The sequence below is a fragment of the Eptesicus fuscus genome, chromosome 13, assembly GCF_027574615.1.
Source record: "Eptesicus fuscus isolate TK198812 chromosome 13, DD_ASM_mEF_20220401, whole genome shotgun sequence".
In the NCBI taxonomy this organism is placed as follows: Eukaryota; Metazoa; Chordata; class Mammalia; order Chiroptera; family Vespertilionidae; genus Eptesicus; species Eptesicus fuscus.
In genome coordinates, this window is record NC_072485.1 from 44,566,448 (window position 1) to 44,708,278 (window position 141,831).

At 44.8% G+C, this 141,831-nt stretch overlaps 8 protein-coding genes and 1 pseudogene across 17 annotated transcripts; 6 read left to right on the forward strand and 3 right to left on the reverse strand.

Annotated features, from left to right (window-relative positions):
- Positions 1-1,530: 1,530 nt before the first annotated feature.
- LOC103302829 (olfactory receptor 56B4-like) lies at positions 1,531-2,517 on the forward strand. The gene has a single exon (XM_008159886.3). It carries the CDS (start codon positions 1,531-1,533, stop codon positions 2,515-2,517), a length of 987 nt encoding a protein of 328 aa, XP_008158108.2.
- Positions 2,518-17,634: 15,117 nt separating this feature from the next.
- LOC103302827 (olfactory receptor 56B4) lies at positions 17,635-18,576 on the forward strand. Its single transcript, XM_054725619.1, has one exon. The coding sequence runs from the start codon at positions 17,635-17,637 to the stop codon at positions 18,574-18,576; it is 942 nt and encodes a 313-aa protein (XP_054581594.1).
- Positions 18,577-20,731: 2,155 nt separating this feature from the next.
- On the reverse strand, positions 20,732-47,023 carry LOC114229083 (olfactory receptor 52B2). Of its 6 annotated transcripts, none has more exons than XR_008558007.1 (5): positions 46,395-47,023; positions 36,278-36,423; positions 30,554-30,665; positions 21,498-21,596; positions 20,732-20,973 (listed from the first exon to the last, which is right to left on the reverse strand). XR_008558007.1 is itself a non-coding variant. In XM_054725576.1 (3 exons), exons 1-3 carry the CDS (start codon positions 46,398-46,400, stop codon positions 29,006-29,008), a joined length of 1,050 nt encoding a protein of 349 aa, XP_054581551.1. In that variant the 5' UTR covers positions 46,401-47,023. The 6 variants fall into 6 exon arrangements, 1 of the variants encoding a protein (XP_054581551.1); XR_003615168.2 differs by having other exon boundaries at positions 46,384-47,023; XR_008558009.1 differs by lacking the exon at positions 21,498-21,596 and adding an exon at positions 28,679-28,725 and having other exon boundaries at positions 46,384-47,023.
- LOC103302803 (olfactory receptor 52W1) lies at positions 40,007-40,972 on the forward strand. The gene has a single exon (XM_008159866.2). It carries the CDS (start codon positions 40,010-40,012, stop codon positions 40,970-40,972), a length of 963 nt encoding a protein of 320 aa, XP_008158088.2. The 5' UTR covers positions 40,007-40,009.
- C13H11orf42 (chromosome 13 C11orf42 homolog) lies at positions 46,617-50,018 on the forward strand. The gene is made up of 3 exons (XM_008159864.2): positions 46,617-46,700; positions 48,766-49,564; positions 49,804-50,018. Exons 1-3 carry the CDS (start codon positions 46,629-46,631, stop codon positions 49,932-49,934), a joined length of 1,002 nt encoding a protein of 333 aa, XP_008158086.1. The 5' UTR covers positions 46,617-46,628; the 3' UTR covers positions 49,935-50,018.
- A 446-nt stretch (positions 50,019-50,464) lies between these two features.
- On the reverse strand, positions 50,465-75,700 carry FHIP1B (FHF complex subunit HOOK interacting protein 1B). Of its 4 annotated transcripts, none has more exons than XM_008159862.3 (12): positions 75,614-75,700; positions 64,150-64,479; positions 63,379-64,017; positions 62,872-63,030; positions 62,598-62,684; positions 62,224-62,391; positions 58,255-58,334; positions 57,895-58,058; positions 56,692-57,471; positions 53,757-53,935; positions 53,438-53,600; positions 50,465-50,987 (listed from the first exon to the last, which is right to left on the reverse strand). In XM_008159862.3, exons 2-12 carry the CDS (start codon positions 64,285-64,287, stop codon positions 50,626-50,628), a joined length of 2,919 nt encoding a protein of 972 aa, XP_008158084.2. In that variant the 5' UTR covers positions 64,288-64,479; positions 75,614-75,700; the 3' UTR covers positions 50,465-50,625. The 4 variants fall into 4 exon arrangements, with proteins under 4 accessions (XP_008158084.2, XP_008158083.2, XP_054581015.1 ...); XM_008159861.3 differs by having other exon boundaries at positions 57,853-58,058; XM_054725040.1 differs by lacking the exon at positions 62,872-63,030 and having other exon boundaries at positions 57,853-58,058.
- Positions 75,701-78,707: 3,007 nt separating this feature from the next.
- Positions 78,708-83,812, forward strand: CNGA4 (cyclic nucleotide gated channel subunit alpha 4). Its single transcript, XM_008159863.3, has 6 exons — positions 78,708-78,769; positions 78,903-79,004; positions 79,197-79,303; positions 79,635-80,280; positions 81,060-81,409; positions 83,325-83,812. Exons 1-6 carry the CDS (start codon positions 78,708-78,710, stop codon positions 83,783-83,785), a joined length of 1,728 nt encoding a protein of 575 aa, XP_008158085.2. The 3' UTR covers positions 83,786-83,812.
- A 12,720-nt stretch (positions 83,813-96,532) lies between these two features.
- Positions 96,533-103,626, forward strand: CCKBR (cholecystokinin B receptor). Of its 2 annotated transcripts, XM_008159860.3 has the most exons (5): positions 96,533-96,683; positions 101,818-102,069; positions 102,225-102,474; positions 102,757-102,929; positions 103,088-103,626. In XM_008159860.3, the coding sequence occupies exons 1-5, from the start codon at positions 96,533-96,535 to the stop codon at positions 103,624-103,626; spliced, it is 1,365 nt and encodes a 454-aa protein (XP_008158082.2). The 2 variants fall into 2 exon arrangements, with proteins under 2 accessions (XP_008158082.2, XP_054581326.1); XM_054725351.1 differs by lacking the exon at positions 101,818-102,069.
- A 19,052-nt stretch (positions 103,627-122,678) lies between these two features.
- LOC103302826 (TBC1 domain family member 12-like) lies at positions 122,679-125,633 on the reverse strand (annotated as a pseudogene).
- Between the last annotated feature and the right edge of the window lie 16,198 nt (positions 125,634-141,831).

Below are 141,831 nucleotides of genomic sequence, written 5' to 3' on the forward strand. Positions count from 1 at the left end.
ATTTTTTACTAGGGCCCAGTGCACAAATTCGTGCTCCTTGAAAGGAACCATGGGCGACGAGGCTGCGGTTGGCACAAGGATGGGTCTTGGCCCAACCTCCAGGCCCCTGCCCAGCCCCTCTCTGCTGGCAGCCCACTCCTGCTACCAATGTTCCCATGCCGAATGATGCCAGACCCACTTATACCTGCTGATGGCACAAAGCAATTGGGGCCAGCACCAGCAGTGTGTGCAAGCGGGACCCGCGACATCAATCAGTGCAAACTGTGGCTGCTGCCCCGATTGACCCTTAGGAGCAGAGGGAGGTGGACAAGCCCTCAGGGTCTATCAGGATGGCAGTCACCAATCATACCTGCTGACAGTGCCAAAAGATCAGGACCAGTGCCAGGTGCCAGCAGTGGGTGCAAGTGGCAGCTCCAGTGCTAGCTGCTGGTGTGAGTGTGGCGGCACTGGCAGTGGGTGTGAGTGGCAGGCAAGACTGTGGCGCACAGGAGCAAAACATTTTCAGTAACCACCAGAGGCTAGCCCCGATGACAGTGACCGGAGCCCCGCCTTGGTCTGGCGCCCTCGCTCACCTGCTCCACCATCCTGCTGCACCTGACGCCCGCCATATTCCATGCACACCCCCTGGTGGGCAGCACACATCATAGCGACCAGTTGTTCAGTTGTTCCGGTTGTTCTGCCATTCGGTTTATATGCATATTAGCCTTTTATTATATAAGATTATGTTTATTTTTATGATGGGCATGGGTGACATTTAAAATAACATCAAAATACTGTAAAAATGAAGATGGTGAGATTCTTTATATTTATCACTTTTGTATCATTTTTGAAATTCTACTCAAAGGAAATTATCTGAAAAGTTAAATATTGGTTAGTCATTTGTGAAACAGTCTAATATAAGAATATAAAGTGCTCATTAAAATTAAGACTCCACATTGCTTTTAATGATACTGGAAAGTCATGGTTCATTTACTTATTCTTGTAGTAAATTTTTACTGAGGTCCATTTTTAGGTCTCAGAACATATTGCTAAAGACAAAGGCAAGATACAAAATTATCTCCAAATGATGTAAACTGCTTAAACCTAAATCAGAAAAATGCAAGTGAGTAAACCAATATGAATATTTGTTACCTGTTGGTGATAAGATTATTGTTGATGGATTTGGACATGCTTATTATGCATTCAAGTGGTGATGACAAACTGCTATTCCAACCTTTCTGTTTAGAACTGATCTTGGCTTTTTTTATTGCTCCCCTGTAGAATATTTCCAAGAGCCAAAAAAAAGTTGGCAGTCTTTCACAATTAAAGAAACTGGGTCATTCATGGACAATAGTGTGGGGATCAGAGGAGGTGTTAGAGGACACAGAGGTAATAAACAGTGATGAGAAAAAATAAATTTTTAAAAATCCGAAATAAGAAAGTGGGTCATTGGTAGGAGTCTCTAATTGGGGCACTCAGCTGAACTGTCTAATATAACCTCCTTCCTATTTCAGTTTTATGGACAGACACTGAGAACAGAGCACCTGTGCCATGGACACCTCCACCAGTGTTACCAACAGTTCCAGCCTCCACATCTCCCAGTTCATCTTGATGGGGCTCCCAGGCATTCACGAGTGGCAGCACTGGCTCTCCCTGCCCCTGGCTCTGCTCTACCTATTAGCTCTTGCTGCCAATCTCCTCATCTTCATCACCATCCAACATGAGCCCACGCTCCATGAGCCCATGTACCATTTCCTGGGCATATTGGCACTCGTCGACATTGGCTTGGCCACCACCATTATGCCCAAGATTATGGCTATCTTCTGGTTTGATGCCAAGGCCATCAGCCTCCCTGAATGTTTTGCTCAGATGTATGTCATCCACTGCTTCTTGGGTATGGAGTCCGGTATCTTCCTCTGCATGGCAGTGGACAGATACATAGCCATCTGTCACCCTCTTCGATACCCCTCCATAGTCACTGACGCTTTTATGGCCAAGGTCACAGGATTCATGGTGCTCAGGAATGGCCTGTTGACCATCCCAGTGCCTGTCCTGGCTGCCCAAAGACTCTACTGCTCCAAGAATGAAATTGACCACTGCCTGTGCTCTAACTTGGGGGTTATCAGTCTAGCTTGTGATGACATCACTGTGAACAAATTTTACCAACTGTTCTTAGCATGGATCATAGTTGGGAGCGATATGGCTCTGGTTTTTTCTTCCTATGCTCTAATCCTTCGCACTGTGCTGAGACTAAACTCAGCAGAAGCAATGTCCAAGGCTCTGAGCACCTGCAGCTCCCACCTCATCCTCATCTCCTTCTTCTACACAATTATCATTGTGCTGTCCGTCACACACCTTGTAGGAGAAAAGATTCCCCTTATCCCTGTACTCCTTAATGTGCTGCACAATATCATCCCTCCTGCTCTCAACCCCATGGTCTATGCTGTGAGGATGGGAGAGCTCAGACTGGGTTTCCAGAGGCTGCTTGGGTGGGTGAAGTATTGTCCACCCACTTCAGAAGTAACCTCAGTTTTATGAAGCCATATAGATGTTAATAAGACAGAGGTTGTGGCTCTGAATAGAGTTGGATTGTAAAAAATGCAAAAAATAATACAATAACATCATGAAAACTATCAGCCTCACTTATTGAAATAGGCATTTGAAAAGTATAATTCAAGTGTCTATTACTAGATAAAAAGAGTAAAAAATAAATAAAATATCTCTGACCATTGTTGCACCTAGAGATTGACACACACAGCTAGCATATGTTGAGATGTAATAGATACATGGAAAATTTCATTTAATTGTGTGGTAAAGTATTCTTCCTAGGAATTGAAAAAAAAATGGCCCAAGAACATGCTCTAGAAAAGTAGTTCCAAATAACCAATTAATTAAATATAAATTAACTAGAAGCCCGGTGCATGAAATACGTGCATGGAGGGGGGTTGTCCCTCAGCACAGCCTGTACCCTCTCCAATCTGGGATCCCTCTCACAATCCAGGACTGCTGGCTCCCAACTGCTTGCCTGCCTGCCTTCCTGATTGCCCCTAACCACTTCTGCCTGCCTCTCACAATCCAGGACTGCTGGCTCCCAACTGCTTGCCTGCCTGCCTTCCTGATTGCCCCTAACCGCTTCTGCCTGCCAGCCTGATCACCCCCTAACCACTCTGCTGCCAGCCTGTTTGCCCCCAACTTCCCTCCTCTGCCAGCCTGGTCACCCCTAACTACCCTCTCCTGCAGGGTTGATCACCTCCAACTGCCCTCCCTTGCAGGCTTGGTCCCTTTCAACTGCCCTCCCTTGCAGGCCGGGTGCCTCCCAACTGCCCTCTCCTGCTGGCCATCTTGTGGTGGCCATCTTGTGTCCACATGGGGGCAGGATCTTTGATCACATGGGGGCAGCTATATTGTGTGTTGCAGTGATGATCAATCTGCATAGTACTCTTTTATTAGATAGGATAGAGGCCTGGTACAGGGGTGGGGGCCAGCTGGTTTGCCCTGAAGGGCGTCCCGGATCAGGATGGGGTACCCTTGGGGCGTGGGGCGGCCTGAGCTAGGGGCCTGTGGTGGTTTGCAGGCCGGCCACGCCCCCTGGCAACACAAGCGGAGGCCCTGGTATCTGGAATTTATTTTCCTTCTACAATTGAAACTTTGTAGCCTGGTGCAGAGCCAAGCCTGGGGCTCCCTCCGAGGCCCAAAGCCATTTGTGTTGGGGTTATAATTGAAACTTTGTTGCCTTAAGCGGGTGAGCCCGGCCAGGGTGTGTGGAAAGCTTTGCTTCCCCTGTTGCCGGCAGCAACCCTGGCCTGCTCTCTCAAGCTCCATTCTGCCGCCATTTGTTTGAATTTGTTTACCTTCTATAATTGAAACTTTGTAGCTTGAGTGGAGGCTTAGGCCTGCAACGGCTGGCAGAAAGCTTGGCTTCCTCTGTTACCTAGGAAACCTTGCTTTCTGTGGCTGTAGCCATCTTGGTTTGGGTTAATTTGCATGCTCGCTCTGATTGGATGGTGGGCGTGGCTTGTGGGTGTGGCTTGTGGGTGTGTCGGAGGTATGGTCAATTTGCATATTTGTCTATTATTATATAGGATTTTATCATTTGCACAACTACCAAAAATGCACACTTTTTAGTACAAGTATCCTCAACCATGTTCATGTTGTACCTTCTCTGAACCTAGTACACACCTTTGTACATATCTGCTTGATAAATACTTTATTCACTATACAATGAATCAGGAGGCATAGGTCTGTTGAATCCTATATAGCACAGAAAATGTCCTGGACCATGGTCTGAAGAATGACCTCAGGAGGTTTGTATATGATTTCACCTTGGAGAACAACCTCTTGGAATCACTTCCAAGGCTGAAGCAACAATAGATGGCAGAAATGTCAGCTGGGGCAGCTCTTTTAGAAAAGAGCCTGGCAGCTTCTCCAATGACTGAACAGAGTTTCCATGGAACCCAGCTATTCCATGCTGAGGTGCATACCCAAAGGAATTGAAAACATGTCCTCACAAAACTTTTCTCCCAAAATAAGAAGCCACATCATAATACCAAGAAATGAAAAGGACCCAAATGTGCATTCCCTAATGAATGGATAAACAAAATGAGATATATCCATACAATGGGATAACAGTATCCAGTCAGAAAAAAGTAAAGAAGTACTGACACATGCTCCAACATGGATGAACCTTGAAGATATCATGCTAACTGAGAGAAGCCAAACAGAAAAGGACACATTTATATGAAATGTCCAAAATAGGCAAATTCATAAGGACAGAAAGAAGATAAGTGACTGCTAGGGTGAAGGAAAAATGGGGAACAACTGTTTAATGGGTACAGGCTTCCATTTGAGGGTGTTGAAATTTTCTGTAATTAGAAATGAGAGCTGCACAACATTGTGAATGCAAGCAACAACTTTAAAATGGTTACAATGCTGAATGTTATGTTATGTGAATTTCACCTCAATTTAAAAAAAAAACAGATAACTTTCTTCTTACAATGTCTCTCCATTCTTTTCAGCCAACAAAGTTGAGCATTATACCAACTGACACAGGTATGTAAAGGTTCCAGGTTCACTCTCACAGAGCAAAAAGCATGAGTTGGTAACTGAGTCACAATAAGTTAATTACCAGCAAGGTTCACACCTTTGACTACTCAACTTCCATATACACCCTTTTATGTACATTTGAATTCTCATACAACAGTAAAACTCTGCTCTTCTATTTTAAAAGATGCAGCTATTCTTAATACCAAGGAAGTAATTCTCACCTTTTTCCCAAAGTAACAAGATGCACATTTCAACAGTCATTGTATGAGTCACTGTATGCATTGTGGATATATTACCTATTCCTCAAATTCAGTCACAGTTCCATGAATATTCTGTCACCTAAAGACTAAATTATAAAAAAAAAAACAACTAAAGTTAATTTCTAATAACTTGTATATATAATAAACATGATGATTTGCCTTATCTTTAGCTTCAATGGTTGGCTTTCTTTGTTGACCTTTAGTGCTTCCCTTCTCTAGGGCTCTTCACTTTTTTAGAGACTAACTCTGTGATTAGGAAACAGGAAAGGTGAGGCTAAGTTCTAAGCTTGTGAGTGAATAAATGATAAGCCATGGGATCAAGAGTTATAAATTCTATCTCCAGGAGTTCCAGAACAAAGAACAACTGCAAACAAAAGACTGCTTTGTTACATCTTGTACAAAAAAAATAGACAAAACAAAAAGAGACATTTTATTTCATATAAATTGTAGCTGAAGTCCCATTAAATTCAACCCCCAAAATTGAAATGTTTGCCATCATAATTATTTTACATTTGTCATGAATTTCTATGCATTTTCATTGAGATGAAACAAAACTAAGATATAGTAATTCTTATAAAGAGAAGATTATATATGCAAGCAAGAACTTTTGGGTATGTCTCTCTGATCAAAAAATATTAAGAATTGACAATAGATTAACAAAATAAATAATACACAAAACAAAATAGCAAAACAAACACAATTGCATATATAAAGTAAATACAAAATATTTATTGGGTTGGTTTGATAAAGAAAAAACTCCCAAAACATTTAAAAGTGGCACAAGTTTAGCAAAGTGGATAAATGGACAAGGAAATAAAACCAATATAATAACACTGAGAAAGGAAATATTAATGGATTTCCATGTCATAAGTACGCATTGAAGTACATAGTGCAAAAAAATTATATGTACTTAAAACATCCCAAAATATTAGCAATTATAATAAGAACAGAGCAAAGGTAACACGTTTTTTAATCCTCACCCAAGGAGTGAAAATATTTTTTTCTCCATTGATTATTAAAGATAGTGAAAGAGAGAGAAGAGAGACACATCAATGTGAGAGAGACACATAGATTGGTTGCCTCCTGCATGCACCCCGGCCAAGGTCGAGGTTTGAACCTACAACCCAGGTACGATGGGCCCTTGATCTGGAATCAAACCCAAGACCCTCCAGTGTGCAGGCCAGTGTGCAGACCAATGACCTATCCCAGCCAGGGCGGTACCAAATTTTAATGAAAGTTCATTGAAACACAGGAATAGAAGATTCACATTTATGAAAGAGGAGACATAGTAGTATAAAGATGCTGATAACTTTTCAAAATTAATTCAGTTTAACACAATCCCAATCAAAATGTTATTTTAAAACTCAACATAGAAATTCTAAGGTTCATCTATAAAATAAACACAAAAAGGGGGCTTTAAAATGCAAGAGAATAAGTACTAAGAGGAATATAGTCCTGTTGTGTATTAAAATCCTTATAAAACTAAAACTTTTAATTCAGTTTTATATTGGCACAAAATTAATCAGAAAAAAATAGAAACAGTAGATTGCCTAGAAATAGAAAATATATATATATATATATGCACATTAACTGTTCCATAAGGGTGGCATAATAATCAATTAGTGACAGATGTAGAAGCCATTGTTTAGTTATTTAAAATAAACCTATATTTTTAGGTTTACAACATAATGATTTAATATATGCATATATGGCAAGATGACTACCGCCATAAATTCAGTTAATATTTATCACCACATAGTCACAACTCAACACACAGTCACAATTTTATCTTCGTTTTTAAAATTTCTATTCAAGAAATGTATCTTTATTGTTGAAAGTATTACAGATGTCCTCTTTCTTTTTTTTTTTTTTTCTTCGCCATTGACCCCTTCCCCCCTGCCCCACAACCCCCAGGCCTTCACCACACTATTGTCTGAGTCCATGGGTTATGCATATGGTATGCATATAAATTCTTTGGTTATTCCCCCGCCCCGCCCCTACCCCTGCCCAACAGACAACTTCTCTCTGAGATTCTCAATCTGTTCCATGCTTCTATGTCTCTGGATTTATTTTGTTCATTGGATTCCACATATAAGTGAGATTATATGATACTTGTCTTTTCTTGAGTGGCTTATTTCACTTAACATAATACTCTCCAGTGCCCTCCTTGCTGTCTCAAAGGGTAAGAGATCCTTCTTTTTTACTGCTACATAGTATTCCATGGTGTAAATGTACCACAGCTTTTTTATCCACTCATCTACTGATCCCCTCATCATACCTTACTCCTTAACAAGAAAAGTAATTCCATGTAAATAAATTGTGTAACAAAACCAAAGACAGCCATTGAAAATTCTAACTCACACAGAAGTGAATTTTGATCAAAATTTTGAGTAAGGAATGAGTTTCAGTTATCATCTCTTGTTTGGATAATGAAATGTTTTTGAGAATTTGATGGTAGCTAAACAGATTCTCTCCCCAAAATAATGCAAATATAGACAATACTTTTCCACATCAATTTAAGAAGCTTACAGACTCCCACAGACACCATCTTGGTAAAGTCTTGGTTATGATAGTGGCAGAAATAGAATGTTGGGGAACCAGCTAGAATTGTAAGAAATATGAGTCATGCTCTGTTAACCGTGATTGTTTTGTTCCGATTAAAGAAGGCACATTCTAATCTGGCTGGCAGCTGCACTGGAACTTTGTTGCAGAAACCAGAATTACTAGCCTTTTGAAGATTCCAGGCTTTGCATATCACTAGCCCTTTGAAGACCCCAGGCCTTGCATATCACCAAGCCCTTTGAAGATCACCAGCTCTTCTGCACATCTGTAAACTGCCCATTTTACATACCCTTTGACTATCTCCCCATGTGATCTTTGTCCTACCATATATAAGCAGTTGGCTTATGGTGGGGTGCAGAGCAGATTTTTGTGACTGATCTGCTCCTCTCCCAGACTGCCAGCAGTATTGGAATAAACTCTCTTATATGATTCAACCCTGTCTCTTAATTGGCTCAAGTAGTGACAGGCAGCAAGGACCCATTGATTGTCCGGTTACAGTTAGAGTTCAATTTAAGCTTATAAGACACAGAAATCACATAAAAGGAAAATAATATACCAGTAAGTATAATTTTTAAAAGTAAAACATACATATATCCAAAATTACATACAAGCAGCATCTTAAACCATTGAAAAATAGGGGGTTGGGGATGTTTTAAAACCAGATGATAACACTTAGTGGCCATGGAAAATAAAGTTTATAAAACTTAAAATGTTTATAAAAGAATTTCCCAATGAATTGCACTATGTTAGAAAAAGCACAAGATAAAACATTCTACTGATTCCTAAATATATGACAGAGTAAGGTATTATTCACAAACAGAGGTAACCAAAATATTCTTAGATATTGAAGAATTCCATTTTAATGCCCATATACTAGTACACTTTTGGATACAAATACCTGAAAATGTTCTACAACATTCAAGAGAGAACAAAATCAAGAAAGTAAGAATGAAAAGAACTAAGTATTAAAGGACCAAGAATAACACTGAAATTACTTAAATGTAAACTTTAAGAAAGTAGCAGGTGGGGGAACATTTTGATTTAGTAAGAGAATATGAGTCTCAAATACATTTAGAAGAGGCAAAGAACTGAGAGCTGTATATATATAAAGTAATATTTCAGGAAGTTTGTAAAAGAATGGAAAGAAATGGAGCAGATTCAGGTATAGGGTCCAGAGAGAGAGAGACAGTTGAAATAAGGAGGCAGCTCAGTCAAAGTCCCAAGGGAAAAAGACAGCACATGCAAAAGGGGACAAAGAGCAGGGTGTAATGAAATCAATATACCAAAGATATTGGAAGAGATTAATAGTAATAAAAAGAGAGAAGGTGAAATACACATGAGCTGGCAACCTCAAAAGCCATTGCCATCCCACAGATCTGAGGAGCAATGGGGAAGAAACAGCTACCAGTATTGACCAGTGCTGACCACAGTCATGGGGGAACCACCTGATGGAGACAGGAGGCCTTCAGGAGGGAAACACAGACACTGCCCAACACTGGGACTGAGAGAAAAAGTTTCAGAAATAAATATCTCATCTTTTCTTTCTTGCTGCCCTCTGAACTCCCACCAGCTTATTCCATTAGCCAAATCCAACCATAAACAAGAGGCCATATAGACTTTAACCTCTGTGGGTACAGACAGAGCAGGGTGCAAAGTTGATCTGAAGCAACAAATAGGAGGTTTCCAACAGAAGAGGCATCTACATTTTTATGTTTATACTAGAGACCCGATGCACAAAATTTGTGCAAGAGTAGACCTTCACAGCCATGACTGCCTGGATCCCTCCCTCACAGCGCAGAGGCTGCCTTGATGCAGTGGCTGTAGCCCCGGCTTCGTCCTGGATGGACATCTGGTCTAATTAGCATATTACACTTTTATTATTATAGACTAGGGGCCCGGTGCACGATATTCGTGCACTGGGGTTGGGGGGTCCCTCAGCCCAACCTGCCCCCTCTCACATACTGGGTGCCCTCAGGGGATGTCCTACTAATGGCTTAGGCCCACTCCCCACTCTCCTTTGTGGGAGGCAACCGGGCTGATCAGGGGAAGGCACCAGCCCCATCACCCCACTGCTGCAGCCACTACCAGTCACCACAGCCACCAAGGTGTTTTCATCAACACGGACTTCAGTCCCTTCACCAAGAAAAAATGACAACTTTCTTGAGGGAGGGAGAGACAGAGAGAAACATCAATGTGAGAGGGACACTTTGATTGGTTGTCTCCTGTATGAGCCCTGACCATGGGCGCCAGGCTGGGGGGCATGCAGGGACCCCTGGGCCGCACGCAGTGGTGGCCCCCAAGGGTCTCCACACACCCCAGAGGCCAGCAGCCAGCCCCCCATCATGTGCACCAGGCTGGGGGCGTGGAACCAAACTGCCTCTTGGTGCTGGAGCATTCCCAAGCGGCTGGGGGCACTATGGTGACAGGGGATGTTTCCACCCCGCCCCCCCGCCAGCCCCTTGGCTCCTGCACCTATAGGCTCAAAGTGGCCAGGGGGCGTTCTGGGAACCCTGCCACTCAGGACCTAAGCAAGGGGCCTACAGGCTCGGACTGGCCTGGGTCCTGAGAATGTTTGCGGGACCCAGCCCCTTGGCGCCTGCACCCTTAGGCTCCAAGTGGCCAGGGGGCATTCTGGGACCCTGCCCCTCAGGACCTAAGTGCAGGCCTACAGGCTCTGATCGGCCTGGGTCCCGAGGATGTTTATGGGACCCAGGCTGCTCAGGACCTAAGCGCAGGCCTACAGGATCTGAGAGGCTTGGGTCTGAAGGATGTTTCCCAGACTCCAGACTGCTGCAAGTGTTTGGGGGCGGGAATGTTCCCGCCCACCAAGGCTCCCAGTGGCCAGGGGGCGTTCTGGGGTCCCCGCGGCTCAGGACCTAAGCGATCCCGCCTGGGTCCGGAGGATGTTTATGGGACCCAGGCCGCTCAGGACCTAAGCGCAGGCCTACAGGCTCTGAGCAGCCTGGGTCCAGAGGACGTTTACAGGACTCAGGCTGCTCAGCACCCGCATATGCAAATTAACTGCCATCTTGTTCGCTCTGATTGGCTGTGGGTGTAGCGAAGGTGCGGTCAATTTGCATGTTTGGGTATTATTAGGTTAGACTAGAGGCCCAGTGCATGAAATTCGTGCACTTGGGGGGGTGTCCCTCAGCCCAGCCTGCACCATCTCCAATCTGGGACCCCTCGGGGGATGTCCGACTGCCAGTTTAGACCCGATCCCTGGGATTGGGCCTAAACTGGCAGTCGGACATCCCTCTCACAATCCGGGACTGCTGGCTCCCAACCGCTTGCCTGCCTGCCTGCCTGCCTGCCTGCCTGCCTGATTGCCCCTAACCACTTCTGCCTGCCAGTGTAACCACCTATTAACCACTCCCCTGCCAGCCTGATTGACATCTAACTGCTTCCCTGCCGGCCCGATCGCCCCCAACTGCCCTCCCCTGCTGGCCTGGTCGTCCCTAACTGCCCTCCCGTGCAGGCCCAGTCAATTTGCATATTACCTCTTTATTATATAGGATAAGGGAGAGATAAGTCCTGAATAAGAAAGTGGGTAAAGATACAGCAGAGAACACACTTGCTGGAAAATGGTCCCTGAAGAGGCTAAAGAAAGGTGCATGTGTTGGGGGAGGGGAGGAGTTCAGGGATTCACACAAGAGGAGGGACACCTCTTCCTAAACCTTCATCCAGATAGAGATGACCATCTCATACAGGTTCCCATGGGACTAGGGGCTGAGTACTGCTGTCCCCTGAGCTGAGCTGGATGCAGCTCTGAGATCACTGGGGGCTTTTGAAGCTGTGATGAAAAAACACCGAGCCATGATGCACCTGGGGGAAAAGGATTAGAGAGAGCCTCCTGGAGGCTCTGGAAAGTGGCAGGGAAGACCCAGGGCAACTCAGGGCTCCCAACTGTGCAAGAGCCCAGGCCCCAGGGGACAGGAGAAGATGTACTGTCAGCAGCAATGGTATAAAAGAGAGGTGCAGCCAAGGGAGTAGTCGCAGCTGCAGAGGCAGATCCATTCGCAGAGGATTCTCCCAGACCTCCTAGCAGGGAGTCACCAGGTGTCAGGTGAGTGGAGGGGGCAGTTTCCTTGCTCTGTGTTCCTGGCTCTCGGTTCTGGTTCTCTCCTCTAGCCTGGGCTTTCTCAGTTCACTTCCTTAGTTTAATTCTTTCAACACTGGCTCTCATTTCCCTCAAGATCTTCACCTGTATGGAGACTAAAGCCTGAGGTCTGGAGAACAAGCAGAAAAATGAGACAGCTCTCTGGCCATGTTAGGTGGAGGTGGGTAAAGCTGGGGCAAATGGAGACATCTGTAATAATGTCAGCAATAAAAATAAAGTTAAATAAAAAGGAATACAAAGTTATACCAGAGAAAAAAGCAACCATCATAGAGCCTGAGGCAGGGGAGGCACATTGGCTGACAAAATGATAGAAGCATATAGCCTTCCATTCAAATTATTGATCCAAGACCCTGAGAAGAGATAGTGATTGAAGTCACTCATTTCTGATTCAAAAATAAAATCAGAACTTTTCTTATTAAAAAACTATTTTTAATGTTGACATTATTGCAGGATTCCCCTTCCTCCACTCTTTTTCCACCTTCAGCACCCTCCCCGCCACTCCCTTCCTCACCTTTATCAAATGATTGTCCATGTCCAGGGGTATGTACATATGTTCTTTAGCTATTTTCTTCACTGTCATTATCCAGTCACTAAAACTAGATATCAAATCACCAAAACTAATAAAGACCACTTTTCTGAAAATATTATCCAGCACCCTACTGGAGACAGTTCCAGAGGCATTCTATCCAAAGTCTGGCAAGGATGTTGACAATCTGTGATGCTTCTTTTTTTAAAAAAATTTTAACATTTGCAATTACAGTTTACATTCGATACTGTTTTCTATTAGTTTCAGGTATACACTACAGTGGTTAGACAATCATATACTTTACAAAGTGTTCCCCTGATATTTTCAGTACCCAACTGGTACCATACATAATTATTACAATACTAGAGGCCCGGTGCACAAAATTCGTGCAAGGGGAAGGGGGTCCCCTCAGCTCAGCCTGCACTCTCTCCAATCTGGGACCCCTCAAGACCTCTGGCTCCTAACCGCTCACCTGCTTGCCAGCCTGATCCCCCTAACTGCTCTCCTCTGCCTGCCTGATCGCCTCTAACCTCCTCTACCTTGGCCCCGCCAACATGGCTTTGTCAGGAAGGATGTATGAAAGGACATCAGGAAGGTCGCCCGGAAGATGTTCAGTCTAATTAGCATATTACCCTTTTATTAGTATAGATGCTACCTTGTCCTAAAAATGCAAGTTGTTCCCAGGTTTTCCTATCGTGGAAGGGGAGCCTGCAGTAGCATCCTGGGTTCTGACCAGGGCTTATGCACTTGTGCTTTATCTCAGCAGATGTGATTCCTAGAAGAAGACTCTTGGATGTACCTTGAACATTTCTATTGAATTTGCCAAATCATCCTCCAAAAATGTTGAACCACTTTAAACTCCCACCACCAACCATGCATGTGCCCTCTGTCCCATTTTGGTGCCAATATCATTGATTTCTCCCTAGAAGCTTCCCTCCCGTCAGCCAAGACTGCTTGGTACTTGAGCCAACCTCATTGTTCAGCTGGGGACTTGATTTCCCGAGATAGAATTATAAAGAAAAATAGTTTTCCTCTACCTTTCTGAGTTCTTAGTGGAGGCCCTTGTAATGAAAGACAGATCACCTAGAGAAAAACAAAAGTTCATTAACATGTGTACCTTGTGTATATGTGGGAGATCTCAGGGAAAAATGAGTAACTCCCCAAGGTGGCTTAGAATGCAGATTTAAATACCTTCTTCCTAGGGAAAGGGGACGGAGATGTAGGCCTCTTAGAGGAGAGTAAATGATATTTAGGAAAGATGGATGGGGGTGGGAGGAAATAGTTTGTAACAAAGTTTGGGTGTGATGTCAACTTCTACTCTCCTGTCCTGTGACAGGAGTCAGTGTTCTCTGCCTGATGACACTTCTCCTGTCAAGGGGACCTATGATATTTAAGCTCCTTTTGGGGGGTCCGATTTTGGGCAGATCAGGAGACTTCAGTAAAATCCTCTGCGTGCATTTGCTGTTTTTCAAGCATCTGCAGCTCAAGATCATCAATATAACAACACAGCATATGTTCGGGTGGCATGTTCTCTGACCTTCAGAATAAACCCAACAAAAGCTTGTTTCCTCTCTTAGATGATTTGCCACAGTAGCATTATTCCCTGGAGACGGTATTCTGACCAGACCTTCCTGGAAGTGGTCATAACATACCCTATATTTGTAGAAAGGTGCAGCCCACATCACTAAATAATCCAGGGACAGTTTTCTCATCTTGTGGAAATATCATAATTTTATCTCCCTTTCCACAGGTTTCTTGCAGGTTTGTGTCTCCGCTTCCTTCCCCCCCCCCCCCCCCTGCAACCAGCAGCCCCAGCGCCTCTGCCTCGGGCCTTGGGGCTGCTGGGTGCCAGGCCTGTGGGTTTGTGTCTCCAATCCACTCCCCGCCCCTCCAGTCTCAGGTCCGCGGTGGCAGGGCTTGGGGCTGCTGGATGCCGGCCTCCCTGCGGGTTTGTGTCTCCGATTGGGTCCCCTGCAGCCCCAGCACGGCCATGGCAGGGCTTGGGGCTGCTGGGTGCCGGCCCCCTGCGGGTTTGTGTCTCCAATCTGGGGGCTGCTGGGTGCCGGCCCCCTGCGGGTTTGTGTCTCCAATCTGGGGGCTGCTGGGTGCCGGCCCCCTGCGGGTTTGTGTTTCCGATCTGAAAGCTGCTGGGTTTGTGTCTCCGATACGGGGGCTGCTGGATGCCAGCCCCCTGCGGGTTTGTGTCTCCGATCTGGGAGCTGCTGGGGGCCGGCCCCCTGCCGTTTGTGTCTCCCATCCAGCCCCCTACATTCCCAGCGCAGCCATGGTGGGGCTTGGGGCTGCTGGGTGCTGGCCTCCCTAAGGGTTTGTGTCTCCCATCCGCTGGCAGCCCCAGCACCACCTGGCCGCTATGGGCCTCACCATCTTGGTTGGGTTAATTTGCATACTCACTCCTATTGGCTGGTAGCGTAGCGAAGGTCCGGTCAATATGCATGTTTCTCTTTTATTAGATAGGACTATAGGTCTGCTGCACAAATTCATGCACCAGTGGGGTCCCTTTGGCTTGGCCTGCTGGATCAGGCTGAAACCAGTTCCCAACCTCTCGCCTGCCTGCCTTCCTGATTGCCCCTAACCGCTTCTGCCTGCCAGCCTGATCACCCCCTAACCACTCCCCTGCCAGCCTGATTGATGCCTAACTGCTTCCCTGCCAGCCCTATTGCCCCTAACTGCCTTCCCTTGCCAGCCTGGTCACCCCTAACTGCCCTCCCCTGCAGGCCTGGTCACCCCTAACTGCCCTCTCCTGCAGGCCTGGTTTCCCCCAACTGCCCTCCCCTGTAGGCCTGATCCCACCCAACTGCTCTCCACTGCAGGCCTGGGTCCCCTCCAACTGCCCTTCCCTTTAGGCCTGGTCACCCCCAACTTCCCTCTCCTGCAGGCCTGGTCCCCGGCAACTGCTCTCCCCTGCAGGCCTGGTTCCCCCACAACTGCCATTCTCTGCAGGCCCGGTTGCTCCCAACTTCCCTCCTCTGCCAGGCTGGTCCATCCCAACTGCCCTCCCCTGCAGGCTTGATCGCCCCCAACTGCTCTCCCTTGCAGGCCTGGTCCCTCCCAACTGCCCTCCCCTGCTGGCCTGATTGCCCACAACTGCCCTCCCTTGCAGGCCTGGTCCATCCCAACTGCCCTCCCCTGCTGGCCTGATTGCCCACAACTGCCCTCCCTTGCAGGCCTGGTCCATCCCAACTGCCCTCCCTTGCTGGCCATCTTGTGGTGGCCATCTTATGTCCACATGGGGGCAGCCATCTTTGACCACATGGGGGCAACCATCTTGTGTGTTGGAGTGATGGTCAATTTGCATATTACTCTTTTATTAGCTAGGACGAGGGGCCCAGTGCATGAATTTGTGCACCTTGAAAGGAACTGTGGGCCTTGAGGCTGCAGTGGGCACATGGGTGGGCCTTGGCCCATCCTTCATGCCCCCGCCCAGCCACTGTTGCATGGGCCCTAGTACCCTCTCTGCCAGCAGCCCCACTCCTGTTGCCGCTGTGTTGCTCCCACACACTGACAGCGCCAGCCCTGCTCGCACCTGCTGATGGCACAGAGCTATTGGGACTGGCACCAGAAGCGTGTGCAAGTGGGGCCGGCACCATCAGTGGGTGTAAGTGGCAGCTGCTGCCCTGATCACTCCTCAGGATCAGGGGGAGGTGGAGAAGCCCTCAGGAGCGACCGTGGCTGGCAGCCGCCGGTCGTACATGCTGATGGCGCCAAGCAATCGGGACTAGCACCAGGTGCCAGCAATGGGTGCAAGCAGCAGCTCCAGCGCTGGCTGCGGGTGTGAGTGGGGCCAACACTGGCAATGGGTGCGAGCGGCAGCTCCGGTACTGGTAGCGGGTACAAGCGTGCAGGAGCAAAGAATTTTCAGTAACCACCAGAGGCTCACCCCAATGATAGTGACCAGTGCCCCACCTTGGTCTGTCTCCCTCACTCACCTGCTCCACCATCCCGCCACGCCTGATACCAACCATGTTCTGCACACATCCCTTGGTGGTCAGCACACATCATAGCAACTGGTTGTTCAGTTGTTCAGTTGTTCCGCCATTCGGTCTATTTGCATATTAGTCTTTTATTATATAAGATTATGTTTATTGCCGAAACCGGTTTGGCTCAGTGGATAGAGCGTCGGCCTGCGGACTCAAGGGTCCCAGGTTCAATTCCGGTCAAGGGCATGTACCTTGGTTGCAGGCACATCCCCAGTAGGGGGTGTGCAAGAGGCAGCTGATCGATGTTTCTCTCTCATCGATGTTTCTATCTCTCTATCCCTCTCTCTTCCTCTCTGTAAAAAAATCAATAAAATATTTTTTTAAAAAGATTATGTTTATTTTTATTATGGGCATGAGTGACATTTAGAATAATATTGAAATACTGTAAAAATGAAGTGGTGAGGTTCTTTATATTTATCACTTTTGTATCATTTTTTAAATTCTACTCCAAGGAAATAATCTGAAAAGTAAAATATTAGTAATTTGTGAAGCAGTCTAATAAAAGAATATAAAGTGCTCATTAAAATTAAGATTCCACATAGCTTTTAATGATATTGGAAAGTTATGGTTCATTTATTTATTCATGTAGTAAATTTTTACTGAGCACCTTTTTTTAGGTCTCAGAACATATTGCTAAAGACAAAGGCAAGGTACAAAATTATCTCCAAATGATGTAAACTGCTTAAACCTAAATCAGAAAAATGGAAGTGAGTAAACCAATATAAATATTTGTTACCTGTTGGTAATAAGATTATTGTTGATGGATTTGGACATGCTTATTATGCATTCAAGTGGTGATGACAAACTGCTATTCCAACCTTTCTGTTTAGAACTGATCTTGGCTTTTTTTATTGCTCCCCTGTAGAATATTTCCAAGAGCCAAAAAAAAAGTTGACAGTCTTTCACAATTAAAGAAACTGGTTCATTCATGGACAACAGTGTGGTGATTGCCAGGGTGGAGGGGGATCAGAGGATGTATTAGAGGACACAGAGAGAACAACAGGTCATGGGGGAAAAATAAATTTTAAAAAATAAGAAACTGGGTCATTGGTAGGAGTCTCTAATTGGGGCACTCAGCTGAACTGTCTAATACAACCTCCTTCCTATTTCAGTTTTATGGACAGACACTGAGAACAGGGCACCTGTGCCATGGACACCTCCACCAGTGTTACCAACAGTTCCAGCCTCCACATCTCCCAGTTCATCTTGATGGGGCTCCCAGGCATTCACGAGTGGCAGCACTGGCTCTCCCTGCCCCTGGCTCTGCTCTACCTATTAGCTCTTGCTGCCAATCTCCTCATCTTCATCACCATCCAACATGAGCCCACGCTCCATGAGCCCATGTACCATTTCCTGGGCATATTGGCACTCGTCGACATTGGCTTGGCCACCACCATTATGCCCAAGATTATGGCTATCTTCTGGTTTGATGCCAAGGCCATCAGCCTCCCTGAATGTTTTGCTCAGATGTATGTCATCCACTGCTTCTTTTTTATGGAGTCCGGTATCTTCCTCTGCATGGCAGTGGACAGATACATAGCCATCTGTCACCCTCTTCGATACCCCTCCATAGTCACTGACGCTTTTATGGCCAAGGTCACAGGATTCATGGTGCTCAGAAATGGCTTGTTGACCATCCCAGTGCCTGTCCTGGCGGCCCAAAGACTCTACTGCTCCAAGAATGAAATTGACCACTGCCTGTGCTCTAACTTGGGGGTTATCAGTCTAGCTTGTGATGACATCACTGTGAACAAATTTTACCAACTGTTCTTAGCATGGATCATAGTTGGGAGCGATATGGCTCTGGTTTTTTCTTCCTATGCACTAATCCTTCGCACTGTGCTGAGACTAAACTCAGCAGAAGCAATGTCCAAGGCTCTGAGCACCTGCAGCTCCCACTTCATCCTCATCCTCTTCTTCTACTCAGGTATCATAGTGGTGTCTGTCACACACTTTGTAAAAGAAAAGATTCCCCTTATTCCTGTACTCCTTAATGTGCTGCATAATGTTATCCCCCCTGCTCTCAATCCCATGGTCTATGCTCTCAGGATGGGAGAACTCAGACTGGGTTTCCAGAGGATATGTGGGTAGGTGATGAATTGTCCACCCACATCAGAAATAACCTTAGCTTTATAAGGCCATACAGATGTTAATAAGACAGAGGTTGTGCCTCTGAATAGGCCTGCATTGAAAAAAAAAAAAAAATGGGGAAAAAATACAATAACGTCATGAAAACTACCATCCTCGCTTATTGAAATAGGCATTTGAAAAGTATAATTCAAGTGTTTGTTACTAGATAAAAAGAGTAAAAAATGAAATATCTCTGACCATTGTTGCACCTAGAGATCAACACACTTATACACAGCTACCATACATTGAGATGTAATAGATACATGGAAAATTTCATTTAATGGTGTGGTAAAGTGTTCTTCCTAGAAAATGAACACAAAAAAATGGCCCGAGAACATGCTCTAGAAAAGTAGTTCCAAATAACCAATTAATTAAATATAAATTAATTTTACCATTTTCACATCTCATAAAATGCACACTTTTGATTACAAGGACCCTCAACCATGTTCATGTTGTACCTTCTCTGAGCCTAGTACACACCTTTGTACATAATATCTGCTTAATAAAAACTTCATTCATGATACAGTGAGTCAGGAGGCATAGGTCAGCTGAATCCTATATGGCACAGAAAATGTCCTGGACCATGGTCTGAAGAATGACCTCAGGAGGTTTGTATATGATTTCACCTTGGAGAACAACCTCTTAGAAACGCTGGGACTGAAGCAACAATAGATGGCAGGAATGTCAACTGGGGCAACCGTTTTAGAAAAGAGCCTGGCAGCTTCTCCAATGACTGAACAGAGTTTCCATATAATCCAGCTATTCCACGCTTTGGTGCATACCCAAAGAAATTGAAAACATGCCCTCAGAAAACCTTTCTCCCAAAATAATAAGATACATCATAATACCAAGAAATGAAAACAACCCAAAAGTGCATTACCTGATGAATAGATAAACAAAATATGATATATCCATACAATGGAATAATAGTAGAAAAAAAGTAAAGAAGTAATTATGCTAACTGAAAGAAGACAGCAAAGACACCTTTTATTATTCCATTTGTATGAAATGTCCAAAATAGGCAAATCCATAAGGACAGAAAGCAGATAAGTGGCTGCCATGGGTGAAGGGAAAGGAAAAATGGGGAACAACTATTTAATAGGTACAGGGGTTTTTTTGAGGGTGTTGAAAATTTCTGTAATTAGAAGTGAGAGCTGCACAACATTGTGAATGTACTGGAAGCCACTTTAAAATGGTTACAATGCTGAATGTTACGTCTATGTGAATTTCACCTCACTTTAAAAAAACATGCAACTTACTTCTTGCAATGTTACTCCATTCTTTTTCCGCTAACAAAATTGAGCATCATTCCAGCTGACAAAGGTATTTAAAGGGCCCAGGTCCACTTTCACAGAGCAAGCCAAAAAGCATGAGTTGGTAACTGAGTCACAATAAGTTGATTACCAGCAAGACTCACACCTTTGACTACTCAACTTCCATATAGACCCTTTTATATACATTTTGAATTCTCATACAACAATAAAACAACTCAACACCTAATTTTAAATGATAAAGCTATTCTTCATACAAAGGAAGAAATTTTCCATTTTTCCCAACAGTAACAAGATGCACAGTTCCAACAGTCATTATATGCATTGCTGGATATATTACCTATTCCTCAAATTCAGTCACAGTCCCATTGAATAATTCTGTCATCTAAAGACTAAACTATAATGTTAATTTCTAATAATGTATATATAAAATAAAAAATGGAAAGGAGAGAAAAGAAAATGGTTATATATAGGAATAAAATGTTGCATATAAGAAGCAAATAGAAAATATTCAAAGCTACTAGTTTTAATGCCTATAATTGTTTACTAGTTCATAATTGATATTTGCCATATATCTTCCAACTCTGTCAAAACTTGGTAGAGTAACCAAAACCTTTATTCCTAAAGGGTCTGAATTCTCATTCATCCTGCTAAAGATTTAATATCCTGCTGTAGATCTAGCATCTTTTTTCATTGGTATACCTCAGAGAATACCCTACATTTCCAACACAGTCTACTTGCTTCTACTCTATAGATGCAACCTAATTTGCTCTTTGTAATTAGAATTAATCACTCCAGGTAACATATTAATCTTTTCTTTTTTTGGATTCATCATGTAAGGCAATAAAACGCATCCCTTAATATGAGGATACATAAACAGAGAGCCCATTAAAATATTTTTGTTCTAATCCTCTGATGATATTTGAAGTATTTGTTTCCATTACCAAAAATGCAAATCCAAATCTAGAATATGTGCCTAAACCATTTTTTCAAGACATGTCAATACCCTCCTGGGCCATGCAATCCACTGTGAGCTTCATGTCAGTTTGGATAGTGTTCCATAGTGGTCTTACGTCTCTGGTTAGCCCTGTTGACAAACAAATATTTTGAGCTTCAGAGGAAGTCAGTGGATTCAACTGAACACTTACCTATTTATTTACTTATTGCCCATTATAGCATCATTAGAATAACCTCATAACCTCTCATCTCACATACCTAGGAATACTCCCCCAGAAAGTGGATTAGAGTATCCACCTGTAGGGTTTTTCGGATGAGCATAAATATGCTCCTCTTTAAATTATCCTTTTCCAAGTTCATAATATTCCACATTATTTTGCACACCATACTGAGACTGCTTTTATTATTTAGTCATCTGAGATCCATTTTTTATAACATCAGCAATTTATTGTCTGTAGTTTAAAAATAGATAAAATTCCATCCTATTATATTGTCATCATTCTCTAACACCATGAAGAAACCCATTGAGCAGATTCACCCTTCCTTTGGGTAACTTGATTGTTGAAAACTATCACAGAGAACAATCTTTCCCAAAGCAAACGGACATTCTGTTAGAGAAGGTAATTTTAGGTATTTATAGATTTTCTGAGTTACCTTGCGATGTCAGATGTAAAGAATGAGCCCATCTGAGAAATGCTTGCCAGTGTTCTTCCTTTGGAAATCTATGTTATTCTCTTCATAGACTTTAGTGGCCTGAACAACACATTATTATTTCCAAATCCTTCTTGATTAAGATTTCACATTTTATCAATATGTAAATTTATTGTTACCAAACATAAGAATGTGAATAATTACTGTTCTGCCTGAACTGCTTGTTTCCCTGACCATGTTCTTTTACAGTCAAGAAGCAAATTTCCCAAATGATCTGACAAATCTATGATTTTATTTAGCTGTAACTTGACAATAATTTATGACTCAATATAGCTTAATTTTAGAAAGCTGCATCTCACCTTGCATCATATTACAAAACCTAACCAACTTACTATTCTATTTAACAAAATTGCTGAAACACTAGGTATATTTGGTGTGGCAAAAAAAAAATGTGTTTCACATATTGATCAAAAAAAATTAGGGAAACTCCAAAAATGAAAGGTAACTGTGATAGAATTATGAAAGAATAGAAGCCAAAAGGTATAGGAGAAAGAACTAATACAAAAAATAATGTATATTCAGATAAGAACTGTCTAATACTAAGAGTAGCAGAGGGCTATGAAAAAACCAACCTGGTGATTAATGGGTAAGACAGCAGGAGTAGTCAGGCATGTCTATCCTCTTGCACATGCATATTTGGACCAAGAAGTGGGCTAAATGTCAAGCAACAGTGGTGGGTGTTCCCAGAATATTGGAGATTGGGTCAGAAAACAGGGCAGTGATCAACATGGCTATAAACAACCATGCCCCATGAGCTTCAACCATAAATCAAGCTATTAGCACACCTCTTACCTCCCCTTCAACAGATTGCATCAAACAAATACAACAGCATCCAGAGACTGCCTACTAGAAAGGAAATCAACTAACCAATTACCAAGATGGCTTGATCTAAGACAAGTTTCTTCCTGATTATAGACCCCAGGCCTCTCTTTTCTTATAGCATTTGCTTCAGAAAACGTGTAATTGTAAATTCATTCACTGCCCCTTTGTAGTGTATATAAATCATCTCCTATCTTCTTGCCAGTTATACAACCCAGGAAATGTCTTTCTCAGGGACCTGGAAACTATCTCCTGAAATGTAAACATTGAAGGAGATACCCCATCTCTCAGTCTCTGTGAAGAGTAGGAGCCTAACTTCCTTGGGCGCCAATTAGCAAACACAGATGGCCTTATCACAGACAAAAAGATGTGCAATCTCAGGAATAACTCAATGTGCTTGACACATCTCATTGATCAACCTCTTACTAAAGTCCTTCAGTATTTTTCCACTAGTTCACCCAGGGTTTAAACCCATTGTATCTGACACCTTACCTCAGCCCAATCTGGACTTTTGTTTTAACAAAACTGGGTATTCAGACTTGTCTGTGTTCTATTCCCCATTGCTGGCAATATAGCATCAGTATAAAATCAACTTCCGTTTGCTCATCCTGTTTAGTGCAATTTTTCTTTAACACCAGATACAACCATCTATTTGAGCAAAACCAATACAAAGAGTGGCATTGAAGTTGATAAGCCCAACTCACACCCAAAGAGATAGAATAAATTCAAAAAGCTCTGCTGGAAGTAACCCTCTCTATGCCAACTCTCTACTTCAGGATTTCAGGGTCACTCATCCTTTCAGGTCTAGAGGTGGTGACAAGTGCTATTATTAACCCTAGGTAACTGTACTGTCACTTTGGAGCTCTTACTGATCACATCCTTATAAACAGGCTCTTTATAAATAATCCCTTCTCAAAGTATTGTAATTTGAGAAATAACCAGTGTTGACAAGGTTGTAGAGAAAGGGATCTCTTGTGCACTGTTGGTGGAAGTATAAGTTGGTGTAGCCACTATAAAAAACAGTATAAAGGTTCCTCAAAAAATTAAAAATAGAACTACCATATGACCCAGTGATTCCACTTCTGGGTATCCAAATAAAACAAAACACTAATTTGAAAAGATATATGCACCTTCATGTTCACCGCAGTATTATTTACAGTGGACAAGAAAACAACCTAAGTACCCATCGATAGGTGAATGGATAAAGAAAATGTGAGATTTTATATACATATATTATATATATATGGTGGAATACTATTCAACCATAAAACCATAAAAAAATAATGAAATCTTGCCATTTGTGACAATATGGATGGACCTTGAAAGCATTGTGCTAAGTGAAATAAATCAGATAGAGAAAGACAAATACTGTATGATCTCACTTATACATGGAATTGTTTTAAAAAACATGTTTATGGATACCGAGAATGGATTGGTGGTTGCCAGAGGCAGGGACAGGAAGGGAGTCAAAAGGTACAAATTTTCAGTTATAAAATAAATAAGTCATGGCATGTACTATACAGTACAGTGACTATAATAATACAGTTGATCCTTGAACAACGCAGTACTAGAACTGTGAGGGTTCACTTACAAGTGGATTTTTTTCAATATATATACAGTGTGCAATCTGTATTCTGAGGTTTTCCATCCACAGATTTAACCAATGTGGATCACAAACAGTGTTTTTGATCCACAGTTGGGAATCTGTGGATACAGGAGGTTGACTGTATACATTGTTTTATTCCATGTTATATAAGGCACTTGAGCAGTCACAGAGTTTTTGATATGGGGCTGTGGGGCATCCTAGAACCAATCCACGTGGATACTGAAGGACAAATATTGTTAAGTTTTGAGGGAATGAAAAGTTATACGCAGATTTTCAACTTTGCTGGGGTTGGCACCCTTAACCCCCATGTTGTTCAAGGGTCAACTGTATTGCATTGCATATTTGAAAGTTGCTGAGAGAGGGTAACTCTTAATAGTTGTCATCATAAGAAAAAAAATGTTTAAGACTATGTGTAGTGATAGATGTTAACTAGACTTAGTTGTGGATATCATTTTGCAATATGTACAAATATCGAATCATGTTTTACACCTGAAACTAATATAACATTACATGTCAACTATACCTCAATAAAAATAATTTTTAACTATTCTAATTTGAATGAGCCATCTGTTCTCTATTCGTACTCTAGCCACTACAATGCTCATTCAACTAGGCAGTGTGGAAGTCATTAGCAAGAACAATTTCAACATCCTGATAGGACAGATTCTAGATGGCCATAGATTTAAAAGGTGAGGAAGGAAAGATAATATTGAAAAAATAACTCTTACAAGAGGATGGGTCTGTGAAAGGCAGAGCCTGAGGATATAGGAATGAGATTTGGAAGTGCCATGGCAAGACCAAGGCAGAAGTATGTGGAGTACAGGTAGTTTTTGAAGTTGGCAGTCTTGGAATCTATATATATTGAGATGCATGATACCAAAAAGAGTGTTGACATAGGAAAAAGGTAGATAGTTCTGCTATATTACTTTATTTGAACAAACAAATATGTTCTAACATCAATGATATATTATGAAACAATTTGAGCACAACTGAATTTCACATTTGCCTTTGTGCCCTTTTGTCCAGTAGAATGCAGAAAACTGCATCAAGCTCAAAACAAGCTGCATAGGAATACACAAACACACACATACTCCAAATACTAATCGGCCACCTTCCTTCACGTCACAACTTAATAATTTCAGATAAAGCTCCTTCTACCACTTCACAATAACTGACTAGCTGCAATCCCTCTGTTTCCACAGCAAACTGCATATCTTCTTCAAAGTAAAGTGTTATGTGCATTGTAGTATTTGTGTTTTTCTTAATCATTTAACAATGTAAAACTCCGCTACTGTTTATACTAGTTTTCTATCTTTTTTTTAAGTGTCACTGACAAAGTTGTTGAATGCTATTCCCCTAACTCCATTTTTCCATAAATCCTGAGGTTTTTCGTGTGGGGTTGTTGCACAGCACAGTGACTTTTAAGAACTCATGTCATGTTATAACAGAACTGATTGTACTTTCTAGAGTGAGTGGGGAGGAAACCAAGCTTAGACAGAGGGGAGAACACACCTTCATCCAATGTTTCAATCTGGCAGAGCTGTCCATCTGAGGGGCCTGCCCCTTGGGACTAGGTTTGAATAGGAGTGTTCTAAGAAGTGGCTAAGGCAAGCCTCCAATGTCTTTCCTGCTGGAGTAAGACAACAACCTGCCCTAGAGGTAGTTGGATGAGAGAAAGAAGTGACATAGGATGGGCCCAGGGAAGGTTAGTCCAAATGCTCATCAGCAGATGAGTGGATACAAAATAGGTGGTACATTTACACAGTGGAATACTATGTGTCTGTAAAAAAGAAGGAGCTCTTACCTTTTGCAACAGGGTGGATGGATTTGGAGATTATTATGCTAAGCAAAATAAGACAGTCAGAGAAAGACAAATACCATATGATTTCACTTATATGTGAAATATAATGAACAAAATAAACTGACAAGGTAGAACCAGAGGCATGGATGCATGGAACAGACTGGTAGATCTCAGAAGGGATAGAGGGAATGAGGACTGAATGGGGGAAGGTGAAGAGATTAGCCAAAGGATATATAGCTCGCCCTAACCGGTTTGGCTCAGTGGATAGAGCCTTGGCCTGCGGACTGAGGGGTCCCAGGTTTGATTCCGGTCAAGGGCATGGGCCCTTGTTGCGGGCACATCCCCAGTGGGGGGTGTGCAGGAGGCAGCTGAATCAATGTTTCTCTCTCATCGATGTTTCTAGCTCTCTGTCCCTCTCCTTTCCTCTCTGTAAAAAGTCAATAAAATATATTTTTTAAAAAGAATATATAGCTCATGGACACAGACAATAGTGTGGTGAAGGCCAAGGGAGGGGGCATATGGGCTTGGTAGAGGTGGACTAAAGTGAATAGGGGAGAATGGGGGATATCTGTAATAGTGTCAACTATAAAAATACATAAAATTTAAATATATATATATATATATATAAACATCCATATATATATAATTATATATATATACATGTGTGTGTGTGTGTGTGTGTGTGTGTGTGTATGTATGTATATATATATATATATATATATATATATATATATATTCCTATGTATTGCCTAAGATGATGATCATGTTCTGGGTGTGCTAATCAGTAAACATCTCAAATAAATCAAGCGACTGAGGGCAAAGGTACCTTCCCACTAAAGCATCACAGTCCCAAATTAGCCTTTATTTAGTTCAGAAAGACGTACATGGAAATAATGAAAGGAAATATAGAAAACATTTGAGAATTACATATTTAAGAGATTTGGGGTGGGGGTGTTTACTGGCACATAAGTGAAACCAAATGGATGAGAAGTCTAGTAGGTTATTAATAAACATACCAGTATAATGCCAAAGAAACCAAGAACTTAGCTAAGAAAGACTTTGACTAGTCAAAAGCTAATACAATTCTTGGGACCCAAGCTTTCAGCACCAGGAAGTGGACTGAGAAAGCTGTGCTGTCCTCCAGAAGGACATATTCCCCAGAGCCTATTTTAGATATGGCCTAAGAAGATAATGGAAAACAATAGGGACAGGACTGGAATCCCACTATCATTCCAAATACTATCCAGATAACTATTTGGTTATTATCAATATGAGTAACAACCAATAACTTCTTGATGAGCAGTCCAGGAAGGAAGAAGTTGAGAAACTCCCCAGGGTTTCCAGCTTGGTGAAGTTGATGGGATTCTCATGATCTAGTTTCCAAGGAAAGGAACAGGAACATGAAGAAGTGCTAGCATGAGTTCTATATCCTGGAGGAGATATTCAGTTGGCAGGTGAGATTATGCATTTAAAACTCAAAAGAGCTCTATCTGGTTTGGCTCAGGGGATAGAGCCCCAGCCTGAGGACCAAAGGGTCCCAGGTTCGATTCCGATCAAGGGCACATACCTTGGTTGTAGGCTCCTCCCCAGCTGGGGCCATGGTCAGGGCTCGTGCAGGAGGCAACCAATCAATGTGTTTTTCTCACATGGATGTTTCTCTCTTTCTTTCCCTCTCTCTTCCACTATCCCTAAAAATTAATGGAAAAATACCCTCGGTGAAGATTAACAAAAAATAAAAATAAAAAAAACTCAAAAAAGTTCTAAGATGAAACAAGAGATGTGGGACTCATTAATATAGGTGGAGGTGGAGGAAATGAGTGTAAATGACCTTTTCTGGAAAAAAAAATGAAAGAATGAGGGTCAAGAGTATGAATTCCAAGAGCCTACTCTAATTTTGCTAATCTGGCCATGAACAACATGCTATGATTCCTAATAATGTGGATGTTAAGAAGCCAGTAGAAGAGGAAATCAAAAATACCCTGTGTCCTCCTACTCTTGTCTATTCCCTGGAGTAAAAAGCACTGCAATCAGCAGTGTATTTTCCTCCATGATACTACACTGTCTTTGTGAGGACCTAGTTTCCTAATCACTAGGTTTGTGGACACATTTAGCTGATCATTTCAATGCATGATAGAGATGCATGTTCTAATTTCAGGGAGGTAATTATGCTTTCATTAATTTCTCAAACATTTATTATGTACCAGGTATTTTGTAATGTACTAAGAGTACAAATATTAATGACACACACTATACTGGTTTCAAAGAGTTTATATAGTCAATTGAGGGTACAAATAAATAACCATTATAATTCATTACATATATTTGGAGATTTGTATAAGATGCAATAGACATACAAAGATAAGAGTCTTGTATTGCCTAGAAAAATTTAGGAAACACTTCTCAGGGAAGACAATATTTGAACTGAAATTTGAAGAACAGGACTTTTTCAGATGGCTAAATGGTATGCATGCATTGCTGTTTTTCTTTTTTTAATATATATATATATATATTTTTTTTTTTTTTTTTTTTTTTTTTACAGAGAGGAAGGGAGAGGGATTGAGAGTTAGAAACATTGATGAGAGAGAAGCATCGATCAGCTGCCTCCTGCACACCCCCTACTGGAGATGTGCTTGCAACCAAGGTATATGCCCTTGACCAGAATCGAACCTAGGACCCTTCAGTCCCCAGGCCAACGCTCTATCCAATGAGCCAAACCAGCTAGGGCTTTTTTTTTTTTTTTTAAATCATGGCTGTTTTGCAAAAACATCTGCCATTATAGAAGTGGGAGGAGAGCTACTTGAACCTGTCCAAATAATAAATGCACATTTGGGGATAAAAACTGGAACCCTTTCAGATATTAAATATAAAATTATTTTTATCCATTCGTGCATAACTTACTTTATGTGCTGTTCAGCTCCCTGTGTTTCTGGAGTACATCTGGTCTACTGAGGATACCAAATGTTCATAATTAGAAGCATGAACACTTAGTTGTTATTTGTGGGTTGTGGGGGAGGAATATGAGAAAAGAAGAGGATAAAAGAAACAAAGAAGCAGGGGAGGGAGGCAAAGAGGAAGAGCCAGAAAAGAAAAGAAGATAGAAGAGGATAGAATGATGAAGAAGAAGGAAGAGAATGGGGAAGAGAAGGAAAAGCCCTCTCAGGATATCTCTATATTTTATACCTAGTTTCCTTGGCAAAGCTGGGAGTAGGGATTTATGGGGAGCCATCAGCCCAGAGGGGAAGCACAGCACCAAGCCTTCATGTCAAAGAACCGGTTGGCTACACCCTCCCGGATCTGCTTAGTCTTCACACCATAGACAATGGGGTTGAGCATTGGAGGCACCACTATATAAAGATTGGCCAGCAGGATATGGACATGTCGAGGAATGTTATGTCCAAAGCGGTGGGTTAATAAGGTAAAGAAGGATGGAACATAAAACATGAGGATGACACAAAGATGGGAGCCACAAGTGCTGAGAGCCTTGTGCCGGGCATCCTGGGAAGGTAAACGAAACACTGCTCGGAGGATCAGTGAGTAAGACACAGTGATGAGGATTACATCCAAGATGACCATGACAATGGGCACTGAGAAGCCATACCAGATATTAACAGTGATGTCAGCACAGGCTAAGCGGGCCACTCCAATATGCTCACAGTAGGAATGGGGGATGATGTTGGTCCGGCAGAAGGGCAGCCGCTTCAGCAAGAAAATCACTGGGAAGATGATGCAGAAGCTTCGGGTGACAATGGCCAGAGCAATTCTTCCCACAACAGGCCATGTTAGCACTGTTGAATAATGCAGAGGAGCACAGATGGCCACAAAGCGGTCAAAGGCCATAGCTAATAGGATGGCTGACTCCCCCACAAACATCACATGGACAAAGAAAACTTGGGTGACACAGGCATCAAAGGTAATGTCATGGGAATGGAACCAAAAGATGGCTAGGGCCTTGGGTACAGTAGTGGTGGACAGCAGGATGTCCGTGATGGCCAGCATGGAAAGGAAAAAGTACATGGGCTCATGAAGGTTAACACTCTTGATGATAACCATTATCAGGATGCTGTTCCCCAGGACTGCCGTGATATACATGAGGCAGAGGGGTATGGACAGCCAGTTGTGATACGCCTCCAGCCCAGGGATGCCGAGTAGGACAAAAACTGCAGGGTGGAAGATGGTAAGGTTGGTGTGAGTCATGATGAACTTTAGGATCCTCTCTATAATGACTTAGAAGTTGATGGGTCTGCTGAATATAATAGGAACAAAAAGCATCTCTGAGTGTGTGCTGAGATCACAAAAGACAGCATGGATTTCTAAACTGTGGGATTCTCCAGGGGAAAGTCCTTCCAGAGAATACTCACTTATAGGGATAACCTATGGCCCTTTGTGCTCATTCGCACGTAGAATATCTGCATCAACCATGCTTCACCCTGCCTCCATTCACCCTGCCCCCAAAGTCTGGGCCCACCTACCTTTCTGACCTCATTGTGCCATTTTCACACAAGCAGCATTTGCCCCTTTACCCGTGCTATACTTTTCCCTCCAAGACTTTGCTCGTTCTGTGTTTACAGGAGTTTCCCTTCCCTTCCATTTCTGCTTATTCAAATTTTAACCTTAAAATGCCTCCTTAAGACAAGCCATTTTGTAATGGCCTGTGTCCATAATAATATATCTCCTTCCTGAAGACCTATTAGGCAAACTGTATTTTAACTTGATTATACATAATCACATTAAATTTATCTGGCTATTACCTTGAACATTTCACGTGACACTTACCTGATAACTTGGCACTTGTGGCTCCCTGTTCATGGAAGTGGAGCACAAAGTAGAAATCCAGAAGGAGCCTAAGGGATGTTTTTCTCCTCGCTGATCTAGATCCAGATCTTCTCTAAAGGCAGTGAGGAGTGGGCAGCGGTTGAAATTGAGAAACCATATTCATTACCTGCTCTTTGTGAACTTCTCACACTCCTCCCCAGACAGTTCCATAAAGGTTGTGTTTAGATCTTCTTATCCTTAGGAGCCACCAGGAAAACTATTCTGAGTATAAGAAATCAATACACTCCCCTCTGGCTCCATTAATATAGCCTTCCTCCAGCCCACTTGTTCCTTAACCCTCAAAAAGTTTTGGTTTTCCCTCCTGCTATGAAGGGTTAACCCTATAGACCTTCTTGCCTTGGCTTTTCCCACCACTCAAGTAGGATTTGTCTGCTGCTGAAGCTCTATCTGTTAGCTATCAGGGCTAGGGAAAGAATGAGTGATTAAGATTCTGAAGGGAACATGGAGAAAAAAGACCATGGAGAGGATAAGGAGAGAATCAGGAGTATAAAGGAACCAAATAAACATTAGGTGGAACTACAATTATGGGTTTTCAGAGGGTCTCATGGAGGAAGGCATCCAAAGAAATAAGAGACAAAATTTATGTGTCTATTCTTCTTCCTCAATGCAGATGCACTTGCTCAGAGCATGATGGCTGTAGGAAGGGAGCAATGGGTCTCCACGTAGGTACAGGAAAAGGGACAGGGACAGATTCAGACAAGTAAGGGTCCCAGGTGGGCTAGTAATTTGATACCCTACCAGACAATATATTCTAAATATTAATTTATCTTCAATTTATAGGAGAGGCTGAACTTTACTGGCATAAGCACCAAGGGGCCACATTGTTCTTCCTCTATTCTAAAGCATAGGCCCCAAATTTATATAAACAAAACTTTATCAGAAATCAAATTCAGCCCTAACTGGTTTGACTCAGTGGATAGAGCTTGGGCCCACTGACGGAAGAGTCCTGGGTTCAATTCCAGTCAAGGGCATGTACCTTGGTTGCAGGCTCTATCCCTAGTAGGGGTTGTGCAGGAGGCAGCTGATCAATGTTTCTCTCTCAACAATGTTTCTAACTCTCTATTCCTCTCCCTTCCTCTCTGTAAAAATCAATAAAATATATTTTTAAAGAAATCAAATTCATTTTACTTTTACATATTACTTCTCAATGTAAGATACCTAATATAAGTCCTAAAAAAAACACTAAAAAAAAACCTCTGGCTCTGCTTATAATTCTAACGATGCTTTATAACCTCAATAGTGAAGACAGCAAAGGCAGGGAAAGATTCGGTCCAGGCTAAGAAGAAATGGAGACACTTCTTCAATTTTCTGCTTTCTCTTTTTCTTCCTAGTATCTTTTCCTCCTGTGACTTCCAACCCTATTTTTTTGTTATACCCATTCGCTCCTTAGGGGAAGGCCCTTTATGTCTTTATACAACCTTAATTTTGGAAGACTCCTGACATCACAACAACATACTAAAATGTACCCACAATCCACCTCAAATATAATAGTTAGATAACTATATAGGAGTGGAATTGGTTATTTTTTGTGTAGTTACATTATTTAAACAAGCATGATTTTCATTTTGCTATTGTCCTTGTACATATGCTTGTGGTCTCCTATTTTTCACCACCCTTAGGTTCTACAAATGTGCAGGCTGTACACCCTGAAGCCATGTTCCTAAAGGGTAAAATAGCCTGCCCCCTACACTAGGCTATATATATAAAAGGATTCGTTGTGAGATGTATCACAAGAAAATTATTTCTAATAACAAAAAATAAGGCATCAAAATTTGTAAATGTTTATCCTTTTAATAAATTGAAACTAATTCAAATTTATAGCTCTAATAACCTTACTCTTGCTCACATACACCAAAGCCAGCATGTAAAATGGTTTTATAATCTAAAACCAGTCTTACTTGCACTGCAGAGGCACTGAGATACCCTTAATCTACTGACACACCCTTAATACCAATTCATTTTTTAAAATAAATAAACATCTCAAGAAGAATTTCTACCTACCCACTTGTTTCACCCCCCCCATAAACATTTTGGGATTTTTGTCAAAATTTGAGTAAGGATATGAGGGTGCATCGTGTGATTTTCATATTTTTATGATGCAATGGCAAAACATGATGGAGAACCCCAACTTCAAGGCATAACCTCTCCTTCTCCCCATTGCTATACCTGTTCTACAAAATGCAGGATGAAAGACAGAACAAGGAGGACTTTAGACACACCTGAAATCCAGATTACCAAGAGAAAGTTCCCTCAAGAGTCCCCACCTTGGGACTGGGGAGTTCACAGTACTAAGCACATATTCTGGCACATTGTAGGTACATAGGAACTATTTGAACAAATGAACCATGGAATTGGTAAGTTAGCCTTTTACTAGTGGATTTGTTTGTTGCACCAAGGTGATGATCAAAACCTGAGCCATTTTCATGAAGAGCCCCCAATGATAGCTCCCAGCCTGGTACAGTCTGCTCTTTGAACTGCACTCAAACATTTTATTAAAAAGTCTCTCTTCCCCCCACATTCTCCTAATGCTTTTCTTGACCCACCTCTGCATGCCCACTTCTTTCTCTAACCAGTGTCATCCTCCCAGTCCCACTGACATCCTTTGTCTCACTATCCCCTTTTATCCCACATATCCATTTCCTCTCTCCAAGCTCTAATCTTTGTCTTTTATATAGATCTCTAAATACATACACACACACACACACACACACACACACACACACACACACTCCTGTCAATCCCTCCCCCTGACACCGTCAATGCTCTTAAACTCACATACTACATCACAGTATTAGCTGAAGGATCGAGGAAGTGGTAGAGAAGAGTTACTAGTAAAAACTTTGCTTTTTCTGAGAGATGAGGAATGAGAAGAAAGAAGACTGGACTGATCATGTTGGCATGCGGCGTGTCACTAGTCCTGCCCCATAGAGTGCTTATATTTAGAGACAGAGAGGCCACAGGCTTCCTCCTTCTAGAGGCAGTTGCCAGAGTCACCCATGGGATCACTGAGCATTTGGGTCAATGAACCAATGGAGAAATGAAAATTCTTCCTCTAATGCCAAGAGGGAGCACTAACTCTAGGGATAATTAGTAGCTCCAGACAAAATACATTTGAAAACACAACATAAGAGCAGTGACAGAAATCCTACTAGTAAAATAACAGCTAACATTTGTTGAGCCTTTACTATATCCCTGTCACTGTGTTAGGGCTTAACATGAATTTTCTCAATTATCAGAACAACCCAATGAGATAAGGCATTGTTAATCTTTTCATTTGGCAGATGAGAAAATAGAGGTTTAGAGAGACTAAGTAGCTGATAAGGAGAGAAGACAAAAGCCCTCAGATGAGCATGTCAAAGTGTTCAAACTCAGTCCAGAAACACTGATTAAGGGAGATGAGAGGGTTCATTTTGAAGCAACCGTGCAGGCTCAATCACTCAAGGTAAGTTCAAGAACAGAAAAGGGACAGAATACATAAACGCTGAATAAAATGTTTACACTCTTAAAACCAAATTTTACTTTGTGTGCACTTAATTAAAGTACTCTAACATTGTTGGGAGGAGAGTAATTCTTCCCAACTCATCTGGTAACTTTTGGAGCAAAGTAAGTTGTTAGGAACCAAATAAAGGGGGGAAGTGGGGTGCGGGAAAGACATTAATTCAGCAATTCCACTCTTAGTTTACAGCAGCTTAATTCATAGTAGCCAAAAACTGGAAACAACCCAAATGTCCAATAAAAGAAGAATGGATAAACAAATTGTGATATACTCATACAACGGAATTCTACTCAGCAATTAAAGTTAACAAACTACTAAAACATGCAACAACACAGATGAAACTCAAGATTATTCTGTGTGTGAAAGAGGCCAGATACAAAAGAATCATACAATGTATGATTCTATTTATATTTATATAAGGTTCTACAACAGATAAAAACTAGTCTGTGGTAATAGAAATCAAAACAGTAATTGCTTCCGGGGTAGGAGGAAGCAGAAGGAAGTTTCTTTGATGGGTATATTATATATAGTGAAAGGAATGTGAATTACATGGTGTCTGCATTTATCAAAAAAATAATTTGGGGGAGCATCAGAAAGGAAAAAAGAGAAATGGAAGGAGCAGAAATATGGGTAAATTCTTCTCATGAGTTTTATTTCACATGCAACGATTAAAACAAAAATTATAACATTGTCTGATATTAAAGATAATGGTATTTAAAAGTGAGAAGAGTAAAGGGAACTAAAAGGAACCAAGGTTTCTACTTTACTAAAAGTGGATGAGTCACAGGTATATATTTTAATAGAGCAACTTCAAAGAAAACTACACAAAACCATACACTCAAAAACTCTATAATTATATCAAGAAGTCTCCCTAAACACGTTCAAATAACCCACAGAAAGGCAAGAAATCAGAAACCAAAGAATGAGACACAGAAGAAGCAAACAGAAAACAAATAATAAAATGGTAGACTTCAGCCCTAATATAACAATTACTTTAACTGTAAATGGTCTAAATACACCAATTAAAAAACAGAGATTACTCTTCAGTTGCCTAAAAAGAAGGAAAGAATGATTTTGGCAATTTCTATCATACCAACTATCACATTGTTAATTTATTGGTCTCTGGTCTCTGTCATGTAACTTAAGTTTTAATTTCAATATGTGTTTATGATATTATTCCTTTTAATTAATACCCAAAATTTACATCACACAATCATGTTGACTTGGCTCTGTGACTTTTACATGGTTCTCCAACTGGGACTTATTTAAACAAGCAGCACGTCCTAACATTTCAAAGTAAAAATGAAAAAAATCTAATCTGAAATTTCTTAAAAGTGGAGAAGTGAGTTTCCAAGGGTAAATCAACTGGTAATTTTTGGAGCACTGGGCAATTTCTATGTTCCTTCCTTTCCCCTAACATATCAGTGCAGGATAGCATATAAAAATGGTCAAATGTAGCTCTTGATATGGGATTCTAACTTAGCAACACTACTTATAAAAACTATATTTATTTGATTTAAATAGCTCATCAATCCACTATCCTTGGTACTGGGGACTCCCAATGCCCCAGAGAACTATGAAATATTAAGGACATTTTCATGAAAGAATTAGGGAGCCTCAGATGGATGAGAAGTGAAGTTAGAAGACCTAGAAGACAGAATGGAGTGATGAGTTTAATGACTTCTTCCACTTCTCCATAGGATGGTGACACCTGGTCTTACCTTGGGATTCCAAGTCCCTCTTTCCCTTCAGAAACTGAGGGAAGGTGAAGCCTGGACTACTGTGTGCTACTGGTCACAAAGGGGTCATATTAACCTGAAAATTTTGACAATTGAGAGTTTGCCGTAGGAGGTTTCTAGAAGAGAATTCAGTGTCAAGTGGTACCATTTGGACCCAAGACTTTGTAATCTGTAATCTGCTGTGCAAATGGATAATCTGCTTTTATGTGTTGTTGTTCATTGGTCATTGTAAGCATGAAACCATAGACCCACATGGACACAGGTGTTGGTGGTAATAGCTGCATTAGTCAAAGCAGTGAGAAAATCAGGGTCACTTCCCAAACAGAGTCCTCTCCTATCCCATGCCAGTCTGGAGCAACTGAAAGACCCAGTGAGCCTTCCCTCCTCCTCCCACTCTACCTCCACTCCCCACAGAGGGCTGGAACTCACCTCTGGAAAGCAGACTCTGGCATAAAGTCCCCCAAAGCCACAGGTGTATTATCAGATACCTTCTTCTAGAGGCCAATGTCACAGGGAGACCAGCCAGGTGACCCCCAACATGTGTTTAGATACCTCCTATAATGTTGGGCTGGAGCCTAGGAGACCAACAAAGAAACTTCCTAGAGACAAAGTCAGTGATATCCCCCAGTACCTCCTGGACTATTGGCAGTGAGAAACACAGAATACATCCTATTTAAAGTGGAGAAGTGAGTTTCAAAGGGTAAATCAACTTAATTCAGTTTTGTTGGACTTAAGGGGTCTGTGATTTATCTTATGAACCATCTTTGTACAAGCAGTGCCCAGGATAGGCACACATCAGCCAAAATCCTGTTAGTGTTCTCTTGAGGCCATTTGAATGTAATGGCATTCGAGGGCACTTCTTCCCAACCCTCTCCTTTATGGCTCTCAGCCCACTGCTCCCACCTCCCAAGAGCTCCTCTCCTTCCTCAACAGATGAGAGCTCACCATTGACTAACAGGTCATTGCAGCTCTTTCTACATCTCCCCATTCAGCATCCCAGGACCACCTGCCAATCTGTCTCCTGAACTACTCCTCCTAGAACACTACTCATGTGCTAAATCCCAGTGGAAATGTTTGAAATAGTGGCTAAGAGCAGGGATGTTAGAGCCACACCAAGCTAGTATCCTGCTAATTACTAGCTGTGTGACCTTCGGCATGTTACTTTATTTCTTTGTGCCTTGGTTCTTTGTCTGTACAAAGATGGGGGAAATAATTGTACCTACTGCAAATGCATGTTGTACTAGAGCAGTAACTGTACATAGGACATTGCCAAGGACTGTAGGCATCACTGTCATTCAGAGAAGACCTCCCTGACTCCTCCGTGAATGGGGAGAGGCTTTCTCTGTGCTCCCACCATGCCTGGTACTGACCTGAGTTAACACAGTTACTTTAATGGTTCTCTGCCAACTGTGGACATCACTGTGTCCACTAGACCATGAGGTCCTGCAGGGCAGCAGGGTCTTTTTTTTTTTTAAATATATTTTATTGATTTTTTACAGAGAGGAAGGGAGAGAGATAAGAGAGTCAGAAACATCGATGTGAGAGAAACATCGATCAGCTGCCTCCTGCACAGATGTGCCCGCAACCAAGGTACATGCCCTTGACCGGAATTGAACCTGGGACCCTTCAGTCCACAGGCCGACGCTCTATCCACTGAGCCAAACCGGTTTCGGCAGCAGGGTCTTGTTATTGCCACTGTATACTCCCCACAAGGCATGGGGCGAGGTACAAAAGAGATTCAATCAGTTCTGCTATAAAGCTGGTTTTGAAATGCAGAGTTGTTCCAACCAATTAGTGTATTAGGGAACTGAGAATAATGTGAATATTCTGTTTATTTATGTGTGATTTCATCTGCAAGAAACTAGATAAACATGGAAAACTGCATCCAGCTGAACCAAACTGCACCGGAAAATGCAATGAGCACACATGCACATATGCAAACATCCATCAGCTGCCTCAGTTCACCACTTGTGTTATGAGCCACACCTGTCCACATCTGGTGTTACAGCATCCCACCTGATTTCAGATTAGTGTCTCCCACCTCTTCACAATAATTCACAAGCTACTTCCACAAAGAAAATTCCAAGTCCTTTTTCAAGGTGAAGTGTCATATTTATTGGTGCATGTGCTAGTATGTACTTTGTAATCACTTGACATGTGCTACCATTTTTGTTGGTTCCTGTCCTTTTTATTTTTAATATATTTTTATTAGTTTTTAGAGAGAAGTAAAGGGAAAGGGACAGAAAAATAGAAACATCAATGAGAGAGGAAGTCATCGATTGGCTACCTCCTTCCTGCACGGCCCCCATTAGGGATCAAGCCTGCAATCCGGCCATGTGCCCTGATCAGGAATCAAACCAACAACCTTCTGGTTCCTGGGTCAATACTCAACCACTGAGCCACACCAGCTGGGCAGTTCCTATCCTTTTTAAATATGTCACTGACAAAGTTTGTGTGTGTTGTGCCCCTCTTCCCATTTTTCCTGTAAGCCCTGTGTTTTTTATTGCATTATCTTTGCATATTGTGGTGATATTTAGGATATGTTTCATTATAACAAAAGGAATCATACTCAAGTGTATGTGGTCGATGGCAATTAATTCTTTCTCGTCTCCATGGATACCTAAGGCTCACAAAGCTGTAGGAGCCCCTATTAGTCAGCAAACACTGTTTGGGCCAGCACTTCTGCCCCACAATTAAAAGCAATAAATATTTATTCAAAGACAACTGCATGCCAGGCACTGTGATGCATAATGGAGGTACTGGGGCTAATAAGAAATACTGACTCTAACTCTTTCAGTCTAGTGGGAAAAGGAGAGACAAGTAATTATAATAAAGGGGATGCTATTAAAAAATAAAGCAAGGTCTTCTCTGCAGCAAACACCTCCCAGGGGAAGTGTTCCTCTTTCCCAGATCTTCCTACTCCCCTAAGTTATTCTCTTTCTTTGTGGCCCTATCTCTGTCTCCTTTCTCTACTTCCTGAGTTACCAGACCTATCAGCACTGAGCAAAGATGGAGCAGGGAAGAGTTAATGTGGCACAGGTGGGAGGGGTAGGGCCTGAGGGAAGCAGATGTAGCAGCCACATAAAGGGCCTGTTAGGCACGGGTCAAGGCAAAGAAAAGCTGCCAACACACCGCGCTCAGGATCCTTCCCCAGTCAAGTCTTCTGTTGTTTTCTTCCTCCATTTATTCATCCAAGAGGTATAAGCTTCCACCGTGGGCTAGACTCCGGATGAATTGGTTCTGCTCACCCTGACTCCTTCAGCACCCAGGACGCTTCTACCTCGCATGGCTGCTCCTCTGGGTTGACTGCCATTTCCTCCCTCTGTCACCACTCCCTCTGGCACACCAGGAATGAGACTCTAGTGAGACCTCTTCTGGATTGTAAAGAAGGAAAATAGAATTTTGCTGCCATTTCTCCCTTTCTTCATTGCATCCCAGGTCCAACTTCAACTCTTCAGCGAGTGTTCAAGTTCACTATTTCAGCATCGAGTTAAAGGAAACGTAAGCACCCCACACCCCAAAAACCTACCAGTTTTCTCCTGTCACACAAGGCTTCCACCTTCACTCCAGGTTCCATCTACCTCCTCCTTCCTATTTCTCCCTTTCTCTTTACTCTCCCCCTTTCTTCTTGGAGGGTAACTGCCCAGCATGTTAAAGCTGAGGGATGCTTAAGCCCATCCCATTATAAAGATGAGAAACCTGAGGCCCAGGAGTTGTTCCTAAGGATACACAGTCAGAGACAAGACCAGCCTAAGGGCTGATCCCCACCCAGTGTCAGCTTTCTCCCCATCACCAGGGACTGAGACTGACTCTATTTGGACCCTGAGGAAGAAAAACATACATCTCAGCTGACCTCCCACTGGAGGGCTCTGACACCAGTCACTATAGCAGTGATCACCCCTCTTCCTCACTACCACTGTCCAGTCTCTCTCCCTACCCTCATGAGCTTTCAAGTACAAAGGATTCTCCCATCCTAGCTAGGGTTATGGGCTTGGTTATCCATTCAAATCCCCAACTAAAGATAAAAACCCTGTGATCTTCTCAGCCCTGCACTACCCTTTATATACTCTATGGCTAGGTCTATGCCAAAAATCCTTCCATTTGTCCTTCCCCTCTCAGGAATCATGCCCCCATGAGCCCTAAAGCTTTACCCCACACAGGATGGCAGAAGTTCCACTGCCCAACTCCACCTTCCCACGCCCAGCTTTCTTCCTACTGACTGGCATTCCAGGGCTAGGGGGGACCCAGGCCTGGCTGACACTGGTCTTTGGGCCCATGTATCTGCTGGCCCTGCTGGGCAATGGAACAATGCTGGCAGTGGTGCAGGTAGATTCCACACTGCACCAGCCCATGTTTCTCCTCCTGGCCACCCTGGCAGCCACAGACCTGGGCTTAGCCACATCCGTAGGCCCAGGGTTGCTGGCTGTGATGTGGTTCGGGACCCGCCCTATGCCATATGCTGCCTGCCTGGTCCAGATGTTCTTTGTCCATGCACTGACTGCCATGGAATCTGGTGTCCTGCTGGCCATGGCCTGTGATCGTGCCGTGGCAGTAGGGAGTCCACTGCACTATTCTATCCTTGTCACCAAAGCTCGTGTGGGATACACAGCCCTGGCACTGGCGCTAAAAGCTGTGGCTATTGTTGTGCCTTTCCCTCTGTTGGTGGCACGATTTGAACACTTCCGAGCCAAGACCATAGAGCATGCCTACTGTGCACACATGGCGGTGGTGGAGCTGGTGGTGGGTAACACACGGGCTAACTATGTGTATGGGCTAGCACTCTCACTGGCCGTGTCGGGTGTAGATATTCTGGGCATCACTGGCTCTTACGGGCTCATTGCCCACACTGTGCTGCGACTGCCTACCAAGGAGGCCCGTGCTAAGGCCTTTGGCACATGTAGTTCCCACATCTGTGTCATTCTGGCTTTCTATGTGCCTGGTCTCTTCTCCTACCTCACACACCGCTTTGGTCGTCAAACTGTCCCCAAGCCTGTACACATCCTTCTCTCTAACATCTACTTGCTGCTGCCACCTGCCCTTAACCCTCTCATCTATGGGGCCCGCACCAAGCAGATCAGGGACCGGCTCCTGGAAACCTTCACATTCAGAAAAAGCCAGTTCTGATGGGCAGTGAAAACAATGAAGCCTGGAGGAGGAGCTGGGGGACGTTCAAAAAATCTGGAATCTGGAAGTATGAACTACATCATTGGCCTCATTATCTGCATATGACTCTCATAACCATTCAGCAGGTGTTTGCTGTGAAGCCCCTACTATGTGTACCACTGGAATGTGTAGTTAGGCCTAGCCACATATCCTGCTTTGGGGGAGGCAGGAGGCAGGAGGCAGGGGCCAGTGTGTTACCATGCAAGGAAAATAAGATCAGGAATTATCATGGGATCCTAGCACACAGGATTTAAAGAAAACTCCCCTCCTTGCCTCTCCCCATCCTTTTAACTTAAGTCTGCCCCTGTTCCCCCACAATAGCTCCTCTGCAGATCCTGAATCTAGGGGTCTGGGAAGAGGGACAGTGCCTCTGGAGACTAGTTCTTGTCTGGATCACAGCCCTATTTCTGGAGTCAGATTCTGTTGTAGCCAGTTTGTAGGGAAGGAGTCATACAGGCTTATCCCCCACCTTCTGAGAATCTGGATAATGTGTCCTGGGATCCCAGTTTCACCAGGACACTGATCTTTAAGATATTCCCAGTTCAGAGAATCCTCTTGGTCTCCTGTGTAATCACTTTCTCCCTACCCCATCCCACCCCCAATCCACACACACCCCATTGCCAAAGTCTTAAGAGTTAATGGCTAGAAGTTCTCTCTCAAGGCGTGCAGTTTCATGGGTCAGAGTCCAACTGAAATAATTTTTTATATCCCAGAAAGCCATTGTAACTATGTTGCCTGCTAGCCTGAAGTCCAGAATCTCTGTGATCTCTTACCAATCTGACCTTTTGCACATCCTCAGCCAAGAATGTAAAATTCCCAAGCAAAAGCCTCATCAACAACACTATTTGCCCTGGCTAACATCATCAGAAGCACATGATGTTGGTGCAATATGCTGAAATAGGAATATTTCACATAGCTGTGGCTACAGAGAAGAGACACTAACAGGTTGTGCCATGGTGTTGCCCAACAGCGGATTCACTTTGCACTCCACACTAGGAGGGATATTGCAGAAAAGATCTCTCATACCAGAATGGAGTCCAGAATGAGTATAATCTCAGACATAAGGCAGGGAGTCACTGTTATGAGGTCATAGAAAGCTGCAGGATGCACAAGCAGACCCAAGCGCTCCAGGAAAACTATCATAGCCACAATTATTGAAGTTAGCCATGAAGACCTGAATCCAGGTGGAATGCTAACCAGAGCAGATAGCTGGACCACACACCATGGGACACTGCACAGGAGGCCACATGGCTGAAAAGGCAGGTGGATGCCATCTACAGGGCCACATGGGGTCTCTGAAGAGATAGCACAGAAGCTATGATTTTCAGAGGTGCTGTCATATTGCAACCAAGTGGAAGAGGAAGAAATCTACACTTTTCCTCAACCCAAATGTGAGCTCATGAAGTTCTGAGTTAAAAAGCCCTCCAGACAATAATTCTGTAGATAATTGTGATAAAAGTCTAATCTTAAAGGGATACAGGTCTTTAAGATGTCCATATCTTTCTCTTAGGGGTTCCTCTTCAATAAATCTATCCTGACAAAATAATTACCGATATGAACAAAGATGTATGCAATAAGATATTTATTAGATTGAAAAAATTGTTGACAGTCCTATGTCACACACACACACACACATTTTGCCTTTCCCCTCTGGTGCATGAAAAGTGAAATCATGGCAGCCAATGTTCATAAGCAATGAACTGTGTCAGCCTCCCAGCACAGGAAGCCTCTCTTCTAAGGCAGTTTCGCCCCCTGGTTGTGCACAGCACCCCAAGGCAGCTGATTCCAAAGCTATGCATTGTTCATCATAAGAACTTTCTTCTTTGCAAGCTAAAAATCTACCCCCTTGGGCATTTGTATTTTGTTTTGGATTGATATTACATACATACCTATCATGTGTTGTGTTTAGAAGGCTTTACCAGTACTCTCTTGCTCCTCGTAACAACCTGAGAACAATTATAAACCCATAATCCCTTATCTACAATTCTGAAGTTTAAAAAAACCTCTAAACAAGTTTTTTCATAACTTTGGCCCAGAATGTCACCTGAACCATTCACAATTATATTTATATTTATTTTCGTGTGACTATTTATATATTTAACTGCAGAAATACTGATGTGCTTGATCATAGAGCACTGCCCTAAATCTCAATGGGGCATGTCTCTGTACCTCTGCATCTGTCTCCTCCCTGCACTATCAGTCCATTTTGCTCCATGTCTGTGTCTCTCACCTAAGGACACTATATTATCTTTCTAAAATAAAAAAAAAAATCTGAATTACAGGCCCTGGCTGGTGTGGCTCAGTTGGTTGACATTGTTGGGTACACTGAAAGGTCACTGGTTGGATTCCTGGTCAGGGCACATGCCCAGGTTGCGGGCTCCATCCTCTGTCAGGGTGCATACGGGAAGCAGCTGATCATTGTTACTCTCTCACATAGATATTTCTCTCTTCCTTTCCCTTCATCTCTCTCTAAAATCAAGAAAAGCATGTTAAATTTTTTAAATAATAAAAAATTCTGAATTACAAAACACATTTATCCCTTAAGTTTTCAAATAAGGGATGGATTAGAAACGTATACAATTATCCTGAGAGAAGTGATGTGTTAGGGTTCTTGATCACTCTAAAGTCTTTGCTACCCACATTATTCTATCCTGCCCTAGAGGTTGCCTGCAGAGAACCTCATGTTCTCTGGATAATCAGTCCCACCAGTTGGCTGACCTCATGATCTCCACTCTGGCCACCCCATATACTGCAGATGGTCTGTGTTTTTCCCCAGGGAAGTCCCCAGAATTTTCCGCACTGGAGGCAAACCCCATGAACAAAATATGTCCCACATAGCCCGGCCTTTGGGCTCATCAACTCCACCCAGAACTCAATTGTCATCTGTTTTCCTTCAGCAACTCAGTCTCAGACTTTCTGAGCCAAAAGGAAAGACAGACTTAGTTAATGTCAGGATAGGGCAGTGTGGAATTTAGAAAACCTAGAGAATAATGGTAGCCCAGCCGGCATGACTCAGTGGTGGAGCCTCAACCTATGAACCAGGAGATCATGGTTTGATTCCTAGTCAGGGCACATACCCAGACTGCAGACTCAATCCCCAGTGTGGGGCATGCAGGAGGCAGCTGATCAATGATTCTCTCTCATCATTGATGTTTCTCTCTCTCTCCCTCTCCCTTCCTCTCCAAAATCAATAAAAATATTTTTTTTAAAAGAGAATCATGGTAATCAGACAGTAAAAGACAAGACAGAGGTATGGACTTGTGGGTGCAGGGTTCATCAGTAATCAATTTCCCCTCAGCTTCCTCTGTGAACAAAAATCCAAGAGGCCCTCAATCAATTTACCAACAGCCCATCATCCCTGTACCTACCTCATTCAAGCCCTTCTCATTCTGGAATCTCCTCAAGATATGGATGTGCACCATTCTCTGTCAATTTATGAATAAGGCCCATTGTCTCTGTACCTCTGCATCTCTGTCTCCTTCCACTGTCAGTCAGTTTTGCTCCAGGTCTGTGTTTCTTGTCCATGTGTATCTCTCTCTCTTCCTCTGTATACCTCAGAATTCCTTTCTACAGGGAACAGAGGTACTAACCATACTACACCAGGTGACTTCTCCTTGTCAACCATAATTTAAAAATGTGCTAATTGGGCATTAGGAGGAGAGACTTGGTTTCACTTATCTCAACAGGAAACGGGCTTTCTGATTTTGTCTATTGCACTCTTCTCTCCTCCTGCCCATTTCCTCTTCACTCCACCACTTTGCACTTCCATCTAGCAGGTATGCACTCTTCCCATCGCACACACAGGTGAACAGAAGGAATAAGTGGGTTTCTCCCTTTACCAAAAGGAACTACTTACCGCTTGATGGTAAAAGCTGGAATCAGGCAGACTTGCACTGATTTATTTAACCACTCTGAGCCTGTTCATTCACTTGTAAAATGGGGAAATAGTGCCTACTTCAAGAGGTTACTAAAAGGATGATCTAAGATAATGCACTCAAAGTGCTTGGCACAGCACGTAAGAGTTCAACAAATATTTGATAGTAATTCCTCCCCTGGAGCATAGGCTCATGCCCACTGTCAAACCTTTGTTCAAGTACCTGGCACCCACATTCTTAGCTCTGACTAGGGAGGCCTTCCCAGTTACATCCCTTAGGAAACTTTTCTTGGCAACACTCTCCTACCATCTTAGGACCCTTTCCTGTGCCCCATACCCAGACTACCTGGGCCAGCGGGGACGATGGCTGACTCTGTGGGATAGCTCCACATGCTGAGCCAGGACAGGGAAGACCCCCTACATGAGGCACACAGGAAACTCTGCAGAGGGACTCAAGATAAGGGGCAGAGCAGGAAAGAAAGACTCTCTAGGGCAGCGGTCGCCAACCTTCCGGACCTCACGGACCACCAGTTGGCGACCGCTGTTCTAGAGTACTTCTTTTTAGGAAATACCACTCTTCTTTTCCAGCAAAAGAGCAGTTTGAGATCTCTAAACAGACACAAGGGGAAATCACACATAGATCAGAGCTGTAGTAGGACAGTACGTACTAGACACAGATCAGGCAAGGACAGGGAGTGGAACATGAAGAAAAATTTCCACAAATTTACCTGAGTAATTCTGACTTCCTGAGAGCTCTCTCCAGTTACTAAGGCAACAGTACCCCAATTAGATTCTTACCCTCACACTATCACCATTCAGCATGGCACTCTCCTACACACACACCTGGTTTTCACTGCTATTGGAATCCACTTGTTAATAATGGGTTTCAACCCAGGCTGCATATTAAAATTGCCTGAAGAGCTTTTAGAAATCCTGATGCCCAAGCACACTCCAGACCAATTAAATCAGAATTTCTGAGAGTAGGATCCAACCATCAGTAATTTTTTTCAACATTTTTTATTGACATTTGTTTGTTTTTGAGAGAGAGAGGAAGTGGGGGGAGAGAAACATTAATGCAAGAGAGCAAAATATCTATCAGCTGACTCCCACACGGCCCCCACAGGGGTCAAGCCCGCAACCAGGGTATGCGCCCCCGACCAGAATTGAACCAGCAATCCTTTGGTGCACAGGACGACATCCAACCAACTGAGCCACACAGACCAGGGCCAGGCATCAGTAATTTTCAAAGCTCTCAGGTAATTTCAAAGTATGGCCAAGATTGAGAACCACTACTTGATTCTCAGTTTAAGTCCTGATCTGTTCTTCTCCTGTGCGCTTCAGGACTCCAATGCAACCTCACAAAGAAGTCATCTGCAGGTGACAAGACAGCATATCAAATTGTTTGAAAGAGGCTGCTGAAGGGAGGAAAGACCTGATCCTGTTTTCTTAAAGAACTACATACACACACACACACACACACACACACACACATACATACCCTAATGGTACCTGCATTTTCCTCCTCTAAAGCAGAATAGGTAGATGACTCAAAAGAAGACTCAGGCTGTGAGAACAGTGAGGCTAAGGTGACTGCCCTCTCCCACCCAACACCCCATCCCCCAGCAGGACCTCTATGACCTCATGCTGTAGTAGGTCAGAGCCTAAGGCCAAGCCTCACCTCTCTGGGCAGCTCGGGGTTCCTGCAGCAGCCATTGCCCTGCCTAACCCTTCCCATATCCCAACATGTTGGTTGGTACCCCACAGCTGCTAACACTGGATGAAGCTGATACCACATGGACCCTCATCAAAGACAAGGTAGGTAAAGTAAGAGGGCTAAAGAGGAAGTAACAAAGTATGACCTGGGTGGGTCTGAGTAGCTTATGAGGAGGGAAGCCGGAAGATAATAATAACTAGCATTTATTCAGTGCTTGCTTATGGGCCAGGCACTGTACTACTAAGTGCTTTGTACAAATTGTCCAATTGAATCACAATTGCAAAAGCAGTAAGAATAGTTCCTTGAATGTATAGAGAGCTATGAGAGCAGAGAGGAGAAGTGCTAAGTCAGGGGCAGGACTTAGGAGGTCACTCCTGAAGAGAGTAACATTCTAGCTGGGCAAACACCTGAATGAGTTCATGAGTGGTGGATGGGTGAGTGAACAGTGTACTAATTAAAGGCAGAACATATGCAAAGGCAGGAGAGGAAAATGGAAAATGAAGATTTATGAACTGCAAATAGCCCTCTAGAGCAGAGTTCAAATTATTAGTGGTAAAAATAAGGTCAAAGAGGTGCAGGGGCTAGTCATGAAAGGCCTTTTAAGTTTTCTAAAGTACCTGAATTTTACCTTTGACCTCTTCATGGCTAAGTGCAAAAGACAGTAATCTTCAAGCTACCTCAGCTTATTCAAAGTAGACACAACTCCATCAGTTAGCTACCCTCCTCTTATGCTAGGAGGCAGCACTGGAGGGGAAGAAAAACACAAAACTATATAGCAAAAAGCAGATTAGCCTTAAGGGACCATTGGTGAATTCTAAGGGAAGGCCAGCCAACTGGACAATGCCATCAATAGGGGCACAGATGTGGATCTTGGGGATTGGGACAAAGAGTAGAGCACACAGCACTTGAAAAATAGGGTTCTAACATGAAAGAGGCCCAAAGAAGGAATTTTGTATGCTCCCTAGCAAAACATGGAGCCAGAAGTCTCAGCCATCAATATCTTAGATGAGTTGTTATCATACCTAACTACAATTACTAGAGAGGATCTTATAGGGTTTCCTAGTGGTAAAGAAGTTAAACTTTCTAGAACTGAGTTACCAAACCCAAAAAGCCAAGATAAAAAGGACAAAACCAAGAGAAACTACAATCCCTATAAGCATATTGGGACTAGCATTACAAAGATGAAGCCTCAAATCCCTAAAGGAACTATTGATATTATGCAAGAGAGCAAAATATCTATCAGGGATGCTAGAGGTAGCGTAAGAATGGACATTCCAAACCTATTTTTGTATACCCATTCTTGGTAAATGACATAACCCATCTAACCAATCACCTAAGAATAATCCTTGAGTTTTCCTTTTCCCACATCCCTTAAGAGACCAAGTTCTCATAATTCTATAACCTAAATATCTTCCTCCATTATTTTAGTTGAGGGGCTCACCATGTCTTGCCTGGAGTATTATAATACTCTTAACTGATTTTTCTCTCGCCTCCCTCATTTCATGCCTTCCTATTCAAAATTAGCTTTTTAAAATGCCTATCTAATCCTGCCCCTAACCAGAGTCCTTCAAGTGGCTTCCCACTGTCCTCAAGAAGAAAGTCCCCATCACTTAGTATACACACAGGCCTGTCATAATCCAGTTCCTATGTGCCTGTACTTCCTCATACCCTACATTTACATGATATGAAATTACATGTTCCTGAATGTGCCACTTGATTTGTACGCTCAGAGTTTCTTACCAGCTCTTCCTTCTGCCTGAACTGACTGACCATTCTCCTACCTGGCTAATTCCTTCAAAGTTCAAATATTATCACGTAGAAACCTTCTTTGATCTTCTATCAAAGACTAAGGCTGCTAAATAACTTCTCATCTCCACATCTTGCTATTATTTTACTTAGCTGACTACTATTTACATTTTTGTCATTAGACTGAGCTATATTAGGACAAGGGTAACGTCTCATTCTTTTATGTATTCCCCAGAGTTTGGTATATGATAAACATTCAAAGTTTTGCTGCAGGATAGAACTGGGAAGTAAGCAGGAAGTAGGACAGTCTGAGCACATTGTGGAGATGTAATCAAATAGTGACAGTGGGAGGGTCAATCTAGAGTAGGCTACCAGGTAACTCCTAACCCTAACCTGCTCCCATAAACTGGCTACCTGCAGGTTATCGAAGAGCGTTTTGGGTCCAATGTAGTGGCAGTGCCTTTCCTATCGGATGCAGCTTGCTATGATCTACTGGGTGTGCTAGTGAAGCAGTCCCGCCCAGGCCACAGCCGCCTGGTTTTGACGGGCCGGCAGGGCCGGCGGGCACTGCAACCAGTGGGACCACTACCGAACCTCCTGGAGCAGGCAGGGTCTGAGGGTGCCTTTGCTCACTGCACACGGGAATACTCACCAAAAAGTGGAGCAGAGCTAGCCTATGAAGAAATGCGACTCTTGGATGGGCAGCCCTGCCGGATCCACCTACATGTGGGTGGCCTGCGCAAGAAGGTGGCCTTTCTGTTGCTGCCGCCAGGGCAGGTGAGCCTACAGAAGACTCTTCCCTGGCTCCGAAGCACCCACAGCATCTATATCATCTACCAGGTCTTCTCCTGTTCCTGGATGCAGCTGGGGCTACTGCCTACAGGTCATGAGCCTCAGATGCTCCGGCTACAACGGTCACTGCCTATTGCCTTCTCATGCCTCAAGTTTTCACTGCAGCCCAAGGGAGTGCTGGGACCACAAAAGGCCCTGACCAAAGGCCCTCTACTCCATGGGACCAACTGGGTCAGACCCAACCTCAACACCATGCCACCTCTGGCGTCCCCATCAGCCCCTGACGATATCACCGAACCTGCTGATATGCCCCCACCTGTCCCAGCCCCATCTACACCACCTCCCCAGGAAGGGCCAGAGGGCAGACTCACCAGAGTCTCCTACAAGGGTCGAAACCCATTCCGAAGGGGGCCCCAGATGCTCTCAGGTACTACTGGGGAAATGAAAATGAAAGGGATGGGACAAAATGGAGGGAGGATAGCTCAGGAATGTATGGAATACCTGTAACCCTGGTAAGGGGGATGGAGTGAGGGAGCCAGGGGACAGAGAGGTGGAAGCATGGTCTTGGTGTGGGGTGGGCACAGCACAGAGAACCAGAGGGAGGGACCAGGGAGGCAAAAAGGCCAGGGCATTGAGTCAAGCTGTGACTATCCCCAACCCTGGCAGAGAACTGGCTCTTCAGCCCCCGCAGCCCTCCACCAGGAGCTCAGGGTGGGGGTCCCGGGGACCCCGACCGGCACTCCATGTCCCTGCCCCTGCTGCAGGGTCTGTCCTCGGAGTTCGACAGCGACGACTGAAGTTGCAGAGAAAGATGCAAGGGGCAAGGCCCCCAATATCTGGCATAGGGATACTGGTCCCCAATAAACATCAGCTGCTGCTCCCCCAAACCATCCTGAGCCCCTACTCATTCTTTCTTTTGGGGTCTGGAGAAGGAGGAGAATTCCTATATTTTCCCTAGGCTTCATGTCCCTTCATCTTCTAAGGCAGAGGTGGGGAATCTTATTTCTGCCAAGGGCCATTTTGAATATTTATACCATTACGCGCAGGCCACTTAAAAATCAGCCTGCTATATTTGGACAAACATTTAATTAACTCACCCCTAATGTCTTGGCAGGGCCAAACCAAGTCATTTCGAGGTCTTTATACAGCCTGCGGGCCGGCCAGACATCCTCCAACCCTGCTCTAAGGGAATGAGGAATACCTTGAAACTTTGGCATCAGTGTTCTCACCAAAAGGAAAATATCCCTGACCAATTCCCCATCTATGTACAACCTTTTTGAGTACCAGTCCCATAGCAAAAGGGTGGGAAAGAAGAATGAGCACAGAATAGAGATTTCCCTTTTATACATATTGCAACAAGTTCTCCATAAAACATTCATCTGAAATAAATTAAAAAGTCCTCTTGCCACTCCCTCCAAACATAAAAAGGAGCCTGTACCATGGCCCCAACCCAGGCCATTCAAGGCCCTGATTGTCCATGAAAGCAAATTAAGGATTGAGGGGCCCAAAGCCTGAGACAGGAGGGACATTCCCCTCCTCTGAAGTATCCAACAAGAAAGGCGAGGTGACAGCATGGGCCTGGGAGATGGCAGCCAACTCCTTGAGAAACTCCGGGAAAATGACTGCACAGTAGACAGCATTCTTGACTCGCAGAGCCTCACCCTGGCGCTCAGTGGTCCCGCCCCGGGGAGGTAGAACCGGAGTGGAAGCCCCGGGGGAGCCCCCACCTAGGCCAAGTCCTGTGCTGTCTCTCCCAGGCTGATGAACCAACTGCGCCGCCTGCCGGGCCCTGGTTGGACTGTGTGCATGTCGCAGGAGCAACTCCCCCAACGATGGCCTCCGGCTCTTCACTGCAAATAAACAGAGTGAAGGTGCAGAGGTCAGGCACACTCTCTAGGTCTAAGAGCTGAAATTTCCCACCCCTCCTAGGGACTTCTCAACTAGGACTCTAACACCAAAATGCTGCCTGACCAACCTTCTTCCCTCTATCCAGCCTCTCCACCCAGCAAACCAACCTCAGTCTTCCCAGTCAGTTAACACTTCAGCCACTTCACTCCCAGCCAAGATCCCTTCCTTTTCCATGACCCTTCACCCTGAGGGATTCTCTTACCTCTCCTCTTTCCAATGACTATTCTACCATCACCAAGCTGCTTCTCCTCAGTCCATAACATGGCTTTACATCATACTTCCTATCACCCTCCTGAACTAGTCAACCACTTCCACCTTTCCCCGTCTATCTCACCTGACCCACATCCTTTCTCCTTCAATACTCACAGACGCTACCTATGCAACCATATAGTTTAGCGACTTTATCATTTCTGTCATACTCCACCATCTATCCAAGATCTGCTCTCCTGTGCCACTTCACCTTCTACCAGTCCCTCTCCTATATTCGCCAAAGCCATCTTCCCACTGGTTGTGGCCACACAGCTTCATGTCAGCTTAAACTCAAATAAGCCACTTATAATATTGACTTCTTTCCTCTAATTCTCTGTCTAGACTCCTGGCTGTGGCTCTACGTCCATATCTAGGGCCTAACTCTAAGCATCTAGTCTCTAGATCATGATATGGTTCCCTTTCTCTGCCTCTAATTTTGAGTGATGCTGGACAGATTTATTAAATTTGGCATTCAGAACCCTTCACCACACAACCAGGCCTACTCTCCTCCAACCTCCTCTCAGAACTCTCTAGACCCCCGCCCTGCTTTTGCATCCACACCTAGCTGCTCTTCCTGGAACCCTCCAAGCTCTTGGCATGCTTCTGTAGCCCCCTTCACCTTAATTTTGCCCTCTCTAGTTTTCATCCTGGAATTAATTTCACTATCTCCACCTCTGAAAAATCCGCTCTGATTTGCCCTCCACTGATTTCCCATTTCATTGCCCTAATCACATTGTATTAATAACTTGCTTACATGTCATACACTAATCTGTGAGCTTAAGGGCTTGGACTCTGTCTCATTTACCTTTGTATCACTGGCCCTGTCACAGAGAACACAGTACTAGGAATGTGGAAGGAAGAAATATGCACAGCACTAGACCATCAGGAAATCATGCTAAAGAACTTCACTGGGTCTTCACAGCTGTGTAATAACCCTTCTGGTACTCTCTAACCACTCCATGCACTTTTTTCCTTAAGCCCCATTTGACATCTGCACTCTTGGTCTTGGCATATTATTTTGTCTCCTATTTTGAGTAACAAAGGGTGAATTTAATACCCTAACTTTCCCTTCCACACTTCACAATTCCTTTGATACATATCATTTCCTCCTTTCAAATTGTCCTCATTTGCCTCAAAGGAGGAAAAAACCTTTTCCTATCCAAAGTTAATCCTTTCTGCTGCTCTGGATCACACCACCTTTGAGACCTTGCTCCCCTGGTTATGAGATTCCTCTAGTCTCTCTCTCCCTTCTTCTCTCTCCAGACTGTTAGCTCTCTGAAGGCAAAGATCTCATCTGGTCCCTCCCTGAGTCCCCTGTACCAAAGATAATACATAACACATATGCCAAGTGCTCAGATATTTGATGAGAGATTTAAATTTAAAATGTCATGGTCATATATAACTCGTTCCCGCTTCCTTATACTTCACAACCACTCACCAAATTCTGTGGTTATTTCCAGCCCGTTTCCACCTTATCAAATTCTCCCTTTCTATTTCCACTACTCAAACCTTTAAGTCCTAAATACATTTTCTCCTACGTCCAATTCACCTAGCACTTACCTCTCCACTCCCAGATCTAAGACCCTCCAACGGTTTCTCACAGCCTAAAACCTCACAACTTCTACGCAGCCCAACTTCTACTCTGAGAACCTTCTGCTCTAGTCAAAGCTTTCTAGCCTTACTACCAACTGTTCCACCAACTTCCAAATCCCCTGCTCCAACTAAGTAGTTCATACTGTTCCCTAAACAGAGGAATAAGGCCATCCCAATCCTTGCCTACCCAAATCCAAGAGCAAGAGAGCAGATATCAAATGGGCCTAAGGAAAAAAGTACATGGAGTGGTTACAGAGTACCATCATGCCCATGTCAAATGCCACGTCCTTTACAAAGCTGTAACAATATCTAACCTAGAGACTACTTTGTCCCCTTACCTGTCCCCAACCACCAGAGCAGTTCTTGCTGGTACTGCTGATTTGGCTCTTAGTGGACAGAACTGTATCCTGACAAGAAGCCTGAGAATAAACACCAAGACTCCATTTTCTGCCAGTTCCCAGTTCCCAGCACAAAGCTTCACTCTTAATAAGTGTTCACTTGACTAGCTGTGTAGGGAGGCTCGGGAGAGAGGTGATAGAATAGGCCTTACCTAGAGAATCAGAGCGGCGAGGAGTAGGTCCTGCTGCAGGGCCCTCAGCCCAGTCCAACTTGCCACGAGCAATGAGGTACTTCTTGGCTTTGGAGAGCAGTGCTGGGAAGTCCTCCTGGGAGGCCGCAAAGCTCTCAATCTTATTCTTCACGGAGCCCAACACCTACAAAGCACAACTTCATGACATTTCTGGGTAGCGCTAGACTGACAGTCCTTTCTAGAAACACTGGGCCTGTTCCCAGCCCCCCAGGGCCACTCCAGCTGCGGGCCTGGCCCACCATGGAGCCTGGACGCACCCATGCATGCATGCATCGCACACCTGCAGCAGGGACTTGACACTGGGCTGGAAGACCATGTTGGTGTTGAGCAGGAAAGAGCGGAGCAGGGGCTGGGGGTGACAGGCCAGCTGGGCCACCAGCCCCGTCAGCAGGAAGTTGACATAGACGGAGTTCTGCAGCATGTTCTCAAGTTTGGCAAAGAGCACAGCCATGAAGGGGCCTGGGGGAGGTGGGCACAAGGATAAAGGCCTGAACACAATGCACATTGCAAGCATTCCTCCCCAAAACAAGAGACCCCCGACTAGATGATAATTATTTGTATGTCAGTCTTTGGGTATGTTTAAATATCCTGTGACCACCTATTCTGGAGAAGATAAAATGGCAGACACCACATGGACGCACAAGAGTCCAGATACTAGTTTTACACACACTTGAGCTGAAGAGCCAGATCATAGGCTCTGGAGTCAGAGAGAGCTGGTTTCAAATTTCAGCTTTATCCTTTAATAGTTATTGGGTGAATCAAAACTCTCCAAGCATAGTTTCCTACTTGGTAAAATAAGAAAATACACCTACTTACAAAGTTATTAAGAGGATGAAAAGAAGACTAACATCTAAAGCATTTAGCCTAAAATATAGCAAATTATAAGTATTCAATAATAACTATAAGCTACATAACATTTCACAGGTCTTTTTAAGAGCTTCATCTAAGAGGCACAACAGAAGAAAGAATGAGAAAGTGAGTAGAACCAAAAGAAATCAGGTTACACACAAAACAGAAGATAACACTAGACTTGGGTCAAAAAGAAAGCAAGAAAGTATAACAAAGGCAAACAAGGTGACGATATAGGCCAACTTAAAGTGGGGGAGAAATGTTTGGAGGACCAGAGAAGAAATCAGCTCTTTTTAGGAGCTGGGAATCAAGAAGGTGGAAAAGAATCTGTAGAAAAAAAGAGGTTGAGAATTGAGAGCCAGAGAAAACCAAGTCAGGGCAGCCTCTTTGGTAGGGCAGAGAATAGCAGAAGGGATTAGATTGTTCCACTGGGAGAAATGGCTTCAATGAGCCACAGCATGAGCACTCCAGACCATCACAGTCTGTCTGACCAGGGATCTATGGGGGAAAGAAAGTGTACCTAAAAATTGCACTATGAATCAAAACAGAACAATGAAGGGCAAGAGGCAGTGAAGCCTGGGAAATATTCTAGAATGTTCTCCACTTCAGATGCACATAACTAGCCTTAGCTCCAAAACAACTCTATCTTAGCAGGGTCCTAAGATAACACATAACTTTGTCCTTCTGTTCCTCTCGTTTCCTGACACTTTCTTACAAGAGAAAATTCAAAAAGCTCAGATGAGTTTACAAAGTAAGAGGATATAGCTTCAATTAATGCTTCAAAAATGTGGTAAAATCTGCATGCCACCTTCTAGTGGTACTGAGCAGAAAGTAGCAAAGACTAAATAAATAACTGAAAAGATACAGTTTCTGAAACCTGCAAGAGGGAGTCATCATGAATCCCTGATGCTGTGCAAACAGGATGGCAATATATCTCAGGCCCAGTCAGAACAGGTATTGATCAAGGCATGACAACTAGACTACAAACAACCAGAGATGGGTGGTTGCCTTGGTCAACCAATATCTGCCATGCACTTGCCCTGGCCAGTGTGGCTCAGTTGGTTAGGCATCATCCCATGGATTGAGAGGTCGTGGGTTTGATTCCCAGTCAGGGCACATACCCAGGTTGTGGGTTCGATCTTAATGGGGGCGCATACACCGCAGCACGTACAAGAAGCAACCGATGTTTCTCACATCAATGCTTCTCTCTCTTCTCTCTTCTCTCTTCTCTCGTCTCTCGTCTCTCGTCTCTCTCTCTCTCTCTCTCTCTCTCTCTCTCTCTCTCTCTCTCTCTCTCTCTCTCCCTCCCCCCCCCTTTTTAAAATCAATGAAGCATGTCCTCGAGATATATATATATCTGCTATGGACTCAAAAGATGATAATCATACTTAAAAGCAACCACCTGCTGAGTTCTCACAATGTATCAGCATCGTAGTAAGTGATTTGCATGCATCCATGGGACCTTAATTCAAGGTATGTCTAGTCCAAAGCACTACACTCCTTCCCAGAGGCGGATTTTGCTTCACTTTTCTTCCCCCTCACACAGGGTATGGAGTAAGAATAAGAACAGCTGAGGGCTGGGCTGGGTAGAACCGGCTCTCAAACAAAAACAAAGAGGAGTTAGCCTAGCCATTCAGATCAGGTCTAGCTCCAAGGGCATCCTGCAGAGATCAAAAGAACTCAGCGAAGGAGCTCAGGGCCACATTTCCGTCATCTGCCCTAAAGAGGTATTTTATTATCTGCTTCATTCCTCATTACTAATCATAAATCCTTAAATCTTATTAGACAGTAATGGCAACCAACAAGGTACAAGGACAGGGAACAGGAGAAACTTGAAATTGAGTCCTTCTGAGAAGAGGCTGGGAGAAAGGAGGCCAGGGCTGGGTAGGGGAAGAACACCAGAAGATCCTGGGCCACAGAAGAGCTGACAGGAGAGCTAAGACCCAGATACCTGGTGGGGACAGCATGATTTACAGATAGGTGCCTCATACACAAGACAGCAGGTATGTCTTCCACATGGTTCCGATATATTGCTGATTCACCAGAAAGCACCAAACAGAGAATATCCTGATCACAAATCCCAGGAAATAGCCAGAGTGGGGAAGAGGAGCAACATGCACATAGGACAGACATACAAGGCTCAAACATAAGTCAATACTCAAAACAGCACAAGCGTGGAAGATGTACACACAGACATAAAGACACAAGAATGACGTAATATGAATCTGGAAGGAATGCAAGCAAAATGGATGAGGAGCTAGGCAAGTACACAGAAATGACATGGCCAAGAAATCTCAGAAACCAGCATAAACACTTCAAAAACATGCAGAGTACACAAAGGAGAAGGCTTAGGGTAAGTAGCTTACCAGTGAAGGGCTGGCTTGGCAGCGGGTTGAGAGTCCGCAAAGGGCTGTTGAGGAAGGGGCAAGGGGGCTCAGGGGGGCAGGTGAAGCTTGCGTAGGCCTCCTCCTCCTCAAGAGGTAGTGGAGGCTCTAGGGGAAGCTCTGAGCCGGCCCCCCCATTACTCAATGCCACCTCCAGATCCCGGAGCTCCTGCCCAAAGCCCTCTAGTCCTGCCATGCCCTCAGAGGTGCCCTCTAGCAGGTCCCCTGCTCCCTCCTGTGGCACCCGACGAACTTTCTTGGCCCCCTCAGGCCATGGTCCTGGCATCCCATTGAGCTGAAGAGGAGGCAGGTGGCCGGGGCCCTCCCCTGCACCCCCAGCCAGTCTCCCACTCCCCAGCTCCTCCTCCTCCCCTTCTCCCACATTGTCCTTGTCCTGCTCAGGCAGTAAGCTGCGTTTCTTAGTCCGGGAGCCAACAGGACTGGGCTCAGGAGGAGGCCGCTCGCCATCATAGGGAGCAGACCAGGTACGGCAAGCTCGGACACAGCGGTCCACACCACGGCGTGCCTCACGCAGGTACTCCAGGTAATTGTCTTCCAGTTCACCAGGCTCCTCTGCAGGGCTTGGCCTTCGGCCAGGGCTGGAGGCCGGGGATGAAGCAAGCCCTGGTGAGCGAGGGGCTGGGACTGGGGACTCGGAGCCACCTAAACTCTGCTGTCGCAGGAAGAGAGCCAGACGAGATGGTGTGGAGGGCCGGGGTACTGTTACCACAGAAGAGGAATCAACACTTGGGCTTCCAGGGCCTAAAGATGGGAAAAAGACATAAGAGGGATTGAAGAGACAGAGGTCCAGGAAGAAGGATGAGACATCTAGGGAAACTGAGAGAGAAGGTAACAAGGCAGCAGAAACATGGTACAATTCAGACAGCTAACTCTCCACCCTCCAAATAAGGCTTTCCTCATCCATCGCTCCATCTCACCACCACCAATACTAAAAAAAAATATGGAAACAGAAAGAATACTGGACTAGAGAGAAACAACTTTACTCCGAAGCTAAATTTCTTTGATGAAGTTAAGGATCCACCCTGCAAGACCCCTCATTAACTTCCTCAAAGATGGAATGCCACTCATGGCCACCTCCCTAACCCCCCTTCTTGTTAAGCTCCCCCAGAATCCAGGCCATACCCGTGATGTCCTCCCTTCTCCCTGACTCTCTGCTAGGCCCACCTCGTGCCCACGAGGCATGCTCTGGACGGGGTGGGCTGGGGGCACAGTGCCGACAACAGCGTGGGATTAGGGAGAGAAACTTGTCTGCTGCTCGACCATATAGATCCACATCACGTACAGCTGGCTTCTGGCTCAGCATCACATGGTTACATGGGACAAGATACCTAGGAAAGACAGAGAAAAAGGACACAGAATAAATCAGAAAGGAAGGACAGGGTTTTAGAAAACATCAGGCAGGCCATTGGAATTGCCTCCAAGAGGAAACACATGAGCAACCCCAATTTAACCCATCACCCCAGCAATGCACAAGGCCCTGAGGGTTCAGGATCAGCCATCCCTCAGCCCTGACTGCACAGGTACCTGAGAACCAGCTGCAGCAGGACATCCTCACAGCTGAGGTTCAGTAGGGTCCTGAAGAGACTGAGAGAGACCATGCAGAGCTGGAGGGGTGGGAGAGGAGGGAGGGAGTCACCATAATAGCTCTCTACCCTCCAAGATGTTTACCAAATGGGAACCCTCCCAGCCCCTGGCCCAACCAACCGCTCCTAGAACAACGTGCACAGGGCCTAGCATATAAAAGTCATTCAATAAATGATCAAATAATGTTTGTGGGCAAGACTTCACTATTAATAGACAGGAATGAACCATTTGTCAAGGTCAATGTATTTCTATAGACCATACACATATCAGCAAACTCTCTAGCTATATTCACCAGTCAGCAGAGATTCCAGCAATATTTAAATGGAATAAATATCCATGAAAAGAGACCCTAGGAAATACCAAAACTGAATGAGTAACAAGATACAACAGCAACATGATAACTAGGTGAATACCTGTCAGCAGAGACTGTAGCAGCACAGTAACTGAATGCCTACCAATAAGAAAACAGAGGGAACCTGGAAAAATACCAGCTGGGATGTGGGCGGGGCTGTGAACAGGCGGCTGAGTCACCTCTCCAACACCAGTGTTATCTCTCAGAAGGTAGGCTAAAGAAAAGCTGGAGGGCAGCTGACAGGAAAAGGAAAAAATAGGTAGGTCCAGAATAGGGGAAAGCTTTTTATTTTAGCAAAGTAAGGGAAGAGAACAGACACATGTAAACTCTCCCTCATTCTGAATCCCCACAGCACTTTCTATAAAATTCCCTTATGGCAAGTATGTCAGACACCTTGAGTTCCCTAAAGACAACTATTGGATCTCAGTCTAGGGCAGTGGTCGGCAAACCACATGGGGCTCTCTGGCCCCTTGAGTGTAGCTCTTCCACAAAATACCACATTTTTAGCAAAGGCCAGCTTAGGAGTACCCTAATTAAGTTAATAACAATGTATCTACCTATATAGTTTAAGTTTTAAAAATTTGGCTCTCAAAAGAAATTTCAATCGTTGTACTGTTGATATTTGGCTCTGTTGACTAATGAGTTTGCCAACCACTGGTCTAGGGCACTACATGCACAGTCCAGGTGCTCATCATTTACTAAATGAGAACTAAAAGACAGCTACATTTTGGACAGCATGGTTGTCTAAATGACAATTTTAACTGGCAATGAAAATATTGAGACTCACTGGAAGGTCCTAATCATCATAACCTGCAAATATTTTACCTTACATAGCAGAAGGGACTTTGCAGATATGACTAAGGTAACAGAATTTGACATGGGAAAATAATCCTGGCTTATCAAAGTGGGCTCAATCAAATCACACAAGTAAGCAAAGAACCCTTTCCTGCTAGGTTCAAAAATAAAAAGGGAAGAGAGATCTGAAACATGAGAGGGACTCAATCCATCATGGATGACTTTGAAGATGGAAGAAAAGGGCCCTAAGCCAAGAACTGGTGGGCCTCTAGCAGACAGCCAGCAAGAAAATAGATCTCAATCATATAACTACAATGAAATAAATTCTACCAAAAAGCCAAATGAGCAAGAATCTTCTCCTAGAGCCTCCAGAAAGGAATGCAGCACCCCCAACACTGACCTTAGCCTGGAGAGATTGTGTCAAACATATGGCCTACAGAACTGTACAATAATAAATTTATGTTGTTTTAAGTCACTATGTTTGTGGTAATTTGTTATTACAGCAATAAAAAACTAGTACAAATAGGCACACAGGCTGGCTAGTGAGCATGATTTACTTTAAGCCACAAAAGAGGCTGCAGAAGTTAGAAAGTCCGGCCAACAGAATCAAACTTTAAAGGCCAAACAACAGAAAGGAAAGATCTGCATGGCCAACACAGGCATCCTGAAATCAGAAGAGATCTGGTTCCTCTAAGAACCAGGAACCAAGAGGAAATCCCCAAGAACATAAAAGGTTCCTCAGAACAGGGGACCAAATGTGAGACCAATAGAAAACATATGCTAAAGACAATGCGGGAGAATCAAAGAAGTTAAGATTAAGACAAAAAAGCAAGATGGGTAGAGGCCAGCACAGAAGAAAAAAAAAAAATGACAAGAAGGAAATCAACTGTCCCAAAACATAAACAGTATATTCCTTGAGGTCAAACATAAGCATAGTGAGAAATAAAATTTTTTATATCTTTGTAAAATTAAAGTTTTGACATCTATTTTCTTGGTTTATACCAATAATTCTTAACCATGACATGTATCATAATTACTTTTTGGAACCTTTTTAAAAATACACGTTGTAGGCCTACTCCCAAAGATTATAACCCAAGAGATCTAAGGCAGAGCTTAGAACCTGTTGTAGTTATTGTCATTTTCAAATTTGGAAGTATATACTTGATTCAAAACACTGGTCTGATCAGAATGAGATTCGAATATCTCACATATACTCTAACTTAGCTATTCAGAAACCTCACCTATACAAAACATATCTATCTGGGAACCTCACCTATCTGGAACCCTACTATCTAGTACCTCAATTATCTAGAACAGTTTTCTAGAACCCTTCATGATCCAAGAACTTCTGTTTTAAACACAAGGACCCAGGGAACTCCAATTATTTGTAATTAAAGGAAACCAAAATGATTGCAGAGCCAAAATAAATGCCATAAAGTCCATGGTTAAACTAATGATTTACTCCCCAAGAAAGACTTCAGGTCTTTATCACTTGGAAACTATTTGCTTCTGTTTTATATACATTTCTATTGGTTAAAATACAAACTTGTTATCATGGTCTACAAGGCCATACATGATCTGAACCCTGCCTACTTCTCTACTTTCATCTCATTCCCTTCTTTCCCTTGCTCACTACACCTTCAGTCACACTGGTCCTTCATTTCCTCAAATACATTAAGCTCTTCCCCATTCGTTGTCCTTTGCATGTTGCTCCCTCTGCCTAGACCAGTGGTCAGCAAACTGTGGCTCGCGAGCCACATGCGGCTCTTTGGCCCCTTGAGTGTGGCTCTTCCACAAAATACCACGTGTGGGCCCGCACGTACAGTGTGATTGAAACTTTGGGCCCATGCGCAGAAGTCTACTACCGGTTTTCGGCTCTCAAAAGAAATTTCAATCGTTGTACTGTTGATATTTGGCTTTGTTGACTAATGAGTTTGCTGACCACTGGCCTAGACTATTCTTCCATTTGCTCTTCAATAAGCTACTTCCCTCATGACCTTTAAGTCTTAGCTCAATCTCACCTCCTCAGAAAGGTTTTTTTGGTGTGACTTTTTTTTTTTTTACCACCATCTTATTTTATAAGCACCCTGTTTGCTTTTTCATTACAATGACTACAATGTTCAATTATTTCAGTAATGTGTTTGCTTATCTATCTCCTCTATACAGGAAGCACATTAAGTCAGCATCCTTGTCTATCTAATATACCATTACATACTCAATACCACAGAACAGCATGGCACATAGTGAACAATCATGTTCAAGAGGAAGTAATGTAAGTAGATAGATGGGTGTGTACCCCAAGTTATAGCAGCTCAAATGCAGCAAATCCAAAGGGGGAAAAAGATAAGCATGCCAGTAGCAGCTGGCCAGCTATCAAAGCAGACACAAAACCTGAAAATGCAATCTTAAGTCACCCAAAACAGGCCACAGAACACTACACGACTATTTCATGTCAACGATGTATCATGTCAATGATACATCACAAGTGTAGCACAATGGCAAAACCTAGAGCCATGATGAGCACCCAAAGTCATCCACAGAAGGAAATTGTGTTCCAGAGTCATAAATTACAAACGCAGGGAGGCAGATTAAAATCTGTACCAAAATGGTTAAAAGTTAAATACTAGAAAGTAAATGCTGTCAACTTTAAAGTGATTGCTGGAGACAAAGGCCAAAGAAGGGCAGTGACACCCGCCCAGAACACAGGTCAGAGAGAGAAGATGGCTCACCCAAGTAAGCCAGGACAGAGGAAGGGGCCATACCCGGGAGTTGCTGCCAATTCGGGCAACGAGGGTGTCAAGGATGGTGTGGGTGTCATGCCGGTGTAACAGCAGGAATCGCAGGAAGGTACGGAGCAAGGCAGGCTCTGAAATACTCCGTAGGAAAAGTTCCAGGTAGGCGGTACTGGCGATCATCTCCTCCACAGAGGTCTGGATGAAGGGAAGGGAAAGTTTGGAAATTTAGGGCTTCCCTGCACATATACTGGAGTCATTTCCCGAGTTTTAAGGAGGAACTAGGAGCAGACAGGGAAAAGGAGATTAGTACCTAGACCACTGTTTCCCACATTCGTCCTGGCATTGAAGTTGCCACCCATCAGCCTAATCCCCTATTCTGTCTTGCTACCCATGACTCTCACCTTGTGCAGGGCAGGGCCCATGACAGGTACCAGGAACCCATTATGGATATAATCAACCAGCTGCTTCTGTACCAGAGGGTGAGCCACCTACAGGGGTACAAGAAAGAAGAAGGAGGATTGTGAGGGGGGCCACTGTCTGAAAGGGAATAGACAGGTACAGTAGGCACCCTACCTTCAAGATGACAGAACAGCAGAACTCCAGGGAATGCAACCCCTCCCACCCCATCTCCCCAGAATGTCCAAGAGCCAGACCTCCTGAGAACCCCAGTCCCACCTGAATGACTGCGTTGCAGAACTCTAGGGAACTCATGAAGAGCGCAAGGGCTGGCACTCCCAGCCAGTCCTCCCGTCGCAGACAGTGCCAGTCATCCCCTGGAACTTCAATCTTTCGGGGCAATGAAGAGTACAGGGCACTCAGCCCTGTGGCCAGCACCTGGGGGCCATCCCCAAGAATAGGTTATCAAAGGCTCAGACAATATAAAAAAGGGGAACAGGGCAGCTACTAACCCAGAGTTTTGATTAGAATAAGGGAAAGGGCTATGACCAGAGCAGGTATTTAGTTACCCAATGTTCCAAGACAACCTAGAAACACTGGCCCATGGAGAGCCTTAGTTCCTGCCCTATGCACCTAAGCCATGTTTTCATCCCCACCCCAATTCCAGGCATTCCTTTCAAATCCAGGGGGTTGGTTCCTGAAGACAGTCCTGATACACAGACCTTCTACATCTCCTATCCAGTGCCCACACACCATATCCTACCCCCCATCCCAGGAGGTGCTGACCGGGCAGAAGTAAGAGTGATCTGCGATGTAGCGACCCACGGTGGGGCTCCCAGCTGACAGAGCCATAAGCAGGAGTAGGGCATCTCGGGCCTGCTGGCCCAGGGTGCCCTCTCGATGGACGAAGGGAACAAGGCGAGAGAAGAGGAGAAGACGAGGGGCAGCTCCAGGCTCAGGAGGTGGCTGCAGGAAGAACTCAAGCAATGAAGGCTCCCGGGCCAGACACACACACAGCTGGCTGAGAAGTAGCACCAGGCCGTCATCCAGTGCTGGGCTACTGGGCACAGGGCGGCCACAGGCATCCAGCAAGGTCAGCAGAGCCTCACGAACTGGACCATGCCGCAAGAGTGGCTGGCGAGCTTCGCTTACCAGCATCTCAAATAATTTCAGTTGCTCAGCCCGCCGTTCCTCAACCCCATCCCCAAGCTCATCCCATTGAAGCTGCCATGCCAACACACGGGTTAGCAGATCCTCGCGCAGAGCAAACTCCAGCAGGGGCCCAGGGGCATTGGGGGCTGAAGGGACTGCATGATCCTCTGCCAGCAGCGTCAACATCTGGTAAGTATGGTTGCGCACAGCACTGAGATCATCTGCACCCCCAGGAGCTACCCGAGGGCCTTGTCGCTCCAGGATTCGCACCACCTGGGGACACAGGACAGAAGATAGAGGGAATCTAAGATGATAAGGTAACTAAATGACACACTGAGAGAACAAAGAAAGTTAGGAGGACTCAGGAAGCCAACAGACTAGGCCCTCTGGCATATAGTCTCCTACCTGGGACCAATGATTCTTGAAGACCATAAGGCAGGTCTCAGGGTCAGCCACGACAGGGGTCTGCAGACTGGCCCCTTGAGGTACACGGTGCCCAGGGCCCCGGGAGGCCAGTCTGCTCAGCCAGTTCATCCTCTCCATGAGGCCAGCTGGGCAGGGCCAGCGGCCAGAGGACCACACTCTGAGAATTTGCCAGCTGGAGGCTTTCTCCACTTGTGTTTCCAGTCAGCTTCATCTGGTCTATAGGAGCCAGTCGCTGGCCATGGAGCCAGAAGATATACCAGGCTCCAAGTGACAAGCCCAGAGGTTGCTGACCAGTCCAGACTTGCAAATCTAATTCAAAAAGAGAGAATGGAAAAGATCAACAGAAGTTTGCCACTCTCCTCTACCCAGCAGGAAGAACTCAGAGCCACCACTCCACTGAAAATTCCACACACACACATAATCAGCATCTTAAACTTACCAAGTCTAAAACAAAACTCATTTCTACCACTAAACCTATTATTCCCCCAGCCTCCCCTATCTCAATAAATAGCAACATTTTCATCTACATGCTCAAGCCGAAATCCTGGATATCATCCTCATTTCTTTCCCTTACTTCTAATATCCAGTTCATCAGCAAACCCTATCATCTCTATCCTCAAAACACATCTCACTATTGCAATAGCTTCCAATCTGGCATCCATACTTCCAGTCTTGCCCCTGAGAGTCTATTCTACACACAGCAAGCACAGTGATATTCTTAAAACCTAAATAATATCTCTCCTCTGCTGAATATCCTTCAATAATTTCCTATCACACTAGTAACTATCCAATTTCCTTACCTTGGCCTATAGGGCCCTATATAATCTAATCTGTGCAACCTCCTACCATACTCCTCCTCACTCATGCTTTACTCACACAGGCCTTTTCGAATACTTCCCCATTCCCTCTGCCTGATGAGCTCTTCTCCTAATCTTTCACGTTACTCGGTTCTTTACAAATGCCATCTCCTAGGAGAGACCTTATTCAATAATTCTATCTAAATAGCACATCTTCCCACCTTCACTCTAGCTTCCTGATCCTACTTTCTTCTTAGCAGTTTTCACTACATGAAATTATCTATCATCCCACTAGAATGTAAGTTCACAGAGGGCATAGTTTATCTGTTTTATTTAAAGTTGTATCCTCAGTGCCTCAAGACTCAATATTTGTTAAATGTATGAATGCATAAGTGAATGAAGTAGTAAATGAATGAATGAACAAGCAAGAAATCCAGTCCTCTGACTACAACCCTCTGATATTGTTGAGGAATAAACTTTGTTCTGCCTATCACAGTTCCCTCCCTAGAAGCCTACCCAGTAGGAAATGGACAAAGAGACCCTTAAATGTCTGAATATTCTTAAAAGGTGCAAATGCAGAGCCAACTGAAAGAGCAGAACAATTTTAATTCTACCAAGGAACACAGGAACACACTCCCATATACACACATATTCCCCACTCTTGTCAGATACATCCAACACTCACTCTTGGGGACATGACACCTTCACTAAAGAAAAGGAAAAAGTGCCGAAACCGGTTTGGCTGGATAGAGCGTCGGCCTGCGGACTGAAGGGTCCCGGGTTCGATTCTGGTGGGGGGTGTGCAGGAGGCAGCTGATTGATGTTTCTCTATGATCGATGTTTCTGACTCTCTATCCCTCTCTCTTCCTCTCTGTAAAAAGTCAATAAAATATATTTTTTAAAAAGAAAAGGAAAAAGTAACAAAATAGTTGGTGGCTCACAGTTCCTTCTCCATCACACCCAACACCACCCCTGAGCAGTATTGTCTCTCAAGAAAGTAAAAACTTCAGAGGAAAGGTGTGGTTCAGTTGTCCTTCCTCTTTATACTCAACAAGAGCTGAAGCAACCCAGAGACCTGGCAACAGCCCCACATTGCGATCCTCTTCAACCCAGATATTCTCTCATCATTACCAGCTCACAAATAAAGGAATGTAGCAAATATGCTTAAGGAAGCCTTCTACACAACAGGAGACAGTTTATATGAAGGGTGGGACCAATCCTAAATAGCAAACAAGATTAACTCAATGTTAACCACACTGATAAAGTACTGGGCAGTGTTCTGCAGAAGCACTGTAAATACAAAAATGGATAAAAAATGCTGGGGGAGCCCTGACTGGTTTGGCTCAGTGGATAGAGCGTTGGCCTGCAGACTGAAGGGTCCCAGGTTCGATTCCGGTCAAAGGCATGTACCTTGGTTGCGGGCACATCCCCAGTGGGGAGTGTGCAGGAGGCAGCTGATCGATGTTTCTCTCTCATCGATGTTTCTAACTCTCTATCCCTCTCCCTTCCTCTCTGTAAAAAATCAATAAAATATATATTTTAAAAAAAACAACAACAACAACAAAAATGCTGGGGGAGCATAAATAAAAACTCCAGTAAATATTATAAACAGAGGGATTTACAAAAGTGCCGGGGGGGGGGGGGGGGGAGGGGCATAAAGGGAAGCAACTAATTCTGCCTAGGAGGTTGCAAGATTTCAGAAAGGTGTTATCTAACTTAAATCTTTTAACAACAGATACTGGCCACAAAGAGAGCAGAGGGAAAGAAAGGCCTTCTTCATATTAAAAACAGTATGTATACAAATATGGCACTATAAAAGAGCATAACGAATTAGAAGAACAGTTGCAAATTTGGATGGCTTACAGATTATCTAGAGAAGAGAGATACAATATTGAGTTGAAGGGTAAATATGGGTGAAGGTTATAAATATCATTGAATATCATGTTAAGGAGTTTGGGTATTATCTATGGACACCCTAGAAACATAGGAGGTTTTTAAACAAGGAAATGACAAGATCAAATTTGCCTTTCAAAATAAGCCAGATAGCAGTATAAGGTGGAGCAGAGAGACAGATGGCAGTGGACAATTTATAATCTGTTTCAACAGTCTGTTTTAACCCATTGTATGCCATAAGCATCTATAGACGCAAGCAGTGGATCTTACCCACACGCCACACACGTCTATTAAAAAAAAATGTTTTCCCTAAGTGACAGCCCTGACCAACTTTATAATCATTTTTCGTGAGAATTTTCAGCTGAAAATACATTACAATTTCAGCTGAATTGTGAGTAATGTATTTATTTTTATAACTAGAGGCCCAGTGCACGAAATTCGTGCACGGGGGTGCGGCGGGGGGGGGGGGGGGGGGTGTCCCTCAGCCCTGTCTTGACCTGCAAAGACGCCAGCATCCCTCACCCGGCCTCTAGCCAGAGGTTCCTCCCCTCCTTCTGCACAGCCTCTGGGAAGATGCTTGTCCTGGGGCCTCCTCAGGGCCCTGGCCCACAACGCCCTGCAGTTCAGGTACTCGGGGGCTTGGGCTTTCAGGTCTGGCTTCCTCATCTGGCATGGTGAGCATCAGCTGCCATGGGAGCCTTGCCTTAGGAGTCACCCTCTTGGACCATACTACTTGCGAGTGTGTGTGGGGGGATGGCCTCGGTGGCAGTGATTTGATGTCTGTGGCATGCCCGCTGACACCCACCACCGCGGCGCCACACTGGTCCCGTCTGGACTGCTGGCAGGGGGCTTCCAGTCTGCGACTGGGGCTGATGGGCTGCGACTGGGGACTGCAGGTGGAGGACCCCGGCACCCATAGGGCTGTCAGCATCAGGAACTGGAAAGATCCATTTTTCTGGTTCCTCCCCTGCCACGCAGATGCTGAGCTCCGGGCCCCAAAGGCCCGCTCACTCCTGCCGCACGGCCGGCCGGGGCGGGGGCGCATGCGCGTGGCACCGGGGGCCCTTTAACTCCCGCCGCATGGCCGGCCGGGGGCGGGGGCGTGTGCGCGCGGCCCCGGAGGCCCGTTTACTCCCACCGCACGGCCCGCTGGGCCGCAGCACAGCCATGGCGCAGACGCTGAGCTCGAGCCACCACTGGTGACGCGAGCTCAGTGTCCTGCCGGCCCCATTTGGTCCCTGCTCAGCAGCGCGACGGCCAATCACGAATCCCCGCCCCCCGCTCCTCCCACCGGCCCAATTGGCTACCCCGGCCACCCCAAGTCCTGCCCCCCCCCCGTGCCTCCTGGCCCAATCACGGGCATAGCGGAGGTATGGTCAATTTGCATATTACCATTTTATTATGTAGGATATTCATTACAAATTGATTTTAATTAAATTCAAAATATCATGGTGTGTGGGGATGGTTTCCGTTTTGGACACGTGGCAGTTAACTAGTTAAAGAAAAAAAAATGGCATGAACTAATGTGGTAAGTTCAAGATTAGCAAAGAAAAGGTAAATCTGAGATTCACCTCTATCTTAGCATGTCATATACTGAATTTATACCTATAATATCTCTGCCATTAATAGCAAACTCCTTAACAAAGTGACCATATCATTCATTCTTCCCTGAAACTCAGTGGCAACATAGTGCCTGGCATTCAAAAATGCTTGTGGAACTGAATGATGAATTAAAAGTAATTATAATAGCTAACATATACTGAGTACTTACTTTGAGTCAGGCTCTATTCTAAGCACTACATGTATGTAGTACCACATTTAAACCTAGGTGTACTATTATCTCCATTTTAGACATGATGAAATCAAAGCCTAGAAAGGTTAAATAAATTGTCAAAGCGAGCCAGCTAGTAAGTGCAAGACTGGGATGCATACGCAGGAAATCTGCCTCCAGCTTTAACTTATTCATGTAATAAAAGCAACATGACATGGCAAACAAATGGAAGATAAGAGAAGGCCTGAATATGAAGTATAGGAGACTCAGTAAAAGATAATGCCATTAACCAACTAGGAATATATAACAAAGGGAATTGTTTCAAAAAAGAGAATGAGTACAGTTTTGACATACCTATAGGATATCCATCATGTCCAGGATTTAGTAAAGTAAAGGAGGAGTCTTTAAAGAAAACTGTGAAAGTAATCAGAAGTGGAAGGAGAAATCCAAGAAACAGTGGTAATCTAGAAATCAAGGGTAAAAAAAAAAAATTTTCAAGGAACTGGTGTTTTTCCCATAGTCTACAGAGAGATTAAATAGAATGAAGATTGAAAATGGTCAGTTGGTTTTAGCAATCGCAGTTTAGCTAAACTTAGGAAAGTAAATGGTTAAAGAATGACTAGGCGCCAAAGATGAGTAAGATGCAATTTCAGGAAATTTAGTAATACTAGGAAGGATGAAAATAGGGCAATAGTTTAAAGAAGCTGGGAGGGAGGGTAGGGGGTTAAGAGGAAGAGTTATTATTGTTTGGTTTAATTTGGTTTGGTGTGGTGTGGTTTGGTTTTAGATGGGAAGCCTCAAAGATATTTATCAAATGAGGAAAAGAAATCTGAAGAAAGTAACAGGTTATGAAGTAAATAAGGTGAGAATAACTGAACAAAAAATAAGGTATAGGATTGGTCTGAGAAAAAGAGGTATACTACTTTCTCTAAGAAAGGAGATCAACAGTAATAAAGAATGGGTGCCACTTTAGGTAAATCCAAAATCTGAAACAGAGAAGCTAATATCTAGCACTACCTCCTCCACCCAACCTTTTCTCCAAGAGAGTGGGGGTGAGGGAGAAGAGAAGGGGTGAGGAAGTGGTAGAGCCACAGAATGGATGCTCAGTCTTTCACACATGGTTTCCTATAAACCATCAAACACAGTCATTCAAACTAGTAACTATCAGCAGCAGGAACATACCAGAAAAGGACTTGCCCATCTTCCCAAATACTTACCGTCCCAAGTAGGCATAGGTTGGAGAAGGCAAAGACTATAGCCAAGAATCTTTTTAACAAGTCTCCTGTTACTAACCTTACTAGTCTTCTCACTGTTATTAGCCCTGAAATACTGTATCATCTCTGTTGAATTCCTTAAACTGCCCCTATCTCTGTAAATATCATCCCTTTATTAATTTTTTCCAAACCCAATTTGTGTTATCTGCTACCTAAAAAGACCCTGACTGAGACAAGAGTATTATTGTTTACAGACTGCTTTCTCAATCACATCTCATTTGAGGACTGAAAACAAATAGAGGTCAAAGCTCAAGAAAGAGAAACAAAAAGAAGTAGGTAAAGCATGAGTTCTGGAGTCCCTCAAAGGCTTGAATCTCAGTCCACATTTTCCAGCTAAGAGACCTTAAATAATCACTTCACACAATGGAACCTCAGTTTTCTCATCTATAAGTTTCTGATGAAATAAATAGTTATAGTTACTGTTTTAGGAATTAAATAAGATAACCTATGTAGCACTCCAGGCATAAAGCAGGTGCTCTGTAAAAGACATTTATCTTTCTCCACTTCCTGCTCCTAATCCTGTCTCACCAAGGTGCCCTCATCTCTGACTGAAAGACCTAACCTGTGCTGGAATATCCATTCTCACAACCTCACACATACCCTAGTGAGCCGAAGAAAGGCCAAGCATCCAGTCTCAGCAAAGTAAGGCAGTAACATGTCCCAAACTAAACTGCTTCCAGCTTCTAGAACTCAGTTCCAAAAATTAACAAACCTACTTTGCAATATACTTGGGGTGCCCACTTCTGCTCCACTGCTTAACTGACAAAGGGCACTGCTTACAGGCCCAAGGGGGACTGGCCTCCTGTACCTTTCCTCAGCCCCACCCCATCTCTTTACAAAGACCTCAAGGACAAGAGCCAGGCTGGAATCAGGGTCCCAGAACCTAAAAGCCAACACTTAACCTGGGCCCTGTTCATCTACTGCAGAAACACAAGAAATCATAGCTTGGTGTCCCTTATCACCTAGTTAGACTTCCTCACTCCCTGTTAACCCTGCAAAGTTCAGAATAAGACAAAGAGAATTGTGAAATCACCACTCTATTACAGATTTACCTTCAGGTTCCAGCCACAAAGAAAAAAGGGGAAGAAGATGATCTTTCAAACCCACAAATAGCCAAAGTCCGGCACTCTTCTTAGGGCCCAAAACACTCAGCAAGTGTTCAGCAATCACAGAACAGCAAGCACGGGGCAGGAAGTGGCTCGGCCTCACTTATGAAACTTTGCCCTGGGAGAGGCAAAGAGGAAAAGGGAGCTGGGGGCAGGGATACACCTGCCAACATGTACAGCATACAGGAAGGGACCAGAATGACCTTCTAACAACAGGTCAATAAAATCCTAAGGCTCCTCTCCCTGCAATGGCGCTTCCTAGGCAAGATGACTGATACGGATATAAGAGGTATGGATGGGCTATTGTCCTAAATAGTGAAAGTAGCAAGACCGGATGAAAACCTAATAGGAATAAGGGGGTAGGGAGAATGGGGGAAGATCTACTTCAAAGAAGCCTACCAACCCAGAGCTCAGCTTACGTTTCTTGTCTATCTCTCTGCCTATATGTGTAAAACAAATGGGCTATCAGTATATGGTCCTGACTTACTACTTCCTCTCCCCAGTACCTCTGCTTCTCACAGGGAATCCTCTCATCTGACTCCAGCAAAGCCCTTATAACTCACAACATGAATCACATCTTAACTTCCATTTGTAACAGTGAATCCCCATGTCTCACATGGTTATCTCTACCCATGGTGGGTATATGTGCCAAAGAAAGTGTCAAAAAAGAGGTGAGGGTGAACTAGATCTTAAAAATGAGGAAAGTTCACTGAGCAGAGAAGAAAAAGCATTCCTAGTAGAGGAAGCAGCTATTACAAAGATTTCAAGGCTCAAAAAAGTAACAAATTTGTTAAGGAACTGTGAACAATTCATTCAAGCTAGAACACAGAGTAGGGAGTGGCAGGAGATGAGGCTGGAGAGGTGAGTTCAGGCCAAATGATGCATATTAAAGAATTTGGATGTTGTCCTACGTACACAAAGAGCCAAAAGTTTTTAAGCTGAGGAGTTCCATGATCAGATTTGTATTTTTAGAAAGATCATTCTAGGGATAGGGACAGACTAGAAAAAATCAAGTTTAAAGGCAGGAGATTGTTGGGGGTAAAACGTCTGGTTGAGAGATAAGGAGGAAGTAAACTAAAGCTTTAACAGTAAATTTATAGCAATGGAAATGAAGAGAAAAGAAATAACAGAGAATAAAATGTATTAAGATTTCAGTGGCTGATTAAATGCAAGGACTCAAGGAACAGAAATAATGGAAGATGACACCGAAGTCTGGATTGAGATGGGGCCTACAGTGCAAAAGCAGGCTTTCAAGAGCAAAGACAATTTCTGTTTTGGACATGTTAAATTTGAGTTACCTTTGGAGATATATAGATCACTGAGTATATATAACTGGAATATAGGGAGAGACTGAGACTACATACAGAGAAGTAATCACCTCATGATATATTTTGTATTTCATATTCTCTCTCTAAATTGAAATTATTTTTCCATGTGTCTAACTTTCCCAATCAGATTGAGAATTTTTTGAGACCTCAGAGGACCATGTTATTTATCTTATGATCTCATAAAAGGTGAGCATCACACAGGCAGACTATATGCTAAATAAGTATTTGCTGAATGAATAAATAAATATATGAATGAATGAATTTGTTCTCGCAGCACTTGGAAGAATGCCTGGCACTAGCAGATGTGAAATAAATGGTTACACACAACATGTTTCTATCTCTACATTCTCATCCTCATCTATGTTTCACCTTCCCAGATCTACCACTGAGCTGTATGCCATAAGTCAAAATCCATTATACTTAATGTACTACTACTATTCAACAAAGAGTTTGTATAGCAAACAATAAGCTTACCAAACCCAGTGCTTTCTCCAAAATAATAAAGAACTTGGACAGTCCCAAAGAACCCTCTGACACGTGACTTGACTCATCCTATCACTAACAAAATGTGATCCAGGTATTATACATACCTCTTCCTATGTCATTGCCACAATTTAAGCAGAACCCTCATTCCTATGTCACCCTCAAGCTATCTTTCATCTTTTAGAAATAGAACAATTGCAAATCATAAAAAATGCTTTCTGCCAGTATAATGCCCTCCATGTCATCACAACCCTTCCTATACACCATTTGTCTTTTAGTCCACATCACCTTCACTCTCTATTACAAACTTTCTTTCTCCAAGTCACTCTTACTCTCAGAAGACCAAATTTGGATTCAGCTTTGACACTTTATCACTAGGTGACCTCTGGCTTTCTAATTTGATTCCTCACCTATAAAATAAAAATTCCTGCCCTTGCCTACTTCACAAGGTATCTATGTAAATCCAGTAAAATTTGAGATTGCTATGTGAAGTATAATACTGGTTCAGAATAATACTGGTTCAGATGTCAGAAGTTATATAGAATTACTATATAAAGACATGCTTCTCAACATAATACAACAGCCTCATCATCATCACTCTAAATTTCTGGAATTCACTAACCAGTAGAAATAATTTTGTATTAAAATATAGGGCTGTTAATTTTTATTTTGGCAAATAAGACCATTTTTTTAAACCCACCATCTACTATCACCATTATTTCATTAGTGGGAGAGCACTTTAACACCAAAAGAATAGAAATAATTATCTCAGAATAAATTTCTTTATGAAAAACTCATGTTTCCTATGTAGTCTTTTTCTCCTTCCACCTTGGATGGATGAAAACTTTATCATGGACTGGCAAAATCCTTGGCCAAATGTTTAGGAATCACTGCTCTAAATCCTGTTATGATACATATAGGTTCTACTAGAGGCCCAGTGCATGAAATTCATGCACTCGGGGGGAGGGTTCCCCTCACCCCAGCCTGCGCCCCTCTCACTGTCCAGGACCCCCAGGGGTCCTTAATGCTGCCACAGAGGCAGGAGAGGCTCCTGACACCACCGCTGCACTCACCAGCCCTGAGCCCAGCTTCTGGCTGAGTGGCGCTCCCCCTGTGGGAGCGCACTGACCACCAGGGGGCAGCTCCTGCATTGAGCATCTATCCCCTGGTGGTCAGTGCACATCATAGCGACTGGTCATTCTGCCGTTCGGTCGATTTGCATATTAGCCTTTTATTATATAGGATAGGGTTCTGACTGTCCAGTGGGCAGGTTGCCAAAGGTTCCACCAGCATGTTTGGCACCAGAGAGAAGCAATGAAAACATACCATGGGACAGAATAGTAGTTGGTTCTGATGCTGAGAATCTGGAACAGAATGGGAACTTGGGCTGCCCCCAATTCTCAGAGAAGGGTCTAGACAGGAAAGGCCTAGCTCCTCCTCATGTTGGGGAAGGTGTGTCTAGCCGTTGTGGTAGACTGTCAGCCCAGAGGAAAATTTATTGGTGTGAAAGTGGCTATTATCACTGAGTGCCAACCCAGCTTTCCAGAACTTTCAAGTTTTTCATGGGCATGTGGGTTGGCAGGAAGATAGGAAACCTGTAAAATACTAATAAAGTGAAACCAATATCCAGTTGACCAAGAAAGAACAAATTGCAAAGGTACAGAAGAAAATTTGGGGGGTTGGGGGAAGGAGAAGAAACGTTCAATATCTTGAAGGTGGTGGTGATTTCACAGATGTAAACATGTCAAAGTGTATCACACATGTACATTTTAAATATGAGCAGTTTACTATACCTAAACTTTACCTCAGTCGTTTCTGTTTTCATTTACCTGTAAGAATATGAGAGCAAAGGCTTCTGAATGGGGCCTAAATATAGTGCTGTGTGCAACAAACCATGTGATTTCCATGAAAGTAGAATTAGTGACCAAACTTGGTTAATCCAATCTATATGACAACCATCAAAGCCCCATTGCTCAGCACAGGTGAGGAGCAGCAGCGTAAGGTTGTCCAGAAGCAGGTGGAGAGAAAATACAGGCAAAAATAGCCCCCAAAAAATCCCATGAGAGGGACCATCTTCAAGTTTGCAGTCCCAAGGAGGAACCGGGGGAACGGGTCCCAGTGATAATTACTCTGTTGAAGACTAAGACAAAAAATAAATAAAATTTTTAAAAAATGTCATAGTTACTATCAACCCATGATGCCTTTTTTTTTTTTGTTTTCCCCTTTGGTCCTCCGAAATGTGTAGGGCCCATGGGAGCAGAGGTGCCAGATGCACACCCCTTACACCTAAGCTGTCCTACTCAGGCTAGAACTACCGCTCTCACTGGCCGGGACAGTCCACTGCAGCTGCCTCAGAACCAAGCTCTCACCCTTATCCAAACCTCACAACCCTGTCCTTCCTCCCATGCCCTACCCTCAACTCCCTCACCAAATCACTACCAGCCCACCTTCGCCCTTTCCTCTCCCCCTCCCCGCACCGGCCTTACCCCCACACTCGGGTCCCGGGGCGTCCCTCACCCCTGCCCACGGGAGCCCCAGCCCCTCCTGTTCACAAGTCCCTCCCACCTGGCCCTTCGGAAGGCGCCGCAGCCCCTCATCCAGGCCAGCTCCTTACCTGCGCACACACCCCTATCTCACCCGGCTCCCCTACCTGAGACACACACCCGGACGCTCACCACACGCCAGCCCTCACCCTGTCCCTTCACAACCCGTACAGTCACCAAACCCGGGGCCGGGATGGCCAGTGCCTCATCCCCTCACGCGCTCTCCGAGCCCTCCCACCCTCACTTACCGTTCACTCACGGAACCCGGACCTTGACCAGGCCCGATCGCCGCGGAACCGCTAGGTGAGTTCAGGCCGCCGCCATCGCTCTAGAGGCGCACCAGCCGCGCCCCGCCCCGCGCCCCACGCAATCCGCGCCCCCGCGCACCACACGTAACCGCCCAGAGACGCACGACTGGGCAGTGGCGTGCCAGCTCATTGGCTAGACCGGGCCAAAGCCAGAGCGTCGATGCCTGTTTCCCGGCAACGGCCGAGCGCAGGGGCGGGGCCACCACGGCCTTCCGAGCGAGGAGCCCCGCCTCTTCCCCAGACCCCGCCCCTTCGTACTGTACGCCCCGCCCCTCAGGAGGACTCCGGCGTGTCACTGGGGAAGACCTCTGGGGAGGCGGAGGCCCAGGGGCTAGGGGCGGGGCCTGGAGGGTGCGGGGGAAGGTCGATCCAGTGGGCAGAAGGCGGGACTGACTTTAAGAGCCCGGAAAAGACCGGAGGGCGGGGGTTTAGGAGAGAGATGGGCTGTAAGAGACTAGCACGGAAGGGCCTGGACCACGGGTCCTGGGCGGTGCTTGGAGTGGAAGAGTGGGCGTGGAAGGGGCGGGGCTGGCACGAAAGGGCCGGTCTTGGGGGAGTGTCAGTGGGTGGGCGGGGCCTGTGGAAAAGCGGAGCCCTGGAAGGAGCTGACTGCTAATCGTCTGATTGTTTTTGCTCCGATTGTGCGCCCGGCTTGGAGGGTACCTGGGCGATGACCGCTCCTCTGGCTACTCAGCACTTTGCTGCCCCGTGACACCTTGCGCACGGTCTTATTCAGTCACTCAGGAACACGGAATAAGCGCCTCCTTGTCAGGCGGGATTCCAGATCAATTAGAACCGGCCTCTGTCCTCCAGGACCTCAGTCCTTTAATGAGACGATTGCAGCGTAGAATAGTAAGTGTCATGGAAGAACAGCACTTAGCATGGAGATTTGTGGGTATGGAGGCTGAGGGGAAAGAAGAGCTCAGGAGGAGATAGTGTCTGAGCAATCTTGTGAAACAAGCAAGAGTAAGATAAACTAAGAGATACGGAAGTTTCAGATAAGGTCTGCAGTTTAGCTGAAAGTATCGTATCAATGTTAATTCCTTGTTTTTGAACATTGTACTCTGGTTATATAAGATGATAAGAGGAACGTGGGTAAGAAGTTTACAAGAACTTTCTGTGCTGTTTTTATAACTTTTCTGTAAGCCCAAAAATAGTTGAAAATAAAAAGTATTTTAAAAGCAGTGGAAGTTTCAGTTCAAAGGCACATACCAAGGCAAGGAAGAATGAACAACATGTCAGGGGTTGAAAGGCCAGAGATAGGAATTATAAGAGAAAAAGCAGATGGGGGGAAATAATTAGCTCAGATATAGATCCAGTGGGTGAAGGTGACTATGGGATGGGCTATCCGAGCAGGGATATACAGTGAGCACTTAGTGGGATTGATAGGTCTGCAGCTAAGAGAGAGTTCTTAGAAGTCATTAGATGGAAAAGGAAACCCTGTGGGTGACCGAGATTGGCCAGAGAGAGTTGGGAAGAAGAAAGGCCTCAGACAGAGTCCTAAAAACAACAACACAAGGAAAGGGCAGAGAGGCTTATGGAAGAGACTACAAAGAAATAAACAAAACCAAGAATTATGGAGTCACAGAAGCCCTGGGAAAAAAGGATTTCAAAAAACTAAAATAAAGTGTTGGAGATTATAGATGTTTCTTCCAAGAAATGCTCCAAAACCACAAATCTGATCACATCACTTAACTGTGCAGAACACTTCACAGGTTCCCCATTGCCTTTAGATAAAACCCTAGGTTTATAATATGGCTGACAACGCTCTTTCTGAGCCATCCTCTGTTCACCATTCAGCCTCATCTCACACTACTAGCCCCTCAAGTTCTCTTCAAAAAATAATTGCTGTTCCCCCAGTCACCCATGCTTTTTGAAGTCTCTATGCCTTTTCACACACTATGCACTTTGCCTCTAGTGCTCGTCACTCTCCCACCTCTATACCTAACTCCTGTTCATTCTGCAACACCCAGGCTCAGCTGGGAACCTTCCTATGTACTGCAATAGCCCTCTGAGTACCCACCTAATAGAGCACCCATCACATAGATAGATGCGTAATTACCTATCTATCCAACTATTTCCTCTACCAGACTATGAGTTTCTAGAGGGCAAGGATTGTTTCTCATTCACCATTTATCCCCAATACTTGGTATAATGTTGGTCGGGCACATAGCAGGTATTCTCATTCTGACTTGTTGACTGAAAAACATAATAGTAGTAAAAGGGACATCAATTTGAAGAAGAAGTTTTAGGTTTTCTGTTTGTTTTGGTATGAGAGATTTCAGCATATTCACAGAGAGGAAAGTGAAAGAGTTGGAGCATCTAGAAAACACATCTGATAGCTGGTGGGATCAGGTAGTAGAGGTAACAAGAAGGGAATGGGGCAAAAAAACACCACAGGAATGGCCCCTATCACCCTCACCCAGCAAGCATTAGGAAGGTGGAGGTGGTTGTAAGATAGGGTACAGAGAATGGAAACAGCTCACATCTGCTGTGATAGGTGTTTGTCTCTGGAGACTAGTTCAGCACCTAACACAAAAGGTCCACTGGGTAAATATTGTTAAATGAATCAATAATGAGGCCCAAGCAGGGAACTTGCACAAAGTAACACAGAATGAAAGCCTGAGCCTACACTGTCACTAAAGTCTTCTGTCCAGAAGGCCCCTCTGTGGTCCAGCTTGGCGGTAGTGGTGGGAGGGAGGAGGGTAAAGAAAAGGCCCAGCCTCATCTCTGAGGCATGCACCCCCACCTTCTCCAGGGACCTCATTAGAGATGTTTAGCTGGGCAGGTGTAAACCCAGGCCCTGGGAGACAGGGCGGGGCTCTGGAGCCACACTGCCTCCACTCCTCCAGTAGAGCTGGCCCCGGCTGTGTTGCTAAGAGCTTCAGAGGCCAAAGACTGAGAAGTCACAGCTGGAGACTAAGGGCTGCCTCTTCCAGGCAGGCAGGCAGGCAGGCACTACTGTGCACCTCCTGAAGCAGCCTGCCAGCAGAGGCCCTGGATATCGCACACCCAGGCACCAGGCCACAGAACCATGAGCCAGGACAGCAAAGTGAAGACGACAGAGTCCAGCCCCGCTGCCCAGGCCAAGGCCAGGTGAGAGATCCTGGTCTCTTGTGTCAGATCTGTCTGCCTCGCTAGACGGAGCCTGATTCTTCTTGGTGCCCCCAGTCACAAACTCAACATTGAATGATGAATAAATGAAACATGGCTTCCCCTCTTGCCACAGGAAGACGCTGCCTGTCCTGGACCCATCTGGGGATTACTACTACTGGTGGCTGAACACGATGGTCTTCCCTGTAATGTACAACCTCATCATCATCGTGTGCAGGTTTGGCGGGACCTTAAGGGAGGGGCTTTAGCGCAGACAGGGGCTAAAGAGCGAGGCTCAGGAGAGGGGCGGGGTCTGGGGGAGGGGAGGGGCCTAAGCAAGGGCCCAGTGGGGAGTGCTCAGTGGCTTGGGGAGACCACCTCAGGCCCAAAGGGTGTCCTTAAGCCAATCCCTTCCATCTCCGCCACACAGAGCCTGCTTTCCCGACTTGCAGCATGGTTACCTGGTGGCCTGGTTAGTGCTGGACTACACTAGTGACCTGCTGTACCTACTGGACATCGTGGTGCGCTTCCACACGGGTCCGTGAGTCCCAGGACTGGCCCTTTGTTTCAAGTTCCCTTCCCAAAGAGAGCCTCATAGTGCCTAGAAAGTGACACACACACCCTCTTCCTCCTCCCCGCCCCCCCAAAGCACTTTCACATGCCTCTATGCTTGACAACATCCTTATGCATACAGGAAACCCTGGAGCAGGGTTATACCTGCCCTCCCTCCCTGTGGCTCTCTCCCTGTCCTACCCTGGCCTGCCCAACCTCACCCTTATCACTGGAGCAGGCAGGTGCCCAGACTCAGCCCTATACCTGACCCCATCCTACACCTGACCCCACCCCCTCCCTCTCTTCCTCCCAACAGGATTCTTGGAGCAGGGCATCCTGGTAGCGGACAAAGGTAGGATCGCTAGTCGCTATGTTCGCACCTGGAGCTTTTGTTTGGACCTGGCTTCCCTGGTGCCCACAGACGTTGCTTACGTGCGGCTGGGCCCGCACACACCCACGCTGAGGCTGAACCGCTTTCTGCGAGTGCCCCGCCTCTTTGAAGCCTTTGACCGCACTGAGACCCGCACCGCCTACCCCAATGCCTTTCGCATCGCCAAGCTGATGCTCTACATTTTCGTGGTCATCCACTGGAACAGCTGCCTCTACTTTGCCCTGTCCCAGTACCTGGGCTTCGGGCGTGACGCCTGGGTGTACCCAGACCCCGCGCAACCTGGCTTTGAGCGCCTGCGGCGCCAGTACCTCTACAGCTTTTACTTCTCCACGCTCATCCTGACCACCGTAGGCGACATCCCGCTGCCGGAGAGGGAGGAGGAGTACCTCTTCATGGTCGGCGACTTCCTGCTGGCCGTCATGGGTTTCGCCACCATCATGGGTAGCATGAGCTCCGTCATCTACAACATGAACACTGCGGATGCGGCTTTCTACCCTGACCACGCGCTGGTGAAGAAGTACATGAAGCTGCAGCATGTCAACCGCAGGCTGGAGCGGCGCGTTATTGACTGGTGAGGATGCTGGGGATCCAGGCCCCGGAGAGGTGTACCGGGTAGACTCTGAGGCAGGTGTCTGGGTTCTTATTGCCCCGTGGTCCAGGGAGGCAATCAGGACGTGGCACTCATTGGGTTGGGGGGAGCTCACTGGGTGGGACTTGGATATCATCCACTAATTGTATCTGGGCTTAGGGTAAGGGGCTGGGTAAGAGACTGATAAGGAGAGAAACTCTGCACTAGCTAATGGGAACTGCCACTGCCTGGTAGGGCCCTAGAAGGCCTAAGGGAGAAGGGAAATACCTCCCCTCCACTTCCCCCCCCCCCACGCCCCCGCCGCAGGGAATGGCCAAAAATAAGAGGGTTGACTATGTCATGGTAGTCCACACTGTGGGCTGAACAAAAGGAAGTGTCACCCACTAGAGCAGAAGCCTCTAGAGAAGATGGGGCTTGGTGGTTGAAGTGGACTTCAGTTGGCTGGTACAAGACATCACTGGTGGATGGGGTAGAAACTGACAGGAGGTCAAGGGTATCTTATTCATTGTCTTCCGGTGGAGGCTTCGAGGCCCCGGATGAGGGAGAAAAAGTAGAAACATATATATATATGTGACCAACAAAGGAGATTGTGGAGTGAAGATATTTCATCAGCCAACCCTCAAGTATTCCCATAACCCCTGCGAAACCTCAGAGTGGTTGGGGTCTTGGCTGAAGTTGAGATGAGCCCTGAAGGAAGGAGGAAGGGGGATGGGGAGGCACATAGGATGCTGGTGAGAAATGGGTGCTGCCCTTGTCTCCAGGTACCAGCACCTGCAGATCAACAAGAAGATGACCAATGAGGTGGCCATCTTACAGCACTTGCCGGAGCGGTTGCGGGCAGAAGTGGCTGTGTCTGTGCACCTGTCTACTCTGAGCCGGGTGCAGATCTTCCAGAACTGTGAGGCCAGCCTGCTGGAGGAGCTGGTGCTGAAGCTGCAGCCCCAGACCTACTCACCAGGAGAATATGTCTGCCGCAAGGGGGACATTGGCCGAGAGATGTACATCATCCGCGAGGGTCAGCTGGCCGTGGTGGCAGATGATGGTGTCACGCAGTATGCTGTGCTTGGTGCAGGGCTCTACTTTGGGGAGATCAGCATCATCAACATCAAAGGTGGGCACCCCAGCATTGTTCCCAGATAGGGCTGGGGTGGGGCAGGGCAGGGCTGGGGGAGGGGGGAGGAGACAGCAGAAACCAGTCCTGAGACCAGATGGTACTTCAGAGCCTACACAGATTAAGGACACATGGCCTTTACCTGAATCACTAGGGGGCTCAGGGCAGAAGCAGGACATAGAAACAGGACATGAGAAGCTGAACCAAGATCGGTGAGAAGGGTGAGTTCTTGGAAGAGAGAGTAGACCTGCTCTGTGGATGTTGACCTGAGGCACCAATGAGCCAGGGGAAAGTGGCAGAGATGATGATAACAATAACAATACTTATTGCGTGCATATTACATGCCCTGTTTAAAGTGCTTCTCATGTGCCAACTCATTAAATTCTCACAGCAACTCTTCAGGTAGGTACCATAATCTGCATTTTACAAGTAAGGAGCCCTGGCCACTGTGGCTCTGTTGGATGGGGGGTTATCCCATGCACCAAAAGGTTGCTGGTTCAATTCCAAATCAGGGCACACTCCTGGGTTGCAGGGTCAGTCCCCGGTAGGAGGCATGCAGAAGGCAGCCAATCGATGTTTCACTCCCAAATCAATGTTTCTCTTCCTCTCTCCCTCTCCCTTCCTCTCTCTAAAAAATCAATAAAATATATATTTAAAAAAAATTTTTTTAAATTAAAGGTAAGGAAATTAGAGCACAGGGAGGTTTAGGAACTTGTCCAAGGTCACACAGGTAATAAGGACACACAATTGGGGTCAGTACAAGGAACAACTTTCTCACAGCCAAATGGAAATGGAGATATTCCAACTTATTGAACTCCATGCAGGGCCAAATACTGTCTGTACATTGGCTCATTTATTCCTCTTATCACTCTGTGCAGTAGGAGTTGCCTAATCACAAGTGGACACTGAGGTCTTGGGAGATGGGAGAGCCTGGAAAGGGGGTGAGCACCGTCACTGACTGAGGCTATATGCAGTCTCACTGGGGGACCCCATTCTTCAGTTGTCCTGAAGGCCTCACATCTGTCCTCCAAGGGCCCCCTCAAGCTCCGTCCGCATCCTGTATGCAGTCGGCTGCTGTCTACCTGGCTTTGGATAAGTCACTTCCCTTTTTTAGGCCTCACCTGTCCAATAGGATGATATTCAAAACCCAAAAAGTTATTTGTGATGATTAAGTGAATAGTGCCCGGCATGTAGCAAGTGCTCAACAAACGGTAGCTCCCTTGCCTCTTCTCAGGTCCTTCTAGCTCTGAGACTTTGCAGCATTCGGCCTAACCTTTCTTCCCACCCACCTCCCCCCCCCCCCATCCCCCCACAATATCTTCCTAAAATGCTAATGATGCCATACAGCTCCCTGCTTAGAATATTTCAGGACTTTCCCATTGCTCTCAGCATAGGGTCTGAACTCCTCGCCTGGCTGTCCCCTCCTCTTTCCACTGTCCTCACACCCTGCACTTCAGCCACTCTGGACTGCTTCCTGTTTTCTACTCCAACCTAATTCTTTTTTACCTCCATCCCTCTGCTCATGTTCCTCCCTCCGTGTAGCTGCTCCAACACCCCTTTCCTTAGCAACAGCCCCCTCAGTCAGGCATCACTTCCTCCAGGCTTCCCTAAATTCTCCACCTTACAGTTAGGGACTCTTTGTCTTCCCACAAAGACAGATGCATATGTCCACACTGCACCAGCAATACTGTTATGTAACTATCCAATTAAATGTTTGTCTCCTCTAGACTATGACTTCTTAGAGGCAGGTCACTAATTCCCTCTCCAGCACAGGGCCTAGTCCCAGTAAATTACTGAAGCAGAAAGAGAGGCTCAGAAGCACAAATATGGAGGGGGCATCCTTGTCAGAAGTAAAATGCCCCCTCACACCCATCCTGACTACTTTTCCTCCCATCTGTCTGCCTATGTGCCACAGGGAATATGTCTGGGAACCGCCGCACAGCCAACATCAAGAGTCTAGGTTATTCGGACCTGTTTTGCCTGAGCAAGGAAGACCTGCGGGAAGTGCTGAGTGAGTATCCACAAGCCCAGACTGTCATGGAGGAAAAGGGCCGTGAGATCCTTCTCAAAATGAACAAGTTGGACGTAAATGCTGAGGCAGCTGAGATCGCCCTACAGGAGGCCACAGAGTCCCGGCTACGAGGCCTCGACCAACAGCTGGATGATCTACAGACCAAGTTCGCTCGTCTCCTGGCTGAGCTGGAGTCCAGTGCACTCAAGATTGCTTATCGCATTGAACGGCTGGAGTGGCAGACTCGAGAGTGGCCAATGCCTGAGGAATTGGCTGAGGCCGATGATGAAGGCGAGTCTGGGGAGGGAACTTCCAAGGATGAGGAGGACAGGGCCAGCCAGGAAAGACCCCCAGGCTCAGAGTGACCCCATCCCTATCCCTAGGAATCCAGAACTATAGGACAGCCTGCCTGCAGAAACTCTGCCATCCTGTCTGCTAGGTTCCAGAGATGGGAGTGAATTGGGTCTGCAGATGCCCACCTGGAGATGTAGGAGTGTAGCAGACACTCATTCCCCACTCACCAATGTGCGCACGTGTGTACACACACAATTGCACATACATACACTGGCCCCAATAATGTTCATTCCATATAAAATGCTCTAAAATTTCCATTCTCAGAGCACACATGCTTGCTCATAAACATAGTTATGTCTTATACCCACATGATATATGCACATTCAGTCATGCACCTCAAAAACACACGTATACTGAGAGCCATACACCAAAAGACACTCAGATGCCCTCCACACACTTGTAAATACACAAAAGCACATCCAGAGCCCTCTTGTTCCAAGATATCCTTTAAATGCCCCCATATGGGGTCACAGGTGTACCTTGCAAGTTGCACTTCAATAAAGTACGTGCCTTCTCACCAAGCATTTATGGAGCTGATGGGGAAAGGCTATTGGCTTTAGTAGTGGGCCAGATGACCTCTCTCTGAATTCTGAGTCACAGGAGTGAGGGGCATGAGTTGTGTTGTAGCTGATGGATTGGATTCAAAGGGGCTGGAATACCTGATGAATTGAGAATAGTACTGAGGCAAAGTGAAGCAGCATTATACCCCACACTGCTGTAGAGTGTACATGCCTCCATAGGTATATTCACATACATACTCTGACCCCTGCATCTCATAGCACTGTATATCCTCAACCTTGTCAGCTTTGCGGGTGTTAATTTAGTTTAGTGGGCCAGAGCAGATACCTCTGCTCCTTTTTCCTTCTTCTGACCCAACCCTGGTGCCTGGGGTCAGGGTTACCCTGCATTCAGGACTGATTCCAAGGGGAGAATAGTTCCCAGGACTACTCCCCTGGCCATGTCCTATCATGCCAGTTGTTGGAGCTGCCCTTGATGCTGCCAGATATTCTAAAACATAGGGTGAAGAATACAGACTAGATGGAATGGATTGTCATGAGAGTTTTGAGGGTTTTAGCATACTTAGGAGGTCTGCAGGTTTGGGGCAGAGAAGGTGTTGTGGGGTCTTTGGGGAAAGTCTGATGTCATCTCTGAGTCACATTCACCATAGTCACAACTTTAGCTCCTCCAGGGCTTGCCAGTCTTTGTGTCTGAGCTGTGACAGTTGGTATTTTAACATGTATATGGGACTTAATTTAATAATATGATTGAGTAATGACACAGAGTGGTCAGTGCCATTGAAAGAAGAATTTATTACTTACAATTCCCAAGAGGAGGGAGCACACTGCACCATGTGGACCACACAGGGAATAACCAGGGTTGGCCAGGAGGCAGGAGGAGCAGGGGGAAATCATGAGCAAATCACCTTTATTACTATAGCAATTAAGTTTTTAGGTGGGAATATCTCCTATTAGGCAGAAAGCAAAACACAAATTTTGGGAATTGTAGTTGGAGGGTTCATAATATTATTTCCAAGCACCTGTACTAGCTGAACCTGGAGAAGATGTAAATCACTTTGGTCATTAGTTTGGCCCATTATTTTAAGATGCCCAATTATCAATTACCGAATATCAAGAATGATTATTACAGGTGGTACAAGAGAATGTAGAGTGGAGCCCTCAGTGCTGGGAGGGCAGGATGTGTGAAGAGCATCAGCTAATGTGTGGTCATGGGGACAGTCCCCCAAACCTGTTGGTGTCTTCAAAGCTGACCAATCTTTTGGATATGGTGGATGCAGGTGACAAAGATGCACTCAGACATGAAGGACTTGGAACAACACTTTCTCAAATAACCATAAGAACTAAGGCTGTGACTGAAATCAAGGTGTCAGAAGAGATGATGAGGGAGGTTGCACATTAAGTTATTTTAAAATATGTGGTTATTTTGTGAACATCTTCCTCACAAAATATGAGATCCACAGGGATGTCACTGGGTCTGTCTTGTTCATCTCTGGATCCTCAGGGCCAAAACTGTACCTGGCACATAGCAGGTACCCAAATATACATTTGGCAACCAAGGAGATGAGAGCTGAAGAAGGTAGAGGCTCAGTGATGGAGAAAGATGTGTGTCAGTTTCTCAAGAGGTTTTCCTACCATCTCAGCACTCACATCATATTGAGTTCATTCCTCATGGTGGAGCCACCACACCGGCAGACACCTTGAATGTCAGCAATTCCATGCTGGGGTCTTCTGGTTGTGGAGGGATTTCCACCGCTGTGTGGGAGGCAGTGTTTTGAGAGTTTGGGATTAAGCCGGGGAGAGTTAGGTCAGGATGGGCAGGAGGGGAACCCAAAGTTTAAGTTTCTGGAATAACCAAAATAATAATAGTTTCCTAGTCCAAAGAATATTAGTTATATGTACTAAGCACTAGACTAAGTTCTTATATATGGCAGAAAACTTCACTGACATATTCATTTGGGATCATTTTATCCCTCCTCCCCTTATAAGAAAGTACCTAAATCTTTGTGTCCCCAAGACTTAAAAGCTTTTTAAATGACAGAATCAAACATAGAAACTCTATTTTTGTTTGTGAAAAGGAGAAGTCCTAAATTTTTACAAAAATTCACCCGGTTAATTGTGCCTGATTATCTGTGAGGGCTTAGAGTTGAAGAAGCAGAAGCTTCCACACCCAGCGACAAGAGATTCCCCAAGACTAAAAAAAAGGAATGGGATTCTTGGGCATTATATTAGTTTTCTTTTGCTCTGTAACATACCGGCACAAATTTAGCACCCATTTATTTTCTCACAGTTCGGTGAGCCACACACAGTGTGGTTCAACTGGGTCCTCTCTTCGGGGCTTCCCAAGGCCAAAATCCAGGTGTCAGCTGGGCCAGACTCTTTTCTGGAGGCTCTGGCAAGGAATCTTCTTCCAAGATCATTCAAGGTGTTGGAAGAATTCAATTCCTTTTGGTTATAGGACTGAGGTCTTTGACTTCCTTGAAATAATAGCCCCTTCATCTTCAAGACAACAAAGGCCTGTTAAATCTCATTTTCCAAATCTCTTACTTCCCCTCCTATTACAAAGCTGAGAAAGGTCTCTGCTTTTTAGGGCTCGTGTGATAGGTCCACCCAGATAATTCAGGATAATATCCTGATTTTAAAGCCAGGAGTTCACTTAATTATATCTGCAAAGCCCCTTTTGCCCTAATCACAAGAATAACACCAGGGGGCAAAGGTAATAGGAGCCAAAATTCTACCTATCACAGGGTTTCTGGGAAGGAAAGCAGTCTGGACCCCACTTCCACAGGGGTCCCAGAATATGGAACACTGAGAATTGAGTCTTTGGAAACTGGAGAGAGATCACTGTGGCCTAGCTGGCACTGGGGCCTCAAAGCAGCACCCTCTAGGTGAAGAGCCAGCTTGAATAAGGTGCTTATCAGCATAACCCCCATGTTCTAAAGGCCAGAACCCTCCAAATATTCTGTCCAATATAAAATCCCCAGAAACTTTTGCAAGGCACTAAGTTGGAGAGGAAAAAGAAAGGAAAGAAAGCCCCAAAACACAACTGAGATTAAATCTTCCATAAGTTGGTGTTTAAAAGCTTAGATGAGAATTGTTGATTTAAAGAATCAAGAAAATGACTGCCCTAACCAGTTTGGCTCAGTGGATAGAGCATTGGCCTGTGGACTGAAAGGTCCCAGGTTTGATTCTGGTCAAGGGCATGTAGCTTGGTTGCAGGCACATCCCCAGTAGGAGGTGTGCAGGAGGCAGCTGGTCGATGTTTCTCTCTCATCGATGTTTCTAACTCTCTATCCCTCTCCTTTCCTCTCTGTAAAAAAAAACAATAAAATATATATTTTTTAAAATAAAAGAAGATGACCAAAATTTTACACAGTTATGAAATCACTCATAACTGCTATATGTACATACGTTTCATTTGATTCTTAGAAAAATATTAGGAACTTTAAATTATTTTTATGCTTCTTTTTCTAGATCTGAAAACTGAAACCCATAGAGCAACTAAAAATATTAGACCCAATTTATTGTCAAGCCGTCTTATGCCAGGTCCTGGGCTAAGTGCATTGTCTCATTTAATCCTTACAACTATATGAGAAAGATGCTATTATTACCCCATTTTGAAATGAAACCACAGCTCTGGGAGATTAAATACCTTGTCCAATATCACAGGGAACCTAAGTGCCATGAAATGAAACCTAGGTCTGTCTTACCGTTTCTTTTAGGTAGATAAGGAAAGGATCACCTCAGCTTGAGGCCAGGCCAGGCAAGCTGCCTTCCTTTTTTTGGAATGACTGTCACAGACACTAACTGGTGGTAACCAGGGAGAAGGAGCCAGTCAAGCGGAGTAAAGCTTGTGAATCACCAGCGAGCCTGCCCAATGTGCTGAAGTGTGATCTCAGGGATAGAGCCAAAGACAAGGGACCACCCACTGCTCTAGAGAAAAGCTGCCAATTCCTGCTCTCCTGACGGCAGGCAGGCAGCTGTGGGAGGAGGGCAGGAGTCTCGGAGTCAGTGCTAGAATCCTACAGAGGTGTCAAGAGCTGTCCAAGGAGCCTCCTACTGAGTGCCCAGCTGCTTTTGGTTTAGCTCTTCTCCCTCCTACAGGACCCGAATCTCACCCACTTTCCTCCTTGGGTCACGACCCTCAGGACACCTCAGCCTCGCTAAGAATTGGGCTGTGCACTCCTCTTCACTGTTCCTAATTAGCTACTCCCCCGCAGATGCTTCGTCAGCCCTCCCCACTTCATCCTTTTCTTTCTGAGGGTTTGGCTGCTAGCCTCCCCCAAGAGAGATGAAAATAAAGTATCAAGGTTAGAGGAAATCAGATTCATAGGGAGACCTGGCGCAAACACTAGGAGCCAGGAGCAGGAGGCAGGGTGGGTAGATTCTAGCTTGGGGTTTGGCTTGAGGCTTGGATCAGAGATGAATAGTCAAACTGGGGTCAGAGTCATGACCCAAGACAGGGCGAATAATAGGCTGGCCTAAAAGCACAACAGATGGGAAAGAGCTTAGAGTCAACCAGGTGCTTGGAGCCCATGAGAATCAGCTTTTTGTTCTGAAATATCACTAGCTGGGGGATTCTCAGCCTCCTTCAAAATCTTTCAGTGTTGTTGAAAGAGATGCTTGGAGAATTAAAATGTAAATAAGATAATGAATGTAGATTGCTTATAAGTGCTTGGTAGATAGCAGTTGCTTAATAATGAATAGTAGCTATGACCATTATTCCTATCCCTCTAGCAGCAGTTGCGCCTTTGAGGGCCCTGGGGCACAGGTTGTCTGGCCCTGCTAGACCCTGGGCCTCTGGGCTGTTCTGGCAGCACCAGACATGACCAGCAGAGGGCGCAAGGGTTCCCCTTCTCTTCTCCGGGATAATTCCCAGGTCTAGGGAATGCATTCCCTTATAAAGTTGGGAGAATTACCCTAGGAGAAATGAAACCTTAAGGACAAGATCTACTGTTTATGAAACTCCTTATTCAGATTTTTTTTTAAATCCTCACCCGAGGATATTTTCCCATTGATTTTTAGAGAAAGTGGAAGGGAGGGGAGAGACAGAGAAAGAACCATGGATGTGAGATACATCCTGCAACCAAGGTACTCGCCTTTGACCGGAATCAAACCCAGGACCCTTCAATCCACAGGCAGATGCTGTAATCACTGAGCCAAGATGGCTAGAGCCCTTGTTCAGATTTTTAAAGAAAGTTAAAATTCAGAAATGGTACTGAGAGACATTACAGAGGAAGTTGTGGCAAATCAGAGCCTGAGGCAGTCCTGTTGGCAGCACCATCTAACGGCCTGGAGCATTCAAGACTTGAAAAATCTTAGTGCTTTTCACCCAGAAGGCATGGGGCCTCCCAGTGTCTGGCATTGCCTTCCCAGTTTCAGCACCTTGGCCTCTGGTCCTCAGCCTTGCTGTTCACCAAAGGGTCCCAGGGAGCCCCACCGGCTAATGGCAGGGATGTGTTCATGGACGTCCTCTCGGGGTGACTTCCTGAGTGAGCCTTCGTGTGGCTTTTGTAGCCCTCAAGTGAGGCCCTGAGCTGGTAGATCCAGGCCCCTCTTGGCCTACCTGTGAGAGTTTATGTCTGAAGCCAAGTGTAACCATCCAATTGGAGCCAGTTCCGGTGTTGCCTCTGCTCTCCCCAGCACAAGTCCCACACTCCGGAAAGCCTGTCCTATCACCTGGTTTTTTCCCTTTGCCCAACAAACCTGCTTGCTCTGGCTCCAGCCGGTCTGTGTTCTCAGCCTGCTCCTTCTTTGTTTAATTATCCCAAGAGAAGGGCCTCTTATGTGGGCAGCGAGTGTGTGGGCAAGAGCTCAGCACGGAAGGACTGTCTGCACATTATAGAAATGCAGAGAAAAGAAGACCTTGAACAATGTGGAGAGAAGGCAGCTTAATCAGCCACAGAGCGAAGGGCTGAGCCAGTAGGGGCGTGGGCACCCCAAGGACTAAACTGTGGCTTGGTTTCTCTCGGAGAACCAGCTGTGTGTGTGTGTGTGTGTGTGTGTGTGTGTGTGTGTGTGTGAGAGAGAGAGAGAGAGAGAGAGAGAGAGAGAGAGAGAGAGAGAGAGAATGCGCACGCGTGCCAGGAGAGCTGGAAGCAGAGCCTATTCTGTGACCTTCACACCACTGTGTGTATTAGCACAGGGTTTCTTGAGTAAAATGCTATTTTGTGGATCTGCAAGCTACCTAGAATAAGCAGGTTTATTCTGGCTGTGAATTGAGCACTCTATTCTCCTCTCTTTAGTTGTTTCTGCTCAACACTTACTGGTGTTGTTTAAATGTTCCCCTCTTATCTCAGTTGTGATATAGAATATTGAAAGAAGGACTGTGTGCCCACACTTGGGCAGTAGGGCAGTAACTAGGTGATTGAATGTCCCCAGGGAAAAGGTAAATTGTTCTACCTACAAGAGTCAAGCTAGGTGTGCCGGCACCCCCCTCCAAAATGAGAGAGAGAGAGAGAGAGAGAGAGAGAGAACAACAAAACGACAAAAAAACACATACACACACACACAAAACCTGACAACCTCAAGGTCAAGGCGTGAGTCAGAAAGGCGGCGTCCTTCAGGACTGAGCCTGGCCCTGCTTCAGGACACCTTGAACTTTCTTCCTTGACCTCAGGTTTCCGACTTGTTCTGGGACAAGGGTCCAGGTCTCTTTCCTCTGGCTACCCATACTGCCTTTGCAGTTCCCTTCTTACTCTGATCTGGAGTCCCCATTTCCTAGCCAGGAGCAATCCCATGCTCTCTGAATGCTGGCTTAATCCTTGGCATAGATGGGATTTCCTGATTTTGAGAAATGAGTTCCGACTCTCTCAGCACTCCATTTTCATTCCCTCCTCTGCTCATGGTCTGTCCCCTTTCTCCACTGTACCTATTACTTGGAGGTTTTCCCCCTCTTTACAAACCATCTTTGGAAACCATCTATGCCCACCATCTCCTGGCCCTCACCTCCCATCACCCAACTGCCTTTAGTTAGAGGGGTGAATGTAAGCGAGGTACAAGGGTGATGAGCAATATGGAATGCACCATGAAACTATAAACAATTCAATGTTCCTTGAGCATAAAGAAAAGGTAGAAAATAAGTAATGAGAGCAGTATGGAGAGTGGTTTGAGAATCTGTAGGAGAAAAGACCAGAAGCAGACCCTTGAAATATAAACAGCAAAAGGGCAAGTATAAGACTTATAATTGTAAGAATTACCATCATGAGAGGCACAGGTGTTACAGAAGTGCACAGGAGAGGCACCTAACCCAGGCTTGTGTGGTTAAGGAAAGCTTTTCAGTCCTGGCCAGTGTGGTTTAGTTGGTTTGAGCATCATCCCATGTACTGAAAGGTCTTGGTTGCAGGTTTGATCCTGGTCGGGCACTTCAGGAGGCAACCGATCGAAGTTTCTTTCTCTCTCTCTCTCTCTCTCTCTCTCTCTCTCTCTCTCTCTCTCTCTTTTCCTCCCTCTCTAAAAATCCTTGGGTGAGGATTTTTTTTAAAAAAGCTTTTCAGAAGAGTTTATTCGTCCTCTGAAACTTCTTTTCCAATATCAGCAAACTCTTATATCTTCAACTTTTTTAAACACTCTCCCAACTCCTGTGTTAACTAAAACCAGCAATCCTATAAGGATGGTGCAGAAAGGGGTGGCTTCTGATCCCCTCACAACCCATGCACTCACTGATGCTGTTTCTTTACTCCCAATAGATCCCTGCTCCTTGACATTCAGATGTCCACTCTTCTCTTTCTCGATGCTGATAACTCCAGCCCTTCTGAAGCCTACTTATTATTCACATTAGACTTGGTCAACTACCTCATAGTTGTCTTCTCCATGTTCAGCTGATATCTCATGGCCCATTATTTCACCCTTGTGCCTTTGTTTTTCCATCCCATCCACCCAGTGAAATCTCAACTTTTGATGAACTGAACCATCAGCATTCTCCATGCTTGCATCCAACCGTCTGAGCTGTGTTAGAGAAACTGCTACCACTAGAAATTCTTGGTTTATACCTCTTGAGTGGGTCCTTAGCACTTTTCTAATTGCCTACATATCTTACTACATTCCTCTGGTCTCTACTTTCCCTTTCCCATTATATACAGTGTTTCAAACTATCTTGACTCCTAAAATTTCAATACCACTCATACACACAGAGACACACACCCAACTCAGTGTAACCAGATATCCAACTTCATCGAGAAAATAGGAACTATCAGACTGCAGTTCTGTCTCACCAACTCTACACACCTATTGTCTTAATGAAGATACAGATCAAGTTGCTATGACACAAGAGAGAAAAAATTGTGTGGCCTTAAAATTGTAGTTTCTTTTTCATACTGAAGAACCAGGGGTAGTAAAATGTCTTGAGAGTACTGGAGACCCAGGCTCCTTCCATCTTTTCACTCTGCCACCCTTAGTGTGTTACCCTCACTGCATGACTAAAGAAAAGTGGCTTACTGCCACAGCCTCATTCGACCTGCAGAAAAGAAGAATTAGGAAGAAAGTCTACTACTCCTCTCCTTTAAAAACTTGATCTAGGAGCTGAATGTAGCACTTCCATACACAGCCACTGCTCAGGACATAGCCATAAAGCCACACTTAGCTGCCAAAAATCTAGAAAATATAGTTACTATCTGGTTGGCTATGACTTATTTTCATCTATAATTATTCTCTTCTACTAACTTCCTTTTACAATGAATCTCTACTCCTGTTGAAATCTAGAACCCTCCATATGTGCCCTGGATTCCATACCTCCCTGCCTTCTCAGGAAATTTGCATTAGTAATTAACTTCTCTTACAACCTCACCACAATGGTGCTTTTTCCAAGGTTGTCAAGTCACTAAATTCAGAGTGCTCTTCTCTCTTCATTGTCTTGGTCCAGAAACAGCATTCGTATCAGTTCAGCACTTTCTCCTCTCCCTTTTATAATGCTTTTCTCCCCTTGTTTTCCTCCCACCCCTCTGTCTGCTCCTCTTAGTCTCTTTTGCAGGCTGGTCTTTCTCTCTCCAGCCTTTAAATAATGGCCCTTCCCAGACTTCTGATCTGGTTCCTCATTTCTTCAACACAGTCCCATTAATTCTACAGTTTGCATTACTTCCTATGTAACCTGTATATTCAGCTTCCTACTGGAATTCCTACTTTGATGTCAAATAGACACCTGAAATTTAACATGTCCAAAATGGGACAGACTTGCTAGTGGGAGTTGCTATTTTCTCTATGAAATAGGAGGATAGCTTACTTATTGTAAGTGAAGGATTCATGTGATTTGGCTAGGACTAGTTGGATAATCTCTCTATCTTGAGGTCAACTGACTAATAACATTAATGACACCTACAAAATCCATTTTGCCATATAATATAATCATGGGACTAGTATCTTATCATATTCACAGGTTCCATCCACACTCAATGGAAGGAGAATATACAAGAGTGAGAGTCATTGAGGGTCACTCTTATAATTTTGCCTACCACAGAAGGGAAGTCAGGAAAACACCTCTGAGAAATGCTGAGAGCTTGAGCTGAGATCAAAAGGATGAGTGCGAGTTAATTAGATACGGAAGGAAAGCTTGTACAAAAACGATGTACCTGGAGGACCATATTTTTTTTTAATGGACTAAAGAAAGGCCAGTGTGTCTACAGTAGGCAGAACAAGAAGCACAGTGGCTTGGAATAAGGTGGTTAGAGAGGTCAGTAGGAGCCAAGGCATGCAGGCTTCATAGACTCTGTTAAAAGATTTTCTCTACCCCAAAAGTAGTGATCAGAAGAGTGGCATGATCAGATCTGTATTCTGAACATATCCCTCTGGCTATAAGGTGGAGGATGGATGTAAGGGGGCATCAGTAAAATGTGGTAGATTCCTTAGGGAGCTAGGAGAGGAGAGCAAGGGACAGTGGGGTGATGTCAATGGAGATACAAGCAGACTGATACAAGAAACACTCAGTAGCTAAAATCAACAAGGCTTCATGAATGATTAAATATGGGAGTGCGGCAGTCATGTTCCCAGAAAGTGGACTCTAAGACAGAGATTACTGTGGAAGATGTTTGTGCTCTCGGAGTCAACACCTGTGCAAGAGAGAGGATGAAAGAAGGATTGGGCAAGCTGAGCAGTAATTTGGTCCCAACGAAGGCCTCAGCCAACCCCCGAAGAAGCTGCAAATGTGTTTCAGAGTTGTCCTCTGTTGGGGTGAGGGGCTGAACTGTTTTGCTTCTCTATGCATCAGTCATTGGTGTAAGATGTCCCCGAAAGGGAACATGACCTTCCACGAGTAGGCTTTCTTCAATTAAGGCAATTCCTGAAGAAGCTAACAGTTGAGGGCTGTCTTCCAACAGCCCTCTCAGCAGCTGGAGAAGAAATCCTTCATTTCTGGAAAGTTCTCTGGGCTTTTCATCACAGCCTCCACCACAGGGATGAAGCATAAAGGAGTAAGGCATCAGAATGATCCCTAAATTTCTGATTTGTGCATCTTGGTGGATATTGTATGTTGTAATCTTGGTTGTAATCATTAGCTCACCTGTCATTCTTCCCCACCCCCTCCCTGCCCTGTTAGAGTGCAATCTACTCAGGAACAGACTGTATGGGACAGCTAGTTTGCAGCCTTATAACTGGCACATATGCAGCTGAATAAGTGAATGTTAGTCTGCTTCTCCTGTTTCCATTCCTCTCTTCCCTACATTTCTCTCCCCAGCACCCACACCCTACGGTCACCCAATGTGGGAAAAGTTCAGCAGGTTATCTGAGGCCCCACCTGTGCTGGAGTTGAACAAACAGCAAATCAGGCTCTCTGGCCCAGAGCTCTCTGATGGGGTAGGCAGGCAGTGCTGGGAGGAAGGTGGGGAGAGCAGGTGAGAACATCCCCGCCCACCACAGGCTTATGTCCTCCAATGCCCAAGCCCCTTTAACTCAGCGCTAGTGGGACCAGGTCCTCTCCAAAAGACTGGACAGGGCTCTGTGAGTTCCCCCACAAACTCAGACCGCATTCCTAACCTAATCTGCTCTTCTGGCTGAAATATTAGAGGAGGCAAGCCCTGCCCAAAGAGCTGAACCAACCTCAGTCTTGCGCTGGCCCCCATCAGCTTTGTTTCCGCTGCACCCCAGTGATCCAGCCCCCTTCCGGCCCCTCCCGTGGGAACCTGACACACCACACAGGCTGCTCCACCTGCGCTGAGAGCAAACAGGGACGTCAGGGCGTCAGGTGAGGGTGGGCGCTGCTTGGAGACCAAGGAGAAAGCCAGCCGCCTTCTCCCTCTTACGCTCGTGCTGAGCCGGATTACAGCCTTAACCCACCACCATCCCGCCCCCTCCCTCTTTCCCCCGCCCCGGCCCCCCGATTATCTTGGGCAGGTCTCACCACTATCTCCACCGCCCTCAGCACCCAAGTTAGACTCTTCCTCTGGGCAGCCCTTTCCCTGCCAGGCTTCCCCAAGTCCGACGTTGCCTCTCCCGCCCCATCTTTGTCCGATGCTGAGGATTCCCCGGGAGCCTTAGGTGGAAGCCTGTGTGTTGGGCCCGCGGTAGGACGTGTGGAACGCGGGGTGCGGGGGCAGATGCAGGGGCTACCCCAGCCCCGCGGCAAGGAGCTGCAGGGAACCAGCGATCGGGTCCCGGCCACTGCGGCACAGTCGGTGACCGCAGCTCCTCGTGGGCTAGGCATCTGCGCCCAACCAGTGACCCCGCACCCGGCCATGACCCCTACGTCCCCCGACCACCCGGGAAAGATGCTAGACCCCCGGGGGCCGCACCCTCTCCCCTTCCTCACCCCTCTTCACCTCCCTCCCCCGCAACCTCCCTCCTCAAAATTGCTCCATCCACCCCAACCAACCCCACCCCACCCTGCACACACACACACACACACACACACACACACACACACACACACACCACACGAATTCCCGGGAGCTGGGACCGTGGTGCAGGGGGGTGGGAGGAAAGGAAGCCTCTGAGAAGAGCGGGGAGATCTAGGGAGGGGGCGAGGGGGAGAGGGGGCGAGGGGGCGAGTGAAGGACAGTCCCGCAGGGGCGAGTCCTGAGCGGGGAGGGGGCGGAGATCACCTGCAGGACCGCTGCCTACCCGAGCCTTGGGGACTCGCGCCCAGGCCAGGAGCGCAGCGAAGGAGCTGAGGGCAGGGGCCAAGGTTGGAGGCGGGACGTGGCGGGAGGGGCGGGCGGGGCGGGGCGGGCGCCTCCGCGGAATCTCAGCGTGAGCAGGTGGAGCCGCCGCGGGAGCCCGCCCGGCCCAGCCGCGGGAGGCGGTGGCTGGGCCAGGGCCATGGAGCTGCTGAAGCTGAACCGGAGCGTGCCAGCATCGGGAGCCGGGCCAGGGGCTGCCCTCTGCCGCCCCGGGGCCCCCCTCCTCAACAGCAGTGACACCGGCAACCTCAGCTGTGAGCCGCCTACCACCCGAGGTAACGGGACACGAGGTAGGTGCCTCCTCAAGCTCCCTCCAAAAGCTCCTTCTCACTGCACCCCACCCCACACACGAATAGAGGGACCCCACTGCCCCCGCCCTGCCGCCTCAAACGCTCACACCATCCTGTCAGGGCGCACAGCTCTCCTGACACATTTGTCCCCGGCAGCTCATAAAATTCCATCCCAGCATCACACTACCTGGTCAGAGTCCCTTCACACCCTCATCCCACCCCGAGCTTCTGGTAAACCCAAAACACAGCACCCTCCGCAACACACAGCCCACAGAGTGCTAGACACGGAGGGTGGGGAAGCAGGGACTCCTGCTGCCATTCCTTCCAGGTCTCTCTTTTCCCTTTACATACAACTCACAGAGCCACAATGGGGAAGGAAAGAAAGAAGGTAAGATTGGGGGAAGAAGGGGGCTGTTTGAAGGAAGGAGCAATCTGGAAGACCTGAGTGGGAAGTTAAGAGTCATAATCTGTGTCCCCTTCCCCAACCCCCAACCTTCCCTAAAGAGATCCTCCAACTTGAATTAAGCTGTAAGTTAGGCTGGATGCTGCTCCCTAGAGCTGCCTGTCTCCATTTCACTCATCCTCAAATCCCTTCCATGCCTCCTCTCCAACTTGCCTCTCCTTAGGTTGCAAACCCCCCAACCTCCCACAGCTGGACTACCCCCTTTATCACCCCATGCCTTTGTGCCACACCATCTCCTCATCCCCCCCCCCCCGCCTTTCAGATGATATCCATTCACCTATTCCCCAAAATAACTTTCACTCTTCCCATGAGTCAACATCCTAATTTATTTTTATTTTTTGATGGCCTGGATCAAGATTTTTTTTTTCCCTTCCTGGGCCTTTTCTTTCCTTAAATGCTTACTGTGCACCTATTATTGTAGTCCCTGGGCTAGAAGCTGGGAACACAGGGATGAACTAGATCTTGCTTGGACTCTCATCCCTCAGAGGGGAGAGAATACCACTGGAAAAATCACATTAAACATGGGAAGTCCCACAAGAGGGTCTGAAATATCAGCGTCCAAAGGAAATGGGGTCCAAGAATTTCATAGAGGGAACCTGGAGATGGGTCTTGAAGTTGGAGTTTGTTAGGCAGAAAAAGGAAGAAGTGGGATTTTAGTAGAGGAAGCAGTGGTAAACAGAAGGAAATTATTCTAAGCCCAAGAAGAGAATGTGGGAATAAATTATAATTCAAGTGGGTTTTTTAAAAAAACTGACAACGTAAGACATGCTTCCTCGCTTGTTACACATTCTCACTTAGCTTCTTTCATTCAACAAATATTTATTGAACGAGAGATTGTGCTAGGCACCAAAACTGACACGGTTCCCATTTCATGTAGCTCACAGTTTAGTGGAAGAGATGGACAAGTAGGCAAGGAATTGCAGCACAAAGTGGGAGGGGCCTTGAGAGGCTTTGGGGAACACAGAAGAGGAGCCCCTCTAGCCTAACCTAGACTTGGGAACCAAAGTTGGCCTCCTGAGAAGGTGGAGTATGAACCGAATAAAAATAAAAAAAGGTGAGAGAGAGCCAGCCAAGTGAACAGAGAAAAAAAGGCAAAAAGCATCCCTAGCAGAGGAACTGTATATGTAAAAGCCCCAAGTTTAAGTCCATGGCACTTTTGTTCAGTGTGCCCTAGTTTCTGGGCGCCCGGAACATACACCATAAAAGAGGAACAATTAACCCTCAAAATGAAGACCAAGCTAAAGGGTTTACGGAGAGCCTTATAGACCTGGCTAAGGAGTGTCGATTTTATCTTAAGGGGAATAGGAACTGCTGGAAATTTCAGTAGTTCTGCCAGGATTGATTCTGAAGTGTGAAGGGTGGCTTGCAGGACAATACATGCATAGAAGGCAGGGGGTGGGAAAGGTGGACACTTATACAGAAGGCTATTATATTGCACTGGTCCTGGTGAAAGATGATGCTGGCCTAGAGTAAGGTGCTGACAGGGGGGTTGAAGAGAAGTGGATGGATTTGAGAGGCATTTCTGGAAGTGGAATCAACAGAATTTAGTGATTTGTGAGAAACAGGAGAGGGAGGAAGAGGTCAAGGGATGACATCCAGGTTTCTGGCTTAGATAATTGGATGGATATTGGTACTGTATAATGAGAAGGATTACACAGGAACAGAATTGGGTTTAAAAGAGATTATAAGTTAATTCAATTTGGAGCCAGCTAAGCATAAATGCTGGCAAGATACCCAGGTGGGATGGTATAGTCAACCGTTGAACCCAAGGGTCTGGAAGCTGGGGGGAGAGGTCTAAGTTGGAAACACAGACTTCAAAGGTCTTTGCTTAGAGAAAGTAATGGAAGCCATGTGAATAGATGAATTTTGTGTAGAATAAAAAAAAAAAAAAAGGTACTGGGCCCAGCTGGCGTGGCTTGGAGGTTGAGCGTCGACCTATGGACCTGGAGGTCATGGTTCAATTCCAGGTCAGGGCACATGCCCAGGTTGCGGGCTCGATCCCCAGTGTGGGGCGTGCAGGAGGCAGTCAATCAATGGTTCCCTCTCATCATTGATGTTTCTGTCTCTCTCTCCCTCTCTGAAATATATGTATGAAGAGGTACTGGGACAAGACCCTGAAAAAGACCAATATTTAAAAGCCAGGCAAAGATAGGAAAGTTCATGTGGGATGGAGGTGCAGAAGACAGCAGAGATAGTGAATAGAACAAGGAAGCCTGAGAAAGCAGAATGTAAAGCGATTCAGAGCACGGATGCAGGAATTGGCCTCATTCATCTGGATGTTGTTACCCACACAATTGAATGTTACACAGGCCATCAGAAGTTACCCACAAAAACTCTATTAGCCACACTCACTCAGATATTACCCCCACAGGTGCATGTTACTCATAACCAGTAGAAATTTGGATATTACCCACACTATTCTGATGTAACCCACACAGACTTGAGTGATACCCATGTTCACTCAGATACTACCAACAGAAAAACAGATAGCGTCCACACTCACATTAATATTGCCCACATCAGTTAGCTAGTACTCATTCATTAAACTCACTTCATTTTATTATTGTCCACAAACAATTAGATATTACCGATGCTCATTTAAGTAACCCTTCTCCAGATATTGCTCTCACACATTCAGATATTACCCATAAGACTCCGATCAGATTAACTCAATCAGATTAACATCGCACTTAACATCTTAACATCTCACATTTATACTCACTTAAATATTGTCCACCTGAATATTATTTCTGTCTCCAAAGAGACAGAGACAGAGAGGTGCGGGCATGCTAGAGCTTTAGAGGCACAGAGGTGAAGGTTGGATGAGGAAGGACAAAGCAGGTGCATTTGTGTGCAAAGTGACAGAGATTCATTCCAGATTCACTAACAAGCATGTGTTGACACTTCTTTGTGAGGGACATTTTGCCAAGTGCTAGGGATATGCTGGAGAACAAGATGGGCATCGCTCCTGATCTCCAGAAGCTCATAGTCTAGTGGGGGAGACAGAGGATTACACATCGCCATGATACAGTGAGAAATGCTGTGACAGAGAACAGAGAGAAAGAAGCACAAATTGAGATTTTATTGGGAGAAGGAGACTGCATGATGAATGGCACAGGAGTGAGAGAGCAGTAGGAGGCAAAGCATTTTAGAGATCTGGAGACTTGGCTTCTGTTCTGATTCTGCCCCCTACTTATTGTATGCTCTGAGCAAGTAATGTCACTGCTGGGTTTAGTTCAGAGAGCTCTTGTAATCAGCATTTACTTGACATCTATAACAGTTTCTGAATAAGTGGCTATTTGTGATGAGAAAACAGCTTAAATTTGGAGGCTAAGCAAAGTCAGCCAAGGAAGAGAGAGTTGCAGCTCTGAGTCCTTCCCTCCCCTGCCCCCTGCCCTCTTTCCCTTTAAGCTCTAGTCTCCCTCAAGCTCAGGCCATGGGTGTGGGTGACCAGGACAATTTAATTTAATTCAATTCAATTTTGTCTGGGTCTGCTTAGTTGTGATATAGAGACCCAAAGATGAATCCATCTCCCAATAGTCAATGATTCAAATGTATGGAGTCAGCCCTCTGTCTAGCCCCGAACTCTAGTGCCCCTGCTGTGAGTTCCCGCAGCACTTTTTGTGTTCCTCAACCTCCACTCCTCATCACACTGTGTGGCAATTATCTGTGTATATATATGGGTGTCCCTTCCTCTTTCATGTTCATCTCTGTGTCCAGTGCCTGGCATGCAGATGTTTATTGAGTGAGAATGAATGTTTGGAGATCATTAAAATACAAGGCAGAAAGTAAAAAGGGTCCTAATAGATGTGTAAGGAACATGCATAGTCAGAGGAAGGGGAAATTAACTCCAAAGGAGATGGATGTCCAGAAAAGCCTTACAGAAAAGTGGGCACTAGATCTCAGTCTTAAGGGCATAGGTAAATAGGAATTCACCAGATACAGAGAACATATTTGTGAGGAGGTGAGGGTTTGTGAAAGAACTTTCCAGGCTGAGAAACCAATGTAAGCAAGGGAGGGAGTCCTAAGTGCATATGATGCCTTCAAGAAACTGAGTCATCCAGTAGCTTAAGTGGGTGCATTGCAGAGAGGGGGTGGGAAGAGGATGAAGGCAGTTCTCAGAGAACCTGCACTTGCTAAAGGTTTCAGACAGTAGAGTAGGGGAAGGTGTTTTTTGTTTTGTTTTTTTTGTTTTGTTGTTTTGTTTTGTTGTTTTGTTTTTAAAGACAATAAGGACCTCACCCGACCTGTCAAATACTACAGGGAGGCCAAGTAGAATACGCTTAGGAGAGACCTTTGGATTTAGCAGTTAAAGCTTAGTGACCTTGAGAAGAAGTGTCCAAACAGTGATGGCAGGACAGATGGGGCACTGGATTGTAATGGACTGAGAAATGAACAGAAAGGTGAATACAATCCTTTCAAGAAGTTTGGCTACAAAGAGATTTGGAGTAAAGCTTGAGAAAAGATAGGCTTTCTTAAGGAAGAGCAGAGTTAGGCCAATTTAATTAAGTCTTGAGGGGTTAGAAGGGAAAAGGATTCAAGTTCATCATTTACTGAGTCGGGGTGCTCTTGGGAAGCAGGGGATCTGGCTGGATAGCGGGGATTGGGATGAGTGGGATTGGAGCCGGGGACACAGGCCCCTTATTGTCACCTCTCTCTTTTCCTGCCCAGAACTGGAGCTTGCCATTAGGGTCACCCTTTATGCAGTGATCTTTCTGATGAGCGTTGGAGGAAATGTGCTCATCATTGTGGTCCTGGGACTGAGCCGCCGCTTGAGGACCGTCACCAACACCTTCCTGCTCTCACTGGCGGTCAGCGACCTCCTGCTGGCTGTGGCCTGCATGCCCTTCACCCTCCTGCCCAATCTCATGGGCACATTCATCTTTGGCACAGTCGTCTGCAAGGCGGTTGCCTACCTCATGGGTAGGTGAGACAACCACCCTGGCCCCCTGGCCCCTCTCCTCTTCTCCAGTCCTTGCCCCATGCCTGCGGTGTTTCCCCCGGGAGACAGTTGAAGTCACACTGGTGATTGTGCAGTTCAGGTTTCCTAGGTGACCCCTTCTTCCTTCCTTGCTTAGGGGTGTCAGTAAGTGTGTCCACGTTAAGCCTGGTGGCCATCGCCTTGGAGAGGTACAGCGCCATCTGCCGACCACTGCAGGCCCGCGTGTGGCAGACACGCTCCCACGCTGCTCGGGTGATCATAGCCACGTGGCTGCTGTCGGGGCTGCTCATGGTGCCCTACCCCGTATACACCGTCGTGCAGCCAGTGGGGCCCCGAGTGCTGCAGTGCGTGCATCGCTGGCCCAGTGCGAGGGTTCGCCAAACCTGGTGAGGGTGCCTATCCCTGGGAATCTCTTCTCCCATCCATCAGATGCTTAGGACCACTCCCCAGAACCTTCCCCAGAAGCTGCTCCAAGAATTACTACTCCAATTCCCTTGCGGCACCCACCGCCCTGGGATTCCCATTTGGGGCCTCTCCGCAGTTCTCCTAGGCCTTCCCAGCAGCACCCCCCCCCCGAGTCCTAGAAACATCAGTCCTCGGCCTCGTGCTTCACCCGCGGTTAGGGCTGGACAGAGACCCGCGTGACTGGTCTGTGCTCTGCTTCCCAGGTCGGTACTGCTGCTCCTGCTTTTGTTCTTCATCCCGGGCGTGGTGATGGCCGTGGCCTACGGGCTTATTTCCCGCGAACTCTACTTAGGGCTTCGCTTTGACGGCGACAGTGACAGCGAGAGCCAGAGCCGAGCCCGAAGCCCGGGAGGGTTGCCGGCTGGGGCGGGACCAGGTGAGTGAAATCCATAAGTTGCCGGGCTTTGGAAAGTGGAGAAGGGGGGCGGGGGGGGGGGGTCTACGGAAAGGCTGGAAATGGGGGAGTCAGATAGGGGTTGGTCAGGAGTTGAGAGGACTGGCTTTCTGCCCTGAGCGCCCACTGTCTGTGCCTAGGGGTCGCCCTACAGAACGGGCGTTGCCGGCTGGAGACCCGGCTGGGGGGCGAGGACGGCGACGGCTGCTACGTGCAGCTCCCGCGCTCCCGGCCTGCTATGGAGCTGTCCGCGCTGACGGCGCCCACGCCCGGGCCCGGATCCTGCCACCGGCCCACCCAGGCCAAGCTGTTGGCGAAGAAGCGCGTGGTGCGAATGTTGCTGGTGATCGTCGTGCTTTTTTTCCTGTGTTGGTTGCCCGTGTACAGCGCCAACACGTGGAAGGCCTTCGATGGCCCTGGAGCGCGCCGAGCACTGTCGGGCGCGCCCATCTCGTTCATCCACTTGCTGAGCTACGTCTCGGCTTGTGTCAACCCCCTGGTCTACTGCTTCATGCACCGTCGCTTTCGCCAGGCCTGTCTCGACACGTGTGCCCGATGCTGCCCGCGGCCTCCGAGAGCTCGCCCCAGGCCTCTGCCAGACGAGGACCCGCCCACCCCCTCCATTGCTTCCCTGTCCAGGCTGAGCTACACCACCGTCAGCACGCTGGGGCCTGGCTGAGGGGTGGGGGCCCAGTGGGGGCTAAGGCAAGACACGCCGATTTTTCAAGCATTGACCCATTCAGACACACAAGAGACACAGACCACTCCTAGCAAAAGATTGACACCCAACAGCCTGGACTTACCCCCAATGCACAGGGAAGGGTGGCTTACTGACACAAAGTAAACCAAGCAGACCCACACACAGAAAACGAGGCACACTTGCTGTGGCATAGAAACATGGCACTGACCTTGGACAGGCTCAGACGCAGCATCCCTAGCAGGCGACTATCCCCCTACAGCAGGACCTCTATGACAGGGAAGGCCGGCCTCTCACACACACACAGCGTAATGGCACTGATTCATTTAGAGATCGGGAGCCCGGCACTGGGCTGACTCCTGAGATGCTCCAGGCTGCCCCCAGTTTGACCTCGCAGTGCCCTTCCCCAAGCAGCACTGGGTACACCAACCTCCTCTCTCAGCTCCCTGACTAACAGGCTGTTTTGCACTGAGAAGTCCGCTCGTTCCTTTCCAATTAAATACTATGTCCCTGCCCCCCGCCTCCCCCAGCCGACCTCTTCAATAAATAATAAATGCCTTGGCTTCCTCCTAAACTTCCTTTCTGGACTCTTCAGGGGCAGGTGAGGAGGCATGGGGTTTTGTGATCTTCCCTGTCAGGTCACCCACAGCTGGACCCCCCCTGCCAAAAAGCCCATGGTCTGAGGCTGGAGGAGGCTGTGTGTTGTCTCTGAGTTGTCATCCTGGACCCATCCACACACCCTTGTCATAGGTAGTAGCTGGAAATGGGGGTGAGGGTGGGAGGTAGGATATCCATGACACATCATGAGTCCTAAGCACATTCTCCTAAAGTGGCATCACTGTTAAGGTACTATAATAATAAATGCTTATTAAACATTTAATGAAAGGATAAAGGAAGAAGCACTGTATAATGAGACTCAGTTTATTCAATACGTGTTTGAAACACCAGGGGTCAGACCATGACAGGTGAACAGAAGCTAATTAAAGAGTAGAGCCTTGTCGACATGCTCTTATCCGGCAGCAGTACCTGGCCACGCTTCTGCTCCACAGAAGCACCCTTACCGGCCAGCAGCAACCAAGAGGGGTGGAGAGGGCTGGCCCTGAATAGAAGTCCCAGAGCCCAGCCTCCCTTTTGACACTAAGCCATCCAGCCCTGGCCAGTGTGGCTCAGTTGGTTGGGCATCCTCCCATGCATCGAGAGGTCCCTTGTTTGATTTCCTGTCGGGCCACATGTCCAGGTTTGGGGCTTCATCCCCAGTAGGAGATGTGCAAGACACAGCCAAGCCAATGTTTCCCTCTCACATTGATGTTTCTCTCTCTCTCCCTCTCCCTTCCTTGCTCTCTAAAAATCAATGAAAATGTTTTGTTTTTTTTTAAATGATCCAGCTCCAGAGAGACAGAGACAGCAACATCACCCCCTACACACACAATGACAAACAGATAGGGAAGAATCGAGGAGCTCATTAAGGGGACATACATGGATAATCATGTATGGCAGTGATGGGCAACCTTTTGAGCTTGGTGTGTCAAACTTCGCCAAAACACTGAGCATAACTCGGGTAGTGTGTCACTTTGAGGAAAAAACATTATTTCGCAAATGTTTCATCCTCAGAAGCAGCAAATGTTTCATCCTCGGCATGCGGCCGCGTGTCATCAGAAATGGCTACGCGTGTCAGTGCTGACACGCGTGTCATAGGTTCGCCATCACTGATGTATGGTATGGTATGTTGGTAGAGGGCTTCCTTGACATTTCATCTTGTAACATATGGGTGGACTGAGACCCAGAGAAGAAAAGAAAATTGCTCAAGGTCATACGATAAATAGGAGCAAGACAGAAATAACCCTCTTAAAGTAGACACTGAGCTGGAGATGGGAAAGAAGCCATACCCAGCCGGGAGCAGACCCAAGTTCTGTGATGCCTGGTACTTATAAAATTGGGAGCCCTTTTTCAAGAAAAAGAATACAAAAATACAGGCACAAAATTGCTAGGGGACTCACCAGGGCCTTGGAAGAGGCCTGTGTGGGTGAGGAGCCCTGAGATTTAAGCCTCATTAGCTTCACAGCTAATAATGCCTCTTCCCACTAACTGCACTGAACAAAGGCTGAGTGGAGCGAAGGACAGTGAGAAAGGAAAGTGGGTTTTCTGTTTAACAGTGCTGAGGTGGCTCCCAGGCATCCTTTTTACAAGCTCTGGGCTGCAAGAGGCAGGACTAAGGAGAAACGGAGGGAGAAGGCGTTCCAAGCTGTCAAACACAGTGCTGGTTAAAAATAGAATCCCAGCTGGTCTGAGGAGTTGAAGGCAAGATATTGGGCCTTTATCTCTCATGCCAATTTCTCCTGGATGGGGGTGGAGAAAGACGTAGGGTTTCCCATAGGGTACGCAGCCCTCCTACCCTCCCACCGCCTTCTTTGCCATCCCTTCTGAAAGAAATGCAGCCTTGACGAGGGTCAGCCCCTTCAGCTGGGGCCTGGGCTCCAGTTGACCACCAGGTGGCAGTGGGGAACCCAAGAGGGAGGGCTGTGGAAAGGGCTAGCCTAGAACCCAGCACACTGTGTAGCCCTTTAGTCTACTGAGTACTTATGTATTCACTCTGTGCTCTATCTCGTTACCAAAAGTGGAATCCCGGGAGCCTTCCCATCTTTTGAAATGTGACAAAACATTTCAGGTCCAGATTTAATGTCGCTGCCTCCATAAAGTCCTGCTTGGCCTTCCTAACAAAGCTCATGTGCTCATACAGTATTGACTACCTTCTCTCTTCTATCAAAGATATTGCAGCCAGAGAGATGGAGGGCCCTCACATATGTCAGGGAACAGCTTCAGCCACCAACTTGGAATGATGATGCAGGTCAAACCGAAACTAGACAGCAAAAGCCGGGATCTGGCCAAAGGAGACCAATACGCAGCCACCGTCCCGGGAGCTGACACAGTTTCCTGGTATGAACACGGGTCTCATTGGCGGAAGGATCTGGTAACCATTCTATCCCAACCCCATTTACTATGGAATGACTAGCTCTGGCTGGTTCCTTTCCCTTTCTGAGCCTCAGTTTCCCTCATCTGTCAGAATCCCTCACCTAGGGATAGTTCACACCTTGCTATATAGCTGTGAGGGTTACATGAGATGGAACAGCTATCTCCCTCAGAAAATATACAAGCTCAGGAAGATGTTTATCTATCTACCTATCATGGAGACAATTTAGCACCCACCTCCATATGTAATCCAAAGTAAAAATAATACTGAATCATATTAGAGTGTAAGAAGTCCAATACACTTCTGCCTTCCCCATGAGTATTTCAGTCTTTTATTTGAAATGTCCACACTGATTTACTTATTTTAATTTTCTTATAAGTCATATATGCACTAGTTTAGAGTCAACTAGTTCTGCAACATTAAGACAAATAGCAGTCCCCAGCTCTCTGTCTTGCTCTTCTCCTTTTCCCCTTCCCCAGAAGGAATCACTTTCACATCTTTTATCCTTTTTTTTTTTTTTAGTATTTATCCCCATATGTTTTAATAATATGTTAATATTACTTGTTGGTTCTTCTGTTTGGCAGTATTACCTATTGACTACACACCATGGATGATGATGAGAGTTTAATTCTCATTCCCACCACCAGCCTACCAGACACACACACACACTTGTATACCCTCTTCCTGCCCAATAAAGTTGTAACATAATTTTGTTTTGTGATAATCAGGCTCCAAAATGATCCCCAATGATACACCTTTTTGTACCCATATCTCTATGTAGTGCTGTCCCACTTTAAGTAAGGCTGACCTGTATAAGCAACAGTATAAAAATGTTTAATAAAGACAGGATCCAACCCTGCACTTGCATGACTTGGCCTCATTCACCTCACCTTATCCCAGTCCTGTTGGGTCCTATATTTCACATTTTGATGTTCTGCTAACCATGGACTTTTCCCATTAATTTTATCCTATATAATAAAAGGGTAGTATACAAATTGATCCTCACACTGGACCAGTCACTATGAGGTGCACTGACCACCTCATGGTCCCTTTCTTGGGCCAGCAGGCTCCCATCGCCTCATGGCCACCTGCAATGGAGGCGGGGCCAGTGAGCTGGTGGGAACAGCCAACCTCTCGGTCCCTTCCCCCACCCCAGCCATTAGGCACCGATCACTGGATGGCAAATGGGGGACCAGGGGTGGGTGGCAGCAGGGGGTGGGGCCAGCTGCAGGTAGCTGGGGAAGATGGCCCTGATCGCAGGCCAGGCCTAGGGACTGTACCTGCACACGAATTTCATGTGCTGGGTCTCTAGTATTTTTAATATTGCATTAAAATACTCTTTATCCTAATCACTAATTTTTTATGTCCCTCCAAATTGTACACTCAAGGCAAAATAGCATCTCACTCACATTACCTTAGTCCCAGCCCTAACATATTCTAATAGCCTCCTAAGAAAGGATATGTGGAGCCCCAGCCAGGTGACTCATTGGTTAGAGTGTCCTCCATTACACCAGAAGGTTTTGGGTTCAAATCCCAGTCAGGATACATGCCTGGGTTGTGGGTTCAATTCCCAGTAAGGGCATTTATGGGAGGCAACCAATTGATGTTTCTCTCTCTCTTTCTCTCTCTCCCCTTTTCTCTTGACCCCTTCTCTCTCTAAAAATGTCAATGAACATATCCTCAGGTGAGGATTTAAAAAAGGGTGTGTGGAAAGAAAAATTTTAATAACTTCATATCTATATATATCTAATTCTACCCTCATGATGGATTCATAGTTTGACCAGGTATATAATTCCAAGTTGGGAACATTTTGGAATTCCCATATTTTGGAGGTTTTCTTCTTATAAAGTCTAAAGTCATTTGACTTCTGATCCTTTGCTTTACATAGTGGCTTTGATTTTGTAATTTTGTTGGTTATACAGCTCTGTCCTGTTCACAGTAGGACAGAACTCAATTTCACAGTGGAAGACTAAAATAAAAGCTGATTGGAAGTTCTGCACAGTGGATCAAGTTTGTCAACTTACAGCTTCATTGTAGTGCGATCTGGTTAGGCTGTTTGTTGAGGAACTCCAGATGTTGGTACCTTCAAGTCTTTCCTCTTGGGTCTTGGGTCCACAAAGTCATTAGATACCTGTCCATCTATTTTTCAGTTTCTGAAATGTCATCACCTCCTCTTTTTCTCATCTCTGAGGATTTATGCCTTTAAAAATCCCTTTATGTGAAATACAGTATAGGGAATATAGTAAAAAATAGTATAATAACTATGTTTGGTATCAGATGAGTACTAGATTTACCAGTGTGATCACTTCATAAGCTATATAAATGTCTAAACACTGTGTTGTACATCTGAAACTACTTAATATTGTGTCAACTGTAATTGTAAAAAAATCAAAACAATCCCTTTAAAGTCAATTAAGGCATCAGGGCAATGCTCGGTGTGTTGCCAGAGTGGTAACATGAGATGGAGACACATTATCCATTGTGGACAAGGATAAATGAGGAAATCCCAGTCCCTAACCACCTCTCACTTTCAATCATATTGCAAATACTGGAAGGAGGGAGAGCGGTACCGTAGTTTTAGTGAGGCTTAAAAGGAGAGTCAAATATTATACCTAGTGTCAAAGTAGAACCTTTGCTGGGAAGTGCTCTAGGCCTCTGCTTAGCTTTTCTACTGAATTATCCAGCACAGATGGGCTGCTTTAGGAGGTAAATTTGGACCTTTAAGGGAGCAAATACTGCTGGTGCTGGTAGAGGTACAATTTCACTATCTGCATATTCAGTGCATTCCTCAAGTAATCACTTTGATTATAACAATTATAATTTAACAATTATAAAATCGGTTATTTTGTATAGGGAGCATGGGCAAGGAGGATGCTTCCACGGATGGGTACTGGGTCCCCATTGTCTGATCTTCGCCTGCCTTCATTCCTCTCAAGGTCGGGCGTGCAGGAGAGACCCACCCACGCCAGTTCAGGAGGAGATGCAAAGATGCGAGGGGGGGATGTGTCCAAGGCCCAAGGCGGTTCAGCGCAAGGCCCTGCGGGACACAGCCCGCGGCACTTTGGGTTCCTGTTGGTACCCATCTGTAGGTCACCTTTCTCCAACCCACCTATAGGTCACCTTTCCTCGGTAAGCCCCGGGGGAAATCAGATCTGCGTGTTTCTCACGCGCTGCGGCATCACCCTTGCCTGGCCCCGCCCCTGCCGCCTGGGCCTCACGTGAAAGCTTTGAACTTCCAACGCCTGATGGTGCGAACCCGAACCCTGCACCACCTAAACGGCTGAGACCAGAAACGGCTGAGATGAGAGGAGGGAAAGAGGCTGAGCAGTGGGGCCCCTGGCTGGAAGGGGCTTTCTGGACAGAGCGGAGCGGGAGAGAGGGCGGAGGAAGTGCAAAGAAGAGTGGCGTGGCCCCAGGAGGGTGAGCAGTGGGGGAGACACTGGCTACCAGAATGGGACTCAGTGAGGACAGACAGGGGCCAAGGGTAGCGGGACTGAGTAAGTGACCAACCTCGGGGAACAAATAGGCGAAAAGAAGACAGAGGAGCGTGAGAGAGAGGATGGAAAGTTGCCTCGGGGAAAGAAAGGACTTAGCAGGAGAGCCAGGGCGCTCTCTGACTGCAGCACTGCGGGCCCCTCACCAGGGACAGGAAAACGCGTGTAGCTGCGGAGCCCAGCGGCAGCCGCCGGAGTAAGCCTTGATTCTAATAGGTTTCGATGACTCTGCGGTGCTCTCACTCCGCAGAGCTTAGAGGACACTGCAGTAACTGTCGGGCTGGGCTGTAACTGTGGTAATCTGGCAAAAATGCAAATAACTGTAACAATCCTAACTCCCAGTCGCATAACAACGCTTTCTAAGTGTTTTCCCTTGTTCTAATCTGATCCCTGCAACAACATTGGTGACGTCTAAAAATTAAAAAACACTGGTAATACCTTCAGGTGGTTGAATTTTACGAGCAAAGAAGTTAAATCTTAAGTGAAATGACCTGCCCAAAAATCATACATCAAGGCTGGTTGTGGATCTTATTAAAGCGAGTCTTGGCTTAGACTGGAATAAAAATAATTAGAGCAGGATATGACCTGTGACACATGAACCCACACACACAAAAAAAATGTCTCCAGACTCAAAAATCATTCCCTCCTCATCCATAAAATCCCGGAAGGCAGATGCGCCTCACCCTGGTCCGTGGGTCTCCAAATCCCTCTGCAGCATCTCTGAGAGTCCTCCGTGTGGGGCTCTCTAGCAGGCATGCCTTTAACTCAGACTCACAGTCATTTCAGAAATCGGGAGCTGCCTTAATTGGTCCAGGCTGCTATACCAGAATACCATAGACTGCACGGTTTATCAACAGCATACATTTATTTCTTACAGTTCTGCAGGCTGGGAAGTCCAAGATCAAGGTGCTGGCACGTTTGATGCCTGGTGAGGACCTGCTTCATAGATGGCCACCTTTTTGCTGTAAGGGAGACAAGGGAGCCTTTTCTGGCCTCTTTTATGAAAGGGCACTAATCCCTTTCATGAGGGCTCCGCCCACGTAACCTAATCTCCACCCAAAGGCCCCATCTAGAGGGTTAGGTTTCAGCACAAGAATTTCAGAAGTGAGGGAAGACGCCTGTACGCAGACCAGGCAGAGCTGGAAAGCACTCACTGCTTAGGTGGCATCAAGTGTGCCCAGGTGAAACCATCACTCCTTTGTTCTTCAGGAGTGAGGTAGTGCTTGCTACAGCCTTCTCGTCTCTTAGACTGGCTTACCGGCCCTCCTTTATTATGTTAGAGTGTGTTTAACCCTTCTTGTCATCCATGTCATTTGGGGGTTCATTTAATCTATTGATGCTGAGCCCAAAGGAGGATGGGGGCTTTGGAATAGTGAGTAAGAGCCAGCTACTGAGAGGTCTAAGGGAAGAACTTTCCAGGCAGATGGAATAGGGAGGGAAAGGCTCCAGAGCAGGAATAATCTTCCCAATTTCTGGAACCAGATGTTCCCCTAGGCTGGAGCACATAACCAGGAAGTAAAGTGACATGAAATGAAGTCAGACAGAGAGGAAGGCAAAGGTCCAACCTCCGTGGGGAGGAGGGGGCTTGCAGGCTGAGGAATGAAATCTGGGCAGTGGTGGGCTGTCAATAGGGATGTCCTCTTAGGGGTCCTAATTTAATACTACAGAACAGCAGACGGTTGAGACAACCGGGCTGGGCCTCCTAAATGAAGAAGGCTGATAGAGATGATGCAGGGTGGACAAGAAAAAATAAAGTCCACTAGTTTGCAACGCACATTGTCAGTGACCTGAGAAACCTTATTAAGAGCCATACGGACCTTTCAAGCCCAGAAAATGGGGGGTTTGGGGGAAGATATTTGACACCACAAACCCGGTTCAAAGCTGCAGACTGCCTTAAGTGACTTCCCTCTGGAGGACGCTGTGAGTGTCCACCTCTGAGGATGGAGATGCGCCTTGCCATTGTCCTCTCTGTAGACAAATGGGAAGCTGTTTCTATTGTCAATGGAAGTTCATTACTCACTGGCTCAGGGCTTGTCCTCTAACATTTACAGTGAGGATATATAAGCAGGGTTTTGACAGATTACCTGTTAGGTATGGTTACACTGAAGGTTAAAGTTCTAGAGGGTAAGAAATATTGGAATGCAGAACCACCTGGTAGATTTCAGGGTCTTAATGAGTTCCCACACAATCCCAGCCTTAACAATTCCACTTGAGAGAACATGATGATATAAAAAAAACTCCTCAATATTTGTTTCTGAAGGCTTGTTTTTAAAGTATTCACCCCTTCTGCCTGGGGTTTCTGTACCGTAGCCACCTTATACCAAGCCATCAACATGTCTCATCCTGATTATTGCAATAACTAATTTCTCTTCCTGCTTCCACACTTTTATCCTCACAGGCTGTCCCTCAAACAGCAGTCTGCGTGAACCTTCTAAACACTAAAGCAGGACTTCTTTTTCCCAGGAACAGTGGGCTAGCGTGCTGGGATGAACCCTCCGGCAGAAAACAACTTGAAAAAGAAAAACTAGTCAAAGTATAGGAAACATTTTCTTAAACTCAATGAAGAGATGATAAATCAATAAGGAATTCTCAAGCCAAAAAGGGAAGGGAAGACATAAGAGGGGTAAGGAGGCAGGGCAGATGCTTTTGCCCTGAAAGCACTTGCATTTTCCCCAAATTAGAATCTTTGCTTTGTCAGCGTGGTGAGTCCCAGGGTGCAGAGATCAAGCCAGGGGCCAGCAAAGGAGGGAGTCTAATGAGAGACTGTGGTGAACAGGCTCTATCCACTCCTCCCCACCCCAAGTTTAGGGGAAGGAACTTAGGACTTTAACCAACAGAATGTGATGGAATGTTGTCTCCAAGACTGTTACATTATACAAGTCTCAGTCTTGTTAGCAGACATGTGGCACGGCGCTTAGGGCAGCTTCTGGCAAGAAATTAAAGCCACAGGTTCAAGAACCCCTATGAATCCCAACAAATACTGAATAAATCAACACCTAGAGTCATCACAATGAAACTGTAGAAAAGCGTAAAAGCTACTAGCGAACAGGGTACATTATGTTTAAAAGAGATGCATGATACATGGGGAGATGCTTAACATTTGTTAAATGAATAAACCGTCACGCTATCCTTGGGAGCTTCTCTGCTTACTAGCTCTGTGCCGTGTCACTTGACCTCTTTGAAACTCAGTCTCCTAGTCTGCAAAATGTAGATAACAGAACCTATTGTGTAAGGACAAGCATCACAGGACGCATTGTGTAAGGATTACATTCATGCGAGTTATACATAGAAGACCTAACAGCTCCTACTATATATTGGGTGCCTCTGTTCTATACAGATTCGCTCCCAAATTTAGGTTTCTCGTCTGTTCTATGCACATTTACTCTCTAATCTAGGTCTCCAGTCCAGACCTCCTTCCCAGTTCCAAATACCCATCTTGAAATACTTCTATATCTAAAGCATATTTCATGCTTTCCTTTTTAAACGGCTAGAGGCTTCAGAAGCAGGTCCTATTGCAGTAACACCTGTTCAGTTGGGGGGTGGGGTAGTGAACAAACATCTAGCTTAGGGTGTACCTGATAATTCCCTGACCTAAACTGCACTCAGTCGTGTTTTCTGAATTTCTGTCATGATAAGAATTACCTGGGGCCGTTGTTAGTAATATAGTTTTGGGGTTCTCTTCCCCTGAGCAATATGATTCTTTAGATTCGGGGAAAAGTAGGTTTTAGTTGTTCATGTGGAAAGACATGGAGGTTATGATGATTACAGTGCAGCTTTATTAACAGTGCACTTAGGGACAATCTCGTTAGTGCTCAAGCTGCAGGCCTTCATTATTTACACATCCTTGTAGTCTCCTTGCTCGTCTGGCGGACACAGCCTGCCATGACGCCCTCCATGGGTGCAGGCTCTTAGGGGGCACACGTGTGATGCTTCTTACCCCGTAATTGCTCCTCGCCAGAATTTTATTGCTGGGAATCACCAGTAACGTCTCGTGTATGCTCTCCCGTGTGCCTGCCCCAGTAGTTCTGCAGAGGTTCTGTTGATTGTAGAATCCCTCATCATTTAAAATAAAAACAAACATACACAACAACCTAACCCAGTATAAATGGCAGATTTCAAAGGAATGTGGGAATCATCTGCACTTATAACGTCACATATATCTTAAAATATTTCTATGTATTTTAATATTCAATTATATCTGAATAATTATGGAGGGGAAGTGAATATAATGCACCTACTTTGTTGGCAGGTGCACACATTCACTGTGCTTAGAAATTAACAGCACAGCTTGCATTCAGTTACACATGTACATGGCCCTTGAAGATAATTCTCTCCTCGGCCCTTAACTTGAATCAGAAATTGGTTTGAGGGCATTACTGCTCTCGGCAGAGAGGTTGAAAGGACTCCTGTTAGTGTCCCCCTGCCACTCCAACGTGCAGTCTCTAGATTTCACCCAAAGGTTCTTTGGCATGCTTCCTGGGACGCAGGTCTCACCAAGTACAAAGAACTGCCATGTGAGGAAGTTTTTAGAACTCGTTGCATCTGCTGTATGCTTCGATTTCTCCATGGTCTGACTGGCTACATGAGTCAGCACTGATATTTTTTTCCTCCTCTGATAAACAGTCTGATGAATCCCAGAGACTATTCCAAATCTGGAACCAATGCTAGAAGACCCTCAAAAAAGCACGGAATCTTGTTATTATTTTCCTGCCTGGCTGCTGTATCTTCCGTGGTTGACAAGTCTCTCAGAGCCTGCAGGGCCTTTTTCTGGGAAGGCTATCCTGGGAATGGAATTTCTAAAGTCCTGTTGGACCATTTTGTGGGGGCAGTGGCTGGCTTACTAGAGGTTGCAAAAGAGGCTGTGTTCTTTGGAACAAACTTGTTCAGCCATATATGAAAAGGATGTGCTCATCAAGCAACTTCATTTTTTCCCTTCTGCTTCTGCGTAGAGGCTAGTTTCTTCTTTGCCCCTGAATGAAATCCCAGGTGGGTATTTTTGTTTGTTTGTTTGTTTAAATATATTTTTATTGATTTCAGAGAGGAAAGGAGGGGGAGAGAGATAGAAACATCAATGATGAGGGAGAATCATTGATTGGCTACCTCCTGCATCCCCCCTACTGGGATCAAGCCTGCAACCTGAGCATGTTCCCTGACCCAGAATCCAGTCGTGACCTCCTGGTTCATAGGTTGACGCTCAACCACTGAACTACACCGGCTGGTCTCAGGTGGATTTTTATAGCTTTTCCTGACACTCAGAAAAATTAAGAAGTCCCTCAGTCAAGTTTAGTCATAAACATATCATTTCAGTCATTGAAATGTCCAGTGCCATGTAATAGTTAAAACTGAACTTTGGTGAAGGCAATTTCTCCTTCCTCTCTTTCCCTAGCTTGGGCTGATTCAGACTGGAAGCCTGAGTGAGGAGAGTGAGGTGGGGCCAAAGGGAGTGGGTGTGGCATAGCTGGCTTGTTTTCCTACCTAAAGCTTCTATTCCACCTCCCTCCACCTCCCTCTACGGTATGGGTCCTACAGGGCTTGGAGTAATGGTGGGAGGAGAGAAGAACTGGAGGAGGAAAGGTCTTTTTTTAGGGGAACTGTAGCACCTGGTGGTGCTGCTCCAAGATCTTGGTGGGTGTTCACTATGAGTCTTCCCGTTACAGGGCACTTTTGTGGGGCCCTGAGAGATGTCTCCACTGAAAAATTAGGCTTCAACATCTCTGCTGGCTTTCGCATTTAATTCCAAACCCGTTCTGCCCACCAGCCTCTAGCAGGAAGCCCACCTAGGAAAACAACCCTCATGCTCATTTTCTCCCCTCTCCATCTGGTCCACCAGGAACCTGCTATGCTCTTCTGCATTTAGTGGTTTATGCACCACCGACTCCTGCCACTACCTTTTGCCTTTCATCTTCTCTGGCGAGGGTCAAATGCCCACGTTAGCCTCTCAGTTCTAAAGGACTCTGATTCCAACTGATCTTTCAAAGCCCCTAATCCAAAGATTTCAGGGGAGGAGGAGCTCAGCCTCCCCAAGGCAGAGGAGGTGGGAGGGGAAATGCCACAATGCTTCCACTCTCTTTTCCAAAGTCTCTCTTTTCAAGTCCTTCAACCCCAAACCTTATGAGTTCATCTCAGGGTCACAAAACTTGATTCAGCTGGTCCTCACAGGCGGTCTTGAAATCCACCTTGCAGGAAGGGGACTTGCCTCCTACTATTTTTTCTTTGCTTCTGGGCTTCAGCTGCATCCAAGACAGACAGAGCCCATTTTGACATCATGTTGTGCTTTTTAGCTCCACTGTGCACCCATGAAGTTTCATTTTAAAACCCTCAGAGGAGAAGAAAGTATCTCTCCCCCTTTCAAACACTATTTTAGATTTATGAGAGACAGACTGACTGCCTTTTTTTCCTTATGAACAGTCTGTCATAGTATATTTTTGTAAGAGTTCCTTTTTTTTTTTCTTTTTTAACCATTTAGAAATGAGACTTGGCAAGTCACCATGATACTGAGTCAAAAAGAATTTTTATAGAGAAGTAGGGAAGCTATTTTCCTTGTTGAAAGCAGTTTAAGACAAATGCTTTTAGCTTTGTGGGTATTTTCTTTTTACATTGGAAACTAACGTCAGGGAGATTTTTAAAAAATTCAAGTTGTTGTTTTTTTAATGTTTGTTTGTTTGTTTAGGTTTGAGCTTTTCACATCAGGATTTCAGAAACATGGGAGGAAGGTTTTTGGTTGTTTTTCCATGGTATATGATCTGGCTGGTGATGTTGTGGGTGTTAGGTGGTCTGATTGGATGAAAGCTGTAGGGTGGTTGAGTTTGGGGAAGGGTTGTAAACATAATCCTAGAGTAATCTCCACCCCTAGTTGGGGCCTGGGAGTCATTGAATTACAGACAGGTCCAGTAGGACCATATCTTTCTAGCATAGGGAGTGGCATCAATTTCCCCTTATGTAGGGGGGCGGGGGGGGGGGGTTCAGCTTCAGTAACCCTCTGCATTGTTTATAACACATCCTTCCCATCATCTGCTGAGTCTATTGGAGTTACTTTACAACTCCCAAGTTGTAGATAATTACAATGCAAAACACCTCCGCTCCCACCCCACACCGCCCAAAAAAAGTTTGGGCTCCACTTGCTCATGCATTTCAATATTCCTGATCCATAAAGGTGTCTGTTCTTTGGATTCTCCCTTGACCTGGTATAACAACTCATTAGTTCCTTCTTTAATGTGTTAAATAGAATCTTTAATACATGTGTATGAGAATCAGGCTTTTTTTTCTCCTTTTGAAAATAGCCTTTTAAAAGTTTTGGAGGTCTTCCACCAAGATGCCCATGGATCATTTGACAGAGCCTGGTCAACCTAGTCACCAGAGTGCACCTCCTACAGGCTGCTTAAGCCTAGACACATCTCATCTTGGTTTATTGCTGCTTTTTTTTTTAATATATTTTTATTGATTTCAGGGAAAAGGGAGGGGGGGAGAGACAGAGACAGAGAGAGAAAGAAAAAGAGAGAGAGAGAGAGAGAGAGAGAGAGAGAGAGAGAGAGAGAGAGAATGAGAATCATTCATTGATCAGCTGCCTCCTCCATACCCCACACTGGGGATCAAGCCCACAACCTGAGCATGTGCTCTGGCCAGGAATCAAACCCTGACCTCCTGGATCACAGGTCAATGCTCAACCACAGAGCAACACTGACTGGGCACTCACTGCTTCTTGGCTCCCAGAGGTGAATCCAAAGTGACAAAGCATCTTTGCTATTTTTTGAATTTTAATTTTCCTGTCTACTCATCTTTTTTTTCTTTAGCTTAAACAACAAAATTTTATTTTCTCACAGTTCTGGAGACTAGAAGTCTAAGATCAAGGTGTTGACAAGATTGTTTTCTTCTGTGGCCTCTCCCTCGGCTTGCAGGTGGCTGTCTTCTTATTCTGTTCTCACAAGGTTTTTCTCTATACATCTGTAACCTTAGTGTCTTTTTCCTCTCTATTAATATGTCTTGTTTTGGGTTTGGGTTTGGGTTTGGGTTCATTTATAGCCAATACTCATCAGTGGCAGCCATGACTGAGAATTTGGTTATATGGGCTGACCATTTGGTGACTTCTGTAAATGGGTTATAGAAATCTAATCTCTGTTGGATGGAGCTAGTGGAGAATCTGGATTGTTAGTCCTATTGTCTGTTCTGAACCCAAATCAATTAGGAACCTGTGCCCATTGGGAAGGAAAACAAGTCTTTCATACCTGGACTGGGAGATTTGATGTTTCTGTATTTACTCTTGTTCTATGACTGAAATTTTAGAATTGAAGCTACAAACTCTATCTGTCTCTGTGTGTCTATGTGTCTATAGTTTAGAAAGGCCTTTCTCTTTCATTGTGTGAATGTGTAACATCCTCCTACCTCCAGAGGATATTAATTAATTTGATTATAAAGTCTCAGGCTAAAGGAGTTCTTCTCTGATTGGCTGATAGAGATAAATAAGTGTTTAAGTAAAGTGAATATTCCTAAAATTCCCAGAAGTAGTAAAATTGAACTTCTACATCTTTAAATGTGCTACATTAATAAAATGTTCTTACAGAAAGGAACCCAATAACATTTTAGAATTCAGGTTCACAAATTTAAGTATATCTCTGGAAAATGAGACTAGTTTCATATTTTGGGTTTGATAAAAACAGCTGTATTTTCTCTGACTTATTTGTGTTAAGTATAATTCCTAATAATATTCTATGTGTACTGTATTTTCTGGCGTATAAGATGACTGGGCGTATAAGATTTTCCTGGGTTAAAAAGTCGTTTTATATGCCGGAAAATACAGTAGTCCAATATATCTAATCCATTATATCTAATCCCATCAATATAGTCCAATATACCGTATTTTCCGGCGTATAAAACAACTTTTTAACCTAGGAAAATCTTATACGCCCAGTCGTCTTATGCGCCGGAAAGTACAGGTATATGTTTTTTTCTAAATGTATATAGGTTTACTAACTAAATAAGTTAACATTACTCCTACTGCTTAAGAATATGAAAAATGGAAATCTGTGTTTAACTAATGAATCATTATTCTGAAAACTTTATTTCAACAGTAATTTAATTTTGTAGTATATCAGCTTGAAGATAATTTCTAAGAGGTTTAGATAAGTTAAAACCTTAAATTGATATTAAAATTGAGTTAAGCAGAGTTATTTCTAAGTAAATAGAATATGGAAGCTTTAATTACTAAGCACAATTTTATGTTTTTGATTCTTATATTTATACACTGCAGAAAGGCTATATCTTTGAGTCTGTTAATAAAAAAAAGTGTTCACTTTTTCCACTTTGATAAGTTGTGCTAGAAGGTGTGTGTGGCTATGAAAAGGTGTTCTATGTATTTATGAGCCCTGCTAACCTATTAAAAAACTGAAAAGCTGGTATGTGGCAGAGTTCACAATTATTCTCTACTTTTCCCATGCCCCAGTTTTCTCTGTGAAATAGAAGTTGCTTAAGTTAAAAGTTATAATTTATATTAGTGGTTGGGCTATATTGAGGACCAACAGAAAAATACAATTGTGTACATGCTTATGTTTTTCAAGAAAAAAAAAATTGTTTTTTCCTAAAGTAACAGTTCTCAAGGTTTTATGTTGTCAGCCAACCAATGGTCATTGGTGCCAATTCAATGCCAACAAGAATCTCCAATTTGGGGAGTGGTGAAGAAGAAAACTTTATTCAGTGCAAAACAGCTCAGTTGTGATACAGGACTGCTGTGAAAACAGCACAGCTATGAGGCGGCCCTGGGGCCAGGCCTCTCTAGCTAGACAGCTCTGCTCTGCTCCTCACTGGCCGGCTCTGCTCTGCTCCATCCCACTCTGCTTTGCCCTGTGCTGGTCTGTCCCCTGCTGCTCTGGGGAGACATTTTTGGTGTTTCAGCTCAGCCCAGGAAATGCAATCTTCTCTGGAAAGGGAAAGAGTGCTCTCAGAGCCAGGAGGGAGCTGACTTTTATAAACAATAGCTCCCCACCCCGCTACCCTCACCCCAGACCCTGGCAAGCCACCATTCTACTTTTTTTTGCCATGGTTTATAAAAATCAGAGGGAAAACTATGAAATATGTTAAAATCTTAACAAAGTTTGCTAAATTTTGATGGCCTAGTTTCCTTGGTTTACTGTTTATTTGCCTTTACCTACAATATGAAGTTTGTTCTTGATTGCAAAATATTTTGTTTTACCAGAATAATTTTCTATGTTTTATGTTAGCTTTATTGTGTTCTTGATTATTTTTAAAAAGCAAACAAAGGATTCTCACTTATGAAAGAGCTAAGTTTCTTTACAATCATATTACAGTTCATGCTTATTTTTAGATGTTCTATTGTCACTTTCAAATGGAGCCAACTACTGTGTCTTAGGACCCCATGATCTTATCTTAAGCGTTCAAATCTCCTGACAACTTTTCATTTTTTGCCTCACTGAAATACAAACATTTGTTTCTTTACCTTATAAAAGCAAGGTGTTAAAAATAATTCCATTTCACTTATTATGTTACTATTAATGTGTTTCATGGAAAGAGGCATCAAATCACAAAAGGTGCTCAGACTTTCCTAGGTTAAATCTGTACAGGTAAAATATTATTAATGTCAATATTCTACATCTTGAATGCTTTCTGGGAAGTCCCTGGAGATTTTTCAGTGTTTCTATTTACCAGTGTCCTGATGGTGCTTTGCCTGATGTTAGGTAATAGGATGTTACCATTCATAATGTTTGTTATTATTTAAAATGTTTACTTAGATAAAATCTTACTTTTTAACTTGAATTTCACATCTTCTAGGCCAGTGGTTTTCATTTGGGCATAAACATCAGACTTACCTGTACAGTTTAATTAAAACAGAGATGTTTAAGAAATACTCAGAATCTACTGACTTGATATTCTTGATTCATTCTTGGTATATTCTGGGTATATTGCATATATATATATATATATATATATATATATATATAGTATGACAGGAATTTTATATGTCTTAATTTTTCTCTGTAAAAAGTATGTTCATTTATTATTATAAACCAGATGTAATATTCACCATCTTCTTTGAAAATATCCTTAATCATTATCCATACTGACATTGTGTCTAAAGACTGACTGATTTGTATTAGGTTTGCCTTATATGATACAGAAACCACTAACTTTCCTTATCAGTTGTATCATTCTTGTTATGAATCCTCTTCAGTTATTACCAGTCATTTTAAGTCTTTAGCACCTACAGATAGTTTTTGTATTACTCAATGCTCCCCTGAAGGCTCTGCATTCAGCTACAAGCCAGAATTCACATCTTCACAAAGAAGCATGGTCTCAGAGCCCAAGGAAAAAGCCTGCACCGGTCCTTCAAGCTATTGACACTTGGAAGACTAGATCTTGGTACAGGTTTCTGATGTCATCGCTTAAACAGCTTTCAGTAGGCAGAGTCAGTATTTCCAGAACTCTTTTGAGTCAAGACACCACTGAGTTCATGTTCATGCTTCTGCTAATCCGAGGTCCAGCAGAACAAGAATTGATTACATAGGACTGAATGAACCCATGAGATGATTGTGGCTATTTGGAATATTGTTGATGTTGTTTTAATTTTCTATTTCCTGGACATATAAGGAAGCCCTTTCTCTTATTAGGTTATCTATAACCAACAACAATTTATTCGATTCTGGTTTTATGCACTGAAATGGAAAGTTTTTTTTTTTTTAAATATTTTTATTGAGGTATTATATGTGTACATATCTTACCTTTACCTCCCCCACCCCACACCCACACATGCCCTCCCCCCCCCCAGAGTTTTGCGTCCATTGTTTATGCTTATATGCATGCATACAAGTCCTTCGTTTGATTTCATAACTCCCCCACCTTTCCCAAACTTTCCCCCTGTACTTTGAAAGTCTGTTTGATGCTTTACTGTCTCTGTATCTATCTTTTTGTTCACCACTTTATAATGTTCTTTACTATCCCTAAATGAGTGGGATCATGTGAGAAATGGAAAATTTTTAAGTGATATCTTATACTCCTTGCCTAACTCACTCTCCCAAGTTCAGAAACTCTTATCAAATATTTTTACTTTTAAATGGCAATATATTTGCATAGGTTCAATGAGAATCAACCACTTTTTTACTAGATATAAGTGGAAAAATTGCTTATACAACTAAAGCCTTGTCTGGAATGTCTTATTTAAGAATGATGTTTATATAATTGGGTACAACCAGCCACTGTTTTGTTTTTTTAAGTTTTAAAATATTACTGCATTCAACTGTTCACACCAAATTATGAAATGTGAACTAGCCACTTGCACTTTTTCCTTTGTAAAATGGTTGTCCCTACAAAATATTTTTAAATAATAATGTCAATATTGTTCATTTTTTTATTTCAATCACAAAATTCAAAATTAGCTGTTTTCATCTCTTGATTTTTGGAGATTTTTCCAACTTTCCTCCATGTTGCTTACATAGGAAAAAAAATGCTGTTATCAAAAATACTTTTTTATACTTCAATTCATTTGTTTGTTATGAAGATTCGCCATTCAAAGCAGTACTGTTATTCTTGTCTCCTTCTTAAATCTCCTTCACTTCAAACACAAAGACCTAAATCCATTTACTAGTGCTCCTCTGAGTGGCTGTGTTGCAGCTGAACAGCTTTCCTGGCATGATAACCTCTGCCAATTCAGTTAGAAACTGTCCTGTATGAATAAAGTCTACCTGCAGAGAAATGCCTTCATGTACTTAGAGAATTTCTAACCTACTTCTCAATAAAAATTCCTCCCCATCTCTGCAAAATACATCCCAGACAGACAGGCCAGGTCAAGTAGTTGTATTTGAGATACTGTGTGAAGATCCAGTCTATCAAGTATATGTCTGGTGCAAGGCCATAGACTTGAGTGAAGAAATAGTTTGAAAAGATTGTCCTCAGAGAATGCTTCAAATATTCTAAAAATTTCAACATCTTGCTGCGACCCACACAGGAAAAAGGCCAACTGGCATGACTTATTCATGAGATTTCCAAAAGCAATGAAGACATCTACCTCTTCCTAATTGAGAATGTGTCCTGCCCCAATGAAGGACATCCCTTGGACATAATCAACATCAGGCCTGTAGCATGAATATGGCCCCCAAGGTGCTGTATAAAGCATCATAATATGGGTCATCCTTGTGCAAAGTGTAGAGAGATGGAGATGCATCGGACATGTCCAGCTTAATTCCAAACCAGCATCTGTATAATCAACAGATACACCTCCTGCATTTAAAGAATGATGTGTTTAAAGAGACCGTGTTTTACTGAAGCTTTTCCATCATTTCTTTCCTTTGGAGAGAAATACTTCATAAAGTTCAGGAGAGATATTTAGTTCTCTTTTCTACAGCGAGGCTCCAAACTCTATCACGAACACTAGAGGGCAACCTCTGCACCTCAATTCTCCAGCCTTCCTCCTATTATGTATTATTTCTCAATTGGGCAGCATTTCACTGCTCCAAATTACCATTGTATTTGCAATATTTTCTTCCTGCTTACATGTTTCTTCTTCTTCTTTTTTTAAATGTACTGCTTTAATTTCTCAATTTTGAGACTCAGCTCAACGGTCTAATGTTCTTGTCTGTGAAGTAAAGCTTCTTCCACAGATTTGGCAGGAAGGTTTCCTTGGATTTGGCAAAGATTTCTTCAACAGTACATAAAAGCAATCCCCAATCATATGATGGCCCATATTCAGGAATTGGAATGGTATTAGAAAGAGGCTCAAATTCAAAATTGTTATGTCTTGAAGACTGAAGCAGTGGTTACAGGTCCTCCCTGTTCTGCTCCATATTCCTGCTATGGAAGCTTTCTAAAGATTCTCTCCGGAAGGGACTTGACCAAATAATTTCCAACCAGCAGCACTATGGAATACTGATCTGAGCTCCTGTCCTTTTTGGGAAAGGTTTCAGACAACCAGGGGCAAGTGAAGGGGCTCTCTGGAAGTTGGGAGAGGGGAATCATACCCCCTGCCTCCCAGCTGCTCCAAATAGACCACCACCAGGCAGCTGCCTTGAGGAGAACAGGCTGCCCATGCCAGCAGCAACCTTACTGCCAGCCCCCTCCACGTGGACATGTCCACAGAGGCAAGGGAGGAGGCTCTCTGCCAACCTGGAGAAGCTGTCGCCAGTGCCTGACCAGTCACCTTTAGGGAATTAAGGTTGACTTCATGGAGACAATGCTGAGAAAGCTCTCCTGGTGCCTGGCTTTCAGGGTCCAGCCTTAAAGAGGTCACTTCCATGGCCGGCCATGAACCTAGAGATGTTTAGAGAACTTTGAGAAAAGAGGAAGTCACCTAACTTGTATGGATATTGCAGATGAAACCCAGTGGATAGTGTTTCTTGGACATGGTTCCTAGCCTCAAGACAGCAAGTGATAGACTTTAGAAGTCCATCCTGAGATTCCTATGGAAACCTCTAGCAGAGCGAACTTAAAGAAGGCTTTTATGCTAAATTAACGTTCTTGTTGCACCTATGTAAATACTCAGGCCAAATCTAATGAGGCCAGAATCATTTCATGATCAAGAATCATCTTCAATCTTTCGCTGGCAGTGAGATGATTACATTGTACAGGACTTGGAGTGGCCACAGCCGCAGAAGAGGTGAGGTAGCAGCATCTGCTTCAGTGACTCTGGCCTGAGCCACCAGCCAGTGTACATGCCTAGCGGCAGCAGCAAGAGAAGCAACCAACCACAGCCCTGAAAGAAGAGCTGAGGCACTGTGGCGCCCCACCGGAGTCCGGGCCAACCTGGAGGAGAAATACCTGGAGGAAGGCGGCCTGGCTGGAAGTCCTGGCCATTGCGCACTTCTGCTTGCTCTTTCTGCCTGCCTGACTTTAAGATCAAGGAGTTACAAGCAGCTCTTCACCTTCTAGAGTTTATCAGTGACCTGGTAGCCTGCTTGCTTCAGGGCTGTTATCAACAAAGGGATATCACATTTCCTGGTTCCAGAGATGGCTGATGGAGCCATCCCACTTTGAACAGGATCCTGTAAAACAAAATCAAACCCAGGTGGTCAAAAGAACTTTCTTTCTAATCCCATGCAGAATTTGTGGAACCTTGAAAGCTCATTGTTTCAAGACAATGGAAACTCTAGCTGATTTGAAGGTACTGGAAGAGTGAAATAGCAAATTCAATGTCACAGGCTTCTGGTGAGAAACAAATAAAATGCATGTGTGAAAGAACAATGAAATGTTATCAAGTGCATCCCATCTATCCCACAGTTAGACAAGAACAAAGACAACGTGAACAAAGAAAACAAGAACAACAAATGTTTATTTTATGAAGGAGGAAAGCAAAGAAGGTTAGCAAGAGGAAGCCCTACCCAAGGCACAATATTTAGAGGAACACAAACTTCCTAAAGTGAAGGAGGGAAGACTCTCTGTAAGAACTTCCAAATACCATTCGAGCCAAAACTTAACACTGAAAGCCCCTTCAATAGGTAATGATGGATACAATGCATGAAGATACCCAAGCAGAAGAGGATGGTCATGAAGAACCAAGTGATGGAGGTGTAGATGGACATGCACTTCTCCATGGTGCCCCAGATCAGGCAGAGGTAGGGTCCAGGGCAGCTATCAGTTCTGCAGTGGATAATGGCTTGGTTCACCAGTGGCAGGTGTTGGTACATGAGAAGAACCAAAAACAAGCACTGTGTGCCAACCGGCAGGAAGAAATAGAGGTACAAAAGCAAAAGCACCTGGAGGAAGTTCAAGATGGACTTCTTCAGAGAGGGGACATGCTCCTGGATTCCCACCATGGAGCCTTCCTCCACTTCAGCTGCCACTTACTCCACTGACTTGACCTTGATCTGCTTATAAATCTGAACCATGAAGAATTCCATGAGTGAGAAGAGGGCTAGGAAGATAAAGAAAAAGAAGAGGGCTAGGAAGATGAAGAAAAGGAGTACCAAATTCCCCCTACAGGACTTCTAAAACTTTTTCCAAAACAAGCAAGCAAGCAAGGACAGTTGATATTGCCACGGCACCAGAAATCTTCATGGAGGGGGACCAGGGCATGCAGACCACACTGCAGTGAAGCCAAACCACAGCTGCTGGCGCACTGTAGTAGCCAGATTTGTCACTGGCCAAAGAGTAGAATACAATGGTCACTCCTGCCACTGCTGCTGTAGCCATCTGCTCAGCTTCTCAGGGGACAATGTAATCTGAGACCAGGAAAACTCTGACCACACCTCAGGAAGGGAGAGAGAGAGAACACAGGGTCAGAACATGAGAGCAGGTACCAAAATCCTAAGCACATCTGAAAAGCCTGCTCAAGTTTTAGATCTGCCATCAGCACTCAGTTTTTACATACAAGCAGTATTTGCACAACCAGGGGATGGTTATTCCTTTCTCCATATTTCAACCTATGTTACAGTCTTTCCACCTCTGGACATGCTAATCACATTACAATATATGTATGTCTCATCTCTCCTACTACATTAAAAGCTTCTGGAGGTCAGGAATCAAACTTTGCTCCCATTTACAATGCTCATATCATCCAGTGTAGACATTTACACATAAGTACTAATTAGATGTATTATAGAATTGTACACTTGAAACCTGTATAATTTTATTAACCAATGTCACCCCAATAAATATTTTTAAAAATAAAATACACATTATTAATATGAATTATTTTTGAGATTTTTTTTTTTTTACAATTTTTAAAATTGATTTTGAGAGAAAGAGGAAGGGAGAGGGGGAGTGAAACATCAGTGTGAGTGGAAACTGCTGAGCCTACAACCTGGGCATGTGCCCTGACCGGAATTGAACCAGCAACCTTTCAAGTGCACAGGATACAGGACAATGCCCAGCCAACTGAGCCACACCAGCCAAGTCTCATTTTTTAGTTTCTTTTTTACCAAAAGTGGGGAAACTGCTTGTTTTTCTATTTCTAGTGCTTACAAAAAAGGGGAAAATTTGTTCTTAAATGGAAAATGATGTGCTGTCACTAAAGCACACCTGGGTTGTCTGATTCTGTAAGTTGTAGGTAACTAAGAGCATTGCTAAATAATTCCTGCCCATAGACATGCAAACAAATTCTGTTCAGGGGGAAACAACCAAAAACAAAAACAAAACAAAAGAATTTTCCTCTAAAAAAAAAAAAGAATTTTCCTCTATTTGCACATTAATTACAATATTCCTGACCTATATCTGTGTCTGTTCTTAGGAATCTCCTTTGTCCTAGTTGTAACACTTCACTAGTTTCCTCATGAGTGAATTAAATAAAAATTTTAACATAAAATTATCATATCTGTATAAGACTCATGATTTTACCTACTTTTGAAATTTTTCTTTTAATGCCTGCATAAAACTAAACCATCCTTTAATGGCTGACCCGCATGTGCCTCGAGCTTTTGCATCAGCCACACAGGGCCTAGCTGCTTTCAGACAACAGTGTCAGAGAGACTTTTGAGGCAGCCCAGTGTGGTGACCTTTCAAGCAACCTAGCACAGGAACTTTCTAGAAGCTTTATGGTAGCAGCCTCATTCCGAAGCCACTTGGTGATTTTCCTGTTCTGTTTGAGGTGGCCTGGGACTTCTTAACAGACATTGTCCTAGTCATTTGGCTGCTCTTAAAAGGCTGCCTATACCCCAAAAGCATAATTCAGGGGGAAATACACATTAAGACCCTCATATTATAACTCTCACAGAGAAGAGTGATGAGATAGTGCTCAAGCACTGCCATGTGGGGTTGTATATGCTTATTTAAATTAAAGCCATGGGAAGCTTCATGCTGGTGTCTAGACAACAGTAGAAGGAAGTCATATTTTCTTCAAGGAGGACCCCACATGGTAAAGTAAGTCATAGAGACTCAAGAGAGCACATCCTGTGGTAATATCAATGTGTGAAGATGCAGGTGGTCTGAGCTATGCCAGTATCCTCTGCATTCTCCCAGCAAGCCATTACCACATTATCATCTATGAATTGACATTGGATGTATTAGCCATCTCTACAGCTGAATGCACACATCTCGGGGATCAGGACAGCCTTCTATTTTTGTATGTGTTCAACATGTGAGTACAGTAGTACATGCATGTAATTTATAAATATACTTATATTCAGGTTGAAGGTCCAACTTTTTGTCTCATAGGATATGCAATCAAGATTAGAAGACAGTAGGATATATCATAAAAACATCTTGCTATTGGGTTTCCCAGGTATCCTCACCAAAATGGTATTGGAGTTGCATTTAATGTTGCCTAAATGTGACCTGTTTTACAAGGTTGTGGTCTCCTGCAGCCATAGAGAAGTGGGGGAGAACTCAAAGTCAACCTCGTCCCTCTGATCATGGCACAGACATCCAAGAAGTAGTACCTGACATGACCCTTCCCTTTTTGGCAGGCATAGCATGTTAGATAGCACCTAACTGTGGGTCAGATAGCACAATCTTTGGATGGAAGATGAAGAGAAATGAAGGGGTGTAACATAGGCAGCTTTTTTTTTTTTTCTGGTTAAAACACTTATGCAAAGCTGTGAGGATGGACAGCAGCATAACACACTGAAAGGGGTCCGTGTCTTAAGTTAATTCCCCTCATCTGACAGCTGGCCCAGTAGGAACTACATAATACCATCCCAGAGCCATTTAAAAGATGTGAGCAGTACCCTGATTCATCAGAAAGAACTTGGCTTCTGGCAACTTCAGAGAAAGTTAGAGGGTACATAAAGTGGCTGTTTAAGGTTTAAATATGCCCAACGGCTTATTCATTACCTGACCAGAAAAAATGTTTTATTTATCCTCTGTTAGCCCCCATTCTTCCTAACAATCCCTGCTAAGTTTAAGAACACATCTGCAACAAGCTCTGAGTTACTCTAATATGTTTGAAAAGTGCACTGGGGGCCTGACCAGCATGACTCAGAGGCTGAGCATCGATCTATGAACCAGGAAGTCATGTTTCAATTCCCAGTCAGGGCACCTGCTTGGGTTGCAGGCTCAATACCCAGTGTGGGGTGTGCAGGAGGCAGCTGATCAATGACTCTTCCTCATCATTAATGTTTCTCTCTCTCCCTCTCCCTTCCTATCTAAAATCAATAAAAAATATATATATTTTTAAATGCACTGGGTAAATTCCTACATCCAGCTCAACTGCCATCCCCACAATGAGAACAATGGCTTGTTTGACCCTCTCCAACCCATCAGAGCTGAATGTAATATTCAAGACTCATTTATTTCTGGGTTTTTCTTTTTTGTTTTGTTTTTGTTGTTGATGATGTTTTGTTGTTTTTGTTTATCCTCACCTGAAGATATTTTTTCCATTGATTTTTAGAGACAGTGGAAGGGAGGGAGGGGAGAGAGGGAGAGAGAGAAAGAGAAACACTCATGTGAGAGAGACACATCGATTGGCTGCCTCCCACATGCACCCCCAGTGGGTCCTGGGATTAAACCTGCAATCCAGGTACACACTCCTGAGTAGGAATTTAACCCATGACCAGGGTACAGGCATCAGTAAATTAGAACATAACTCTAGCTGGATCTATGTGGCTGCTCCTTAAAGGGGTGCTGGGAAATCCATCTACTAAGCATCTACCACATTGCAGAGTCCCTCCCCCTAGGGTTTGACTTTTGTACTTTTGCTCCTTGTTAATAAATAAACTCTTTATTATTATACTAAAGGCCTGGAGCACAAAATTTGTGCACAGAGATGGGGGTTCCCTCAGCCCAGCCTGCACCACTCCAATCGGACACCCCTCTCACAATCTGGGACCGCTGGCTCCTAACCACTCACCTGCCTACCTGCCTGATTCCCCCTAACCCCTCTGCCTGCCTGCCTGATCACCCCTAACTGCCCTCCGCTGCTGGCCTGATCTCGCCCCCAACTGCCCTCCCCTGCCGCCAATTTGGTTCTGATTGGTCAGTTTCTATGCCAGTCAGCGTCAAAAGCTCCACCTCCTAGGCAGCCATTGGCTCCTCACAGTTGACCCAAATTTGGTTCTGATTGGTCAGTTTCTATGCCAGTCAGCATCTCTGGGCCTATCAATGAGGCCTGATCAGAAAGGCGGGCCTGATCAGCAGCCCCTGATGGAGGCCTGGAGAGAAATGGAGGCAGGCTGTTGGCCAGGCCAGGAGAGATAGAGAGGCAAGTTCTGATCAATGGCTGCCACAGAGGCTACGGATCAGACCCTGCCTCTCTCTCTGCAGGCCTCTCTTCGGGCCTGATCTGCAGCCCCTTAAGCAGTCAGTGCTGGGTTGGGGCACCAGCAGTGCCCCAGTCAGTGGTAGGTTGCCTCTGCAACCCAGCACTGACTTCCAGTCTGGTGGAGCCTTTCGTGGGAATGGTCCTTATGACCCTGGTTCTTAATTATATAGATTAATTTTTTACTTTTATCTATAAGTATCAAGATTAATTGTTTTGGAAGCTTTTTTCTGTTATATTTATATTATCCCTATGGGTTTAATATTCTATGATCTTTAAATAAGACTTAAGTTCCTTTTTGTTTAATCTAGATGACAGCCCCATTTTTTCTACTTGACTCCATCTCTAGTAAAAACTGAAAAATACTAGGCAAATGTGTAGGTTTTATTGTGTCTGTCCTCCAGGAAGAAAAAAAGGAGGGTGGTCATAAACAAATATCCTATGTTTTCTTTCTTATATAGAGCCATATTAGTGACTAAGAGCAAAGGCTTGGTGGAACAAAACCCACACTATTGTAGGTTTAGTATATTTAACCACCTGGCAGAGTAATACAGTTCAAAGTGAAAGAACCATGGGTCTGTTTGAGGTATTCTCTTGAGTCCCCAAACCCACTGGCCTGGAGAGAAGATGAAGATCCCAGTCCTTTCCTGGAGAGAAAGGTTGCACTGAGTTTCTGGTAAAACAGAAGAGAAATCCTATAACCTTCCTTCTGAAATTAGAATTCTTAAAAGAACAAGGCTTCCAAGGGGCCAAACAGGAAAGCTTACCCCCAGCCATGGCTGGAGCAAGTGTAGGGGGTTCAACTCCCCAGCAGAATATTGGAGCACTGGCAATGGTGGAGGGGAAGGGAGCTTGAGGAGCTGAAATTCCTGGTGGCAGAGCAAAGAGCTTCCAGGAGAGTAAGCAGAGCATCCTGTGTGGGAGTGACAGTGTAAGTGCAGTCACCCCAGAATTATCTGCAGTGAAGAACTGGTGTCTCTCAAAGTGCAGGAGCAGCAGCTACTTGTGCCTAATAGAAAACACTGTCTGGATATTTGTCCCCAACATAGATGGAGGTGCTAACACTTACCAGCCAATAAACACTTATGAAAAAGAGATATCAACTTCAGTCTATTTTGGATGGACTGTGCACTAATGTATTTCCATTCTTGAATGGTGATATGAGGAAAACAAGTGCTCAGGAAGTAGTTTTATGGCTCAGAAAAAAGCATCAGCTCCATTTCTCTTACCTGAGGTGTGATTTTTGGAAGGAGCTTCTTGGCACTGAGGTAAGAGGAGAGGGAAGCTAAATTAATAATTATGTCCCAAGGGCCCACTATTCCATGAAACAGGTATTTTTGTGACTTCTAAATAAACACGCAGCATTGTAAAGGACTGAAAGATAAATTCAGTGTATTCCTGCCTTCAAGAAGTTTACAGTGTCATGGGGAATAGAACAACTACATTATACATTATACTAGAGGCCTGGTGCACAAAATTTGTACACGGGTGTGTGTCCCTCAGCCCAGCCTGCACCCTCTCCAATCTGGGACCCTTCGAGGGATGTCCAACTGCTCGTTTAGGCCCAATCTCAGTAGGATCAGGCCTAAACAGGCAGTCGGACATTTCTCTCACAATCCAGGACTGCTGGCTCCCAACTGCTCGCCTGCCCGCCTTCCTGATTGCCCCTAACCACTTCTGCCTGCCAGCCTGATCACCCCCTACCCACTCCCCTGCCAGCCTTATTGCCCCTAACTGCCCTCCCCTGCAGGCCTGGTCACTCCTAACTGCCCTCCCCTGCAGACCTGGTCCCCCCCAACTGCCCTTCCCTGCAGGCCCAGTCACTCCCAACTTACCTCCTCTGCCGGCCTGGTCACCCCCAACTGCCCTCCCTTGCAGGCCTGGTCCTTCTCAACTGTCCTCCCCTGCTGGCCATCTTGTGGTGGCCATCTTGTGTCCACATGGGGGCAGCCATCTTTGACCACATGGGTCAGCCATCTTGTGTGTTGGGGTGATGGTCAATTTGCATATTACTCTTTTATTAGATAGGATAATTACAGTTTCATAAAATTACATTTTTATACAGAGTATAACAAATGTCACACAAGAATATACTACTTTGGCTAAAAGGAAGAGAAGGTCACAAGTTTTTGAGACAATCAAAAGTAGTGTTCGGACCAACTGAGTACTGTATATCAAACAGATTCAAGTAAGGACATTTAAGAGATGATTTCAGGAGCCCACATGAGAGGCAATAAGATTTTAAATAAGAACAGTGATAATGAAACATAAAGGAGGGACTAGATTTGTGGAATGCTGCATATCTAGCTTCTCCAAGATTTGTTGACTAATTATGCATGAGGTGACTGAGAGGGAGGAGACAAAATATTTGAGCACTGGGAATTGGGACAATGGAGGTGTATATGGTTCACAGAAGTGTGGAAAGATAAACAGAGGCATGTTTGAAAAATTAAGAGTTTATTTGAGCATTTTTCCATTCCAACCTTGCAGCTCGTCAGACAGGAACGAGGGGAAAAACTTAGAGAAAGTGTGGAAGCAAAGTAAAATAAAATAAAATAAATGATTGGCTAAAGCTCAAAACTTAATTGGCTGTTTGTAATTGGTTGTCTTTAGGTTTCAATTTTATAACCTTGAGGCACTCACAGGCTTAGATATTGGGTTGCTTACATAGGCCTCCAAAGCATGAGAGCCACCCAGTCTTATGGCCTGCTGTTTATTTAACTCAATGGGAGCGGGGTAAAAGGAAATGGGGTGGAAGATGGCAAGCTTACTTTCTGAGATGCTGCTTTAAAAGCAGTAGAGTATATTACATAGGGTATAGCCATCTTGCCTTAGTTTCCCCAGTGGAGACACCTATCTCTGGATTCTGTCTATTTCAGTCACATCCTTGGTTTGTAGATACTCAGCGCAGCCTAAATAGTTGTGCCTTCAAAGCTAGTGCTTATGGTAGTATTCATGCCACCACCACTTACCACCTCCATCCTGTCACCTCCTTATTTAGTGTTAGCGTCCTATAAGTAACTCAGACTCCTGCAGTTTTACTTTCCAATATGTGCTTACGAGATGGAGAGGAGCCTGCTCAGCTGGAATGCAGAAATACTCCATTATGGACGCTTTGCCTGCAGAGACTCAGGCTCAAACCACACATTATCTATCTTCCACATTGTTTTTCTTCTCAGCACAACCTGAAAGTACCTGATTTGGCTGCTGGAAAAATAAATTCACATCTCAGAACACCATTCTCTATAAATCAAATGAGACATTCTTACTAAATTGAGTCTCTTCAATTCTTTACATTTTATTACAGCATAGAATTGCCTCAATCTTACTGCCTCTACACTCATAAATCCATTCTCATTTCTGACAGCTTTTATTTACTTGGATTTATATTTACTGTTGCTTACCATTTTTTGATATGTATTTTTTCCTATTTATAAAAGCACTCATCACAATAATAACTTTATTTGGAAACTAAGAAAAAAGTATAAAGAAGAAAATATAGGGTGTCCCCAAAAATGTATACATACAAGGTTGAATAATTATAAAGCCAGTGTTTATTAAAATACATATATTTCATTTCAAAATTGAGCTATCTGCTGTTACAGTGAACATACATTTTTGGGGACATTCTGTATATGACCTGACCTCTCATCACTGTTAACATTTTGGGTTATTCTTTCTCCTTTATGCACATTTTAATTTTAAAACATAGCTGGCCTGAAATGAATATGCTAGTAAAATAACATTAAATGTAAAATGTAATTTAAATTAAATTTAAAAGAAAGTAAAGGGGGAAAATATAGCTTGCATTTAAAAATTGTACAGAGGTTAAATAAAGTTACTCTAAGAAAGAAGAAAAAAAGGAACTAGAAAAATAAATGGCACCTGAAAAACATTCATTTAAAAAAATGTTGCTACAGAGAAGATGAAAATTGTGACCTAATCCTTTATAATGAATTTGAAAGACTAGTTTAAACTAGAACCTAGAGATATAAAACATGTGAAGACCAATATGCTGTGGGATATTGGATCCTCCATTCGTTGACAGGATATCAGTTACAAATATTTAAAGATTTAGAGGTTCTGTCTGGCCTCCAGGCTGTACAGCTAATGCTAATATAATATTGAATATCAACCCTAATTGAAATTTTTTTAATTTAAAAAAGATTTAGAGAATTATCCAAAGCAAGAAACAAGTGCAGTGCATAACTAGCGACATTATGCCTGATCTTCTTCCTCTGTAAAATGGGATACTAATGAGCTGGCATGAGAATCCAATACAAAAGCTTAAGACTGTCTTTGGCATAGGGAGGGTCTTCATAAATGCAACCTATATGTGACCAGTCCTTGGGGAGTACAATATCATGGAAGCAAGAATGAGGGGAAAGGGAGAACTAAGACAAAGAAAAGAAGGGAGGAAGAAAGGAAGGCAAAGAAGGAAGGAAAACAAATGAGATGATATAGTAATTGAGCTGGCTATAGCTTCTCAAGAAAACATTGATTGATGGGCAAATATGGAACCACTTAATCTGGAAACAGCTCCTTTGGGCAGCTCCTTGGTTGGACCTGGGTGTTAGATCTGCACAGATTGCTTCTACAGTGGCTGATGCAGCGAAGCTCAAGCCAAAGCCTGGCCCTTGCTGCCAGATGGTCAGGACAACAGGCTGTGTTAAATGAGACAAATGTGACAACTCTCAGGGTTTTGACACCTGAGCCAGGAAGCAGGGCTAGTGACCAAGGGTCTGAGGGAAGAGTAGGTAGCTCTAGCTGGATGGGTACGGGAAGCCACCGCTTGCCGATACTGTCATGAGAGTGCACCAAGGAACATGGAAGGCCGATGGACCTTGGGTGTTAGTGGGGCTGACACAAGGACCAATTGTTAGTGTTGAGATAAGTAATGGCTCAAGGCAATTCCCTAACCTAATAATCCTTTTACTGTTTACCAAACTTTACCTTTGATATGCCTGTATGTATTGCTAAAAGGCAAATGTATATTCAAATAAAAGGCAGACCAGGCCAGAAGTAAATGTGCTCTTCATGAAAGAGACACCACCTGGCCCCCATCCCTTAATAATTCATATTTCTTGTCTAGTGTTTTCATTTGTGCATCGGCCCCTCCTTCAGATCGTGAACCCAGCTGCAAAGGTCATGGCAGATGGGAAAGGACATAGTGGGCTTTTAAAATATATTGTTTTATTGGTTTCAGAGAGGAAGGGTGAGGTAGAGAGAGACAGAAACATCAATGATGAGAGAAAATCACTGATTGGCTGCCTCCTGCACTCCCCCCACTGGGGATTGAGCCCACAACCCCAGTATGTGCTCTTGATCAGAATCAAACACAGGACCCTTCAGTCCACAAGCCTATGCTCTATCCACAGAACCAAACCAGCTAGGGAGGCCCAGTGCATTTTTAATAAAAAATATTTTACTTGGCAAGGTGGGTCAGTTGGTAAAAGCATCATCCCTATATGCCAAGGTAGCAGGTTCCAACCCCAGTTAGGACACATACAAGAATCAATCAATGAATGTATGCATAAATGGACCAACAAATCTCTCTCTCTCTCTCTCTCTCTCTCTCTCTCTCTCTCTCAAATAAATCAAGAAATAAAATTATTGTGGTTACTTCTAAATAATAGCCAAAGAACATAGACATAATGAGTCAGACCCATCAGAAAATTGGAACCAACTTAAGGATCAAATATATGAGGCTGAATGAAAGAGGAAAAAATAAAACCATGAACACTCCACAGAGGAAGAAGATAAAAGGAGACTGAGGAAATAGGGCTGCATTATGACTTCCCGGGCTTGATCCCCAGTACGGGATGCACAGGAGGCAGCCAATAGTTTCTCATTCTCTCCCTCTCCCTTCCTCTCTCTCTAAAATATTTTTTAAATAATAATAAATTAAAATGTCACTTGAGAAAGTGAAATAAAAATACATGATACAACAGGATAAGAAATAAACAGAAGAGAAAATTAGGTTAGAGGGAAGATCATTTCTGCTCCAGAGACCTCCTCTGTGATTACTACTTCTCCTGCTGGTTCCTTATATTTCTCTCATCATAGCACTTATTTAAAACTTTATTATAATTGCCAGTTTAATGTAAGTTCCATGAGGGTGGCCTCACTGCTTGTGTAATACTCCATCGTGTAGCACAACAAATGTCAAATGAATTCAGGAGTAAATAAAAACTCCTATGCAGCTCTAGCTGTTTTTTTCTCAGTGGTTAGAGCATTGGCCTTCAGATGGAAGATTCCCGTTAAGGACATATACCTCAGTTGCAGGCTCGATCCCGGGCCCAGTAGTGGAGGGAGGCAACCAATCGATGTGTCTCTTTCATACCGATGTTTCACTCTCTGTGTCTCTCCCCCTCCCTTCCACTCTCTCTAAAAATCAATGGGGAAATATCCTCAGATGAGTATTAAAAAAAAAAAAAAAACTCCTATGCAAACCTTATAACAGACCTTAATAAAAGGGAATTATCATTCACCAGAAATGTAACTCAGATGTCTTTTTCCATACACCTTGCCACCTCCCTATCTAAAATGAATATGGGTAAACAAAACCAATTCACAAAAGAATTACAAAAAATTTGACAATATTTCACAAGGAATGGCCTGAGATTGAGAGGAAATTCCTAAATAAGGCAGTCCTGTGTGTCCTACTCTAGTTAGACTCCAAAGATGTGCACACTATAGAAATAAATTTTGTTGTGCAGATATTGCTGAAGGAAGGCCAACTGCCACATATTAGAAACTATAAAGACAAATTTTGACCTCAGTACAAAGGGAAGTTTCCTATCAGTCAATGTTGTCCAAAAATATAGTTGTCAGAGGTAGTGAGCTCCTCGTCACTGGACTTTTTCCAGTGTATGCCCGCTGAGGATAGGCAGCAGATGGTAGAGGAGATGTAAGTGTTGGTAATGCAGGTAGATTCAATGGTTTTTGTGTTCTCTTCGTCAAATGGATCTTCAGCACTTAATAGAGGAAGAAGTTTTCTACCAGAAATATACATATCCTTACTCATGTAGGAGGTTTAGCACAGCAGAAAATGGGCATAGAGATCGGATTATCCTGTCCATTGAATTCATCCCATTTCCACTATTCTATTTCCTTACACTTTAAAGCCTTGCTATGGCTTGCCATACTGCAGGATGGAATAAGTTCTAACTAGCTACCTAAATTATTCTAGGTCAGTTAGCAGTTACATGTCTTAGGGAAATTAATGAATTCAGCTCCCAAGTTAATCCATGTTTTCTGAGTTTGATAATTGCAGATCAGTCCCTCTCAGTCTAATCATGCTGGAAGGCATAATGAATCTGTGCATCTGGTCCGAGGAACTGAGAACCAATCTCTGCATATTGATAATTCAGCAGTGTGCCTCCCCTGATTAAAGCAGCCGTATAAATGCCACATATCTAGATGACAAGTTGGTATTCTGAGTCAGTATCTCCACTCCCTCTAGTTTATAATCATATTAATAATAACCATAGCAGTAATGATAGAGAGTGCAAAGTAACAAAGACAACTATTAAGAAATTATACTTTCAGTGTGATTTTTTATTATTTGCTGCTGTAGAAGAATCAGGAAGGAATAAAAAGTATTATCCAGCCTGGCCAGGGTGGCTCAGTTGGTTGAGGTTGCCAGTTCAGGGCATGTATGGAGGGCAGGGGATCATGTTTCTCTCTCACATTGATGTCTCTCTTTCATTTCTCTCCCCCTCTCTCTCTCTCTCTCTCTCTCTCTCTCTGCATGTCCTCAGGTGAGGATTTAAAAAAAAAAAGTATCATCCCTCCCACCTAAGTTAGCCAAGCCTTTAGGTTCCCAGGGGTCAGAGTCTCTGGTCCTTTATGTGATTTCCAGTGAGCTATTAAGACATTTTACGTGAGAAACTAGAGGCCTGGTGCCCGAAAATTCATGCATGGAGGTCCCTCAGCCCAGCCTGCACCCTCTCCAATCTGGGACCCCTCCACGGATGTCCGACTGCCCTGGGATCAGGTCTAAACTGGCAGTCAGACATTCCTCTCACAATCCGGGACTGCTGGCTCCCAACCACTCGCCTGCCTGCCAGCCTGGTCACCCCCTAGCCACTCCCCTGCCTGCCAGATCGATGCCTAACTGCTCTCCTGCCAACCCAATTGCCCCCAACTGCCCTCCCGTGCAGGCCTGGTCCCTCCCAACTGCCCTTCCCTACTCCCCTGGTCTCCCCTAACTGCCCTCCCCTGCTGGCCTGATCACCTACAACTACTCTCCCCTGCTGGCCATTTCATGGTGGCCATCTTTGACCACATGGGGACAGCCATCTTGTGCAAGGGTGTGAGGGTCAATTTGCATATTACCTCTTCATTATATAGGATGTGCAGCACATTAATTTTGTATGTGGGTCAAAGGCAGGTAATTGGCCAGATTTCCAAGGATTTGGAAAAAGAACAAGAGTTTATCTTTTCCTTGAGGATGGAGAACCAAGCCTACCCAGACAAGCCCTTCTGTGATGGCAGGACCTGAAAGCAGTGGCTGCCAGGAAGCTGGTGCAGCCTCTGACCTAGACTTGGAAGCTTGCAGGAGGAGCCCTGAATTTCTCCAGAGGGACCAGAGCTACTACAGAGCTGCCCTCCATGGAAGGACCGCTGGTTCAGGACAGAGAACCGGACAGGCAGGCCTCAGTGTTGGTAGATGAGGCATCAGCCAGGACACTGGTTCCCCAACAGTGGCATCATGTGGTCATAAGAAGCAATAGCAGCAGAGACATCCAAAATAAGAGACAGGGAGAAGGTGCGATTTTAAATCCCCAGTGTTCTCATAGGAAGCCCTCCCCGTCCTGATCATTATCTGTGTGTACCCTTCCTGTTTTCTTCAGATCCCGTATCCAGAAGGTCCCTCTAGTTCATATGTTTACTCGTTTTTATCTGGCTTAGACATTTGCTTGTGTATTGCCTGTTTCCCCCTACTAGGCCCACGAAGGCAGGGATCTCGTCTTTCTTAAATGCCACTGTATCCCTAGCTCTTAAAATAGTGCCTGGCAGGCACTCAGAATTCAGGAAATATTTGTGGAATGAGTGAATGAATGAATTATACAGCTAAAATTAACAGCATTCCAGGCACTGTGCTAGGCACTTATGTCCTGTAATGCTCACATCAGCCCAGTAGGGGTTACCATTGTTCCATTTTATAGATGAAGGAACTGAGAAACTATTAACCACGGAGCTCTACTGCCCCTTGCCATTCCTGTTTTCCACGCATTCCACTATTTACCTTCTTCCAAGAGCACGTCCTTAAACATCCTCCACTTTTCCTCCTTCAGGTTAGATTGTGTCTCTTTCCTCTCAAAATAACCTGTGTCTATCACTGCACTTACATCATTCATCATCCTATATAATATCCTATATAATAAGCCTAATATGCTAAGTGTCTGGTCGTCCAGTTGGCTGTTCAACTAATCAAAGCTGCCCTAGCCGGTTTTGCTCAGTGGATAGTGTCAGCCTGCGGACTCAAGGGTCCCAGGTTCGATTCCAGTCAAGGGCATATACCTTAGTTGTGGGCACATACCCAGTGGGGGATGTGCAGGAGGCAGCTGATCGGTGCTTCTCTCTCATCAATGTTTCTAACTCTCTATCCCTCTCCCTTTCTCTCTGTAAAAAATCAATAAAAATAAAAATAAAATTTTTAAAAGCACAATATGCTAATAATATGCTAAGGCCACTCAACCTCTCACTATGACATGCACTGACCACCTGGAGGCAGACAGTTGACTGGTCAACCAGTCGCTATGATGTGCACTGACCACCAAGGGGAAGACACTCTGACTGGTAGGTGAGCTTGCTGCTGGGATCCAGCTGATCAGGACTGAGCAAGATGGGCCAGACATGCCCTGGAGCCCTCCCGCAGTCCCTCCCAGGCTGGCCAACCTCCTGCATCCCTCCCCGCCCCTGATCGTGCACCAGTGGGGTCCCTCGGTCTGGCCTGTGCCCTCTTGCAATCCGGGACCCCTTGGGGGATGTCAGAGAGCTGGTTTCAGCCCATCCCACAGGCCAAGCTGAGGGACCCCACCGGTGCACGAATTCGTGCACTGGGCCTCTAGTAATTATGTTTGTATTTCCCTAAACTCTGAGGTCCTTGACAGACTCAGAAAGGGTTGTCATCTTGGTGTTCACAAGTCCTAGTATAGAGCCTGGAACATGGGTAGGGACTAGAAAACATTTTCATAGGCAAGGACTGAATGAATGAGTGGATGACTATGCTCTCATCCCTAGCCAATCCCTCCTGCTTCTCACTTCTGTGAGATGATCTTGCTTTATGAGGCCCTACTGGGTGCTAAGCATAGTATTTGGTGTAAGAAATACAGAAGTGAATAAAATGGTCCCTACTGCAAAGGAGCCTAGTGGTGTGGGATTGGGAGAGAAATTGCTAATAATCAGGATTAGTGCAAGTAGCACTGAGGTGTGCAGGTGGTGCTGAGAGCAAGGAAGAGAAGCCTCTGGCCCTGAAACAGGGGTAGCTTGCTGAGTTTTGCAGGACAGTAGAGAGGAGAGTTAGAATACATTGCTTAGTGCAATTTAGTAGAATTAAGGGAAGTAGCAAGAGGTGAGGCTACAAAAAGGTTATATGAAGATATTGAAAGTAATGTTAAAGAGCTTGGACTTTATTCTAAGGTGAAGGGGAACCATTGACGGGTCTGAATCAGGAGGGTGATAGGATCAGATTGGCAATTCACATAATGTGAATGTCAGGTGAAAGGGAAGGCCTGAAATGGAACAGTGGCCATGCGGATTAAGAAAAGTGGACAGCCCGACCAGCATAACTCAGGGGTTGAGTATTGACCTATGAACCAGGAGGTCATGGTTCAGTACCCAGTCAGGGCACATGCCCAGGTTGCAGGTTCGATCCCCAGTATGGGGCATGCAGGAGGCTACTGATCAATGATTCTCTCTTATTATTGTTGTTTCTATCTCTCTCTCCCTCTCCCTTCCTCTCTGAAAGCAACAAAGATATATTTAAAAAAGAAAAGAAAAGAAAAAGTGGACAGATTGCAGAGGTCAAAGCAATAGAACAAGTTACCATGTGGTAGAGGAGTGTGAGAGGGACTTGTCAGCGGGCTGCCAGATTTCCGTGTGGATGATGGAGCCATTCATTAGCAAAGAAAACGCAAGAGGAGGAGCAATTTTGAACAATAGATAGTAAGTGTTCAATAAATAGTTACAGAACTGAAATGGGGCTTGATTACACAGTTGAAGATAGGTTGAACACATTGAATTTGCAGTAATTTCCAGCTCAAGGCAGTGGTCCAGGGGTATGTGGCTGGTAGAAGTGAATGTTAACTGAGGGGTACCCAGAATGAGAAGAATGCTGAGAACAGAATCCTGGGAAACCCAACTCTTAGGAGGTGGTAGAGGAAGAAGAGACTAAGAGCAAAACCACAAGTTGGCATGTATTGAGAACCTATAGCAAGGGACTGTACAGGGTGTGTCCCCATGAGGAAAGCACCTAAGGAGCAAGCGGCCAGCAGGATATTTGCATGTGCCCCGGGAGTGGAGCCTCGGATTCAGTGGAAACTAGAGAAATCATACAACGATCTGAAACGGAAGCCACATTCCTGGTTCCC

What these genes read in the sequence shown, in the direction of transcription:
- LOC103302803 (XM_008159866.2), top strand. Translation starts at nt 40,010, where the DNA reads ATGGCAGAAGTTCCACTGCCCAACTCCACCTTCCCACGCCCAGCTTTC.
- C13H11orf42 (XM_008159864.2), top strand. Translation starts at nt 46,629, where the DNA reads ATGTTGGTTGGTACCCCACAGCTGCTAACACTGGATGAAGCTGATACC. An exon ending in GGACCCTCATCAAAGACAAG is followed by an intron (nt 46,701 to 48,765) that starts GTAGGTAAAGTA and finishes GGCTACCTGCAG; the next exon opens with GTTATCGAAGAGCGTTTTGG. An exon ending in GGGGCCCCAGATGCTCTCAG is followed by an intron (nt 49,565 to 49,803) that starts GTACTACTGGGG and finishes CAACCCTGGCAG; the next exon opens with AGAACTGGCTCTTCAGCCCC.
- LOC114229083 (XM_054725576.1), bottom strand. An exon ending in CACAAGTGCCAAGTTATCAG is followed by an intron (nt 29,938 to 30,553) that starts GTAAGTGTCACG and finishes TCCACCCTGCAG; the next exon opens with TTTTTGTCCTACTCGGCATC.
- CNGA4 (XM_008159863.3), top strand. Translation starts at nt 78,708, where the DNA reads ATGAGCCAGGACAGCAAAGTGAAGACGACAGAGTCCAGCCCCGCTGCC. An exon ending in GCTGCCCAGGCCAAGGCCAG is followed by an intron (nt 78,770 to 78,902) that starts GTGAGAGATCCT and finishes CTCTTGCCACAG; the next exon opens with GAAGACGCTGCCTGTCCTGG. An exon ending in GAGCGGCGCGTTATTGACTG is followed by an intron (nt 80,281 to 81,059) that starts GTGAGGATGCTG and finishes CCTTGTCTCCAG; the next exon opens with GTACCAGCACCTGCAGATCA.
- FHIP1B (XM_008159861.3), bottom strand. Translation starts at nt 64,287, where the DNA reads ATGGAGAGGATGAACTGGCTGAGCAGACTGGCCTCCCGGGGCCCTGGG. An exon ending in GAGAAGGGAGGACATCACGG is followed by an intron (nt 57,472 to 57,852) that starts GTATGGCCTGGA and finishes TCCCATCTTTAG; the next exon opens with GCCCTGGAAGCCCAAGTGTT. An exon ending in GTGTCAAGTCCCTGCTGCAG is followed by an intron (nt 53,601 to 53,756) that starts GTGTGCGATGCA and finishes TGTGCTTTGTAG; the next exon opens with GTGTTGGGCTCCGTGAAGAA.
- LOC103302827 (XM_054725619.1), top strand. Translation starts at nt 17,635, where the DNA reads ATGGACACCTCCACCAGTGTTACCAACAGTTCCAGCCTCCACATCTCC.
- LOC103302829 (XM_008159886.3), top strand. Translation starts at nt 1,531, where the DNA reads ATGGACACCTCCACCAGTGTTACCAACAGTTCCAGCCTCCACATCTCC.
- CCKBR (XM_008159860.3), top strand. Translation starts at nt 96,533, where the DNA reads ATGGAGCTGCTGAAGCTGAACCGGAGCGTGCCAGCATCGGGAGCCGGG. An exon ending in GCGAGGGTTCGCCAAACCTG is followed by an intron (nt 102,475 to 102,756) that starts GTGAGGGTGCCT and finishes TCTGCTTCCCAG; the next exon opens with GTCGGTACTGCTGCTCCTGC. An exon ending in GCCGGCTGGGGCGGGACCAG is followed by an intron (nt 102,930 to 103,087) that starts GTGAGTGAAATC and finishes GTCTGTGCCTAG; the next exon opens with GGGTCGCCCTACAGAACGGG.